Source organism: Artemia franciscana, chromosome 9, assembly GCF_032884065.1.
Source record: "Artemia franciscana chromosome 9, ASM3288406v1, whole genome shotgun sequence".
NCBI lineage: Eukaryota > Metazoa > Arthropoda > Branchiopoda > Anostraca > Artemiidae > Artemia > Artemia franciscana.
Genome location: NC_088871.1, coordinates 13,463,793 through 13,607,971, shown reverse-complemented (window position 1 = coordinate 13,607,971; position 144,179 = coordinate 13,463,793). Strand labels below are relative to the sequence as shown.

Sequence of the window (144,179 nt, the reverse complement as noted above, 5' to 3'; positions counted from 1 at the left end):
AAATTTCAATCGCCAAATGTGCTGAAAATGCATATACACAATACTAGTGGGATGATAGGTTGAGATAGCTAGGATATGTTTTACGAATGAAAGATGGCAGAAGTAGGTTGTCCTCGGTTGAAGTGGGAAAAGGTCCTAAGAAAGGATCTAAAGGCAACTGGGATTTCTCGGAATGATATAAAGAGGAAATCTTTAAACAGATTGGGATGGAGGAGGAGTGTGTGCAGATGTGTTTTCCTCTGACAGTTTTGTGCTGCAGTGAGGTTAGTTGTGGAAGAACAGGAAGATAAGTCGGCAAACCAAGATTAGAATATTTGAAGCTACAGTGATGACAGTGGTCTAACATTGTTCTTCAGTATGGGTGCTTAGAAAAGGGGATGAAGATTTGCTAGATCTTTCCAAGAGAAATTGCCTACGGACTATTCTGGGGACCTGGCTGACTGACCACATTTCAATCAGTAGGCTGTGTGAAAAGAGTGGTTCAATCCCGCTTTCCAGGGCTATAATGAGAGAAAGGTCGAGTTCGCTCGGACATGTTCTGTGGATGAAGGATGACAGATTGTCGAAGACTGTCCTTTTCAGCCAACCGTGTAGGGCTAAATGGAAAGCTGATTGTCCGCGGTTAGCATGGGAGGATGTCAAAAAGAAACATTTAAAGAAAATGGGAAATTCTTGGGCGGGTGTCAAATGGGAGGTTTTGAAAAGATTGGAATGGAGTAGGAGCGTGCGTAGCTGTGTTGGCCTCAGACGGCTTGGTACTGTGGTGAGTTATTAGTAGTAGTAAAGGGGCTGTTAGTAGTAGCAGTAGTAAAACATTCTGAGGGAGATTAGGTACCTGAGGCTCTCTTCATTCTAACTCATTTATGACATTAAATAAATTTAGGCAAAGAACAACATAACAGTAAATATTATACATAAGAAAATTACCTATAATTTTTATTCTAAAAATTTGAACCAGATGCATTGAAAGGAATTTTGTCTCCCTCTTACCGTTTTTTGAGATTGTCGGGTATATTTTACTTGGTGGTCAATATTATCTGATAAATATATTCCTTAAGCTGGGGCCTATAGATATATTGTGGAATTTTGGGTTTTAGGCTAGTTTTTTTTCTATATCTCTAGCCAACCACTCTTATCATTTGAATTTTGGCTCTTTTCATTGTCTTGGGCATCTTCCCCCCTGTAATTGTCTTTGTAATCACCCTCTCCTTGAGATTATGCTCACAGTGTATTCCAATAACCATGAGAAAATACCAACAAGATCAAACATAAGAGACTTTAATAATGTTTTTTTTATAGTATAGCTCATTATCCGGATTTTCGATACCCTTAATAGAAGAGATTTTTCACTCCGGAAAAGTATGAGGAATAAATCATCGTCAGTCGATTTATAAAAATGGTTTGAAGGCTCGACTTCTCGAGCGATTAATTTATGTCTTAAAAAATGGCAAAACTGTTTCTTATTCAAACTATTTCACGCTGAGATACGGCAATAAATTTTCAAATAGCCAACGCCATCTATAAAGATATAAAAGAAATGTCAGTAAGGCTATGTTACCATGAATATTTGCAAATCGGTGAATCGGTGAGTTTAATGATGACAGGTTTGCACGAATTACGACTAAACTATTTAACTAAGTGGCTCGAAAAGGATAGGAAAATGTATTGCTTGTGTTACAGTTAAGTTTCAAAGAGTAGGTAATTTAAACTTCTGATGAATTTGCTTTTCAATTTGACCGGCTGATATACGTGTACAGCATGCAAAGAAGGTAACTTAAACTGGCGCTAGCTTCGGCAAAAAGTACTAACGCTATATAGAATTATGCGTCTTTTGGTGATTTTTCAGAACGATAATATAACAAATTCAGTCTAATTACTGTAACAGACAAAATTATTGTACTAATAAGTAATACGATCTTTGTTGCTGAGGACACACACACACTATATATATATATATATATATATATATATATATATATATATATATATATATATATATATATATATATATATATATATATATATATATATATATATATATATATATATATATATATATATATAATATATATATATATATATATATATATATATATATATATATATATATATATATATATATATATATATATATATATATATACCTAAAATTTACCTAATTAAATACTTTTGGCGTGAATGCATATTGAAAAAGGTTGTCCGTCCAAAATGAACTTAGTCTAGTTTCTGTTCATATGATATCTGTTATCATTCCACCTACTATGTCAACTAGCAAAATATGCGAAAATTAATGAATATTTCCTTTTATTTAAAACACAATCCTATTCAATATAGCCCCGTAACTTCAAGTCTCAAGACAAACATGGTGTCAGCAGATCTATAAAGAAGGAAGAAATTAGGCAAAAATAAAGAGAGGAGTAAAAATCTGTACCAGTAGAATGTAAAAATGGGAGTAAAAATGTGAAGGAGTAGTCTGTTTAATAACAAGAAAGAGGAAATAGAATGTTATTGTCTATGAGTAAACCTAAAGATTGTTATTCATAAGCAAATACACAAATGTAAATGACAAAAATATAATATACTTAAATAAATTGAAAATAAAAGGTTGTTTTTTTTATCCTAATTTTTACCTATATTATTTGAAAGGCCTTTGAAATTTGAAATGGCAAATATTATTATAGGCAAATATTCTAACAAAATTTGCTCTTCATGATACTCCAGTCTTTTACTTCTTTTCCGGATTCATTTGTCTTTGTTTCGTTTTGTTAAATTTTATAATCATTTATAAAAATGTTAAATCACTTTCATAATAAAATAACCATAAATAATTGTAAGCGATAACTAATTACCCTCTCGCAATTGGTTTAAATGATGCTACAGAAATATCTGTCAAATGCTTTATAACTGGTTTTTATGCCATAAACGATATGTCATAACTAAAAAATATGAGGGTCTGGTTAAATCGGGGTTCATTTTCTAAATTGCAAGAAAAAAATATCAAAATATGGGAAAATATCCTCGCAGTCCAGAGCAATGGCTTAGTCTAAAGCTAACAAATACAAAGTAGAAACAATAGGGAAAATCTTTTCAAGACAGTGGAAATTTTCGCAGAATTGATTTCCACTGTCTTGAAAAGATTTTCCCTATTGTTTCTGCTTTCTATTTGTTTGTTATGGAAAGGCAGTGTGGTCTTCGTCGCTATTTAGACTAAAGCTACTGACAAATCCGACAAATGGTCTGAATGCCATAAATTTTACGCCATAAATAAAAAATATGAGGGCCATGTCAGATTTGACTTCAAATTTGCGAGCAAATAATTGTCAAGATTTATCAGAAGTGTATTTTTATACTCTCACAATGGGTTCAAATAATACTACGGACAAACCTGACAAATGGTTTTTAAGTGGCTGTGTGCCATTAACTTGGAATAACTAAAAAAGTATGAAGCGTAGGTTAAATCAGATACACTTTCCATATTTCCAAGGTTTGGTAAAATGTACCTTTAGTCCCCTGTAATGCGCTGAAATAATGCCACGGAAAGGGCTGACAAACGGTCCAACCCTGATAGGTCAGAATTAAAAAATAAATTTAATTAAAAAATTAAATTAAAAAATAGATTTGATTTCATTTTGAAATTGCCAGGGGAAAAAATGTGCTAAACATAAAACTTCGACTCTTAAAGAAAGATTAAATAAAAAAACAAGTTTTTTTAACTGAAAGTAAGGAGCGACATTAAAACTTAAAACGAACAGAAATTACTCCGTATATGAAAGGGGTTTTCCTCCTCAACGCCCCGCTCTTTACGCTAAAGTTTACTCTTTCTCTTGACTCTGAAAACAGTAAAAAACTTACATATATATATATATATATATATATATATATATATATATATATATATATATATATATATATATATATATATATATATACTGCTTGTATTCATGCATGGTTACTAGCATACAAAAACGAAAATCCTGAAAGAAAAATAGTCTCAAGAGATTTCAAAAAGGGAGAAAACTAGAGGGGCTTTACTGCAATTTTATGCAGTCGTTTGTTCCATGTCATAAACCTTAGCGTGACACTGAGGATAAAACAGTTGCAGAAGTCGAATAAAAACTTTAGAGTTCAACTGCAGAGAAACACCTTATGATATTTTCGCGTGAAATAAAACACGATTTCTTTCCTTGTTTATTTTAATGTACAACATTGCAAATATTTCTAGTTTCGGACTCTACTAGCAAGATACAGCTAATAAATAAGTTACCACTGATGTGAAACAATATGGACTTTATATATATATATATATATATATATATTATATCTCGCATGGTTCTTTCCACGCCTTTTGCTTTAGCAGTTTAGATTCGGACATCATGTCATTTAATTTCTTAAGACGTTAGAGATCACAAATACGTCTTTTCCAGTTTCCAACCACAGATTACTGATCAAAATTTCGTTTTTAATTCAATGGATTTTCGCTGTCGTTTGTTTCATGCCCTTTTCTTTAGCTGTTTTGTATTCTCACTTTCAGTTGTTTTCTAGCCATATTTATCTATGCTTCATTTTCATCAATCAACCTTTTAAACATTTGGAATGACCTTAAATTAGAATTAGCCATTTTGTATTTTTTTTTTTTTTTTTGTTATTTTACTTTTAACTTTTGCCTTGGCTTGTCTTTTGTCATTATGAAAAACATAACGACAAACCTTTATTTTTTTAACAGAGGCTGATGCAATATCAGGTTCTTGGCTAACATCCTTATAAACTATAGATGTCGTTATTTATAGCTATTTCATCGCTTGGAATTTTTGTAAAATGCTTAAACTGGACTTTTGCCCCGACTTGTCTTTTGTCATTATGAAATACATATCGCTAAAACTTTATTTGTAAACAAATTCAGGGCAAGCATTCATGACCTTATCTATGTCAAAATCTAAACCGAATTATCTTAACTATCATTTTCAATTTTGAAAAGTTTTGATTCCACTATCGCTTATCTTCTTACCCCAGTCTTTTTTCTTCTTCATTTTGAATTTTCATTACTTTAGACAATTTGCCAATGCCCTTTGCTTTAGCTGCCAATATTGGTCTAGTTTGAACGCCGAACCTTTATTTTTTAAACAGAGGCTGATGCAGTATCAGGACCTTGGCTGTCGTCCTTATAAACCCTAAAGTCGTTATTTATAGCTATTTCATCGCTTGGAACTTTTATAAAACGTTGAACTTCGACTTTATCCCCAACTTTTTCTTGTCATTATGAAATGCATATTGCTGAAACTTTATTTTTAAACAAAGTCTTATCTATGTCAAAATCCCAAACCCAATTATCTTAACTATCATTTTCAATTTTGACAAGTTTTGACTCCACTATCACATCTTCTAACCCTATTTTTCTTTCTTTTTCATTTTTGATTTTCATTACTTCAGACAAATTGCCAATGCCCTTTGCTTTAGCAGCCCTTATTGGTCTAGTTTTAAATGACGGTTCAGGTTGTAGATTTGTTAGTTGTTCAAGTGGTCAGCAAAAAAAAACTCTTTTATTCCAATGAATTATCATTTATAACATAAAATAAATTTTCGTATTTTGGGTCTACATCTCGATGAGTTTTTCATACTGACATGTCTTAATGCTTCAGTCATTTCAAAGATGTTTGATTATTGAAGCAATTCCGATATTTAACACCAATTTTCTACTAAGCTTCAAACTTTTAGTTTTCTTTTTTTAAGGTTATATATATATATATATACTAGCTGTTATATATATATATATATATATATATATATATATATATATATATATATATATATATATATATATACTAGCTGTTGGGGTGGCGCTTCGCGCCACCCCAACACCTAGTTGGTGGGGCGCTTCGCGCCCCCCAAGCCCCCCGCGCGCGTAAGTCGTTACGCGCCATATTAGTTATGCGCCATTGTAGTTGTGTCCCTGTGTCCCACCTGTGAATATAGATAGATTTATATATGTGTTTCAAACTACGTAAAAATTGCGAATAAACAACATTCTTGGCTTTCCCATTGTCTGTGCATATACAAAGCCGTATGTACTAATAATGACGTCATATGCACGTCATATTTTTGACGTCATATTTCTATATAGATAGATAGATAGATAGATACAATACAAATTAACTGCGTAAAACTTGCGAATATACAACATTCTTCGCTGTCCAATTGTCGCTGCATATAAATACATTGTCAAGTTTACCGACCCTCGAACATGCAACGTACAATTGTCCATGGGAAAAACAATCAGTATTAAGATCTATACCACATTTTTCTAATGATTGACCTTGAGCTTTGTTAATGGTGATTGCAAATACTAATCGAATTGGGAATTGCAATCTTTTAAATTGAAAAGCAGATCCGTTGGAATCATGGGAATGCGAGGAATAAGAACAGCCTCACCCTCATAAGGCCCTGTCAAGATTGTGGCCTCTATTAGGTTTTCCATTGTTTTTTTTACGGCAAGTCGCGTGCCATTGCAAAGCTTTGGTGGGTTGATATTTCTTAAAAGTATTATGGGTACGCCTATTTTTAGTTGTAGCACGTGTGGTGGAAACCCTGAAGGATCTATGGAATTTAAAAATTCAGATGGATAATTAACCGCTTCATTTGGTTCCAAAACTGTGTCGACTGACTTGTAAAGGACTGCCTGGTCTCGAATCTTGGTCAAAACAATATTGTTGATTTCGTGGACGTCTATATTTTTGGGTGCGAGAATCGCTCTTTCACTTAGCCATTTATTATTTTTATAATTTTTTAGAATATTCGGAAATACTTTTTCAATCAATTCATTTTTGGACGTCACTAAATTACAGAAATCGGCAGGTAGTTGTATACGTCCTGAAATTGAGTCTACTGGGAGCTTTCCGTTTCCAATTGTCAGCAATTGATCTAAAAATGTTTGACCAGAGTCATCGTTTTGCAATCGGACACGCATATTTGTAGTTAATTTTAATATTTTTACGTGTGCCCATAAATTAGAATTTTTCAGGCAAGCATTCATTTCGTCTGCAGGAGTTGATCTAGGTATTATAGGTAATGTTTGCCTGAAATCTCCCGCAAGCAATATTAATGTGCTGCCAAAGGGTTTCGACTTCCCTCTCAAATCTTTCAAGCATTGATCCAGAGCCTCGAGCGATTTTTTGTGTGCCATTGTGCACTCATCCCAAATAATAAGTTTGCATTGCTGCAATACTTTACCCATCCCAGATGATTTGGAAATATTGCACGTGGGAGTTTCTGTAGAATGCAAATTCAGAGGCAATTTCAAAGCGGAATGAGCAGTTCTTCCACCAGGCAGCAATGTTGCAAAGGATGTCGGACCGGGTACATTCACCAAAAGCAGGCGTAGAAAGAAGCATTCATGTTGATTGGGGTGAACGGTGTAGAGTCTTCCTATCGTGGTATCTTTGAAGATGGTAGGTTGGCCGTCGACTGACTTACCTTGTTTTCGAAGCTCAAATACTTTATTTTTAGTATTCCACGTGTAATACGAAGGCACTTCAGTATACAGCAGTTTTTTTGCAAAAGAATCATTTTTGCAAAGCGGAAAAAAGCTGTTAATGTTGTATCACCGTCAAAGCAAAAATGACGACAACTAACTTCATGACGTCAGTCAACACAGAAACATGACGTCACCTGGCAGACAGACAGACACACAGACAGACAACTTATTTTATATATATAGATATATACTAGCTGTTGGGGTGGCGCTTCGCGCCACCCCAACACCTAGTTGGTGGGGCGCTTCGCCCCCCCCCCCCCGCGCGCGTAAGTCGTTACGCGCCATTGTAGTTGTGTCCCTGTGTCCCACCTGTGAATAGATATATATATATATATATATATATATATATATATATATATATATATATATATATATATATATATATATATATTTTATATCTATTTATATGCAACAAATATATATATATATATATATATATATATATATATATATATATATATATATATATATATATATATATATATATATATATATATATGTTGCATATAAATAGATTGTCAGGTTTACTGACTCTTGAACATGCAACATATAATTGTCCATGGGAAAAACAATCCGTATTCAGATCTATACCTCATTATTCTAATGATGTGTCCCTGTGTCCCGGTCGTCATTTATGTTCCCTGTGTCCCGGTCGTCATTTGTTTCCCGGTGTCCCAGTTTGTAATTTCTCTTTGAGTCTCCCGGTCGTCATTTATATTCCCTGTGTTCCGGTGTCCCGGTCGTCATTTGTGTCCCGGTGTCCCGGTCTGTAATTTCTATTCGAACAATCCCTGTGTCCCGGTCGTCATTTATATATCCCGCCTGTGCCCCCGGCGTCCCCGTTGTAGTTGTGTCCCTGTGTCCCGGTCGAGATTTGTGTCCGGGTGTCCCAGTCTTTAATTACTCTTTGAGGTTCCCGGTCGTCATTTATATTCCCTGTGTCCCGGTCGTCATTTGTGTCCCGGTATGTAATTTCATCAGTTGACAAAAATGACGTCAGTCGACAAACAACTTCATGACGCATACAGCTCAATCCTTATAATGACATCAGTCGACAAACATGACGTCAGTCGACACACAAACATGACGTCACTCGACATACACACACACACACACACACAGACAACTTATTTTTATATATATAGAAGACTAGCTGTTGGGGTGGTGCTTCGCGCCACCCCAACACCTAGTTGGTAGGGGCGCTTCGCCCCCCCAAGCCCCCGCGCGCTTAAATTGTTACGTGCCATATTAGTTACGCGCCATTGTAGTTGTGTCCCTATGTCCCACCTGTGAATATAGATAGATATATATATGTTTTAACTTCGTAAAACTTGCGAATATACAACATTCTTCGCTGTCCCATTGCCTGTGTATATAAATAGATTGTCAGGTTTACCGACTCTTGAACATGCAGCATATAATTGTCCATGGAAAAACAATCTGTATCCAGATCTATACCGCAATTTTCTAATGATTGCCCTTGAGCTTTGTTGATGGTGATTGCTAATCGAATATTCCCAGTGTCCCGGTCTCATTTATATATCCCCCCTGTGCCTCCCTGGCGTCCCCGTTGTAGTTGTGTCCCTGTGTCCCGGTCGTGATTTATATTCCCTGTGTCCCGGTCGTCATTTGTGCCCCGGTGTCACGGTCTGTAATTCCTCTTTGAATGTCCCGGTCGTCATATATATTCCCTGTGTCCCGGTGTCCTGGTCGTCATTTGTGTCCCGGTCTGTAATGTCGTCTTATAATGACGTTATATACAAAGCCTCATATACTTATAATGACGTCGTATGTAAACTCTCTTTTATAAACAAACAAACATGCATACATTCAACTTATTTTTATATAGATAGATAGATAGATAGATATACATATATACTATAAATTAACTACGTAAAACTTGCGAATATACAACATTCTTCGATGTCCCATTGTTTGTGCATATAAATAGATTGTCAGGTTTACCGACCCTCGAACAAGCAACATACAATTGTCCATGGGAAAAAATTGAATTGGGAATTGCAATCTTTTAAATTGAAAAGGCAGATCCGTTGGAATCACGGTAATGACGGGAATAGAATAGAATATGATTTATTGGCTAAAATAGCACACAAGCTAGCATAAGCACGTCAGAACAATTACAATTACAATGATAAAATAAATGTTAAGGGATAAACATAGTTACAAAGTTAAATCAATTAAAATGCGAAACAAAATAGGGAACGAAAGAGTTTTTGTACCTCATTGTCAACATTTGGGGACACAAGTCAAGTTGAGTATTTGGAGCTCTACGAGTATTAAGTCTTGTATTGGGAAAGATTGGGCGGTTTTCTTTGAAGGGGGGAAGAAGACGTCGATGATAGTCAGAACTAAGGCACTTGTGCCCGAAGTTCATGGTAAGAAAGTGACGTCGTGATTCCAATGTAGTGAGTTCAAGTCTAGCCAAACCTTCATCATAAGTAGTATAGGACGTCCCCAGTATAATTTTTATAGTTCTTTTTTGAATGCTTTCAATTTTAGAACATTGGGCATTGGTCAACACAGGGTGCCAGATAGGACAAACATATTCAAGACAAGGTCTTATATAAGAACAATAAATTATTTTAAGATTCTGGATTGATATGGAGAACCGTTTAAGAAGGGAGAAAGATCTAAGGAGAAAACCACCTGTTTTAAATAAGTGAAAAGAGTGAGATTTCCATTTAAGGTCATTGTCCAAGTGCACACCAAGTAGCTTAACCATGTTTAAATTTGGGATGCAAAGGTAATTATTGATTGGGGGTATATTTTCTAAAAAGGAGAATAGCATTAAACTGTTTTTCGGTATGCTCAGATTGAGTTTAACATTGGCAAGATCATTCTTTAAGTTGTTAATGAGTGAGTCAGGTTTAACGCCCAAAGTGTTTGAGGTTTGACAAAGGTTAAGTAATGTCAAATCATCCGCAAATTTAAAAGTGTTATCAAAATTTGGTAAAAACATTGTTACAAACAATTAAGAATGCTAAAGGACCCAATTTAGTCCCTTGGCGTGCTCCACAGAAAATCGAGGTAAAACCTGATGAATCTCCGTTAGGGAGGACTACACATTGCTCACGACCAGATAAAAAACTAGCTACTATACGTAAAACAAAATCTCTGACACCTAAAGCCCTTACATTATCAATAACTGTCTGATGATCCAAGTTGTCAAAGGCTTTACTAATATCAGCAAAAACAGCCTCAACGTAGGAACTACTTAACTCAAGATGTTTGAAAACAGTGTCAAGTATATAACATAAACAATGGGTGGTGCTATGATTCGGCCTAAAGCCAAACTGATTTGGGTTAATTTTATCTTGAATATCGTCAAAGAGGAAATTGTAAATAAAACTTTCAAAAATTTTAGAGAAAATAGAGGTTTTTGATATTGGTCTTAAGTCAGAGGGGACTTTTGGGGTCTTGTTTTTCGGTATAGGTGATATAATAGCTCCTTTAAAACACACTGGAAAAATACCATCTACAAAACATTGGTTAAAAATTGCAGTTGGAGGTACACTTAAATAATGGGCACATTTCACAATCAATTTGGTAGGGATATCACCTGGGTATACTGACTTATTTGTATCAAGATTTTCGAGTTTAAGCTGGGTCTGATGTATTCCAATCACAGGAATGTCACTCACTGCACTGTTGGCCGGCATATTTTGGAGTGGCGGGTGAGTTTTACAAGTTGAAGTAAAATAATCGTTTATGATGTCTGCAGTCACTGGGTTGCCATTACTATCCAGTAAGAGAAACTTAGAAGAGACCTTTCCCATGAGATCTTGGATACATTTGTGGAAATTCTTAGGGTTAGCATACAGTAACTTATTGAGCACGTGAGCACCATGCTCTTTTCTTGCTTTACGAATTTCACTGATAACAATGTTTCGAAGTTTTCGAGATTCCTGGAAAAATCCTTCCTTAAAGAGTCTATCACGTTCATTTATTAGGCACAAATTTTTTTTATTTATCCATGGTTTACAATTGGATTTGTAATTGACTTTTTTCACTGGAAAGGTGTCACAGTATAACTGGAAAAGTTCAGCTGAAAACTTTGAAGCCATTTCATCACCATTGGTAAGACATAGGATATTGGCCCAGGATTTGGAGCTAAGTTTTAGTTTGAAATGGGCAATCTTCTCGTCAGTAATGGGTCTATATGAATAACTGATCAATGGTTTAGGGGGAAAGGATGATAAAGGGGTCCAAAAGATGCATAGATGGTCACTTGCCCCTAATGGAGGGGCTATTTTCGGGGCACAGTAGTAATCTTCAATGTTGGTAAAAATCAAGTCTAGGGTTTTATCACTGCGTGTAGGTGACTTGACTACCTGGTCAAGACTAAGAGCAGCGCTAAGCCACTTTTGGTCTAGCTCATTAAAATCACCACATGATAAGTTACACATAAGACCTGATAATAAATTTGTTAATGCACTCTTTTAAATTGAAAAGGTAGATCCGTTGGAATCTTGGAAATGTGAGGAATGAGAACAGCCTCGCCCTCAAAAGGCCCTGTCAATATTGTTGCCTTTATTACGTTTCCCATTGTTTTTTTTTGTTTTTTTTAAGGCAAGTCGCGTGCCGTTGCAGAGCTTTGGTGGTTTAATATTTCGAAACAGTATTATTGGTACGCCTATTTTTAGTTGTAGCATGTGTGGTGGAAACCCTGGTAGATCCAGCGAATTCAAAAATTCTGATGGATAGTTAGCTGCTTCATTTGATTCCAGAACTGTGTTGACTGACTTGTAAATGACTCCCTGGTCTCGAATCTTGGTCAGAATAATATTATTGATTTCGTGGACGTCTTTGTTCTTGGCGTCCAGAATCGCTTGTTCACTTAGCCATTTATGATTTTTATAATTGGTTAGAATATTCGGAAATACCTTTTCAACCAAATCATTTTTTGACGTCACTAAATTATATTATTAAGGAGGCAATTGTATACTTCCTAGAATTGAGTCAACTGGGAGCTTTCCGTTTCCAATTGCCAGCAATTGATCTGGAAATATTTCACCAGAGTGATCGTTTTGCAATCAGACACGCATATTTATAGTTAATTTTAATGTCTTTACGTGTGCCCATAAATTAGAATTTTTGAGGCAAACATACATTCATTTCGTCCGCAGGTTTCGATCTAGGAATAACAGGTAATGTTTGCCTGAAATCTCCTGCAAGCAATATTAATGTGCTGCCAAAGGGTTTGGAATTTCCTCGCAAATCTTGCAACGATCGATCAAGAGCCTCGAGCGATTTTTTGTGTGCCATTGTGCACTCGTCCCAAACAATAAGTTTGCATTGCTGCAATGCTTTACCCATCTCAGATGATTTGGAAATGCTGCACGTGGGAGTTTCTGTCGATTATTATTTAAGAATTAACTACGCTTCTTGACTACTATGGTCCCTGCGTCGGCCCTGCAGTGCATTCCTGCAGCGTGATTCGATCTCTGGGTCCCGTATTACCAAGCTAAGGTCAAATCCACTGCACCACCACAGGGCTGTTTCTGTCGATTGCATATTCAAAGGCAATTTCAAAGCGTAATGAGCAGTTCTCCCACCAGGCGGCAACGTTGCGGCTATGGCGGACGACGCAAGGGCCAACGCTATGTCACTTTAGGATCGAATTGATGCCAGAATCAATCTTATTAGACACGTTTTACCAGTACCTCCTGGCACATCCAAGAAGAAGATTTCTCCAACTTCGTTATCGACACAATGCATTATCTGATCATGAATGCCTTTTTGTTCAGACGTTAACTTAGAAATATTTGTTTGTATATACGTCAATAGATCAATCGTGTTGTAACTTTGTTCACGATCCAATTCTACACATGTAGAAATAGCAGCAGTACGATTAGGTGAAGGCATTCCCAAATCCTTGAGAAGTTTGTTTGCTATACATATGTGCAGTCATAAATTTATGTTGTAAAATCCAAGGTCATTCTCAAACCGTATTCTGTGGAGTATACCCTAGACCATTTGCGATTTGTATTTCTCCCATAACTTTGTAGGAGATGAAGGAGACCAAGTTGTCAATATGATTCCAAACAATGCACAAATTTGACTTGGAGTTGACGTGTCGCACGCGTCGTTGATGCAGTTATCCCATTGTTGGTCGTTCTCCAATAAATTTCGAGCTTGGCATGCACTACGGTAAGTGTCATGTATAGTCCCGTTTACAGTTCTCAAATGCTCAAAGGACGTCGGGCTGGGTACATTCACCAAAAGCAGGCGGAGAAAGAAGCATTTTTCTTGATTGGGGTGAATGGTGTAGAGTCTTCCTATCGTGGTTTCTTTGAAGATGCTAGGTTGGCTGTCGACTGACTTGCCCGTTTTCGACGTTCAAATGATTTCTTATTAGCATTCCACGTGTAATACGTAGGCACTTCAGAATACAGCATTTTTGTTTTTGCAAAAGAATCATTTTGACATAACGCGAAGAAAGCAGTTAACGTTGTAGCCGGTGGATTCAGGGCTCATTTTTGCACGTTGGCATCCGAAAAATAAACATGTTGAACATTCTGTAAATGTACCGCTAAGTGAACAACAGCTGGGCTTCGTTCATGTATCAGAAATGAAAGAATACGCCACACAGCTTCATTACTGCTTATGTATCTCCGTGCCAGATATTGTACGACTTCATCGATATCACTGATTTCGGACTGAAAGCCAAAAATTGCCAAGTCGGTGCCTTTGTTAACGTATTTACATATGTATGCTAAGTGAACAACAGCTGGATTTCGTTCATGTATCGGAAATAAAAGAATTCGCTACACAGCTTCATTACTGCTTACGTATCTTCCAGCTTGATATTGTACGACTTCATCAACGTTTTTGGACTGCAAGTCAAAAACTGCCATGTCGCTGCCCTTGTTAACGTATTTACATATTGTTCAAGCCAAGGGACGGTAAGTTTCCTATATAAGGGGTTTCAGACAAGGCAGATCTAATAGTGTACTTTTTGTTTTGGTCTGACTATTTTGAGGAGTTTTGGGTTATTATATTTCTTAATATTTGACGTGATCGTCTCTTACTAGCTTGCTAGCTACCGCTGCAACCCGGATCTCAAGTTATCTTGTCAATAGATTATTTTAGATAACATGGGCTAGATGTCGTTCTTTACTACAATTAAATAAAAAAAACAAGTTTTTTTAACGGTAAGTAAGGAGCGACATTAAAAACGAACAGATATTACTTCGTATATGAAAGGGCCTGCTTCCTCATCAACGCCCCGCTCTTTACGCTAAAGTTTGATTCTTTCTAAAAAACAGTAAACTGACTTTCTGACTTTTTAAAACAGATAAAAACTTTAGCGTAAAGAGCGGGGGGTTGATGAGGAAGCAGCCTCTTTCATATACGAAGTAATTTCTGTTCGTTTTAAGTTTTAATGTCGCTCCTTACTTTCCGTTAAAGAAAAACTTGTTTTTTATTTAATTTCTGAACGTTTTTGAATCGTTCTTTTTTAAACGTTTTTTTTTAACGTTTTTGAAAAATGTTAATTTTACATTGTTTTTTTTTATAATGCTAGAAAATCCTGCGCTCCCTTCATGAAACTTTTCTTCCCCCATGACAAATTCCTCCAAGGATAGTTCCCCCAACATACCCCCTCTTCTCAATCCCCCCAACCTAAAAATCCCCCGTGTAAACGTCTGTACACTTCCACTGGTTAAAGTTTGTAACTTTTGGCCCCTCCCACGAGGATTGTGGGGGAGTAAGTCGTCCCCAAAGACATAGTTGTAAGGTTTTTTGATTGCGTTGAATAAAATGGCTACCTCAGAATTTGGTCCGATGACTTTGGGAAAATAATTAGCGTTGGAGGGGGCCTAGGTGCCCTCCAATTTTTTGGTCATCTAAAAAGTCATTTATTATTTTAATAAATCATAATTTATACATTATCGTCAAAAACAATTTGCTTAAAATTTCAAATCCTTAATCTTTTGTTCATTTAATGGTACCGCGGGACCCGGTTGGGCCCCATCGCTCTAATCGCCCTTTATTGTTTCGCGTTAATCGTTTTGCGAGTTTTTGGAACACTAAGAGGGTACTTTGGAAGCCAAAGCCTCTTGCCATTTCCATAAATCTATTGCTGAGGATTTATGCTTCATGCTTTTTAGGAGTATGCAGCTTTTTTCTGATTAGGGTAGCTTTCTAATGCAAGTTCCAAACTTAAAAAGAAATAATAATGGTCCATTTTCGAGGGAACCAATATTTTGGAAACAAATTTTTTTCGGCCCCTTCAAACCCTCACCCAGCAGACAATCCCAAATACCCTTGATCCTCCTCCAACACTCCCTGAAAGATTCAAATAACTCCCCCAAGTCATACACGAGATATTATAGATACACAACTTTCGTTGACTGGAATGTGTTTCGATTTACCTTGTTGCTTCACTGTGAAAAAAAAGAATCTTGTCTGCATGGTATTTACCCTAAGGGGTTGTCGGATCTTAACTAAAGTTTTTAAGAAGTAATTCTGGGGGTGGGATATATGGGGAGGGGGGTTCAAATTTCCCCTCTTGCTAACAAACAGAAAGGTTTTCCAGATCTCAACCTACCTAGTCAGCAATTAGTGTCCTAGTTATGTCATTTGTGATTTGAAGGTTGATTCAACCTTTATGGCAGTGGAGGAATTGGGGAGGGGTTAACTAATTGTTATAAGCAGAAGGGAGCGTTAAATCTAAATCAAACATTATTCAGCAAAGAGATCGACTCATAGCTGTACCTTTTTACAACCTGTACATATTTACATATTGTAATGTACATATGTAATGTACAACTGTACATATTTCAATCTCTGGGGAAGAAAGGAACTTTAAAGGGATTATTGTCTCTAAACAAGGTGGAATTCTCATAACAGAACCTGGCCAGCAGCTATCTTTATAGTTTGCGGTGTCCGTTCTTGCTTGCACCTCTGTAAGGGATAAATTTGCCAGGGATTAGTAGGTTGTGCTGCTCCGGAACTGTGACCCCTTATTTACTATGACCCCTCAGTTACTGTGACCCCTGAGGCTGTTGTACGAATTCACGGGGCCTTGGCGCTGGAGGTGTTCCAGTATTTGACAGTGCAATTCCTTTCAAAATATTTTGATTTTTGTCAATTTTTAACTATGTTATTGTACCATTTTTATTGACATTAAATATCACCTCTTTGTCATGAAAATAACTCGGGGTATTAAATTGGTTCAGAAATCTAGTTCCATTTATAATCTGAGGGGAGAGAGTTGTTTATTTTTCCTATTTCCCTTCTTTCAAAGCCAGAAATGTTCGGAGGCTTAAAAGGATTTTCTATTTTAGTCATACTCTCCAGTATTTAATTACGCAAATGGTTCTAAGTGTTCTTCTAGTTTCTTTCTGTTTGGCTATTGAAGATGTAATTTTGCCATTTTATCTGGTGTGGAAAGGAACATTTCAGAGTTTCTCTTTGCGATGTGTCTTTTCCATAAGGGTTTTTTATTGCATGTAATTTATCGGCAGATCTCAACAATATTTTCATTCTTCTATTCACCGTAATAATATGAGAAGAATTAAACATAGGGTATGAGATTCATTGTGCGAAAAGTAATTTTAATTTAGATTCCTGAACATCGCTTTGAAGAAAAAGACACAATTTATCACTTTTATTCATAGCAAATTCTACCCCACAACAATTTGTATACAAGCATAGGTACTCGTTGCGAGGAGCCGGGGGATGTACCCCCCCTGAAAACTCATTACCCCCAACCAAGGCAATTTTTAAGTAAAGTAAACTTGAACTTAGCCAAAGAAGGTATGGTACCTTTCGGCTCCATAGTCAGCAGGTATTAGAGGATAGGATTTAGTATTAGGTTGAATAGGTATGGAGAAAGGACAAATCATTGCTGGACACAACAGGTTGTTAACAATTCATTAGATTGGTAGTCGCTAAGGGGATTTGAACTGGTTCAATGTGTTCTCTGACGGTTCTATCTGGGACGTCGTTATGATTTATAATATGCCACAACACTCTCCTACATACCAGGCCAAAGGCTGACTGAAAGTCAGGAAGCAGCTGATATATGTGTTTATAATAAAAACGATGAACTACTCGATCGGTTGATGTACAGCAAAGATTTGGTCGATAGTAAATCGTCCGCGACGAAAGCTTGCTTGATATTTGCTAGTAACTGAAGTGGTGATTGCTTGAATTCTGCGGCGGAGGCCCCTGATCAGGATTCTATTTAGGTGGCTTTTCAGGCTGATAGATCGGTAGTTTTCACATTCTTTCTTAGAACCTGTTTTTGGGAATTGGGAGTATGGTTGTCTTACACCACTGCAGGGGTACATGTGCAGTAGACCGGTCAGCGATTCCTCTGTAACTCTACAGTTCCGACATGGTGACAAATTGGGATTCATACATGTTTATATTCAAGAACAAATCAGAAGGCTTGACGGGTGCCTCGTGTTTGGTAATATTTATTCTTTGGTTTTTTAATCAACGTTTACAATGGTATTTTTTTTTTATTATTACTCATTACAGCATTAAGCCACTCTTCTTCGTCAACTCGCAGAGTTCGTTCCGTCTGTATTTTTGACCCTTCTGGTGAGGGTGGCTTAACTTTAATGGTGGACTCCTAAGGACTAGGCACCTATTGTTCCGCGCTTCCTTCCACACAGAGGCACCCTATATATTTCTAGGATATCCCTCTATCCGCCACCTGGCAACGCTCTCCTGACCTGAGTTAAATCATCACTAAGAAGAAAACCCAATTGGTACTCAGAAGGTACTTTAAATTTAAAAAAGTTATGCCTAAGCTCCCACATCTGTAATTTTTGTTTTTTAAGAATTAATTATAATATTTTGGACGCTTTTTGGTAATGTAACACTAGGGATAGGGACTTTTTTTTTACAATAAATCGGAATGAAGTTTCCTATAGGCTATATGTTTTTGGCTTTTAAATTTTACGTGTTTTCTGTATATTTTTCCTAGCTACAATTTGGTCTTCGGGCAAGATTATTCTTTTAATTATGTAAATTATTTCTCTGGACTGGGAGCTCCCGTCATAACCATTTCCAATACTTCTTCAAATTATACCCTCCTAAGTTTTTTCTTCAAATACAAGTGTTTCACATCAGAAGAATTAATGACATGTTCTGCGTAGAATAGCAAAAAATTGCTTTAAATTTTTCTTGAAATAGACAAAATATTTTATTGCGTATAATTAGAAGAAAGCGATTCAAGCTCTCCTACGGTAATGAAATAAAGGGCGCAGATTGCTGGACTAAACGATTTCCAGACAGTCCTGAGTATCCCTTGATTCAACAATTAGTTGCTGATAATTATGAGCTGTAGGTTATCTGCTATTATACTCCAGATATGTCACAAAACAATTAAACAAAAACTATATGGAACCCATCTCTAAAAACAGCCAGTCATGGTCAAATCCGTAACGACCTGAATTATAAGGAAGACCATGTATATTTTTAGAAGAAGTACTTTTATATTCTCCCATTGAAATTTTCCCCTACTCCAGCGCTCGGATTAAAATTTCCATTTCATTCTTTTAAGTTTTAGGTCAATTTGTCACATGATAGTAACTTGTAGCTTGGGTCATTCAGGGATCCTTATATATTTAGAATCTTAGATCCCTTAGGAATCTCTCATGATCCCTTTAGACGTGTAAAATATGTTTTTGAAACTGAATTTGTGTTTTTTCCCCTTGGAGACTTCTTAGCAAAAGCCTTATAGAGTTTTGAACGTATGTCAAGTGTGAAGATTATGGCGGTTGTTTGAACAATGCTCTGTTTAATGTCGAAATTCCAGTTAGTATGTTGAAACATATCAGGGTTATCATCATGGTTGCAGCGTTAGGTGCAATCTTACAAAGAACAAACTCTAGCCCATAGTAACCAAAAATTTAAAAGCATAATGAAGAAAGAAACTGTCAAGTAAAAAAGAATCGCCATTTGAAGTTGATTCACATTTATTGCGGAAACAAAATTTATGACAAGTGGCCAAGATAAGCCCCATGATAATGGTGTCGAGCCAAAATGAAATTTAGAATTATCGAAAACTTAACATTAGAATTAACTTAAAAACTTATCATTAGAATTATCATAGCCAAAACTCCTATAGGAGAATTACAGTCCCCCATCTTGAGCAACATGGAAAAATTCAGAGGCTAAGGGGATGGGTACTTAAAACAGTCTGGATAAGTTAAACCTTACAACCCTGGAAAACGCAAGGTAAGTGACGTCACATTAAAGAAAAAACTATTCAATCATCTCAAAAACTAGAAAAAGGTATAAATTATATATGAGAACAAAAGGGGACAGTAATAGTGGAAAGTGGCACACCTTCAGGAAATTGAAAATAACCTATATCTACATTGGAGTTCCCATGATTTCGACATTTGAACAGTTGAATATTTCGACAATAAATTGAAATACTTCTATTGTTATTATGGCTTTTGGATTCCTTTTACGTTGCTATTTTGTTTAGAGTATCTGATCTAGATTTTAGTGTTAAAATTCGTGATCGATGCCTACATTTAAACATTCATAAAAATAATCAAAAAACAAGGTCTTACGCTAAAAATGTGTGAGGACTCTTGTTTTTGTGTACTTTTCGTGGAATTTATAAAATTGGCTTCTGAACGGTTCAAATCATTAGGGTTTAAAGAATTATATTCCAAGTCTTTATTGAGACAATGGTTTTATATTAAATGGGCACAGTAGCACAGGAAAGGCTGTGCCTATGAAAATACAAAAAATTGTATAAATAATACCCGCTTATATGTTATTTAATAGCTCTGGAAGAACCCCCAAAATGGCTATTTTCATAGGAATCAAATTTCTGGATACGTCCCATTGCACACTCAATTGTCTTACAATCTAAGATTAGGCACATGCTTGGGATTTTTTCGGGGGGAGGGGAGGTCAATGATGAAAATAACAAGCTTTATTTCATAATCTGAATTAAAGTTCCCGAAAATTAAAATAAAAAAATCAAGATTCCCTGAGTGTAAAGCCCTCCTGCGTGCGTCGCTGCTTGAGATGACTGCTATTTGTTTTTTTCAGTATTCTTTTTATTTACAGTTCACTCTATTAAATATAGAATCACTCCTTTGGAATTTATTTTTCTTCAGCATCATCCTGAGAACTCTAATTGTAATTACAAAACATTATCAATTTCCCCAGAAGACTTCTTCTCGAGAGAAATTTGTTTCTGAAGGATTGAGCTAGTTTTTCTGTTAGCATTACCTTAATTAAAGAATATTGATCATCACCAATGACTTAACGAAAAATTTATAATTTGCCTCACTAAACACTCAGTTAATGAGTTTATTAGATTGATTAAATTTAAGGCCTTATCCAGGGGGTTTGAACCCCCCACCCCCCCGAAATGTTTTCCCGACTTGTAAAAACGTAGCAAATAGAATAGAAGCAAATTTTGATACGTTTTGAAAAGGTTTTGTTTGTAAACCCCCCCCCCCATCCTACTAAAATACTTTGTACATCCGCCCCCTAAAAAATCCTGGATGCGACCCTGATTAAAATGTTCAATATGAGCTTAAATGCAAATTATAAGGATTTTCTCATTGACATTTTTCTAGCGTAGCGCACGAATTGAGATTTCATCATCTTCTTTGAATCAAAAAAGAGAAATTAACCTTGCGTTTTGGAATTTTACTGTTTAATCGTCAGTCAATTATTTTCTGAATCCTTATTATCTATTTAAATCTTTTATTGAGTTATTGTTATTTGTTTATTACTCACTTACTTAGACTAGGGTCATACAACGCCTAGAGGTGCATAAGGCACCAACAAAAGACCTCCAGTTCAGCCGACTATGCCAGAGACCAGAGTCAGAACAGGGAACAGAGCTCATTCAGGGTAAAGACTTGTTAACTCTTTCTCCAGGGGCCGACCTAGTGTGTTGCGCTGTCTTCCCCTTCTTACAAGACCATGTAGAGTCCAACTCCATATATCGTGGGGTAGGCGTCCTTTCTTCATGCGGACCACTTCCTCCAGGATATCCATCTCCTTATTCTAGCCTCGCTGGTCACCAGTGGCTGTTCAGTATTGGTCCCTATATGGGAATTGGTCACTATGTCGAACTGCAAGTCAACAACGTTGACAATTGTTTTTTAAGCTAAGTAATCGTCTATCTGCATTCTTTGAAAGGCTCTATGGCTCATATCCATACATGAGTATAGCGAGTTTATTACTCCCAAATAGTCCAAGTTCTGGTAGTAATTTCTGCTTCTGGTAGTATTTTCTGGGTTTCCAAACGATACCCAGACTGTAGCTTTCGCTGGAAACGGTTCAACGTCATCAACACACAATAATTTTTGGAACATAACTTACAGCTTTTCTCTGTGTGCCAATTACAAATTATAGCGTGCATACCTCCCTATCTAATGGAAGGCCTAAGTCAACGAAAACTTTCAGACCTGTAAAAAGTTCTTCATACTAAACCAACACCAACCAAACATCAACGTGTAAACAGTATCAAACAGTTCGTGGTAACGAACTGTAGTAAGGAGCGACCCGGCTCAATAGTAACCAAAACTCTAAAAAATTGAATTTTGATATCAATGGCTACAACAAAAGAATCGCATTTTAATGCTGATTTTAAATATATAAGTTTCATCAAGTTTAGTCTTACCCATCAAAAGTTACGAGCCTGAGAAAATTTGTCTTATTTAAGAAAACAGGGAGAAACACCCCCTAAACGTCGTAGGATCTTAACGAAAATGACACCATCAGATTCAGCGTATCAGAGAACCCTATTATAGAAGTTTCAAGCTCCTATCTACAAAAATGTGGAATTTTGTATTTTTTGCCAGAAGACAAATCACGGGTGCGTGTTTATTTGTTTTTTTTTTTTTTTGTTTTTTTTTTTTTTTGTTTTTTTTTCCCAGGGGTCATCGTATCGACCAAGTGGTCCTAGAATATCGCAAGAGGGTTCATTCTAACGGAAATGAAAAGTTCTAGTGCCCTTTTTAAGTGACCAAAAAATTGGAGGGCATCTAGGCCCCCTCCCACGCTCGTTTTTTTCCCAAAGTCAACGGATCAAAATTTTGAGATAGCCATTTTGTTCAGCATAGTCGAAAACCATAATAACTATGTCTTTGGGGATGACTTACTCCCCCACAATCCCTGGGGGAGGGGCTGCAAGTTACAAACTTTGACCAGTGTTTACATATAGTAATGGTTATTGGGAAGTGTACAGACGTTTTCAGGGGGATTTTATTTTGTTTGGGGGTGGGGCTGAGGGGAGGGGGCTATGTTGGAGGATCTTTCCTTGGAGGAATCTGTCATGGGGGAAGAAAAATTCAATGAAAAGGGGGCAGGGTTCTCTAGCATTACTATAAGAAAACAATGAAAAATAAACATGAAAACGTTTTTTCAAATGAAAGGAAGAAGTAGCATTGAAACTTAAAACGAACAGAGATAATTACGTATATGAGGGGTTCTAAAAATACTTTAGCATAAAGAGCGAGGTATTTAGGAGGAGATAAATACCTTGCTCTTTAGGCTAAAGTAATTTTAGTAATTTCAACTATTTATTCTACGGCCTTTCTGATTCAGGGGTCATTCTTAAAGAATTGGGACAAAACTTACGATTTAGTGTAAAGAGCGAGGTATTAACGAGGGTACAAACCCCCTCGTATACATAATAAAAATATAAGGTTATGAAAGTTTGTTACGTATGTTAATTCTTAAGTTACGTGTATTTTTTTCTAATAAAAACGTTCATTAAAAATGAAAAGTTCTAGTTGCCTTTTTAAGTAACCGAAAAATTGGAGGGCAACTAGGCCTCCTTCTCCACCCCTTATTTCTCAAAATCGTCTGGTCAAAACTAAGAGAACGCCATTTAGCCAAAAAAAGAATTAATATACAAGTTTCATTTTAATAATTCATGTGCGGAGAGCCAAAACCAAACATGCATTAATTCAAAAACGTTCAGAAATTAAATAAAAAAAACTAATTTTTTTTAGCTGAAAGTAAGGAGCGACATTAAAACTTAAAACGAACAGAAATTACTCCGTATATGAAATGGGTTGTCCCCTCCGCAATCCCTCGCTCTTTACGCTGAAGTTTGACTCTTTGCCACAATTCTACTTTTTAAAACAATTAAAAGCTTTAGCGTAAAGAGCGAGGGATTGCAGAGGGGACAACCCATTTCATATACGGAGTAATTTCTGTTCGTTTTAAGTTTTAATGTCGCTCCTTACTTTCAGCTAAAAAAATTAGTTTTTTTTATTTAATTTACCAACATGGATCGATGTGTTTAACATGTAGTTAACAAGGCTTTTCCATCCATTCCAAAATGTCTTGATTTTTTTTTTTTTTTTTTTTAAGACATTAGTAGTTTGTTTGGTTTTGGAAGAATGGGTAACTTAGTTAGTGGCGTCGATTGGTTAGGGACATTGGCCCTCTCCCCAGGACCCCCCTTTTGAAAAATATCCTTTTTCACTACTTTCAAACTGGCTTTTTCTGGGTGCTTTCGTTGAAAAATAAAAAAAATTGCTCCCTCCCCCCCAAAAAGAATAAGTATTTTTGCTTTCAACTAATTTTCGTAAATTGGCGCCACTGCTAAGGGGCTAGAAATAGGCACCGAGGAACTAACTTAAGTTACCGAAAAGTGTCTTCTTTTCTGTATTTGACATGTGGCCTATTAACTCAAATGAGTTTTGTAGTTTTCACCTCTAATTATTACGATAATTTACAATATTTAGACTCTTCATAAATATATTTGACGCACTTTAACAAAAATAAAAGTACGCAACATTTAATTGAAACTAATTCGTTTGACGGAATTTCGCACCAGAGATGTACTCTTGTCATCAGTATCATCATATGTTTTCTGGGAGTGTTTGAAATACTCTTTTTGGAAATTTGTGGTTCCATCCGGCCCTTTTGCTGCCTAATTACAATGATTCTTGGACCAGTGCATGGCTCTTCTTTTCGGTATTCCGTACCTGTTCTGCATGGTGCCACACATACATTAGAAACTGATTTTGCCTCGGTTATTATTGTCAACGATTGATTTTTCCATTAAACCCTTTTTTATGACAGCTACAGTTTTTAGATGACCCCTGTCATAGATGACCCCTTATGACAGAAGATGACCCCTATAGCTCATCAAGAGGAAGTTCCTCTTTTTATTTTTGCAGTTACCTTTGGAAGGAACACATAAATTACTGTGGTTTGTTCTACAACTCCGTTTCCCCTTCGTTGACTGACTGTACAGTTTGTTGACACCTAGGTATAATTATGATTTAAACTATGATCACTTTCGTGGAACAAAATTGACTCGAAACATAAAAGGAAGCTTAGAAACGAATTAGAACATAATAAATCAAATCCAATGAGAATAAACACATAAATTTAAAATATACAAATACTAAGTATTTCCTAAGTAGGGACCAGGGCTCGAGAAAACGGGAGGGGGGGGAGAACCAAGATCGACAACCAAGATACAGAAACAAAATTTACAAAATAAAAGCTATTTTTTAACAAAAAAAAAATTAAGGAACTTATAAACTACTGTAGTTTGTGCTACAACTCTGTTTCCCCTTCTTTGACTGACTGCACAGTTTGCTGACACCTTGGTGTAATTATGATTTAAATTATGGTCACTTTCGTACAACAAAATTGATTTGAAACCTAAAAGGAAGCTTAGAAATGAATTAGAACATAATACATCAAATACAAGGGGGGTAAACACATATAGTTAAAACAAACAAAAAATTAATATTTCCCCAGTAGGAACCAGAGCCTGAGAAAACCAGGGGGGGGATCCAAGACTGAAAACAAATAAAAACAATCTCAAAAATGAAATACCATCATTAATACAGATTTTTTAGAAAGAGGAAAAATGTAATTAAAGCGAGAAAAGAAAAACACGAATAAGAGAAGATGAAGTGTCAGATAACGGGTAGATTGGAGAACACCCAACGGAACAATACAATAAGAACAAAGACCAAGGAGAGGACAAATAGAGACTCTACTTTGATGTTAAACTTGACAATATTTTTTTTTTACACTCCTTTTAAAAATTCAATAATAAATCAAGTTCCACAGAGTATATTTGTTAGGAATTGAGGGCATTTGGTACTTTAGTGAAAGCCCTGATCTTTGAAAAAGAATAAAGGAAGTCGGCACCTATCCTACTGAGCAAACATGATCCCTAAATTTGTTTCAAATTAGAAATTTGCTGAGAATTAAAATGATCTAAATAAGCTATTGTTTATTTTAAAAATGCCTCCGAATCGGCGTATTGGAGGCGCTAGGTCAAAATGTTGCATGACATAAATTTAAAAGAGAGCGAAGACATGAAAAACATGTTCCTGGTTTTTTGACTATTATGAATGACCATATGTTTGCATAAGGAAAACTTTTTAGGCGCTCGAAATAAGGCAATAACTATGACACCTAGATATGATGTGCGAAGATTATAGATTTATTACTTGAATAGATACCAGATAATACAGAGTAAGTATTGGAACATGTGAGCAAGTAAACAATTAACAAGAATGGTAACAAACAACCAGATAATAGAGAAGCATTCCTAAATAGCCGGTTTGGCCTTCTTCAAATACCTCAAGAAACCTTTCCTGCAAGAAGCACAAGGAGTTCGCTAGATCAAATATTTTCTGTAATTTGTTTTAAATTAATCTAATATAAATTTAAATTCCAATTTATGTATTAAAATTATAAACTAAAAAGTATATTAACATAAATTAAATTAATTGTTCTGTAGTGAAAACGAATTGGAGTACTCGACAAATTATGTTGCTGACTGTGAGGGAGGAGGCTATAAGGATGAGTTTCATAAAAACAAAACTTCATAATAACTTTCGAACTACTACTGCCCTTGAAGATACACAGGAATTTTTTTCGGGGGGGGGGGCAGTAATAAAAGAAATGAGGAACTTCATCTATTCATACGTCCCTGCTATCGCTGAAATCTTGAATACCTAACAACCCTCCCCACACAGTCATCAAATATGAACTGTCCATAGTTCTATTTAAGTGTCTCGAGGAACTCTAGTTCGGGTTATCTGAAACCTTAAAAAATGTTTCATAAAAAAATATCTTGTATTAAAGTATGGATATCTTTTTTGTCATTTTTTTAAGTTTTATTCAGTGTTTATTTTATTGATTATTGTATGTATGCCCTATCTGTTCTCTTTTTCAGCCTAACATTTCAAAGGCAGGTGATGGTATAGAGACTAGCGCAGGTACACCATTTTCATCATCTTACTTGGTAGAACTGAGCGTATTGGCACATGGCCAAGACAAAGCTGTTGGTGAAGACATGAAAACATTTGCTGACCAATTACGACCTTTGGTTAATTTGGAAAAAACTGATTACAAGAGGCTAGCTGCTCCACCTGGTTTCCAGTAATTGATAATTGTCTTCTTATATACTTTGGAAGAAAATACAAATAAACTACTAAAAGTGTTAATTAACAATTTGAACGTCGTCGTTCAAACCTATGATAGGTGTAAATTAAACCCTGATTAAACTTTTTTTTTGTTCATTATGACTAAAAAAAATACCTAGCTTGGGTTTGAACCTACTCACACATTGCAGTAACAGATGTCCCAAAATTCTGGCAGGTAACATATGAACAACAAATAGATTGTTAAGAACCTGCTGAAGAAGAAAAAAAGGGATAACTTTAACGTCTAAGCAAGAAAACTTAGTTCATCAATGTAGGTTCACAAACTTACTCTATTCTAAGACATATTTGTCTAGATTCTGCAAAACTATTGTTAAAAAAAATGCGGCCAAGAAAATTCCCTTCTTTTGTATGTTGACAACTCTCCTTGTCACAAATTCTTTGCTAAGAATAACAACTACATATTATGTATCAAAACAAATTGAGGGACATTTTTTTTATACAACCTATTTCTACAATAGTCGAAGCTTTCAGACTTGTCGAGGATCAGTTCCGAAACTTCAAAATGACACCCCCTTCCAAATATACAAGATGTGTAAGGATAGATAGTCGGGTCTTTAAGGGTTTAAGAGGCTTAGATACGTCCAGGTTAATATATTATTAGTATTTATAAACTTGTGGTTCAGTATGCAAAAAGACGAAAATGCTTTCTTTGAGACGCATTGTCAAGCGACTATTTCACATATCAAATGTATTAAGACCCAAAGCACAAGTTAAAAAAATGAAACTACAGAACTTACTTGGTTTTAGAAAGCAATGAAATATTGAAAATATATGAAAGGGCATGAGAATTTAGAGCTTTATTGTAGTTTCTTTTCATTTTCATTATGACCTATAGTGACTTGTGATAATTTTATATTAATAATTCCACTGTAATGATTTAATCATTATAATAAATAATTTCCAAATAATCATCTCATTTTCACTTCTACCTATTAAGTTTCTTTGCTGACGAAGTTTCTTTGTAGTCGAAAATTATATGATGTCTTTTTGATCGATCCCCACTGCTAAACAGTGGGGATCAATCAATGGGGATCAAATTCCGCGTGTTTTGTTTTCTGGGAAATCGTTTCCACGGAAGGGGTATTTCTGGAGTAATCGAGAAACCGATTAGAGATTAGTCTTCTTCAAATGAAAGAATGCCAAGGACAATTTTTCAGGCTGAATTGTCCACAAGCAATTTTACAGGGAGGGGTATTCTCAGCGAGGATGGAACTATTTGTAGGGAATTCGACGGGGGAGGGGGTGCACTTTACGTTGGATGAAATTTCCACGGAGAAGTTTCCCGTGAAGGGGAGGGTACCTTAAATTTTGATTGGAAGTGTTGGGATAATTATGAGCTAAAGAAGGGGGCTGATTGTCCTTCAACCACTTTTGACCCTTGAAAAAGGTGCTAGAACTTTCAATTTCCCATCAAATGAGCTCCCTTAAAATGTCAATGATATTACTAGCCATGATAGAGCAGCGCTGCCTATGATATTGCTTACATCCCCTTTTAATACTTGCATGCGCATAGTTTTTTCGTTTAATTGAAACTCCCCATAAACGTTTCAACTTAATGCCCTTAGTGTCATTAGTTACAGTAACCGAGAAATAGTATAAAAAGTACACAAATAGTGTTTTCTGGCTAGTTCAAAATATGTCACAACTTACCCTGAAAGGTTTAACTTAATAATTTAAGCTGTTATTGTGATGTTACTTTGTCACCCAATTGACAAACTATAGGATCATAGTTAGTTTTGATTTAGCTCAGCATCCACCTAAATATTCCTTGAAAGCTTCACCTTAATATCCTTAGCTTGTGTAGTAGTAATAGTTGTAGTAGCAGTAGTAGTATTAGTAGCAGTATAAACATAGCACTTTTTTGTCTACATCCCCTTAAACACAAAATGAAAATTTTAACTTAATACCATCAACCGGTTCTGACGGCCGTGATTAAGTGAACTGATGGAACTCGAAAATCCCATGGTAAAATTGAAAATTTATATTCAAAAAGTACTAAAAAGTACGTGGCGGAAGATACCGCTTTTAATATCAGGCCGTAGCTTCTTGAATATGCTACAAAATATTTGCTAGTATTTTGCTCTATTTCCTCTAATTGCTTAGTAATCTTAGAAAATGTCTAGCTCTTTTTCACAAGTGTACTCTATGAAGTATATTGCTTTTTAATACGCTTGACCTTTTCATATCCAGGTTCAAACATTCCATCCTTTCCTAATGATAAATCCTGCTTGTAAAGAAGCACACAAAAAGATATTCCTGGAGCTTTGTGGGGCATTGAAAACTATTGACCCATCACTATTGACTCTTAAAAGGGCATTAGAATTTCCAATTTCAATACAATCGTCTCTTTAGAAAGAACCTTAAATTCTCCAGGGGTATAAATTACAACCCTCGCCCTCAGGCTCTGGTGTTTTGTATCAACCCCAAAAGCCTTGTTTTATGATCATTCGACTATTTTGAATAAAGGGACTGTCTCAAAATTTCTATTGGATGCATTTCAGGAAAATTGTGCGTATTTGGTGGTGGTGGGGGGAGGGGGAGCTGCGCTCTTATCGCTTTGACTTTAAAAAAAGGGCTCTAGAACTTTTGACTACCAATCCAATGAGTCCCCTCCAAATCATATACGACCACCCTTTCTATAAGAGCCAGTCCCAAGGGCATAACTTACAACCCTTTCCCTTAGAGCTGTAGGGGGGTTGTCTTCTTCACAGACATAATTTCCGGACCCTTCAACTATGATGAACAGAATTGTCATCTCCAAATTTTTAGAGGAGGTGTTAAGGGAAATGATGAGCGTGAAGGGAGGGGGTTGTTGCTCTCAAATCACTTTGACTCTTAAAAAGGGCACTACAACTTCCAATTTCAAATCAAATGAGCCGAATCTGAAGATTATATGACCCCCATTCCATAAAACCTTCTATGCCCCCAGGGCATGACTTACAATCCTATCCCGAGGGCACTGGGCGGTTGTGTCAACCCTAGAGGCATTGTTATAAGTTTTTAGACAATTTTGAGCAAAATCGCTATCGCACAATTTTATTCAGATTCGTTTGATTAAGAGGAGTGGTCGGGGGGGGGGCTAGCTGCCCTCCATCATTTTTTACTCTTAAAAGGGTATTATAACTTCTACTTTTAAACCAAATTAGCCTCCTCTAAAGTTTATGCAACCATCTCTTCCATAAAAAAAACTTAAATGTCCCCGGTGCATAACTACGTTCAACAAAATGAATATCTCAAACTTTTGATTGAAAGTGTTTGGGGAAATGAAGGGCGTGGGGGGACGTTTGCCCTCTGATCACTTTCGACTAATAAAAAATGCGTTAGTCCTCTCAATTTCGAATCAGATGAGCCCTTTTTGAAGTTTCTACGACAATGCTATCTGTATAAATCTTATATACCCTAAGGGCATAACTTACAACCTTTATCCTGAGGGCTCTGGGGGAGGGTGTCATCCTCAAAGACATAATTTCCAGAAGTTTCAACTACGTTGACCAAAAAAGACCATCAATAAATAAATGAAACCTAAACGAACATAAATTACAATAAATAACCGTGTCAAAGTCAAATCGAGCAGAAATTAACATGAGCAGGGCTAACAACCCCTATACCTTCTCAACATAATGGAAAGAACATAATTTGAACTTTACTGAAAAGTTTTCTTTTTACATGTTTTCACTTTTATAACTTTAATAAATAAAAAATTATTAAGACTTTAAGGAGTAAATATCAGCATATGTACATTAAACTGACAATGCACATTCATGTGTATTTCAGAGAGAGATACTTTTATTTTAAAAACGACTTTCACAACGCGTGGTGCCGAATTAGCGCTTTACGTCAGATATTACAGTCAGATAAAATTTGTCAGAAAAAAAGGGAAAAACACAGACACAGACACACAGTGTCAGACATACACTTTTCAGATTAAAAAACTGATCATCAACTAGAAAATTGAGTCAATACAACAAATTCACTGATTAATAATGTTTACAAATGCAGGAATGAAACTCTTCCTGTATCTCTCGTGGATTGGTGGGAGAGGTTGAAGGATGGGGAGTTTCTGCGAGTTGGGTCTTTGAGGTCGGGATCTTAAAGGTTGAAAGGGCGGGGGGAATAAATCTTGGAAACGGACGTTTGTCATGGCTTTATTGCCAAACCAGGTACACTAGAGGGTTCTTCTCTCTGATAGGGTAGTGAGCTGGGAATGCTTAAGAAGAAAGTGATATGGGAGTTTACCTTGGCCATAGATAATTTTTAATACTTGCTTCTGGACTGATTCTATTAAATAATATTGGGAAGTGGTTAAGCCAAAATGCCAAACCGGACAGGAATATTCAAGAACAGGTGAATGAAACTTGTATAAATTCTTAAAAGGTGGAATGCCAGACTAGAAAACTTGAAGGAAAATTTGAGCGTAGAAAGTGCCAAATTAGCTTGCTTTGTGATGTTAGTAACGTGGAGCTCCCTCTTCAGATCGCTCAAGATACCGAGGAGTTTGCACTGCTGGACAGATATTTCAGGAGGGATTGGTTGCTTGAATGAAGGTGTACTCTTTAAGAAACCGATAGTCATGATATTTGACTTTTTGGTATTCAGTCATGTCGGCCTGTGCAGTGTCACTGGAAATATTTTATCTTCCGTGATTTTCATGGCTGAGCTCTTCAAATTTTTCCAGTAAGGACTTGTCGTCGACAAATTTCCAGGAGTGTTCAGTAGCAAGTCTATTTATCATAATCAGGAACAGGAGCGGGCTAAGGAGGGTACCCTGGGGCACATCACAGTAAACTGCAAGGAGATCTGAATCGAAATTTTTATACTTTACACATTGAGTTCTACTAGAGAGGAGAGACGCTATTATTCTAACAAGGTTTGGGTTAACATAAAATTCTTTTAGGAGTTTTTCAGCTAAAACATTGTGGTCAATCAGATCAAAAACTTTTTGGAGGTCTATTAGAAGTAGATTTAGCCAAGCATCAGAGTTTTCCAAATTTTTATATATTGTAATCAGTATGCTTACAAGATAATGAGTAGTGGAAAGGCCAAGTTGGTTGTCAATAAGTTCTTCAATTTTTGATTTGAGCCAATCAGTCAGAAAGCTTTCATATAGTTTCGAAAAAACTGAGGTGAGCGTAATTGGTTGGACCCCACTGAAACCCTTCTCAGCACCCTCCTTATGAATCAGCGTCACAAATCCCTGCTTCCAGGTGTCAGGGTAGCATCCACTTTCAGCGATCGTGCAGAAAATATCTGCCAGTGGCAAGGACAGCTTGTCAGCGAAGGCTTTGACAAGTACGATCGGAATATCTGATGGGCATGTACTTGTCCTTATTATGTTATTTACCTTCTTCTCGATATCCTTTGGTGATATATGGGGAAGGTTTTCATCCTGACTATGGAGAATAGACTCAAGAGTCTCTGCGGAAAGTGGAGGTAATGCCTGGACAATCTTGGCGAGGTGTTTGTTGAGATCATTAGCAGTTTTAATACTAGGCTCATTAAGCTGGAAATCAATATTACTAATTTGATTGCCAGAAAGTATTTTTTAACTAGATCATACCACTTCTTGGGGCTATAGTTAAAAATATCCTTTATAGTATTTTTATAGTACGTGGCAGCTACTTTTCGAATTTGTTTTTTTTTTATCATTTTACGCATATGTTTGGCTTCATCTTTTTTACCATTACGAAGTAAACGAGTTTTTTCTTTGGTCTTGGATTTTAGAGGTTCATTAACATAGGGCTTATCATTTCAATACTTTTTAGTTTTCTTTTCGCGAAAAGATTTTCCAAAATTATCAGATAGCTTCCTTTGACAATTTTAGAATTGACATCAGGAGTAGCTAGGACCTCAGATCAGTGCTCTTCAGAAATCCAGAAACCGAAACTGAGAATACCTTTGTCGGTTAGTGGGCGATGCAGCGTTTCTGTGACTTCGTATTCGACCTTAGTGGTTACATTCTGAAAATATATGGTAGCTCCCTCCTAACGGTGGTAAGGCTTCTGGTTGACTGTAGAACTTATGCAAATTAGTACAGATGACATCTAAAGAGGAGCCTCCTTTGGTTGTGGGTATATATACCACTTGCTTTAGGTGTGGACCTCTGCATAGGTATTCAAGTTTCAGTTCATTGGTATCACCAAGGAGTAAAATCCCAACGTTTGGGAATTTCGAGAGAGAAAATTGGGCACTGGCTCGAAGTTTTTCAACGAACTTTCGTTGAATCTCCGCATGCTGACCTGGGGAGTAATAAAAATTACATACTAGGATATTAGACAGTGGACGAGGGAGTACTTTCGGCTCAATACTAATCCACTCGATTTCATCATAATCATCAATGCCGGGGATTGTGATCAGTTTTGGACTAAGTTCCTCACGGCTCAGCAAGAGAAGTCCTCCACCACGCTTCCCAAGCGGGTGATCGGTTGGCTTCAGTTTCAAAAAAAAATTGTAGTCCGAAGCTTTCAGGGAATCAGGGTGTTGCGCCCGGACTTCAGTTACGGCAACAAGGTGGGAATTTGTGAGATTCGACGTAATAGTCGCAAAGCAAGAAATTTGGAAAATGGTATCTTGAACCAAACGAAGAAGAAACTGTTTTATTTTTATTTTCGGGGCTCAGGGGAATAATTGGGGGACGTCTGAAGAGTGAAAGGGGGAGGCTGTGGTGTCACAAATGAGGATAAGACTGGAGGAAGTTTTAGGGTGGGGGAGGGGTCCAAAGGGCTGTGAAAACCGAATAGGGGGCCAGTCATTGCACCCCACCTTGCGAAGTTTTTTGGATGGGAATAAGGCAAAGGTTCAATCAGACAAGGACTCGCAGGTTTATCGTGGACTAGCCTTGTCTGGGGGGAGAACTCTTGTCTGGGTATGGAAACGTCTGCGAAACTAGAAGTTCTGTCAACACAAGTTAAAATACTACACAAATCTACATGATCAAAAGAGCAGTTGCTATTTCTACAGCTTTTTGACCTAAAATCACAGCATACATGCACTAATTTGCACTTCTTTTTCATTTTACAAAAACCACTCTAAAATCTACGTAGCGTATTAAATTTGCAAGGTCGCTGTGTAACCTGACCTGCATTGACTAATTCAAATTTTGGGTCACTTCATATCTCAGCTGCGGGCTATAATGCGTTTAACTTGGCACTAAAACAAGGTTATTTTCTAGTGATGAGGTGTTGCAGGTACCGAGACTCCTATTATGTGGTAAACTTGGTACTAAAGCAAGGTCATTTGCATGCGATGAGTTACTGCTTGAATTTTGGTTAGGACAGTAGCAGGGTGGTGGACTTTTATCAACAGGGGCAGAAGGTTGCGTTATTTGTGACTATGTAGTTGGTCATTTAGTTTATTTATTGTTGCAGCACTTATGAGCGAGTCTTCAACCAGCTTTTTTATTTCAGCACTGAAGGAGCACTGGTCCTCGCGAAAAAAAAGTCAACTCATGCTCGATTTTAGCTATGTGAGCCTGTTGAAGGGCAATTTCCGACTGAAGTCGGGAAATTTCATGGTTTTGCTCGGTCACTTCCTGATAGGAAATACTAGACTCAGCCGTGATTTTGGTGAGTTCATCTTGAATGTTTGAAGCTTTTGTATCTTTCTCAGCGATCACTTCGTAGTTCTTACGAACGGTCTCAAGAAGGGGGGCTACTTCCTGATTGTGCTTGACACAGTTAGTACATGAAAGGGTATCGAAACTTGAGAACTTGACCCGGGTGTACTGTTTCTGGTGCCTTGAACATAGGTTAGATTAACTTTGGTTGCTTTCGATTTACTGAAAGCTGGGGTTATAGTAATGTCAGGATCTGACTTAAAACTGTTTGTGGGCACGGGAGTAAGCGGAACACTTGCTGCCTGACACGAGAGGCAAAGCCAATCAGGTTGGGCTTCACGTTCCCCCATTGTTATATTGGCACATTTGACGTGTAGCCACTGAGAGCATTTACTGCACTGAACTGTTCCTGTTGTTACTCTTATTCTAACCTCAGGCAAGATTATTTGTATTTTTTTTACGATGATATTTTTTTTTATTGAGTATCATTGGTTATTAATGCTTATTTGGGCTAGTTTAACGCTTGATAGATTATTTGATTCTATTTTTGCTCATTTTTGGTTTAATGGAGTTTTTTAAATTTGGTGGAAAAAGTTATTTTAATTAATTGTCTACATACACTACTACTACTACTACTACTACTACTACTAATAATAACTCACCGCAGCACCAAGCCGCTCAAGGCCAACACAGTTACGCACGCTCCTCCAACCCAATCCATTCAAGGCCTCCCTCTTTACACCCTCCCAGGAACTTCCCATTTCCTTTAAATCTTTATTTATCACATCCTCCCACCCAGACGAGGATGACGTGCTTTCCGTTTAGCCCCAGACAGTTGGCCAAAAAGGACAATCTTCGGCAATCTGTAATCCTTCATCCGCAAAACGTGGCCTAACCATCTCAACCTTTCTTTCATTGCCCTTTTCATTTTCATGCCCTAAAAAGCGGGATTGAACCACATTTTTCATACAATCTACTTTTTGAAATACGGTTAGTCAGCCGGGAGCCCAGAACAATCCGTAGGCAATTTCTCTCGAAAACATCTAGTAAATTTTCATGCCATTTTTGACCACTGTCATCACTATAGCTTCCAATTTTCTAATCTTAGTTTACAAACATATCTTCCTATTCTTCCAAACTTTTTTTTAACTGTGGAAAAACACCCTGAGTCTGGGCTATTCTACTTTTAACATCTTCACTGCTCCCACCGTCTTTACTAATAATACTACCAAGGCAAGTGAAGCTGCCCACCTGATCAATCTTTTCGTTACCCAACGTCACCTTTTCATCTTCATTTATTCCTATCCTTAGTGACTCAGTTTTCTTAACACTAATTTTCAAACCAATTCTAGTACCCTGATCTCGCAAAACCTATAAAAATTCATTCACTTTGCTCACGCTTTCATCTAATAGGCTTAAATCATCAGCATAATCTAAGTCCAGGAGTCTTTAAATGTATTTGAATGCGGCAACATTCCGAAAAAAATTTTTTTTTTGCCAAAGTTAAGGTTCTAATGTACAGTCAAACGAAGGGTGAACGTCCTGCTCATGACTGACAGAAATATTGCAACTCCCCATCGGTGGGGTCTTCGTCCCACGTTGGGGGATCACGGCTTTAAAGCCTTAACCTTGAAAAAAAGATCTTTTTCTACATTTTTACACAAAATTTTTCTAAACAATATTTTTGCCTATAATAATCGCCTAAAAGGAATCTTATCAGCAAATAACATAAAAATTATCTTATTTTTTAGTCCCGTTAATCTTCATCATCAATTCATTCTTGCATAAATTTCATCCACTAGTATAGTTAGGTATCTTCATACGAAATAATTATAGAACCTGGCTCAGTTTATCTATTAATTGCTTCTTAGGTGTCCCCAAGAAAAAATCGGGATTCCAATAAATTTGTACTCGCAATTAACTTTTACCAGTAAGATTACCGGAAAAATAGTTATCATTCCTGAATAAACATCAAATGGTGATTCTTCCTCATTTGACAGTTTTCTTCCAAATGTGTTCTTTAATTTTCTGTTACTGTAGGGTTCGCTTCTTCCTTGATTTAAAAGATATAGCACGGGGCAAGGGTCCTAGGAACGTGCTTAAGGTCCTCTAATAGCGAAGTTTAGAAATCGTTGCGCGACCCTGATTTCCACAAGGTGTAACCTTTCCACCGTTTCTGTAATAGAATCTAAATAGATTTTGATTTTTGCCGTGTCCATTGCAATATTAGTCTCAGCTATGTAATGAGTAAGCTCATACATCCCTTTTAAAATCAGGTTCAAGGACATCACTTTAGGCCACATAGATTAGGATTCTTGAATGACTCAGATTTCAAGAAGGTGCAATAAATTTGCCGTCATGGTGGCAGCACAAGCTGCTACCCAGTTAATAGTGGATCACGGCCTTTAGTAGACAAAATTTAAAAAACAAATAATTCTTTTTTTTAACTGTCTAGTGACAAATATTTCATATAGAACGTTATATCCCTATTCAGTTGAACAACGTTTATTAGTCACGATAAGAACGTTTTGAATATCTTAAGAAAGAGCCAGAAACTTTTGAAATTGTCACTGTCGAAAAGCCTCGGCTCGAGGTTTACAGTTCCCTAACAGCAAGGAAAATCATAATTTTCAGTGGGTGACATTTACGTGTCTGCTTTTTTCTTCAGGGAGTGATAGTGTTGAGCTTGTAGTTGTAGATATCAAGAAAAGAGTTATTTTGGAAAAAAATGAAAATATATAGCGATCTTTTTAAATAAGGAAATAGATTGCATCCAGGGACAGATGGAATAAACATTTGAGGGGGGGGGGGGGGGTACGAAAAACATTCGGCTGACAAACGACATTCGATCAGGTAGCGAAGTCAGTCAAATATGGCACCATATTCGAGGGAGGCAACTTTTCAAAAGATATTTGTGTTATTGTCTTTTCGAAAGATAAGTGTATGTCGAATTATTATGCATATCAGGATTTCTTTTAATACATCATTTACTACGGGTTAAAATTCGTTCGTTAATATACTGGAGCCTTTAAGTTCTTGTTCTAACCTAATGGAAAGTTTTTCTTTGTATGTTCCAATTAGATGAGAGTATTATAATTGTATATGTGTCATAATTGTATAATTGTAGATGCCGCTACTCAAACGCTCAAAATCGATTACACAACGTTTTCCCAGCAGCGAAAAAAAAACAAAAAAACAACTGTTTGACGATGTAATCGATAACTGCAACAGTGTAACGTAATGGTATCTTTATTTAATTTTACAACAAAAGCGCTATGGCCTGAATTTCTACCAATTTCTTAGGGAAGTGACTCACTATTACTCCCAAGGAGTATGCTTTAAACTTAATGAGTAGAAATTGGCCCTAGCGTTGAAAAGAAAATCATCATCGCCCTCTAGAATTCTGCGATTTAGTTCCTTTTTTAGCCTACCCTCACTATGACCTACTTGTCTCTTTTGGCACTTTAAAATGCAAGCAGGGGTGGGGAAAAGTGAATAAAGCAGAATCTTTTCAGAGGTAGATCTGCAAGAGTAAAGTTAACAAGTTTAATTAAATATGTCATTATTTAATTAAGTTAACCAAACTGGTACATTTGTGCAAACTGGATTTTAAGTTCAAATAATTTTTGAAAGTAAACAACTTGGTTAATTATTATGCCTCAATCCTATTGTATTAAGAATTTACCGAATCAGATATACGATTTTTTTTTTTTTAATTTACTTTTTTAATGAAGTCGCCAAAAACGCCATACTGCGGCATCAGTCGTTTCTAATCCATATCTTCTCCGTTGTTAAATAAACTCCGATGTTTCACTTTCTCTTACAAACGCTGTGTATAATACGCCGTGGCTATTAGTGATGAAATTCAATAGGTAATTATTAAGAGGGATTTACATTAATTATACTAATAAACGCTGAATGCTGATAGCGTTGTCTTCAATGGCGTGTCCTCTAGAAGTCCAACCTAATCAATAAAGGAAAGATACTAGTCTGTTTTAACATTATATTCTAGAGAACGGAGCTCACTTACGCGAACCTAAAATAGCCAAAACCCAACTTAATTTTGACACTGGATGAAAATTGAAAACTGGATTGAAGTTTTCTTTCAATTCAAGAGAAGTGAGCCTTTTTTATATGGCATGTTCTCGATACATTACCGTTTAATAAAAACATTTACATTTCATTTTTCCATCGGTACCATCACTTAAGGCAACTTTAAAAAATAAAACGAAAAAATGTAGAAATCTATTTCGGAAACCTGTATATTAAGAAGGCTAGTGAACAAGGCCGTATCCACGGGAGGGGGCTACCAGGTTTGACCCCCCCCCAAAAAAAAAATCAGCCATGATACAACTGCCGGTAGCTTTTCACCTCTTTAAGCATTGGAATTAGTTTCCCGGTATTTTCAGTGACAAAATCGAAAAAAAAGCCAAATTTTGATAATCACTTTTTCGTATCTTCATTAAAAAATTGAAAAATCAATCCCCCCACTCCCTTCTACATTTCCGTGAACTGGTACTCCTGACTTTCCCATTAAAAAGAAAATATTACCCTAACTCGTTAAATTTTTGTCTCCCGAGGGGAGGCAAATTTAAAGACAAAAAAAAAAACATATACTACGCAACATAACCCTTTTTGAGTCGCTGAAGCTAATTTGACAGAAAGTTTTTGCAATGTGTAACCACTATCAATTTATTTTTAAGAGCGCTTTCTCACACTACCATCCAAAAAGAGATATGTTCCTTTATTTGTCAAACTGGGATTTATTTCTCATTTTCCTTAACTGATTATTTTCTTTTATTCAGCTCAAAAAGAGCACACAGAAAAATTCAAAGATGTTTGTAGATAGTTCTAGGAAACGGGTCTAACATTACCAAACTACAAAGAAACGGGAATTTACCTGTAAAAATCATTGAGACTCAAAACGTTTCATTCTTTATTTATTATCTGTTTATCTGTTCCTTTATTTGTCAAACTGGGATTTATTTCTCATTTTCCTTAACTGATTATTTTCTTTTATTCAGCTCAAAAAGAGCACACAGAAAAATTCAAAGATGTTTGTAGATAGTTCTAGGAAACGGGTCTAACATTACCAAACTACAAAGAAACGGGAATTTACCTGTAAAAATCATTGAGACTCAAAACGTTTCATTCTTTCTACTGGCTTAGAATTTCATACAAAAGGACAAATCAAGTTTAGAATAAAACGAGTGCGACGTACTAAACAAACTCACTTGGTGCATTTTCTCACCCTAAAGTGGTTTTAAAAACCAAGAAAAATAAGCCAATGAAACGAGAGCATGGTTTTAACAAAGAAGTATAAGAGAGCAACCTCTCTTTTTCTTTTTGACTAAAGAATAAAAATAAGGCTATATTTAAATTAAAAGAAAAACGCCAACATATTATTTGAATGCTATCTCTTTTTGCTTCTTGGATCAGTTGGTCGGAGGGCACTAGCGGGTCTTATATTAGTTGTTACGGGTGGTTTAGGTGGCTGAGTTTGACTCCATACAGACGTCTGAGAGCCATTGGTCATTGGCTGAAGAGGCCTTGGCGTTCCGCCAGCTTGAGCCTGATTGGTTGGGAGTGCTGCAGGAGGGTTTGACAGTTCAGGGTTCGGCTCACTCATATTAGGCTGCTCACAAAAAACCATGCAGAATCTAAAACGAAAGATTAGCATTAGTTTTTCTTTAAGTACCAATGATACCAAAATAAAAAAACATTTTTTGCCCCTGGCCCCATCTTTCTTCTACGATTTTCATTTGGCGGTTTCAAAATTACGAAGTTTTTAGGGCGCTACCACATTTCTGTCAGTATTGCTACGTCGAACCGTGAAAATAAATAAGCAAAACGAAATAGTTGAATATGACAACGCTGTTGATTCCCAAAGACAACTACACCTTCAAAGGAAAGCTAAACTTCTTAAGCAGTTTATGTTTTTGGCTCATTTTTGCTTTTTTTGCTGTTTTTACCCACCTTGTCTTCTCCACGGATTTGACGCCCGCCACTGCCAACACTGCATAGCCGCAAATAAAGATGTTTTTCACTAAAAATACAGTTCATGTAATTAACTGTAAGTGAGGAGCGACTTAGCTCAATAGTAACCGAACTCTAAAAAAAGAATTTTGATAAAAATTCTGTTACTTATTAACATATAACCTTACAAGCTATTGCACAATTTTCAATTCTATTCCTTATTTGACAATAATTTTTTTAAATCAGCTTACTAAAATAATCTTACGTTTAAGAGTCTAGAAAGGTACTTCGCGAAAGGGAAAAAAGATAACCCCCTTTAGGGCCGTATCCAGGATTTCTGTTCGTAGGAGGGGGCTATCAAAAATATTTTTGTTCGGAGAGACATTTAAGAATTTTTTATCTGCATGTTCAAGGCCAATTTACTAGTCGGAGAAATAATTTTCAGTTTCTTAAAAGAAAAAGCCTTTGACCTGTACTTTTACGACCGATTTAAGAGTCGGAAAAGTATTTCGGGGGATGGGCATTAAATATTCAGAGGGTAGCTCGTCCCCCTGGATATGGCCCTGGTCCTCTCGTTATGACCATTTTCAGCTAAGCAAGATAAGCATGAGGTTTTTGGTAATATGATACTACGAATACCTACCAAATGGTGCGTATCGAAAGAGGGGTGGGTGTGGGCAGTGCCGTTAATTAAAGTGCCTTTCAGATCCCCCCCCCTTAGATTTTGAAAAATGCCCGTTTTGGGGGCATTCCAATTGAAAAGAGCGTTGTTCTTTTTTCCATTGAAAAAAACAAATTAAATTTGCCCCTTCCCTCTTAATATTGAAAAATACATTTACCCCGCTCCTCCCCCCTACATTTATATAATTTGAAGCCACTGGGGTAAGAGTAGGGTGTGACAAAAACCTTCAAAAAACTAAAAATAAAACTGATAAAAGACTGACATATACTAAATTCACGGTTAAAGTAAATGAAGTCCAGAAAAGTCACTTTCGAGAATTCCTGGCATACAAAACATGGCAAAACAATTCTAGAATCAGAGAAAATTCTTAAAAAAATAGGGGCGGTTTGGAGACTTAGAACTTATTGCAATACTGGATAAAATTTTGGAAACTTCTTTGAAAAAACATTTTGGAAAATAGAGGAAATTCCAAATATCCAGAGAACCAAATAACATAGAAAAAACCGAATTTATTATATGAGACCCGTTTTATTAGATGATCAAATTAATTTGCTTATAAAAAACGCAAATTATTCAGACATTGAAATACAAATTAGATAGACTTTTTTTGTCTACACATTTCATACCATCTTTTATTTATTTAAAAGATGCAAAAGCTAATCTCCCAAAGAAAAAGTATTGGCCCCTCTTTTTTTAGTGACTTTATTTTTTGGTCACAGATACTGAAAATCATCCAAGATTTTACTTCAAACAGGGGGCTATGTGCCTGTCTTTCTGACAAAAATTTGGCAGTAGGAGGGATGGAAGTATGGAGGCATTACTAGTCGATTTTAATTTTAAACTAATTATAATTGCTTGATTCTGGTTCACACTACAAACAAAATGCCTTCTTTCTGCAAAGGTGGTGGGAGGGAAAGTGGAGGGCATCGGGCGGTAATATGGATTTGATCAGCAAATCTTTTCCCAGATTTAGTAATTGCTGCTTTAAATGAACTCCACATTACCCTATTAAAAATAAGTTTAACTTGAATCTACATTGATAGTAAGATTCCACGGCTGACTTAATAGAGCATAGATATTTTAAATCAGTGCCCACTCAAGAAATATTTTCTACAACTTAAAAAGAAAATAGTTAAATTTAAAAAGTGTTTCTTAGTGAAATTTCAATCCCTTACAGTCCAATTCTCGTCTACACTTGGAGCTTCCACATTTCATATATCTTCTTTCCAATCAAAATGGAATGAAAGACCCCACGAGTTTAAAGCTGTATCAAGTGGGGTGAGAGTTATTATCGGTTTTAAATCCAATCCCGATCCTTTCTGCCCAGGAAAAAAGAGTATCTGCTTGAAGACTGCTCCCATGAAGGTTTAATTAAACTAAGTGAGTTAGATGTGTAAAAGGAGCTGAGAAAAATAAAAACAGGAGTCTCACATTCTCCTTGCGAAATCTCTGAAAAACTTATCCATGAATTTGCTATTTTCCTCGCCCTACCCATTTCCACTCTGATTAATCAGTGATTTGCACCCGGGGCGTTTCCCTTACTTTGGAGGAAAGCGCACATATGTATCATTCCGAAGGAAAACTCACATAAGGGCTGTGACGACTTGAGATCCATCTCCTTAACCCCGTGCTCTGTGAAAGTAAAAGAGTCTTTCATAGTTCATTGCGTGTTGGCTCAAGGGCGTGAATTCATAAACAAATATCAGTACGGAGGACTATGTTCGACCATTTTCTAAAGTCACTAAAGACCCCGGGTTGTTTGGTTGATCTAGCTGTAGTCGATTTTCGCAAAGCCTTTGACTTTCTATCTCATCTCAGTGCACTCCATAACTTGAAGCCAATGGGAGCCAAGCGTCAAAATCTAACAATTGTGATGGATTTTCTTTCTGGACGGCAGCAGAAGGTATTCACCCTCCGAGAAGAAGACACTGACTCCAACTCCGTCTGGAATAATATAACTAGCATGGCTCTACAAGGCACCAAACTTGCAGGTATAACATTTCTTGTGATGATTAACTACATCCTGAGCGAGTATGAAGACAGGAATAAATTTGTGGATGACTTATCTCTTACGCTTGTGAAATTTTTGATGAGCTAAATTTCCCCTGTAACGAGTCCAATATAACCATTAATGCTACCAAGTAAAAATGCTCTGGCTGAACCTCTAAAAAGACTTTACCCCCCCCCCCCTGAAGTCTCATTTCCTGTTGTGTCAGAAGTGGAAATAAGGGGAGTAATTTTCTCCAAAGATTGTTCTTTTACCGTACATGTTGACAGTGTAATTAGGTATAGTAACGCTTCCCTTCAAACACTGTCTAAAATGCACCGTTTCGGTTGCGATGTCAAAAGATTTTGAGATTTTGATCTGTCTAGAGATTTTGAGAGGTAGGGGAGAGGACAGATGGCATCGCTCTTGTTTGTAAACCTTGATTAGCATTGAGATGCAATTTTTTTCTGTTGTTTTGTGTTGTTGTGTTACTGACGGAAAAAAAACACACTGCTAGTTACCCCTGATCCCGTTGATAATAATCCCTGTTCTTATTAAGTTTGAAGTTTAACGTAATTCTTCTTCACGGTTTCTATTCCTTTCGTATCTTTCTTAGTAATAGTTTCTGATTTCTATCGGTTTTAAGATTGAATTATTATTTAATTTTATTTTTGCTCGTCTTTGGTTTAATTCTTCTTCACAGTTTTTATTCCTTTCGATTCTTTTTTATTCATAGTTCCTGATTTCTATCAGTTTTAAAATTGAATTATTATTTAATTTTATGTCTGCTCGTCTTTAGTTTAATTCTTTTTTGCAGTTTTTACTTCTTTCGTATCTTTCTCATTCATAGTTTCTGATTTATATCGGTTTTAAGATTGAATTATTATTTAATTTTATTTTTGCTCGTCTTTGGTTTAATTCTTCTTTACAGTTTTTACTCCTTTCATATCTTTCTTATTCATAGTTTCTGATTTCTATCAGTTTTAAGATTGAATTATTATTTAATTTTATTTCTGCTCGTCTTTGGTTTCATTCTTCTTCACAGTTTTGATTCCTTTCGATTCTTTTTTATTCATAGTTCCTGATTTCTATCAGTTTTAAAATTTAATTATTATTTAATTTTATTCCTGCTCGTCTTTAGTTTAATTCTTTTTTGCAGTTTTTACTTCTTTCGTATCTTTCTCATTCATAGTTTCTGATTTCTATCGGTTTTAAGATTGAATTATTATTTAATTTTATTTTTGCTCGTCTTTGGTTTAATTCTTCTTCACAATTTTATTTCTTTCGTATCTTTCTTATTCATAGTTCCCTTATTTCTATCGGTTTTAAGATTGAATTATTATTTAATTTTATTTTTGCTCGTCTTTGGTTTAATTCTTCTTCACAGTTTTTACTCCTATCGTATGTTTCTTATTCATAGTTTCTGATTTCTATCAGTTTTAAAATTGAATTATTATTTAATTTTATTTCGGCTCGTCTTTGGCTTAATTGTTCTTCACGGTTTTTATTCCTTTCGCATTTTTCTTATTAATAGTTTCTGATTTCTATCAGTTTTAAGATTGAATTATTATTTAATTTTATTTCTGCTCGTCTTTGGTTTTATTCTTCTTCACAGTTTTTATTCCTTTCGTTTCTTTCTTTCTCATAGTTCCTGAATTCTATCAGTTTTAAGATTGAATTATTATTTAATTTTATTTCTGTTCGTCTTTGGTTTAACACAATCATTTACGTTTCTCTGAATTTTTTTTTTTCAAATTTATTATTTTAATTAATTCTTTAACGGAAGTAACGCTCTTAGGTTGTGCACCAGCCAACACTACTAACTCTATTCTGGATTTCCCGAAGTTGAGTGAACAACGCTTCTGAATTTCAGGATAAACTGGGGAACCATCAGGGAGGTGTGTCGTAATTTGTTTTGGGGAAGGGGTCATAACTTCAAAGAAAGCAACAAACAGGCGAACTATAAGTAAGTATTACGATAATCTCCGGATTCTGGGGACGGAGTGCTCCCCTCCTCCCGAGTGGGGCAGTAATATTTGGTGAAGGTACCCAACAGTTCTACAAAGAAATGATCCAGGTCGATTGAAAAAAGCTCCTGGATTTTTGGAAAGAAAATTATAGTTATAACGATTTGATGTTATAATGATACTGACTTTCTAATTTACTTACAAACTAGGGTACACATAAATTAACGTCACTTACAACAACCGTCAAGGGATGGCAACAAAGCGTCTGACAAGAGACGGCTACAATCCTTTGATCCTCGACTGAAGGTTCAATCGATAAAAAAAAAAAGAAAAAAAAAGATACAATCTCTCTTACCCATACCTTGTTTATGAAAAATCTAAATAATAAACTGTAATATATAATTAAGAAAATACTACTTTAATCTATTTTGGAATGATCTAATGTGATCAGCACCCCCCCCCCTCACACATACAAACATCAACCTTCCAAACGGCCACAACCTACTGCCAGTTCACCATTTGTTTTACTTGGTAATAGAACAAACATTTAACCCTCCAAATGACAAAAACCTACTGCCAACACTCCATTTGCAAATGATAATGGAATTGGATCATTTTTTAAAGCAAAATTGATAAACAGACAATTTTAGCCACAAAGGCGAACCACACTAAGAATTTATCAAGACTCAGTGAAGTGCAAACATATCAAAAAACTACTTATAACGAATTTATCTAGATTCTCTGAATATGCCAGCATACCTGAGCTCAGAATATATAAACTGTTAGATGGAATGTTTACAAAAGAAAAAAAAAATCATACAAACGCCTTTACTTACTCTCCCATCCGGACAATATCACCTCCTTTCCCCATATATAAAGTAAGACAATTCTTCCATATTGAAGAGTATCCTTTCGTAACACGAATAATATCCCCAAGCTGGAAAGAGGAAACAATTTATCACATCAAGTACATAGTATATTTTTCTTTCAAAAAATGTTAGCGAAAAAAAATAAATCAAGAATTTGCTGAGTTGGCACGAACGCCGGAAGAGCAGACACATCACGTTCAGATAAAAGCATGACCGGCCTTGCCAACGTGATACACTTGTACCGTTTTTGGTACAATTTAGAGGTTCTGGTCCAATACGGTACATTTAGAAAATTTTCGGTAGGCCTACAATATAAATTATCGGATACATCTTTGTTTTACTTGATCCTTTCTGACTCGGATATCTATTCAATTTTTAGTCTATGGAAAATTTTCTTCTGGTTACCGAAACTTTTTAACATGCTATTCAGATGGTACAAATTAGTCTCTTGCGGTACAATTTTAGTCCGAAAACTTGCACAATCTCTTTAAAGCGTTGGCAACACTGAGCATTGCTCTTCATCCTCATATGTCAAGTCGCATATAACCTAAAATGAACATTGCTTATCGTGCATCTGAAGGTGAGCTGTCACCCCTGCAAAACTACACAGAAGACTAGACAAATAAAAAAGCCAACAAATTTAACCATCTTTATTTGTGATACAAGCTTATTTTATCAAATTATTATAAATTTTCCATAAAGCTCTTTCTTGATCGTTCCTCAAACTAATGAGTAAGGAAAAACTAAATTAGCTTGGTAATGCTTGGTATACTTTTAGTAGCCTAGCTACTTAGCCTATTTTTGTAGGAGTAAAGGTTGTCCCATGGCTTCTGGCTACTTTGCGGTGACTGTGGTGGTTTCAATCTACCCCCCTCCATATCTAACAGGATTCTCTTCCAGTCATCTGTATGCTCAATAATTTTAACAACTCATATGCACACCAGCGTTGCCAACGCGGTACAATTGTATCGTTTTTGGTACAAGTTAAAGGTCCTGGTACAATGCGGTAAATTTGGAAATGTGTTAGTACAATACAAGTTTTCCAGTCAATTATGAATTTTACTAGCTCCTTTCTTACTCAGGTATCTGTTAAAATTTTGTTGAAAACTTTATTCTTGTTATGGCAAATTTTTAACCTGTTGTTCACATGGCACAAATTTTTTTTGCGGTGCAATTTTAGTTGGAAAAAGGACACGTTCGTTAAGTGTTTGCAACACTAAGAACTAGAAGGAATCAGACGTCGATTCAACATAAAATGTGGGAAAACAGCAGCACCTACTACAGCGTGACTTCATTCAAAATAGAAAATTTGCTAATTGAGAAAATTAATTTACAATTCTATACAATAAAGGTGATATTCCTCAAAGTGTCGCTTCATTAGCATTCTTTAGTTTTTCAAACAATTTTTTAATTGATTTCTTGTCTGTTCAAAGTAGACCTAGGGTTGCTTTAAATATCTTAGGCAGGTTAAGCATATTAGCTTCCTCTGATACTGATAGTGCCCCATAGCCCCCTTTTCAGTCGATTTTGTATTGTAATGCTCATTTTTAATCTGAAAAATTGATTTGTCCAGATCGATTCTTTTCAACCATCCTATTGGTTACCCCTAAAACTTGGACAACATAGGGTTTCTTGTTCACATGAATGAATCTTGAGGGAGCTTGTCAGCTGAGGAAGAGGGATAGGACATTTTCTTTTGTATCTATAAAAGGTAAGGTAAAGAATAGGGCATTGAAATTTACAGTCCCTACTGGCGGTGGTGATCTTCGTTTCATGGCTCTTTCCCCAGGAATTAGAATGGTGGGTTGGGGACCAGCCATCCTGTGATTTCATAACGATTTCTCTAGGTACTCATTTAGAGCTAGGTCAACTGTGGCTGAGCTTACAGTCATTCCATTGAACCCCGTTCCAAACCAAATAAACAGCGATACCAAGAATCAAACACTGTCCTCACGGACAAAGGACATCAAGTCTATATACATACATATATATTTGCTACTTGAAAATATTAATCTACATTCTACAGGTTAAAAATGGAATTTCTCTTTAAGCAATAGTTAATTAGCCACGACACGCATGGTCCGTTTAAGTGTTGCCTACTTAGATTAGTTTTTAGGCAAGTTTTTAATGTAGAGGAATAAAACTATATCCATAAAAAATGTATCTGACCAGAGCGCTGAATAAGAAAATGTATGCACACACGCATAACCAGTATTTAGATTATTGTCAGGCAAAAAAAAATGTCCAGATATATATTTTGATGTGAGGCATATACCACAATTGCATTTTATATGTCTATATTTTCAATTTGGTTATATTAGAGTAAAAGTTCTACATTCGATCTAGCATGTGCCCCACCCATTGGAATCACAGTAGAGAGAATATACAGTAGCGACAAAGGCTATACTCTCCATTAAAAATATGTGACACAGATTTAAAACCATACAAGATTCATGATCCGCCTTCGCGTGATTCCGATGTACACATCCCGATAAGCTTACAGAAAATCTATTATTTTGGTCAGCCCCTGAACTAGGCTGTGACGACACGGCTCAAAGTCTTTACGCGGGGTATGAAATATGTGTCATGTTTGGAAAAGAAGTCACTACTGTATATTCTATCTACTGTGGTTGGTGTTGATGGCATTAGATGTCAGCATTTTAAAATACTGAAAATCTTTAGTGATTTTAAATACAACCGAAATAAGTTGTTGGTGACAGAAAGAAGGTACCTAAAATTTTAAAACAATTTCAATAGACTGTGGAGCGTTTGCAGCAGCTCTTTTTGGAGCCAGTTTACTTGATTTAAGCTGAAATTTTACAATTCTTTGCCTTAGCGCCATCTAATGCAAAGAAGCATTAATTCTAACAGAGAGCGCTGTTTTAACGGACTTACAGACAAGAACCAAACGGAGTTCTAGTTAGGTGAAGGCGCATTTAGGCGATTATTTACCTCTGTGTCCTGTAAAGTCCAGATTGGAAGCTCAGTATTGTATGGTTTCTGCCCGCCTGCCTGCTGTCAGCTTTTGTACTGCTGTACCTCTATTATAGCCTTCTGGTTTGCTGAATTAAAGCTTTGATTGATTATTGTTGTCATGTCTAAGAAAAAAGATATGCCGACAGAAAAATCCACAAAGAAATACAACATCCGCGCTTCAAGCTCCATGGAGCTTCAGCATGACTCCACAATTCAATACGATGGTCATGAATCAACAATAGAACAGATCACAAGGCTTACCTCCCACATCAATAAACAAGCAAAAGCTCCTAGCTGAATCCCTGGATGAAAGCACCCTTAAAGCAACCATGACTGAAATTATCCATGATGTGATTTCTGTAGAAGTTGAATCCATGGTTGATAGTTAACTGAAGAAGCTTTCAACTTCACATATAGACTCACTCATAGCTGCAGATATCACTGCTGATAAATTGGAGTCAATCAAGCAAGATGTGTATGCCAGCTTGAAACTTGATTTTGATTCACTTGTAGAAAAATCCCTTAAATAATGTGACTCTAAAATCTCAAAACTAGAATCAGCTATAAATTCTCTTGATAACAGTATGTCTGACCTGCAGAGAATGGTGGAGCCAATTCAGCGCAGCATTGACAGACTAAAAATTCAAAATGAACAACAGAGAATGTCATACCAAATCATCCTATTTGGAATGAAGGACACTACACCTGAAGCATCTGAAAACCAATTTCTTGCTCTCTGTAGCTCAAAATTTCCAAGAATTCCTATCTGTCAGAGTGATTTGATATCTGTCAGAAGAATTGGGAAATTAGGACTTAAACCACGTCATATGATTGTTGAGTTCCGCAACTCAAGAGTGCAACAACTTATCCTTAAGCAAGGGAAAAATCTAAAAGGAAATGGGGTGTTCTTGTCAGAATCTTTAACCAAAACAAGACTGGAAGTTCTGAACTATGCTAAAGCCAAGTTTGGTATGAAATCTATGTGGTCCAGTGGTGGAGAAATATTTCACAAAACTCTTGATGGGAAGCCTATAAAGCTAAAAAGGACTAATAAAGTTGACACATTCCATGGTCTTCTAGCTACAAAGAGTGGGTCCTCACATGATTAGCTTAGATTGCAGTGTATGTGTGTTTGTGTCAATCTCATCTAATTTTCTTGACACAACATGGTTTCTGTGTTTATCTTTATATTTTTTTAAGGCTTACTTCATGAGTTCTTCTGATTTTTTGTATCTGATGGGCTCTTCACTACTCGATTCAGTTGTATTTGACAAACCAAGTTGTAATGCTAGAAGTGATATAGAAACTGCAGATCCTATTCTTGAATGTCTAACTAAGTCCAGCTGTAACTATTATACTACTGATGATTTTTTGTTCTGCCCTCTCTTGGTTCTAGTAGTGATTTTAATGTATCTTGTGTAAATATTCCAGGTCTAAGACATAAATGGGCTAAATTGCTATTCATATCCCAAGAATGCTAACAAAGTGTTCAGGGGGAGTTTCATTGCTTATCAAATCTATGCATAAGTCTGTCAGAAGGGCTGACCTTGAAGGTCTTTTTTCATCAGTATCTAATAGTAGAATGGTTTACTCTTTGATTATTGATATAAATGACCCGATGATAAACTATGAGATAATATTTTTATTTTATAAGTCCTTTCCTTTCTCTACACACCTGTTTTGTGAATTATTTGAGGAGCTTTCTCAGGTAGAGAATTTCCCCCAAAAATGTGTGTGTATTCTTGGTGACTTGAACTGCAATTTGTTAAAATTGGAGCAGAAAAAGAATCAGACCATTACTTTGATATATTATCTTCAGCAGGACTTCTGCCAACTGTATTTTTCCCTTTACGTGTTGGACCCTGTTAGAAATTCAGCTACCCTAACAGACAACATTTGTATTTCTTTTTCTTCTAGTTTAAAATTCTCCTCTGGAATTGTTTTATCTGATCTTTCTGACCATTTTCCCATTTTTCTTTCTATACCAAAATCTAGCGTGAAGTAGACTGTGGATGAGCAAGGTGAGTCCCTATTTAGACATTATAGTGATACAAATATCTCTAAATTAATCTCATGCCTTCAGGTGAATGATTGGTCGAAAGTACTTAATGATAAAGATGTTAATATTACTAGCACAATTTTCACTAAGCGTATGGAAATATAGGTGGATAAGAATTTCCCAGTAAAAAAAAAGACGAAAATGTCTTACCCCGAAGTGCCCATGGATGACAATAAATCTAGTTAGATGTACATATAAGAAAGCGTCGTTATTTAGAAACGCATGAATAGTAAATGCCCTGATGATTTAGCAAAGAATAAGTAATATAAAAATGTCCTCACGTCTGCCATAAGAACTGCAAAAAAGATATATTTTGCAAATAGGATTGATGAATGCAAAGGTAACTTACGCAAGGTTTGGTCAGTCATTAATGAAGTACTTTCCCGCAGAAAGTCACAAAGTTCTCCATTTCATTACGAAAACCCAGACGCCTCACCAATCAACAATGAATCAGCAGCAAGCGAATTCAACACCTTCTTCACTACCTTGCCTTCAGTAGACATTCCTGGTTACCAAGTCGTAACTAACATCTCCAGTGCCGGAATATCTTTTTTTCTCAATCCTTGTAGTGGAATAGAAATTCAAAATGTTATTTCCCTCCTTTTTAATTATCGCTCAATCGATCATTTTGACCTAAGTAATTTTGTTGTTAAAAAGATATCAAAGTTTATCTCTATTCCACTTGCACATCTTACAAATCTGTCTTTCTCCTCCGGTGCATTTCCCGATATATTTAAAAAATCTGAAGTTATCCCACTGCATAAGAAGGGAGATGTATCTGTTATAGGCCTATTTCTATCCTTCCTGTCTTTTCGAAGATCCTAGAAAAAGTTATGCACAAGAGGCTTTCTTCTTTCCTATTTAGCACCAACAGTGCTGAAGGAAAGCCTTTAATAGGTTCTCACCAGTATGGTTTCTCGTCAGTTATCCTATTTAGCACCAACACTGCTGAAGGAAAGCCTTTAATAGCTTCTCACCAGTATGGTTTCTCGTCAGTTATCCTATTTAGCACCAACACTGATGAAGGAAAGCCTTTAATAGCTTCTCACCAGTATGGTTTCTCGTCAGTTATCCTATTTAGCACCAACACTGCTGAAGGAAAGCCTTTAATAGCTTCTCACCAGTATGGTTTCTCGTCAGTTATCCTATTTAGCACCAACACTGCTGAAGGAAAGCCTTTAATAGCTTCTCACCAGTATGGTTTCTCGTCAGTTATCCTATTTAGCACCAACACTGCTGAAGGAAAGCCTTTAATAGCTTCTCACCAGTATGGTTTCTCGTCAGTTATCCTATTTAGCACCAACACTGCTGAAGGAAAGCCTTTAATAACTTCTCACCAGTATGGTTTCTCGTCAACTTTTTCTACTTCACATGCACTGACTAACGCCACTGAACTTGTGCGTCCTAATATGGATAAAGGATTATATGTACTTGGCCTATTTTTAGTTTTTTAGAAGGCTTTTGATATGGTTGACCATTCTCTATTGACATCTAAATTGACTCGTTTAGAAGAGCATGGTGGTCCCCTTCATTGGTTCAAATCTTATCTTCCAGTAAGATACCAGTATATGTCCATTAATTCTACATGCTCTCCACCTTTACTAGTTTTTAAGGGAGTTCTCCAAGGTTCGGTATCAGGTCCCCTTTTATTTCTTGTTTATATTAATGATCTAGTGTATGGTCTTGATTCTTTTGTTCACCCTACATTATTTGCTAGACTCCAACATTAGTTTGGCAGCACAGAAAGCTCAGAATCTTCTTGATAATGTTAAAAAAGGGTGTCTGTTTAATGGCATGGTGCTTAACAATAAAAAAAAGTGCGATTATGAGGTTTAAGATGTCATATCGTATGTTGGAGCCAGTGATATGATCCATTTGTTTTATGGTGAGGATGAAATCCCCCAGGTTACTACAGTTAAGTTCATAGGAGTGTTCATTGATTCTTTTTTACATTTAAAACCCATATAGCACAAAAGCGTTCAGTCTTTTTAAGGCAAACTTCAAAAATAAACCATGCAAGTTATCTGCTCCAAAGAATTCATCCACAACTGCTAAGAAATCCCCAATTTACTGTTCTATTTCTTTTTAGAATTCAATGCCATCCGATATGCCTCTTCATTTTACACTGCGGTCTATTTAACGACGTTTTTTCATTAATAGAATTAATTTAACAAATCATTTGAATTCAACTATATTATGTCCTTGTAATGTCTATTTGGTCTGGTTCTGTCTCTTTCTCGTATTTATTATATTATCCCTTTTTTGGATTTATCTATCCTTGATATAGTGTGTTAAGTGAAATGGATCCCCCAACAAGTTAACTTCAGGGGATCTTGTTTTTACATGGTGTATTATATGCTGTATAGTGTATTTGGTATTCAATAAATGAATGAATGAATAGTGCTAAAACTGCCTCTCACAACACAGGTGGCAACTCTGACTGGATGTGCACGTTGGTTATTGAATGTAGCTGGTTACTGAAGGTAACAAAAAAGACAAGTAGGAGAACATACCTTGACAAGAGCTAAGAGCTCATATGGCACTTGTGACAAGAGACCGGATCCGGTCCGGTTATATCAATCACGCATCTAGAATTTGTGCTTATTCTGGAACTCGCCAAAGCACTTGAAATCCCCCCAACTCCCCCCAAAGAGATCGAATCTGATCCAATTATGTCAATCACGTATTTAGAACTTTTGCTTATTCTTCCCATCGAGTTTCATCCCGATCTCACCACTCTAAGCGTTTTCCAAGATTTTCGTTTCCCCCTCCACCCCCCAATGTCCCTGCATCCGATCCGCATTGAAAATCGAACATCGAAGACATGACATCTTTCCATATACCAAGTTTTCATTAAGATCAGATCACCCATTCGTGAGATAAACATACCTCAACTTTCACGATTTCCCTTCCCTCCATCCCCCCCAGACGGTCGAATCGGGGAAACAACTGTTATCAAGTCAATTTGTGCAGGTCCCTGACACACCTACCAATTTTCACCGTCCTAGCACGGACAGAAGCACCGAACTCGCCAAAGCACTGGAAATCCACCCCAAGCTCCCCCAAAGAGAGCTGATCCGGTTATGTCAATGGTGAATCTAGGACTTATGCTCATTCTTCCCACCAAGTTTCAATCCGATCTCTCCACTCAAAACGTTTTCCAAGATTTCTGGTTTCCCCTCCAACTCCCCCCAATGTCAACGGATCTGGCCGGGATTTAAAATAAGAGCTCTGAGACACAAGATCCTTCTAAATATCACATTTCACTAAGATCCGATCATCCATTCGTAAGTTAAAAATGCCTGATTTCTCTAATTTTTCCAAATTAACCGTCGTTCCACTCCCCCTCCCATACAGTCGAATCAGGGAAGTGACTATTTCTAATTTAATCTGGTCCAATATATATATATATATATATATATATATATATATATATATATATATATATATATATATATATATATATATATATATATATATATATATATATATATATATATATATATATATATATATATATATATATATATATATATATATATATATATACCGTAAATGTCCAAAATGGGTAAATATCCGACATATCTTCTTTTCTCCTTAGATTTAGTTAGTGTTGCTAGTCAACGTTTTTACTTTTATGCAAGGTTTGATGTTGACAAGATAGGTTGGATTAGGTTCTCAACCCCTTGCTGATAACCCAGTTTCTTATAACCTAATCGAACCTAACTTTAACTTTTACCATCAATGCTTCCATAAGACTAACAAGAGCTAAGAGCTAATATGGCACTTGTGACGAGGCCAGAAGAGCAAAGTGCTAAGAGCTCATATGGTATGAGCTCTAACAAAATTCTAAGAATCAATAGATTGATCTAAAGGAAAATCAGAGGCTTAATTCCGATCGAGATTTAAAATAAGAGCTCTGAGTCACGATGTCCTTCTAAATATCAAAATTCATTAAGATCCGATCACCCACTCGTAAGTTATAAATACCTAATTTTTTCTAATTTTTCCTCCCCCTTCAGCCCCCCAGATGGTCGAACCAGGGAAAACGGATTTATCAAGTCAATTTGCGCAGTTTTCTGAAACGCCTACCAATTTTCATCGTCCTAGCACGTCCAGAAGCACCAAACTCGCCGAAGCACTGGATCCCACCCTCTAACTCCCCCAAAGAGAGCGAATCCACTACGGTTACGTCAATCATGCATCTATGACATTTGCTTATTCTACCCACCAAGCTTCATCCCGATTCCTCCACTCTAAGCATTTTCCAAGATTTCCCCCTCCAACACCCCCCAATGTCAACAGATCTGGTCGGGATTTGAAATAAGAGCTCCGAGACATGAGTTCCTTCTAAATATCAAATTTCATCAAGATGCGGTCACCCGTTCTTAAGTTAAAAACACCCTAATTTTTCAAAATTAACACCCCCCAGGTCCTACAGAGAGAATGGATCCGTTCCAATTATGTCAATCACGTATCTATAACTTGCGCTTATTCTTTCCATCAAGTTTCATCCCGATCTCTCCACTCTAAGCTTTTCCCAAGATTTCTGTTTCCCCCCTCCAGCCACCTATGTCCCCGGATCCAATTCGAGTCGAAAATGGAACATCTGAGACATAAGATCCTTCTACATATCAAGTTTCATTAAGATCCGATCACCTATTCGTAAGGTAAAGATACCCCAATTTTCACGTTCTCCAAGAATTCCGGTTTCCCCCTCCAACTCCCCCCAATGTCAAAAGATCTGGTCGGAACTTAAATTAAGAGTTCTAAAGCACAAGATCCTTCTAAATATTAAATTCCATTAAGATCTGATTACCCGTTCGTAAGTTACAAATACCTCATTTTTTCTAATTTTTCCGAATTATTCCCCCCCCCCAAGTCCACCAAAGAGAGCGATTCCGGTCCGGTTATGTCAGTCACGTATCTTATACTTGTTTTTATTCTTCCCACCTAGTCTCATCCTGATCTCTCTGCTTTAATTATTTTCTAAGATTTCCGGTCCCCCCAACTGCACCCCCCCCCCAATAACGCTGGATCCGGTTGGAATTTAAAATAAGATATCTGAATTACGAGGTCCGTCTAAATATGAAGTTTCATGAAGATCCGATCACCCCTTCGTAAGTTAAAATGCGTCATCTTTTCTAATTTTCCAGAATTAACCGCCCCCCACACAACTCCCCCAAATAGAGCGAATCTGTTACGATTATGTCAATTACGTATCTAAGACTTCTGCTTATTTTTCCCACCAAGTTTCTTCCCAATCCCTCCACTCTAAGCGTTTTCCAAGATTTTAGGTTCCGCCCCCCAAACTTCCCCTCAATGTCACCAGATCGGGTCGGGATTTAAAATAACAGCTTTGAGACAAGATATCCTTCTAAATATCAAATTTCATTGAGATCCGATCACCCGTTCGTAAGTTAAAAATACCTTATTTTTCAGAATTAACCCTCCCCCAGCCCCAACTACCCCAAAGAGGGCAGATACGCTCCTGTCACTCTAAGCGTTTTCCAAGATTTTAGGCCCCCCCCCAATATCACCAGATGCGGTTGGGATTAAAAAAAAAGAGCTCTGAGACACGATATCCTTCCCAAAACCAAATTTCATTAGGATCTGATCACCCATTTGTAAGTGGTTCCTTCCCCACTCCCCCCCCCCAGATGGTCGAATCGGCGAAACAACAATTTTTAATTTAATCTGGTCTGGTTCCTGATATGCCTGCCAAATTTCATCGTTCTAGCTTGCTCGAAAGTGCCTGAAGTTGCAAAACCAAGACAGACAGACCGACAGACCGACCAAAAGAATTTGCGATCGCTATATGTCATTTGGTAGATACCAAGAGCCATAAAAAAAGCTGATTCGCAAAGCTAATTAAATCAAAAAGAGAAAAGGGAATTCGGACATTCACCGGTGAATGCCAACATTAACCAGATTTCGGACATTCACAGTAGCATATATATATATATATATATATATATATATATATATATATATATATATATATATATATATATATATAGTATATATATATATATATATATATATATATATATATATATATATATATATATATATATATATATATATATATATATATATATATGTATATATATAGTCCTGGGTTCGGGCACGCGGCATGCTTCTATATATGGATTCTCACTCTCATTTGTCTTCTAAACGCAGTCAATTTGAGCCTTTTCTTGATGTCATGACGTCCAAATGGATCTTAAATTAAAAGTATTGCCTTTGTAAAATTACACTTTTTCATTGAACCTTTAACTTTTGCCTCTACTTGTCTTTTGTCATTATGAAAGACATATCATTAAGCCTTTGTTTCTTTTAATTGTTCAGGTGGTGGGACAAAAACTTCTTCCTTTGCTTCGGCTTGTCTCTTGGCATTATGAAATACATAATGCCAAACCTTTGCTTCTTTTAATTTTTCAGGTGGTGGGACAAAAACTTCTTCTTTTGATTAGCTTGTATTTTGTCACTATGAAAGATATATCACCGAAGATATATTGTTTCTTTTAATTGTTCAGGTAGTGTAACCAATGGTTTACCTAGTCCAGATTTTTGATTTTCAAAGGTATGGTGGGCACTGATGACTTATCCATGTCAAAATCCAAAACCTAATAATTATCGCTATCATTTTCACCTTGTTTAGTTCGATTTACATCGGCTTGTCTTTCGTCATTATGAAATATATACCTCCGAACTTTTTTTTAAAACAAAGGTATGGTAGGCATTGATGACCTAATCTATGTAAAAATCCCAAACCCAATCATCATAGCTATCATTTTCACTTTTGACACGTTTTGATTCTCGCTCTCCGTGATGATCTTCATTGACTCGCTCCCATGTTTGGTGTCGCATGTCTTCTAACCGCGTGTGTCTTTGCTTTCTATTTTTCATTTTTGACTTGGTCACATGCTCAGTGTTGCATGTCTTCTTACTACATGTGTCTGATCTTCATTTTCATCTTTGACACGCCACCGCTGTTCTTCTAACCGCGCGTGTATTTACTCTTAATTTTCATTTTTGATTCACCCACATGCTCAGTGTCACATGTCTTCTAACCGCGTGTGTCTTTGCTCTTCATTTTCATTTTTGACTCGCTCAAATGTTCGGTTTCGCATGTCTTTTAACCGCGTGTTTCTTTGCTCTACATTTTATTTTTGACACGCTCTAATTGTTGTTTTTGCATAGCTTCTAACCACCCGTATCTTTATTCTTCATTTTCATTTTTGACACGTTTTTGGGCTTTGATTACTTCAAACAATTTAGCAATGGCCTTTGCTTTAGCTGCCCGTATTAGTGTCGCAATTGATGGTCCATTATATAACGGATAGACGTATTACAAGCATATTTCACTTCCAGCAGAACATGATTAGCGCTGATGGTTCTGGTAAAGCAGCTCCCATAATAGTGAAGTTCCAGAGCAAATATATTGTCCAAAGAGCATTCAAAAAAAAAGCAAAATTAGCACGTACCGGTGTATACATCACCGAAGCTTTAACAAATCACCGAAGAGACATGTTGAACATGGCGAGCGACAATATTTGGTGTGAAGCATGTTAGGACAGACCATGATAATGTCCTTGTAAAAAGGGCAAGCGACCCTTCCGTTCATAGAATCAGATCACTTGTTGTTTGAGTGTGATTTTATTAAAAAGATTTTTATTATTTTTTGTAGCTATTCTTTGCTGTTCAACGTTGCAACACTGACGAAGATGCGATACCGTCCTAAAAAACACTTGCCTTGAAGTCCCAAAAAACAAAATCCTCGAAAATCCCAGTTTCCAGCTGTGAATAGACCTAAGATGGCTCCAGAGAACAAAAAGTTTGTGTTTCAATGTCCTTGTCCTTGGCATTGCAGTCATCAAACCCATCCTAACAGAATTCAAAGAGCGTTTTAGGTTCGTTGGCTAGTCTGCACTTCTCAAGTACACATTCCGGAATGCGGTAACAAAGTTCTAGCCAAAATACCTGTTTTTGACTTTTAACTCTGGTTTATCCACTGGCTGAAAATGATCGTCGTATTCTCATGATTTTTATAACATTTTTATCTTTTTTTGCCCAAAGCTTTTAGGGAAAACTCCCTGGACAGGGCTATATGGAGAAGACTGACGGCGTTGTCAACCAGTTCCCTCTACAGTGGCGACCCTGCTGAGCAAGGGCGTTAAGTCAGTAAGTCAAGTTTTAGGGAAGAGGAGGAGGCATATTGATTCTTACTTGTGATAACTTTTGACTGGCTATAGTTTGACCTTATCATTAACTTTAATTTCTGTTCATTATTGACACCGTTTTTTGATTTCAATGTAAGTTTTGTTGATTTTAAGTTTTCCCCTAATCTTGGCTATCAGGAATCACCCCTCCTTCTCAAATAATGTTAATAGAGTAGATACAAGTTCACAAATTTCTTTTTTATACTGAGGTGGGGTATCAGAAGATTTGTATGACGTTTTATACATTTATATGTAGCGCTTCTTTTCATTTGAAAGAAATGAGATTAAAAGAAAGACAAATGATGAAAATAGTTGAGCTTTTCCAAAAATAACAATTTATTTATTGTCGCAAATATATTTATTCTTGAAAATTAATTTTTTTTTTATAAAAACTTGATTTGTACTTTTATTTTTTTTTTTATTATAATGATGAAAATAACAAAATATTGTCCAAAAATAGCTTTATATCGCTTTCAGTAAAGCACACATGACATTCTAGCCTTTGTGGGAAATAGGAAGAACCAATAGGGGAAAGAAGAAAATAATGACATAAATAAGTATCCCTTTGAAGTATAGAAAATAAACTGATTATCAAAGAAGGCATTTTTTCTGAAAGCTTGATTAATATTTGTATATTAAAATGTTCTGATAATAAAAAAGACTATTAATAATATACACAAATTTGTCCAAAGCACAAATGACACTCCAGCCATTTTTCTACAAAATCAATTTACGATAATTTAATACAAAGAAAATCAGGTAATATTCTTTGCCATTTTAGACCAGTCATTTGATCGTATTAAAAAAAAAAAAAAAAAAAAAAAAAAAAAAAAAAAAAAAAAAAAAAAAAAAAAAAAAAAAAAAAAAAAACAGGTCAGGAGAAAAGCTGCTTTAATAGCTCAGAAGACAAATTTTCCAAAGTCTAATTTATGAATAGTCTTTTATTAATCTGGGTTGGTTTTTTGGTGGTTTGTTTAAGTGTTACTTCTGTTTTGTTAATTTTCACTTAAACACGTTAGTTTCCTTGGCACTGAGGATGGCTTGACCGTCCTCAGTGCCCTTAGCCCTTGCCGAAAGTCCAAGGTTAGTCCTTGCCAAAATATTTATTTTGTATTTTCGCTTCATTTTTTTTTCCACTTTCTTGTTCACCCTCTTTTCTTGTTTTTCATTTTTAATTAAAGCTTTCAGGGAATAATCTCTGACTGCTTTAATGTTGACCTTATCGTTAACTTTAGTTGTTGTTCATTATTGATATCTTTTTTTATTTCAAAACAACTTGTGCTAATTCTAAGCCCCCCCCCTAAGCTTGGTAGCCAGGAATCACCCCCTTATAATATTAATTATATTGATGGGAGGGGGGCATTGGGAGATTTTTTTTTGGAAATGGGAGTCTCAACTGTGAAAAAAAAAATCACTTAAGGTTATCTTGTTTTCAAATGCTTGAGAAGGAGGTCATTTTAACTACTCTTAGACAGACACCTAAAAAAAACCATCCAGGCTATTCCAGGCTAATATTCACCGATATACCTTAACAGAAGGCGATATAGAACATAGATGCCAATACTTAGGGGTAGGTAGCAAAAGGTTCTCCAGAATCCTTAAGGAGTCTGCTTGGGAGAGCAGCTCAGAAATACAATTTTACTTTAGAAATTCTACAACAAGAGTGGAAATCAATTATGTTTTAAGAATATAACGATATAAGAGGGAATTAAATTTTGATTTTCCTCTGCTATGTGATTTTTAACAACTGGGTTATATTCTTAAAATCAGAGTAGTTTCTTGTAAAACGTGGAAACTACACCTGCGTTGCAAACGATATGAAATAAACTGTACCAGGTTGCCAAATAAAATTTGGCAACAAAAAACAGCAGTTTAAAATTTGTCATTACAAAAGAAAATTTTCGACAAACTAAATCTTGAACGTATCCAAGTGTGGAAGGGGTAAGTAAAACAAAATGTACCATAAAACTTGTATTTTACCAAAAAAATCCAGTTGTACTGCATTGTACCAAAATGGTACAATTGTACCGTGTTGGCAATGCTAAACTACACTCCTTATGCATATACACCCTTAAAATGATGTTAAATTAAGCGTATGTTAGAAAAAGAAGACATGAGACATCCATGCTTTAATCATAATTTTATTTATTCATTTTTGTTATGTCAAATTTTCAGCCAGTAGAAAGAACAAAAACATCTGATTGGTTCTTCTACATAAAACTAGCTTACTGGCCACGTGTAACTGCGATCTAAAAACAAAGGAACTTCGAGAAAATCCCCCATGCAGAAAACTCTCCATCCTAGTAAAAGTTCCCCCAAGAACCATTCTGCTCCCTCGAAATTGCCAACAGAAAATTCCTGTTACCCTCCCTCAAAAAATTCCCCCAATAATTCCCTTTTACTTGGGTATGGAGTCCACACACCAAGCAACACAAAAATGCACTGAATCAATAAACACAAACATCATGCTTTCCACAATAGAGCTAATCCCGGACTAAACATTAAGAGGGACTGGGGGGAGGGAGGGAATTTTGTACCAAAAACCTTTGCTAGATCTTGTACCAACTAACCTCTTAAAGTTTCTTGCACAATGCAATCAAATATTCAAAAAAATGAGCTTAATGATTTTACGCGTAATAAACCTAATGTGTGTTTTAACTTCTTAGATAGTAGATGTATTTCTAATAATTGTAAATATTTACACATTTGTAAATTTTTTGTTTTTAGCCGTTGTACAAATAATCTGTGTAAATACCCCCATGTTGATATTTGTAAAAAGTTTTCAAGTGGAAGGTGCTTTGGCTGTACAAAAGCTCATATTGAATCGCCAATTAAAGGTCGTAGTAGGCTCCACAAAACTGGGCTGCCCAGAAGCCACCTTAATCCTGCTAAATCTACTAAGCATTTTAAGTCGTGTAATTTTGCTCATGTATCATCAGACGCGGGGGGTAGGTTTAAAACCCAACCTTTTTTAGGGCAGCGTCGAAGGCACTCACGACCCCCTCCTCCCCTTGGTCAGGTTCCTGTCGACTTTCATTCTTATCCCCCTGCATTCTCAGATCAACAATTAATAAACCCTTCCCGATTACATACTCCCCCTCCTTACCCCTTGTTATCTCCTCTCCCTCTCCGTATACAGAAGTCATATTTCCTTCCCCCTTACAGTATGCTGCCCCATACCCTCCCTACTCCGCCGCAAACCAGCAATTTCTTGACGGACATGAATCACTATTCCCACCCAGCCCCCCTTTCCCAGCACCTTACGAAACCCCAGCCCATTCGTTTTATCCCTCGTGCCTATCCTGTAAACGTGACTCAGGTCTGAGACTTTTTCCGTCCAATAATTGTCATATAATAAGTCCTCGTGCTTCGTCCATATCCTTACCCGTCCCCCCACATCCAAATTCCCAAAGCAAATCCTTCTCTTACCTTTCTTCTCCAAAGCATAATAAAATTAAATTAAAACCCTACCCCCCAGGAAATTCTCAAACCCATCAAGTTTCCCTGTCGCGATTCCCCAATCGGTTTGTTTTTCCTAAGCTTTTAGTTACTAATGCTGAAAGTCTTAATTTTGAAAAGCTTACTGAACTCGAGGTGGTTTCAGAATCACATTTGATCGATATTATAGCTGTTACTGAAGTTCAACCCCATGACCCAGGGTCCCTACACCTGACAAATTATTCAGAGTTTATTAAACTCCGTCCTTCAGACCACCCACTCGGGAAAAAAGCTGGCGGAGTTCTGTTTTTTACTAAGAGTCACCTTTACCCAAAGGTTATTCTAGTCCCTAACTTATCCGAGTATGATGAAATCCTCTGGGTAAGTGTTAGACCAAAAGTACTCCCTCGTCCATTTAGTATAATTGTAATAGCTGTTTTCTATTACTCCCCAAATCAAAATATCGAGTCAAAACGTAATTTTATCCAGCAATTACAGGCAAGTGCTGATTTTGTTATTTCTAAGTACCCCAATGCTGGCCTTTTTTTAGTTGGCGATGCCAATGACCTTAAAATGGATTCCTTGTGCGCTTCACTTAAAGTAAAGCAAATTGTTAAAACACCGACGACTCGGGGAAATACCTCTCTTGATGTTATTTTAACTAATATGTATAATTTTTACACCCCTCCCTCAACTTTGCCCCCATTAGGTGGGAGTTATCATCTTTCCATTCTTTTGTCCCCCTCCTCAACTTTTAAGCATACTTTCTCAAAGACTTATAGCACTTACCGCCCCCTTCAAAATTCTGGTCTTCTTTCTTTTGGTATGTGGCTGAGTACTGAAGATTGGTCCGACATTTATAGCTTACAAAACCTTGATGAGAAAACAGCCACGTTTCATAAAAAGCTAATTGATAAATATCAAATTTGTTTCCCAGAAAAAAGGTTTAAAAGGTGCTCAAGTGACAAACCCTTTATTAATCAAACAATAAAAACACTAATTAGAACCAAATTGAAGCTGTTTAAGAATGGTAAACTCGATCAAGCCAATATATTAAGAAAATCAATTAAAAGAGAAATTCGTAAATTGGCACGATCATACTACAAAAATAAGATCGAAGAATTGTTCACTAATAAGCCAAAAAACTGGTATTCCGAGGTTAAAAAGCTATTTGGCAGGAGTCTTGACCAGCTTAATTTCAACTTACCAGAGCCCCCTGATGTTACTGCAAATAGTCTAAATAAATTTCTCGCTTCCATTGTCCAGAGCCTTCCAGCATTGCAAATCCAATTATCAACAGGAGCCCCATCCCCTCTTTTCCCGACTGTTTCCCCGTCTGAGATTGAAAGAAGAATTGATAAACTAAGAAAGACAAGTGTTTGTCCTTTGGATATCCCATTTCCTCTTATTAGAGCCTTCGGTGATTTCCTGTCTAAGCCCTTGTCTGTCCTGTTTAACGAAATTACTAAGTCTGGGCAAATTCCAACAGTTTGGAAACAGGGTTTTATTACCCCTTTGAAAAAGAAAAACGGAAAGCCTGGCTTTGATGGCGTTCGACCTATTACGCTTACTCCTATTTTTTCAAAATTGTATGAAGGATTCCTTGCAGATTTGCTAAAGGAAAAAATCCTACCTCTTACTGACCTGAAACAATTTGGAAACCTAAAATCAACTTCTACTTCCCACTACCTCGTTTCTCTTATTGACCACATCGGGAAAATCCTCGAAAAACCTAATTCCTGGCTAAACTTAATTTCTATTGACCTTCAGAAAGCCTTTGACCTTGTTAACCACAATATTTTAATTGAGAAACTAGAAAGCGAGTTCAATATCGAACCCTTACTGGTAAAATTGGTTGCCTCCTTTTTAACAAATAGATCACAGGTGGTTAAATACCAGAACCATTACTCAAATCCTCTCCCTATCTACAATGGCATACCCCAAGGAACTCTCCTAGGCCCCCTCCTTTTTTCAGTCATGGTTAACAGCCTTGCGAAGGAAGTTCCAGACCGTTGGAAATTTGTTGATGACCTAACGATTGTTGAAAGTTGCTTCAGAAATTTACTAAGTGACCCTATGAGTATTCTCAATGAAATTGGAAGTGAGGCTTTGGACCTAGATATGACCGTAAACCCCTCTAAGTCCATGATAATGCCGATTTGTTTCCTCAAATCCTCGCCCTGTTTTCTTAATCCTATCCCTCCTGAAATTTATGCATCCTCGGTTAAATTACTTGGAGTCACAATTTCTTCAAATTTAAAGTGGGATATCCACGTTAAAGATATCATCCATAAAGCTAATGCGTCTATCGCCCTCCTTAAGCTCCTAAATAAATATAGCGTCCCCCCTTCTCACTCCTTAAGGTTGTACACGTCTTTTGTCCGTCCGCATCTTGAATATGCTTGTCCAGTTTGGCACCCTGGCATCTCCCGTGAAGAATCAGACAAAATTGAGTCAATCCAAAAAAGAGCCTTGCGAATAATTTTCAAAGAAGGCAAGGTGCCTTACTCTCTGCTCCTAAAAAAAGCTAGTTTGGAAACCCTTGAGCGAAGGAGGTCGTCGTTGTGCCTCCGTTTTTCAAAAAATGCAATAACGAACCCTCGGACGGCAAGTATTTTCCCCAAACGTCACTCACCATCCAGATTACGACAGCCTCGAGCTGTTTCTGAGCCTATCCCAGTTTTGTCTCCCATTCGCTGCGTTACTTCCAGATATGAAAAAACCTTTGTCCCCTTCATCACAGAAAAAATAAATAAAATAGCCAACTAGTTTCTCCCCCCCCCCCCTTCTTTTTTTTGTGAGGTGCTTTAGGTCGTTACACTAATTTGCTTGCCTCCCGCTGTTTTGGTTTAGTTTCCCTTTTAATTCATATGTGTTTTTCGTGTGTTTTATGCTTCGTTCTTTTTTTTGTGAGTTTTTGGACTTTTTTTTAGTGTCGCTTTTAATTTGTAGATATATATGTTTATTTCTTGTTCATTTCTGTGTTATTATACTTTTTTGTCCCCTTTCCTTTTTTTTCTGACTTATATATTTTTTTATTTATTTTTTTGACTCATAATTTGATTATTTATTATTATTAGCTTTGTGTTCTTTGCTTTGTTTGTTTTATTAGTCGACTCCGAAGTCCGAAATCGGCCCTTTGAGGGCTTGTGATAGTGATTTTTTTGAAATAAATATCTTATCTCTTATCTTATCTCAGTATAGTAACGCACATTGAACAAACAGATAGACATACACGAAATTTTATATACTATGAAATTTTCTATAAATAGACATATTATGAAATTTTATTTACATAGATTTTTAGTGAATAAATTGAAATAAAAAGAGCACAATTTACAATATTTTTTTACAAGTAAACTCAATTTGTCTGTGTTATAAGCCTACTATCTTAGCAACCTACTTAGTAACCTTTAATCCTACTTGGAGTATAAGCCTACTCCAATTGTATTTTGTTATGTTTCTGTTTCCTCACCTGCAAAACTTGTCCGGGTTCATCCCAAACACTAAAATTTACACAACCACTTTTGTCAGCAACTTTACATGTCCTAACTTCGTGACCATCCTTAGTCAAATTTGGGGTCCCTGAAACAGTACCCTTCATTAAGTATAACAAGTAAGAAAATAATAATAATAATATACGATAGGTTATGCATAATAGTAATTTTTTTGCGTTAAGCTGGGGTACAATTTGGGATTTTAGGAGTATACTTAAATAAGGTTAAACACACATTTTCCCAAATTATCACCAATATTCAATTAAGGCTTTAGCAAGATTTTATTCAATATAATGTAACCACTCAATTCTTTTACTATCAGGTTTACACCCATTATTGTGTAATCAATAGATGCGAGATATATACGTTTAGAATTTTCACTTTTACAAGTATTTATGGTGTTAGAATTGTTGGTATAGAAGCCAAGGGATTACACATAAGTTTGGTGCTATTGATGTTCCTGGTGGCATACAGAAATCAAAATTCAAATTTACTCCCAGTAATGTGCTAGGCTACATATCATTCTCCCTTTTGGTTGTTTTGGTGGTTTTATTTTTGTAGTAAAGGTCTAGTTTCTTATGTCGATCAACTTTTAAAATTTAAGTTAGAGGTTCTCCTCTTTTTTTGGGTCACAGTTAGCTAAAAACATTACATTCTTCCACAGAACCCTTAATACATCAGATTTTTCAAAGCTCTGGACCATCTTGAGAAATGGGAAAACTTATCTTTTTTAAGAGAGAGAGAGAGACATCATTTTTTTTTTTTAAACAACAAAAACACACAGAAAAATAACAACAAGAGAGAAAAAAACTAAAACTACATATTTCAATTAACAGCTCTGTCCCTAGAGACCTAGATGAGGTCTATTTTAGGGTCAAGTCTCACAATAGTTTTTTTTATTTTATTTTATATATGCATATCTTTACTAACCTTAATTAGTCAGACCTCATTGATTTAACAGAGAAAAATTTAAAATATGCACTATTTTCCCCGGGATAATATAAAATATCTAATTTAATTATGTTCATAATATGTACATTGAGTCTATACAGCAACCATAATATCGGTTTCAATGAATGGCTATTCAATAAGGTATGATTTGAAGTTGAAGTTCACTTAATTGTGTAAGGCAAGTTTAAGATAAATCAAATTTGAATCTTATATTCAGAAAGAGTTTACTGAACATTGATTAATGAATGACATTATTAAAACTATCAGCAGGATGCATGGCCTTATTTTTCACTGCACAACTTCTCAAATCTTAGAATAAATTGGATATGGCAGCCTACATTTCTTGTTCAACATTTATTTTTGAATTGATTCTTACTTGTTACTGCTGTGACAGGCAAAAAGCCAACTTTGTGCAAATAGGACTTCTTCTTGTATGGATAGCTAAAATCAGGAAACTCCATTCTACCAAATTTTATCTTAATTGATTTCACAGAGGTTACTGGTACAACAAAGAAAAAGAACCACCCTTATTAATTTTTAAATAACTGCTCCTCACAAACTCTAATAGTTTTGAACCAGAATAATCAATAAAACCTTCTGGAATAGATCTATATTTCAAACTAGGGCCTGGAAGGATATCTTAAAGTTTATTTATTCCCTCAATGTAACTTCAGATGAAACAGGCAAGTAGAGCCCTATCCTACAAGTACCCACAGTTTTCTTAGACAGGATATTTGATAGAGTAGGTGATTAGGAACTTCAGTACAAAGCTATATGTCATAGAAGCAAATACAAAAACTTGACACAGGGTCTATCCTTTTCTTACATTTGAAAAGCTGAGGGCAACTGTTCTCATTGATAATGGGAAACTTTTCTGAGTATTCTCAAGAATGGCAGCACCAGGTGAGTGGAGACTATGGGTAGAAGGTTAGAAGAATCTAAGGTTTTCTAGGCCTGATTCATGTCACCTCGGTTTTTCTGTTTTTTACATCTTGGAAATTTAGACTTTTTTTTTACACAATATTGATAGGGAATGGTTCTTAAGTGAATGGGCATTTCACAGTAATTCCAAGATCTCTCCCATAAACTTGTAAATTATATCTGTAGTTAGAATATGAATAGAATGTTCAGGGAATTTATGGACCAAATGGGAGACCTTGCATTATACAGTGTTTAAACTCTAGCTTCCAATGAATAGCCCATTGACATAACAAGCCAAAAAAAAAAGCTGGAACATATTACTAATTGAAGAAATTGGGCCAAATAACTTTATGTCATAAGCAAACATAGTTCAATGATTCTGGACGAAAGTTGGACATGCATTAGATAGTTGAATTAAATTGACATATAGATGGTGCCAAGGGGAACACCACTAAGGATGAGAACCCAGTTATACAATATTTTGCATTCGTTATCTATTAAATGGAAAATACACTGGCAAACATCCAAAAGATTAACCTTCCATCTACATGATCATTATCTTGACACTGCTAGGAAGCACAAAGCTTGCAGTTTAGCAGCTATGTCAAAAGCCTTAGCTTTTCAAGAAATTTTGTATGTACAGACAAATCTTGATACAATCATCCTTGTAATTGTGGTATTATTGGTAATTTGTGTATATCTTCATTACATGTTTGTTTTATTTTTCCTTTCTTTTTCTTTTATTGTGCTCTATGATTCTCTTTTTTTTTGTTTATAGATGGGTAATAAAGAACATTCATTCATTCATTCAAAGGTAGATGTTAAATTATTGTTAATAGATCTTCCCTTCCTGAATCCATAATGGTAGTGGCATCAATTTATAAAAAAAAGGGGGGGGATAATGAGAATACCAAAAGGGCATTTCTCAACACTCGAAATAGTTATTTTCAAAAGCTAGAGGGACAGGGACACCCTCCCAATTGGTACCACTGCATTCTTGCCCTGATTAAAAAGTTTACTGCATTCAAGATGACAGAGAATGGGGCCATTAATTATGCCTTCTTTAAGCTCTTCAGCTACAATTGTAAAACTCTATCATTGGCTGGTTTATTGTTCCTTTCCTTTTGGATGCACTAATCCAGAGGAATTTTAGCCTGCTTGCAGCTTCAACAGCAAGATATTTTTTGCATCTATAAACTGACTTTTGGGTCAACTTTCCCTGTTTCTAAAGATTTTAATAATCTCTTGATTGTGGGACTTTTTATGCCTATTTTAAACCTTTTTTTTCTTCTTTTTTTCTATCAGATACTGAAAACTTTGCTTCGGTGATAGATAAGTAAGAATATGTTATTTAGTAGCCCACTAATGCTGTCCCAGCTAAATGTTTGGCATGCTGGTTTGAGAATTCTTTGTCCAAGGGGCATGGGTTTGATCCCTGTCATAGCCTGTTATTTAATTTAGGATGGGGGTCAGTGGTGTGACTCGGTAAGCTCAGCCAGAGTTACAGCCTCTAAATGGGGACCTGGGGAAATCTAAGGCAGGTAAGCAGAAAGTGTGTGCAAAAGCACAGGATGGCTGGCCCCAGCCCCCCATCACACTTCCTGGCTGAAGGGCCACAAAATGGAGATCAGCACTGCTGATTTGGACCTTGAGGGTCTTGTACTGTCATACTTATTATAACTACTACAGTAATGTCTTGTAAGCCTAGGTTCAGCATTGAAAACTACCCATGTTTTAAAACACTGCTTTACAATACTAAGATTTTCTAGCTTTAAAACAATCTAGATAGGCCAAACCTTCAGAAATTTTTTTTTTGTCAATCCAGTGTCCTTAATATAATTTTATGAAGGATTTTAGCAGGAACAGAAAAAAAAACTGTCTAAATGTAATTTGATGTTGAGTGGATATTAATTAACTTGCTGTTTAAGCTTTTGATTAGAATTGATTTTTACATATTTTTTTTGGCATAATTTCCTATATATTTGCACATTAGGGGGAGCAAGGGCAAAGTAAATCTCTTTTAGGAATGATAGAAGTAAGTATTTGCAATTTTTAAAAGGTTTATGTCAGAACTTTATAGCATTTCCTTCTATTGAGTAATGTTGCAAACTAGGACCCACATTGGTATTAGTTTAGAGTTAGGCCTACTAAAAAAAACTACATCTGAAAGCCCTGAAAGTGACTTGAAACAATGGCAATGAAAGGGGTAAAATTAACCTTGACTTGATGCCCACTTTTCCCACAACTATTCCATTTTTAATTAAAATGAATTAAAAATGGAATAGTTATGGGAAAATTCAAGCCATGGCCAATTTTAGAAAAAGCCAAGACAGATAGTCCAATTAAGCGGGCATCTAGTCAAGGTTCATTTTACCCCTTTCATTGCTGTTGGTATAATCTCCCTTTTATGCTACACCTCTCAAGCATGTCACTCCACAGTGCCAACCTAGAGTCAACCTTGTTGGAGGCTCTCCCCAGGGAACACATGCTAAAAATTCTTAAGTACTTACTTGTATCATTCTTAAAAGCTCTTCATTTAACTTCCTCCCCCCACCACTCCCATGCACAAAGTGGGTTAACAAAGTTACTTGGCAGTTTTCAAATTTGCTTGGCATATTTTATCTGAAAATACCATTTTACAGATAAAATACTTTTTGCTCAAAGAAAAGTAGTCAAACACAAGTTGTGCTGCTAAAGTGTTGACAGTTTTGAAACTTTTTCCATACCTGATCCCCCTAATAAAACAACTTCTGAATTCTGAAAACAACTTAAAAAATCCTAAAATACTTAACTGTATCACTTCTAAAAGCTATTCATTTTACAATCCCCCCTGCCTATCATACTTCAACAAACAACTTCTGAATTCTGTACATTGATCCAGCCAACATTACTTCTTTACCATTAATATATTTGAAGAAAAGCATGACATGTGACAAAATGCATGGAATATATGTAATTTGGGCACTATATTTGTACATTAGCAGGGAAGGGGGGGGGCAAGTAAAATGAGCTGCTTTTAGGTATGATACAAGTGATATAGTAACTTCAATAATTATATAGTGTTTACTTTTGAGTAGCCCTTACTATCCCATAATTTATTTATTAATACCAAGTATGGTAAGCTTTCAAGCTTGTTGCAATAAACATAATATATAGAAATTATGACAATACTGACCACATAATACACACATACAAATCAATGAAAATAACAACTACAACAAACACTGACAAATAATACTATAAAATATTTAAAAATGATTTACTTGGCTTCCACACCCTGCTGTAAAATGAATGTTGGCCAATTTTCTTTTTTGAAAGTGAGGGGTACAATTTATGTGGGTGATAATGGGTCCTGTTAGCATCATTAAATGTGAAGAACTGTCATGTACTTAAATTATCAATGCCTTTGATTATATGGAATTGTTAATAATGTCTGCCCTATCCCTTCAGAATTGAAGACTTGGCAATCCTAGCCTGTGCAGTCTATTTTCATATGGCAAATGTTTCAAATAAGGTACAAGCTTAGTTGCTCTTTGCTGTATTTTTTCAACCCTTGCTCTGTCTTTTTTATTCAATGGATACCATACCGACGAATTGTATTCGAGTATAGGTTGAACTGTTTATTTATAAATGGTAATGAATGAACAGAGATTAAACTTACAGAAATTCCATCTAGGACATAATAACTGATAGTTTGCCTTACAAGTTACTTCAGAGACATGCCTGTCAAACCCAAGACTAGAATTAAAATGAACACCAAGGTCACAGACATTTTCAACAGGTAAGATTGAATGTCCAGCAAGATGGTATTGGTAACTTTGTTCTACTTTGCCAAAGTAATGGACAAACCTACACTTATTTTTGTTGACAAACATGGAGTTAACATTACACCAATTGTGCACTGCATCCAAGTCTTTTTGAAGCAACAAAGCTTCATCTGAATTTGTCAAGGAGCAGTAGAGATTTACATCATCTGCAAATATTTTAACTGTGGAATGGTGGACAACAATAGGCAAGTCATTGATGAAAAGGCAGAAAAGTACTGGACCAAGGCCTTGTGGTATGCCACTTAAAACTATCTCAGCAGAGGACAAAGCATCACCTACAATCATTTTCTGCATCCTGCCTGTTAGATAATCACCATTCCAATTCAACATTCTGGCACCAAGGTGGTATACCTCATACTTTTGAAGTAAAAGCAGAATGGAAATTTTATCATATGCCTTAGAAAAATCTATATAAATGCAATCAAACATGAGACTTTCATCTGTAATCCTATGGAAGTCAGTAATTACTTCCAAAAGCTGTGTATTACATGAACATTTTTTACAGGAACCGTGTTGAGATGGATGACAAAGAAGATTTGATTAGAAATAATTTTGTATTCTCTTGACAATTAGTTTTTCCATGACTCTGGAAAAAAATTGAAGTGTTTGATATTGTTCTATAGTTTTTAAATTGTGTTTTTGTGCCACTTTTATACAGGGGTTTAATTAATAATTTAATAGGCTAATACACCCAAATTATATAAGTTCAATGAATTCTGATAGGCTAGCACAATTCTTTTCCTTTTGCTGCTTGTTTACTTTAAAGTGTTTAAATTAATAATAGAAACAGAATTGTGCTGCTGAAAGTTCATTGAGTATACATAATTGGGGCTATATATTTGTTCATTAGGGGAAGGAGGGTTAGTGATCCACCTTAGGAGTGACATCAGCTCAGTAGTTTAAGTAATTAGGAATATTTTAAACTAGGCCTAGTTTGAAGAATTTTAAGCTGTTTTCTTAGGGGGAGTGGGAGTAGTTCCAACTTGGATTATTACCTTAAATCACAGCTTGGAGTGAAATAAGGACTGTGATCCTGTTGAAACCCTATATGATGATTCTGCATATTATGAAGTAATAATTGTTTTCTTAACACATTTCCTTATGTGTGGCTGGTCTCCTAGGCTTATACCAGAGTAATATATGGACAATTTGGTTTGAAAAAAAAACACATGCAAATTAGGCTAAAAAAACTTTCTTTTGGCTTATGGCTATTACCAGCACACATAAAGGAGGAGGGAGGAGGTTATACTTGTAAGGGCAGAAACCATGTAAGTGTTGAAATGTCTACTGAGTGTTGTAATCATCTTTCAGTAAGAAAATTAGGCTTATTTGAAAAAAGGGAAAACTTACCCCTAAGATCAATTTTGTCCAATACCTTTACCTTCAGACAAATACAAAAGAAAAACTCAGAATTACTAACCCATTTCTAGAACTATGACAAGTAGATTTATGTTTTTCATTCCATTTTTTAAGTCTCTAACGTAAGTTATTTGAAACTCTCCAGGTTTCTTTTTTTCCATTTCAGATTATCGTGTATCAATTTTAAATTTGTCGCATTTTAGCATTTATCTTAGTTGGCTCTTATAATTGGTCTTCACTTTCATCAAAAAATAAATAAACTAGAGGCTACTGCTATTGATAAGGCTTGTTAGACCTATAATTGATCTTTCTGTTGAAAAAAGCAAAGAACTGTCTACGTTTCTTTTTTATGAGGTAAAATTTTGTCAGTGGTTACATATTTTCTCTCCTGAGATTCATTTTAAGAAGGTATTATATCCTACAGGCCAAGATTAGACCTGCTAAACTCTGATGTGTAGGATTAGCCTTGGCTGCTAATGTAGGTTATACTGCTGTCAGACTATGGAGTAAATACAGTTCTATTCTTCATTGGATGGAGTTTGAACATTCAAATGAATTTTAGCAACAAAAGCTAAATGAGCTAGCTAAAAAGTCTAACTTAGTAACCTACCCTAGTGTTACAGCTCTTTTGAAGTAGGCAAAATAACTTAACGTGATAAAAAGCAATCTTTATTTTATTTTAATGTATTCTTTGCTTTGTTCTCTTTCCATATATCATGGTTATTTGTGACAATTCAAAAGTCAAACCCTCCCCCCAGGATGGTCCCATACTTAGACTTAGGATATAGGCTAGCCTATAAAAAGATAAAAGAATGAAGATCTTTATTTGGTGAATTTGTATGTTGCACATAAACATAATTTGTTTAGGAAGAAAATTAATACACTTTTATATATATTTTTTATGCTCTTCTTAGGGTAAAATCAATAAATGATTCTGATTTTTTTTCAAGGTGTAGGCTATAAGCTTCCTGTTTAGGCTATGACTGTTAACAATAGAAATTGAAATGGTGTACTTTTGTTTTGCTATGATATCTTTTTTATTAAATTTTCAGAGGAACTCACTAATAAGATAGGCCTAGCTAAAAAATAGATATCTTTATAAATCTTTAGATCTTTATAAAAATAGTCAGAACTAAAACAATTTTGAACCATTTTGTGTCACCAGTACTGGCGCAAATGCAGCATTCTGTTTCTTTGTACATGGCCATGATCAGATACACTATTTTTCTGGCAATCCATAGTGTGATGAAATCTTCCACAAGGTCCACTAAATAATAGTGAATCCACTAAAACAATTTTGAACCATTTTGTCTCACCAGTACTGGTGCAAATGCAGCATTCTGTTTCTTTGTACATGGCCATGATCAGATACACTATTTTTTCTGGCAATCCATAGTGGGATGAAATCTTCCACAAGGTTTCTCAATCAACTGAATCAAATGCTTTTCAAAGTCTGGATAAAATCAACAATTTTCTCCTCTATTCATTACTCTCTTCCATCAGCATTCACATAATGAAGATAAAGTCAGTGCATGCCATCCTTGGTCTAAAGCCACTTTATTCCTTGTGGAGGTTTTGGTTGATCTGTTTGATGATTCTATTTAGTAGCATCAGACTGAACAGCTTATTAGCTACAAATGAAAGGGTGATTCCTCTCCAGTTTCCACAGGACTTGACATCTCCTTTCTTAAATAGTTTTAATATAATGCCATATATCCAACCTTTGGGAACTCTTTCTGTTTCCCAGACAGTTCTGAAAAGGGTGAGCTAAACTGTCATATATATTACCTTAAATTGCAGCTTGGAGCAATCTAAGGATTTTTCCTTGTAGAAACTCCAGTGTTGATAATACATGACACATAGTTGAATATGTATACATGACTAGTGGTTTGATGTTGCTGATTCAAGTGCTTCCCAGTTATACTTCCATTCTTTTGTTGACCATTTGTTGTCAAGATGGGTCTTAAAGTTGTTTGTGGTTTAGGCAGCTATTGTATATGGTAGTAATTTGTTCCAGAGGTTGGCAACATGGTTGGTCAAAAAATGGTTGTGTTGCTGCTTTGAGGAGAAATGCCTGGATAACCATAAGTTATGTCCCCTTGTACAAGAGCCCTGAGACACCAGAGGAAGGAGATCAGGAAATGCCTTGGAATTAATAAGTTTATGAGCCAGAATGGCATCACCCTGTCTTCTTCTATAAACCAGAGTTGGGAGTTTCAGCTTGCATAGCCTTGTAGGGTAAGGGAGTTCATGCAGTCCACTCACCATCTTAGTGGCTCTTCTCTGACATCTTTGAAAATTTTAATATCTTTTTTGAAAAAGGGGGATGCAAGGACCATACCTGTCTCCACCCCTGGCTGAACAAGTTCTTTGTACAAAAGGCTCAGAATTTTAGGACAATGGGAGGAAATTATCCTTTTTATGAGCCCTAGTAATGAGCTAGCTGATGCTGCTTGCTACCTTCTTTACATGAGTGCTAAAGTTAAGATGCTCAGTTCTATGCACATTCATGCTTACTTGTGGCCAAGCTCAATGAAACAAATCCCTCATCATTTGATTGTAAACAAGTAGCACACATCCATTTGCTACATGAGTTGCATTGCAAACATTTAGCACTCTTGTCAAGGCCTGTTAGGCATTTCATACAGTGATCTTATTTAGAGGGGCTTTCTGGGTCTCTGTTCAGTGTTAATCAGACGTACTAGCACTTCTTACCATCGATTTTGGTATAATATTATAATAACACTCAATCTGTTTGGTCACCCCACTGCAAATGCTCTTTCTTCAGAATCAGCCCTCTATCAGATTTTATATATCTATGGTTTGTACAGTAGTGGAACAATAGTCAGGCAACACTTATTACAACTTTGAAGAAAACAGTTGAAAAACTAAACATAAACAAAGTTCATTCCAGGTGACATGGCACTTTCACCTGTGCTATTAAAGCAATTATATTACTTTAATTAATTAGTAATAATTAATTTTTTAATGAGTAATAAAGTAATGTGAAATAAAGTAATTGTCTAATGAGAAACAGAATAAGACAAAAAAGGTATTGTTTTGTTAAGCATTCTTTTCTGCATCTATTGGTATATGACACATTGGGAAAGAAACTCTCTGCCTATAGGAAATGTTGGTTAAATTTAAACTGAGTCACAGCACATCAATAAAGTTTGTATCATCAACTCTGAAAGCTTAATGAAGCTTTTATCATTTCAGCAGTGATGCCATCAGCACAAGGTGATTTGTCATTTTTTAACTTCTAGGCAGCACTCAAGATCTTAGTGGGAGAGATTTGGTCTAGGTTACTGCCTAAGTTAAATAAAGGTACTTCTGGAATATGGGGTGTCTGAGGCAGTCTAGGTTGAGAAGTTAGGAGGTTACCTTTACTGTCTTTCAGTGGACCTTTGGCAGTTTTTGCATGCCCCACAATGTCATTTGTTATTTTGTAGACAGGCTGTGAGTCAACTTTCTTTGCAGCTTCCTCTGCTTGTTCAGCTTTTGGTTTGATGAATTTGAGTTTGTCAATTTGTGTCTGCTTCTTGCTTCCTTGTTCTTCTGAAGGTACAGTGCTGAGAGGCAAGCCTGGTGATCACTTTCTGTTTTATTCATCTATGTCTTTAAGGTCGTGGGTTCAGCTATTGTCTTCCATGTTTTATCAGAAATCCATCTCTCTTTAGGTCTCTTTTGAAGACAATGATCTCTTCCATATATACTGCATAGACAGACAGGAGTGCTGTCTATATTGATGCAACACTGAAACCAGTGTCATTTTAGCATGCTAGGAAGCAAACCTGGCTGTATGGATACAGCTGTTGACTGGTTTCCATTCTGTTAAAGCTTTGGAAGCTTTTGTGTTCAAGAGTAGACCAACTCCCTCACATCCTGTCCAGAAAATAGGAATTTATGTCCTTTCCTTTCAGTATTTCTGTCCTGAAACTGAGCTGACAGACCTTGCTCATAGCAAGGATGTCCAGCTTAAATACAGCAAGTTCATCAATCTACTATCCTCTCACAATGTCTTTACATTCCAGAATTTTTGGCATAGGTGACTGCTGTCATAAAATCAGTCAATGGGCAAGCAGTATTTGTCATCATTGAGAAGTCTGAGTTATCTATGATTGATGTTTCTGTAACCATTACCATATATATATATATATATATATATAAATAAGTTGTTTGTGTGTTGTGTGTTGACTGATGTCATGCATGTTTGTCAACTGGTGTCATTATAAGGATTGAGCATTATGCTGTCAAGAAGTTGTTTGTTGACTCACGTCATGCTTGTTATGACGTCATTATAAGTATATAAGAAGGCCTTTCAAAGAGAAATTTTTAATATAGATTTTAACATGACAGAAGAATGTACAATGGCAACAGCCAAGGAAGCTGCTCAAAGAGTCTATGCCAAAAGGCTTGTGGCTAATAGAGAAAGTATGAAAAGAAAGCAGGGAAGTTGTTTGTTGACTGATGTCATGTTGTCGACTGATGAAATTACAGACTGGGACACAAATGACGACCAGGACACAGGGAATATAAATGACGACCAGGACACTCAAAGAGAAATTACAGACTGGGACACAAATAACGACTGGGACACAAGGAATATACATGACAACTGGGACACAGGCAATGTTTGATTAGCAATCACCATCAACAAAGCTCAAGGGCAATCATTAGAATAATGAGGTATAGATCTGAATACAGATTGTTTTTCCCATGGACAATTATATGTTGCGTGTTCAAGAGTCGGTAAACCTGACAATCTATTTATATGCACAGACAATGGGACAGCAAAGAATGTTGTATATTCACAAGTTCTATGTAGTTAAATATATATATATATATATATATATATATATATATATATATATATATATATATATATATATATATATATATATATATATATTTACAGGTGGGAAACAGGGACACAACTACAATGGCGCGTAACTAATATGGCGTGAAAAAAGCTAAAAAAAAGAAAAAAATAAAAAGGTAAAAAACCAAAAAGAAAAAAAAATAAAAAAGCTGCAAAACTAAAAAAGAAACTATATCTATATATGTATATAAATAAGTTGTATGTATGCATGTTTGTTTGTTTGTGGGTTTGCATATGATGTCATTATAAGTATATAAGGCTTTGTATATGACATCATTATAAGATGACACTATAGACGGGGACTCAAATGACAACCAGGACACTCAACAGACCAGGACACGGGGACGCAGGGAATATAAATGACGACTGGGACACTCAAAGAGAAATTACAGACTGGGACACCAGGACACAAATGATGACCAGGACACAGGGAATATAAATGGCGACAGGGACACAGGGAATGTTTGATTAGCAATGACCATCAACAAAGCTCAAGGGCAATCATTAGAATAATGAGGTATAGATCTGAATATGGATTGTTTTTCCCATGGACAATTATCTGTTGCATGTTCAAGAGTTGGTAAACCTGACAATCCATTTATATGCACAGACAATGGGACAGCAAAGAATGTTGTATTTTTGCAAGTTTTATGTAGTTAAAAACATATATATATATCTATCTGTATTTACAGGTGGGACACAGGGACACAACTGCAATGGCGCGTAGCTAAAATATATATATATATATATATATATGTATATATATATATATATATATATATATATATATATATATATATATATATATATACAGCAAAAAGTATTATCAACATTAAATTCTTTTCAGGTTTCTAGAAAAATGACAAGCAATGACTTTGCATCAAAAATCTTGAAAACCAGTGTTTCACAAATCTGTACTGTGGTTGGATGGACTAATGCTCATGTCTCTGCTTTAGATCTTTTAACAGAGATAACAAGGAGATTTATATGTGAAACGGGACAACATGTCCATAGATACTCTGAATTGTGTAAGTAATAATTTGTTTTCATTACAATGTATTCCCTAAGATTATTGACTTAAAATAATGATTGTATTTTACTTAAGGCCCTTGAAAAGGGTGCCAATTTGGGACAGTGAATACAGGGAGGTCATTTGCCTCCCTTTACAATTCAAAAACAGCTTTTTGGGGTATTTTGTTGACAACGAAATTGAAAGAGAAAAATATCCTCTAGATTATGACATTATGTTTTTTGTATCAACATTTAAAAAATTCCAATCCTTCCCACTTTCTGCTACATTTTTGTGAATTGGCAGCCCTGTTTTTCTAAAATTCAATTAGTTGAATTATTTCCTACCAAGATAAAGTGCATATACTGAAAATTCCGAAAAATAACTATTTAAAAATAAACACTGTTGCCTTCAAGTTCAACTTTTAATTTTCCCACATATGAAGTTTGCAATCCTGAGTTTTAATGGCTGAAAACCTATATTTTATCAGTGTACTTTCTAATTGTATCTTTAAAATACGGTCAAAAACTTTGACAAATTATGGTTATACTGCTATGTAAATGGAATTTAGGGAATTTAAATTAATTTTAAACCAGGGTTGTAAGGAACAGATCAAGGAAGGTTTTTGGCATTGAGTGCTAGCTCTTTTCAAATTGAAGGGAAAAGAAATGTCTTTGAAGGGTTTTTTCTTAGTAAAGGTCCTTTTTTGTCCAGGCAGTGGGTATATTAATGAATATCAGGTTTACCTCTTCATTTTTTGCAAAGGAATTCAGCTTTGAGCTCTTTATTGTTTACAATAAAGATACTAGTTTTGCTGATAGTGTATTAAGTGGTAGGGATATTATCAGAAAAATGAATTTAATTTTTCAAAAATTCAGACTGTAATTTAGTTGTTTGTTTTTAAGAAGCAAATAGATTTTAAAGCAATTTCTCTGGCAATAACCAGTATCACCATGTTTTGTGACTAAAGAAAACTTTTCAATTATTTTTTCTTTCACAAATTATGAAAATTCAATTTTGAGATAAGGTATGGTTCAGTAATACTGCTGAAGTTCATCTTAAATATAATAAAAATCAAAAATGCAAAAAAAAATTGTGTCTTAGAGAAAATCTATCACTTTTTCAATAGAGTCAAGAAATAAAGAGTCATAATTAATAAATAAGATGGCCTATATCAATAAAACTAGTTGAAAGGGAAAAAGAAAAAATAATATAAAGCTCCAAATAAAACAAACAAACTGAGCATAAAATAAAAAAGGATTGGAAGGTGGATTGGACATGTAAAATTGTACAATGGAATAACAACAAAGGAGATAGGAGAGAGGGGGCAAGAACAAGGATTTGATAGGTCGTTTTAATGGTTGTAACAGTAGATGTATCCTAGTAGAGAGCGCTAACCTATCACAGTGAAAAAAGTTTTAAAAGAAAAGGCTTTGTGTAGAAATTTTCGCTATTTGGGTCAAATAAAGAGTAATTACAAAAACAAAATTTTTAGAATTGCAAAAAAGGCCTGGAACCTCTTGTAAATGTGTGAAGCTCTTGTAAACCTCTTGGAAACCTACATGGCAAATTAAAATTGAAGAAGCGCCTTTAGAATTGTCTTAGGAAATACCCCTGTTAAAAACTAGGCACAATTACATTTTAACATTAGTAGCAGTAATGTCTACTTTTTTAAGGCATCATTGTGTAAAATGGATGTTTGCTTAGAGATGAACAAGGGCTTATTTGAAAGCTAATCTTCATGTCTATTTCTCTTTTGAAGTAATCAAAGGTTTTTAGGTACTTGAACTCAATAAGGGCTAAAGTGTTGTTGAGTACAGTAGAGATTCTGAGATAGCCAGCCAATTCAAGATTAATGGGAAACTTCACATTTAACTTGTTAGTTCCTAGAAATTTTAAACTACTGGCATGCTGTGGCGTATTCATCTTTAAAGTTTTGTCCCTTCCTCCCTGTTGAAATACCTGACATCTTCTAAAAATTTTCTTACCTTTACCTGCGCCAGAAATCCCATAAAATTTGCTTATCTTGTGTTTCAGCCCCCTCCCTTTTCTACAAATCCTGGATCCATCACTGGGAACCATCAATCTTTTTTTTGCATGCTGACCAATGGTCTGCATACCACATGTACCGATCTCCTCATTTGCTACCTTCAACCAGGAGTGCAAGCCATGGTTTGGACAAATCTTCTGATGCTTCCTATGTTTTCCCCCAGATTTCTCCTGGTAATCCATTTGGAATTGGGTCAACCATCAACCCCTGCTCCAACCAAATAACCAGTAACATCAGGACTTGAACTAGTGAAACCAAAAATTACACTCGGATTCAAAGAGAATAGCATTAAAAGGTGCAATATATCTAGAATGTTATTCCTATGTGTTGCTGTTGCTCTATGTTGAAACTTCAGTTACATTAGTTCAAACTCTTTCACTAGATCAGTGTTATTGTTGCTCTGAATAATTTTTCTTGATTCTAGCTTTAACATGATCCCTTACATGAACTTCTCTACCATAGTTTGCTTTCAACTGAAATTATTGACTATTCGAAAACGTATAATAAATGCAGTAAAAAATATGTGTAGAAATTTATCTTGCTTAATGTTTAGATGAAATCTAGATATAAGTGATCAGACAAGCATATTAAAAAAAATCGACAGAATTTACTTTCTCTTCTTCTGTTTCTTCCTTGCAGCACATTTCCTCGAAAATTTCAATTTTTTTAATTCCTCTACCATAGTTTGTTTATTGTTGAAATAATTAGTGTTTTAACTCTTCCTCCCTCCCTCCCCCCCAAACAGAACTTCTGGATATGGTACTAAATCGACTGGATATGGTACAAAAATTGACAGAATTTACTTTCTCTTCTTCTGTTTCTTCCTTACAGCACATTTCCTCGAAAATTTCATTTTTTTAATTCCTCTACCATAGTTTGTTTATTGTTGAAATAATTAGTTTTTTAACTCTTCCTCCCTCCCTCCCCCCAAACAGAACTTCTGGATATGGTACTAGTGATAATATTATAATTATTTTTAAGTTGGAAGAACACAACCTACTTTGGACGACTTGTTACTTGCCTTTGATGATATGGAGGTCTCAATACCTGATTTAGAAGAGTATGTGCAAAGTGTCTACCCTATACCTCCATCGCATGCAGTTGCTGCTTTCCCTGTGCCAACCCAGTCTCAGCTGAATTTTATGAAACCTGGAAGTCGGGAGGTACTAACAAGGCCTGTTCATATCCAAGAGTACTTACCTCCTATGAACCCATCTCTGGAAGGTGAGTCTTGTTTTGTAATAACAGATTGTTGATTTTTAAATGTTAAAATCTTTAACTCATATTAGAATTTGCAAATCAATACTGGAATTACTTTTTCGTGGTTCTGTATTTAAGATGAATTCGATATTTTTAATTTCATATACCATATTTACAAAAAAAAGTTAGAATTTGTGAAAAAGATTTCTTATCATTTTCAATTTTGATTTAAGTATTCACTTTAAATATTGGCAAAATTAAAAATCAAAAGCTTCCTGGAAGGCGGCTAGCTTTTTTTTTATTGTTAATTAAGTTTTTAAATAATTTTGTAAATAGAAGTTGCAGGGCTGGTAACTTTTTTTTAATTGTTAACTTTTAAATTTAGTTTACTTGTATTTTGATGCCAACCTTGTAGTTACCTTATTTTAGATTTTCGTGCAAAAAAAAAAACATTACAAGAAACTAAATTTATCTACTAATCATTAATTCTCAATAATGTGTTTCAAGAATATAAATTCAAAAGCTTTGTGGCTTGTTGCCAATATTACATTGGAATAAGAGTTATATCATTGTTGTTATCAATGCAACATTAATTAAAAAAAGCTGAATTGATTTTAAAATATTGCTTGTCCTATTTTGTAATCAGATTTCCAGCAGTTATTTAGAAGTTAAGCTTTAGATAAAAATACACACCCAGAGTCAGTTTAAAGTTTCACTCGCCTTTCCCCTCTCACCCCAAAAACAATTACTTAAAGAAAATAAACAGTGATAAATCTGAGGAAGAAATGCAAACCTTGCCCTGCCCCGAGATTAGAATATAATAAATCCTGGACCACGGGATAATGTATCCAGGGGTATACATAGTTTAACCCCCCCCCCCAATTTCATCTGACTCATTAAACGTAACAAAATGCATGTAGGCTAAACAAATTTTGGATGTGTTTTTTATGTAACCCCCCCCCCCCCAAAAAAAAAAGTTTTCAATACGACCTTGCCTGGAGCAACCAGTCCTTGAATAGTGAAGACATAAATTAGAATTAATTTTAGATTGATCACTAGACTTTGAAAATAAGGTTGATATTATTGCTTGTGCAAATGGACTAAGATTTTGCAATGGAAATACAAAGTTACTATATTATTAGATTATTATTTTGATTAGTGAAATAGTGAGCATATCCACTTTTGATGTCTACACATTCATATATTATTTCTTGAGATGCTCAACTACAACTCAACCCCATGCAGCTTAACCCCTACAATTTAACTAAGCCCCTCGTGATACAACTTAAATTCCATTTAAATCAGCCTTAAATAACTCAACAACCTTTTGTTGCAAGTGATAAATGCTTGTCAATGAGATTGCATTTATTGATTGGTTAATTATTGTGGGAATGTTTTTTATGCTACTTTATTGGACTTAGGGAAGTAAGTTTGAAATTCATTGGATGCAGGAAGTGTTGGCGTATTTCTGGGCCCCTGGCAAAATTAGTTCTTATTATCAAAGTAGTTTTAGATGGATATTTTATTATCCAGTGTCTCCCAAGCAACCCTTAGAATTCCTGAAAATTTAGTTAATCCTTATGACTTAATAGGCCTAACTGAGTACTTATTAAATGCTGATAATAGTTGAAGCTTCTTTTGTTCCTATTAAAACAAAATTAATTAATTATTAACTGAAATTAGTTATTAACTGAAAAAAATTCCTTCAATATATTGTCTACTAATGCCAGCTTCAATACTACAATAAAATGGATCAAGCACTTGGAACGCATCTTTCAAATGTGTTGGTCCTCTACAGGGGGCTCTCAAAACCACTTTAGGTCGTAGTAGAATCTTGCACCTCCTTTCAAATAGGCTGTAAGATTTTAGCTGAAATACCTCTTTAAGAATTTGGGATGTGGGTAGATTCGTTTTTATATCATTTTTTTGCTGTAGCAAATGCCCTTTTTGAATTGTATGTCAGTAGCGGGATATGTGCGTAAAACAGTAGTTCTTCAGCTGATATACATGCTTAGATATGTAAAGATTACACCAAACTGCCGCAAGCTGTATAGTTAGGAGTTATGCTGCTAGCTCAGGTAAAAATCTCTCTAGTATAGTGTACACGCGAAGAAAAAAAATTATAGTCACTTTAAGGAATTGTTTCAACATTAGTTCATGTTTCAAACTTGAATTTGAAAAAGACTGGCAAATATCTGGTGTGGCTCACATCTGTGCACTTATGACTGTGGTCTTAAAACCGTTTGCCAAGCTGGTCTCAAAGAGAGAATCACAAAGACAATGTGGATCAGGAGGATCGACGGTGATCGAACATTGCCCTATTGACCCTCCCTTTGAATGCAGTTCAATAAATGGTTAACACTATTATTTCAGAAGTTTGGAAAGGTCAGATATGACTGCGCCAGCAACAATACTTCTATGCTATGGGCGCTCATAAGGGGAGACAGGGGGTCTTAGCTCCCTGGCTGAATGACGCTACCTTATATAATTATATTTTTGTTTTGAGATTTTTATTATACAGAATAGGAAATGCTGATTCGACCAGCTAAGCCACCCCCCCCCCCCCTAAAATTCAGCTTGTCGGCGCCCATGGTCCATGCAACAATAAGGTTATATCGACCTTTGACATTGCTTCAGTCATAAACTTACTGTAAAATTATTTTAATTTTTAGAAGATCAATCAGCTCCAGAGAATTTTGACACAGAAACGTCAGTCAGTGTTGACATCTCTTCGACAAATTCTCCGACCATGAAACGACCTGGAGAAGCAAATGAATCGGCTTTATCCAAACGTCTAAGGTTATCTTCTTTTGTTTACTTAAATTTTTTTTGAATAGGTGGAATGCATATTAATTAAGTTCTAAAATGAATATAATACAAACACATATGTTGGTCAAAATGAGTTATTATGAGGCCAAAAAGTTGAGTAGAGCATAGTGTCGAGGAAAAAGAATTGTTTAGAACATGTTTTTAGATAAAATTGTTCAGAACAATAAGACATTATTTCTATTTGGTCTAAGTAGCGGTAATTTTTTTCTTTATTATATAGGATCTCTGTTTTTTGTCTCGTCTTGTACTAACCAGCCAAAAATGACACAGCCTATCAGAATGATTCTTTTATTGCAGGATCAATTGGATAATTTACTTTTTGGTCTCTTAGAAAATTTTTTCTTATTTTCACTATGGTCAGTGAAAAATTTTACTTCGCTATGATCAACGACAGTTTTTTTTTTTACTTAATTTATTTTTTACATAATTTAAGCTCAGCGCTATTGTTTATTTATATTCAATTGACTGTGTGCGCCAGTTCATCTGAGACCAGCACAGCTGAACACGCTCCTCCTCCAACCAAATCTGTTTCCAGCTTCACGCTATCCTCTACAGCGAAGTTTCAATTCACCTTAAATTTTTTGTTATGACTTCCTCACTGGAGGCTATGTGGTAACTAATCTGTAAATAGAATGGAAGTATGTAAATATAACAAAAACTGTCAGTCTTTTAATCATTATTATTAAAAATTAACAAATAAATGATAACTTGCATCTAAAAAGCCTAGTAATTGATTACAAAGTTCAAACTTTTGAAATCAAACAATAGTTTCATGGATTGAATTATTCTCGGTGGTTTCCAAAGAGTAGCTGCGACAGTCAAGCTTTTTGTTCCCTTTTTAATAATGGTGTAAATCTTTCAGTCATTTTTCTTCTTCGTTTTTGGTATGAGAATTCTTTCCTCCGACTTAATAAATCTGGATCTCCGTTTGTCCGTTTATGTCGAGGTGTCAAGCAGGGAGGGGTTTTATCACCTAGTATATTCTAAATGTGCATTTCTGGTATTTTAGATGAAATTAGATCAAATTATTTTATTGGACTCTCAGATGTTTCTTATCTTGCTTATGCAGATGACCTTTTACTTTTGTGTAAAAATAAGCAAGGTGTTTCGTTTATGGTCTCAAAAGTTTCACGTCTATTTTCTAATATTGGTCTTTCTCTTAATGTTGAGAAATGTGAATTTCTAGTTTTTAATGGTCCGACTTCCTCTAATGCTCCCTTAGCTTGTCGCGGTTTTTCAATACCCTTTGTTTCCGCCTTTCGGTGGTTGGGTATTACTGTTACGAATTCAATTTCTTGCCTACGGCAGTGCACTGTTCGTGATGTTCAAAAGAAAATTCAAATGGGCTATTCTAAGATAGTTGCTAATCGAGGGAAGTATAATAGACGTGCACTCGGTAGACTATATGCTACATTTTGTGATCATTCTGTCCTTTATCTTTCTGGTCTTTATCCCCTTCTAAAGAAAAAAGATGTTAATCAGATTCGGATTTTTTATTTCCGATATTGTAAATTTTTACTTTAAATCCCCCCTTGGTATGGCAATAGGATGATAATTCGCAAGTTTGATGTCCCTGATATAAGTGCCAAGTTGGCCCTCATGCATGGAAGGTTGTCGGAATCAGCTTTTTATCGTTTATCGCCTCATCATCCTTTGGTCCGTCTGTTCGGTTAATCTCATTGTAGCGTAATGTTTTTTCTATTTGTTGTGTATTTTACTTGTAGTGTATTTCATTTTTTTTTCTTTTTGTTACTCCACAAGTGTCATAACTTGTGGAAAATTTTTCGGATCAAAATTTGCTCTTTTTTCATTTTATTTTTTTGCTGATTAAGTTTAAAAAAAAATTGGCCTCATAATTTGACCCAGCAACGAGTAAAAAAAGGACTAAGTTGTTTTGCTTCCCTTTCTGACTTAATCTTAAAGAATGATGTAATTTAGCTACCAAAATAAACCAGTGAAATTAAACCACACTTCTTAGTGATTTTTTTTTTCACTTGTTTAAAATTTCATTAAAAAGAACCTTATCAGGTGTTGCGTTATTTTAGTTTGTTCAAAATTTGACAGCAACAATAGGTAAATACAACAACTTACAGCAACTATCCTCGTTTCTTTAAAAAGGAAATAAAGGAGTATAAAACTTTATTTTCACCAGAAATTTTTGGGTGTAAGAAAACACGAATATAGAGTTCCAAATCTCGCTATAAAACTCAGCATCAGGGGCAAATTACAAGACACGGGACACAAGTAGATTATGTTCTAAGAAATCCTATAGCCATCAAGTATTTCAGGGGACTCGAATATGATCTATGTGTATGGTAATAATGTATTTTAATAACAGTATAGTAATAAAAAGGCCCAGTAGCCTAATATGATAATGATAGTTCTTTAATAAGGCTGTATTGTTAGTCCTGTAGTGGTACCACATCGATATGAAATCTATGAGTTTATTTCAAGTTTTGTTGGAGCTATATGTACTAAACTAGCCAGTAAAAAATACCTAATGATTGATTCTTCTGAATGATCATGCCCCAGAAAATCAATATATCTCTATAATGTTTCTGTGCCTCAATAGCACGATAACAAAAAAGAAAAAATATTCCTACTTCCCATGCAAAAAAATGAATTTCCTAGTTGCTGAAGTGATTCTCCTTGGTGATTCCTAATTCTCCTTGATATGATTTTTGGCTATAGAGATTCCAACAGTGCAGCTTTCATTTCAATTTGACACAATTTTTTGCGGTGTTTCTGGCTACCTTTCTAAATATCTGTAGATTTATTGTCGCATTAAACGTAACTATTTAGGTAAATCCAATTAATAGTTGTCATTCCTGCATCAGCTTTTAATGAAGGTTCATCCTCATTCGACAGTTTCTTTTTCAAAACATGTTTTAAGTTTTCGGTTACTATGGGCTGGACTCTAGGCTGTGGTACATGCCACAGCCATGATTCTAAAAAAAAAATCTTCATAACTTTAGTCAATCAAGAGGAAGTGGGGTACTGTTGTGACAGAATGAGTTACGTCTTTTGGTATGAGATTCTAACAAAATGAAATGATCCTTTTACCTAAGCATAGTATGGTTAAACTAGGCCAATACACTTCAAATTCAGTAAAATAAGAGCAGGTTAAAAGCCTAATAGTATTGTGATGTTTTGTTAAAATTGTGTTTGTTTTAATTGTTGAATCAAGTGGTATAATTGTTTCGATTAATATATTAAATAATTAATTAAGTTGTTTAATAGTCCCAAATTTTTAGTGTTTTAAATTCTAATAATTATACTTCAGTATTCGAATGTTCCAAAAAGCAATCTTTGAAAGAAATTTATTGTTTTTCGAAGATCAGTGAATATTTATTTTCCATAAGTTTTGCCCATTATTTATACATTTCCTATTTTTAATTTATTGATAAATAAAGATGGGAGTGCGCTCTTACAAATTTGCGCCTAATCTGTTTTTAGATTAATGAAAGATTGACACCAGTTATAATTTCTTACCCCACGTTATCTTTGACAGGATGTATAGTGATGATGAACAGAAAGTTCGCGAAGTGACAAGTGTTATGATGACAACATCGGGTTTTATTTCAGAAGCAAGGGAGGGAAAACTTCCAGAATCTCGATTGCCTGCTCCTTTCTTTGATGAAGAAGGTATTGACGTGAAACCCAAAAAGGTACATTTTATATATATTTATTTTTGTTATATGCATTTTGTCTTATTAAATACTTTCCTTGATAGCCCACTGAATAAAACCACACCCTGAAACTGTTAATTATTCAAACTTGTATTTTGTATGGCCTACCTCTTGAAGGAGTGGTAGCGCTAAAGGGGAGCCATGGGATTGATGTGGCCTTGGTTATATATGGTTCCCTGATCGTGCAGCTGATAAGACCACACATGGGAACTCTTTGGACTTTTGAGGCTTTCTGCTGCAGGTCCTTCTTCCTCACGGTGTTACAGCCTTTGAGGGAATTAGAGCCAAGAAATTGACATGGCTTGGTTCTGTGTTATTGGCCTCATGTGACTTTGTCCTTACAATAAGTTCGTAGTATTCGCTCTTGTGATTTTAGTGATATTTGGGATGCTGTTTTTGTCTTCAGCCTAGTAATCTCGTAGTCACGGAAGTATACGTTAAAGTAAATAAATAAGAAAAAATATTTATTTCATAAAATGAATTATCTCATGACTTTGTAGGCAAAATTTGCATTTTGAGTCTTAACAACAGCGGAAAAAATGTTCAAAAGCAGGGCACAGAAAAAAACGCAGCAGGAAGAGATAAAAGAAATAAAATAGAAGAAACGAAAAAATGACGAAACTGGATAATAGAGAAAAATAGGCGTTTTCAAAAAATCATACCGAAATAATTTCAAATATATTGAAAACAAGAGCTAAGAGCTCATATGGCACTTGTGACGAGGCGAGAAGAGCTAAGAGCCAAGAGATCATATGGTATGAGCTCTAACAAAATTCTATGAATCAATAGATTGATATAAAAAGGAAAATAAGAGGCTTAATGCCGGTCAGAATTTAAAATAAGAGCTCTGAGTCACGATGTCCTTCTAAATATCAAAATTCATTAAGATCCGATCACCCACTCGTAAGTTATAAATACCTAATTTTTTATAATTTTTCCTCTCCCTTTAGCCCCCCAGATGGTCGAATCTGGGAAAACGACTTTATCAAGTCAAATTGTGCAGCTCCCTGACACGCCTATCAATTTTCATCGTCCTAGCACGTCCAGAAGCGCCAAATCACTGAACCCCTCCGCCCAACTCCCCCAAAGAGAGCGAATCCAGTACGATTCTTTCACTCACGTATCAAAGACATGTGTTTATTCTATCCACCATGCTTCATCCCGATTCCCACACTCCAAGTGTTTTTCCAAGATTTCCCCTCCAACTCCCCCCAATGTCAAACGATCTGGTCGGGATTTGAAATAAGAGCTCTGAGACATGAGTTCTTTCTAAAAATCAAATTTCATTAAGATCCGATCATCTATTCGTAAGAAAAAATACCCCAATTTTCACGTTTTCCAAGAATTCCGGTTTCCCCCTCCAACTCCCCCCAACGTCACAGGATGTGGTCGGAATTTGAATAAGAACTTTAAAGCACAAGATCCTTCTAAATATCAAATTTCATTAAGATCTGGTCACCCTTTCTTAAGTTACAAATACCCCAATTTTCAAAATTACTCCCCCCCCCCTCCAATTCCACCAAAGAGAGCAGATCCGGTCCGGTTATGTCAGTCACGTATCTTAGACAGGTTTTTATTCTTCCCATCCAGTTTCATCCTGATCTCACCGCTTTAAGTATTTTATAAGATTTCCGGTCCCCCCAACTGCCCCCTCAATTACGCTTGATCCGGTTGAGATTTAAAATAAGAGATCCGAATTACATGGTCCTTCTAAATATGAAGTTTCATGAAGATCCGATCACTCCTTCGTAAGTTAAAAATACGTCGTTTTTTCTTATTTTTCAGAATTAACCCCCCCTCAATAGATCGGATCCGTTCCAATTATGTAAATCACGTATGTAAGACTTCTGCTTATTTTTCCCACCAAGTTTCATCCCGATCCCTCCAATCTAAGCGTTTTCCATGATTTTAGGTTCCCCCACCCCAAACTTCCCCCAACGTCACCAGATCCAGTCAGGATTTAAAATAAGAGCTTTGAGACACGATATCCTTCTAAATATCAAATTTTATTGAGATCCGATAACCCGTTCGTAAGTTAAAATGCCTCATTTTTTCTAATTTTTCAGAATTAACCCCTCCCCCAACTACCCCAAAGAGAGTGGATCCGTTCCGGTTATGTTAATCATGTATCTAGGACTCGTGATTATTTTTTTCACCAAGTTTCATCCCGATCCCTCCATTCTAAGTGTTTTTCAAGTTTTAGGTTTCCCCCTCCCAACCCCCCCCCCCCAATGTCACCAGATCTGGTCGGGTTTAAAATAAGAGCTCTGAGCTACGATATCCTTCTAAATATCAAATTTCATTGAGATCCGATCACCTGTTCGTAAGTTAAAAATACCTCATTTTTTCTAATTTTTCAGAAATAACCCCCCCCCCCCCAACTATCCCAAAGAGAGCGGATCCGTTTTGTTTATGTCAATCATGTATCTACCACTTGTGCTTATTTTTCCCACCAAGTTTCATCCCGATCCCTCCACTCTAAGTGTTTTCCAATTTTTAGGTTTCCCCCTCCCAACCCTCCCCCCAATGTCACCAGATCCAGTCGGGATTTAAAATAAGAGCTCTAAGACACGATATCCTTCTAAGCATAAAATTTCATTGAGATCCGATCACCCGTTCGTAAGTTAAAAATACCTCATTTTTTCTAATTTTTCGGAATTACACCCCCCCCCCAACTACCCCAAAGAGAGTGGATCCGTTCCGATTATGTCAATCATATATCTGGGACTTGTGCTTGTTTTTCCCATCAAGTTTCATCCTGATCCCTCCACTCTAAGTGTTTTCCAAGATTTTAGGTTTCCCCCCCTCCAACTCCTCCCAATGTCATCAGATCCGGTCGGGATTTAAAATAAGAGCTCTGAGACACAATATCATTCCAAACATCAAATTTCATTAAGATCCCATCACCCGCTCATAAGTTAAAAATACTTCATTTTTTCTATTTTTTACGAATTAACCGGGACCCCACTTCCCCCCCCCCCCCCCCTGATGGTCAAATTGGGAAAACGACTATTTCTAATTTAAGCTGGTCATGTCCCTGATATGCCTGCCAAATTTCATCGTCCTAGCTTACTTGGAAGTGCCTAAAGTAGCAAAACCGGGACCGACAGACAGACCGACAGAATTGGCGATTGCTATATGTCACTTGGTTAATACCAAGTGCCATAAAAATGAAAAGAAGACAGACATAAAATCAACGAGAAATCTGGTAGGACCACAAACGTGAGAAAAGTATGATGCAACTCTTAAACGTTCAATGAATGAGAAGAAGGCAGTTATAGCTATTAAGGAACTTTAGGGGAAAATATAAGCCTTTGCTTAATGAAGGGTGTCTTTTACGTGAATTCTCCACTTTAGACTAGTGGAAATTGATACACCTAGTAGTTTCAAAGAGACAGTGAAAATATCCGAAGGGGTGGGATGAAGAAAGGGGGTTATAATTTAAAGAAACTAATTTACATTAATGAAGACTTGTTGGCCTTCATTTCTGAAATCACTTCCAGTGTCTTTGAGGATGTCCTTATAGCTGCTCATAAATTTTTAAAACAAGTTTCAAGGACAGTCAAGTACTCAACAAATTTGAAGTCTTGTAGCACTGAAAGAATGTGGGCAAGTAGGAGGGCTCCTTCGGGTACAGCATTGCAGACAAGGAAGGGACACTGGTTTTAATTGTAATTTAATGATATAATTTATTTAATTTTATGTAATATATTTAATATATAATTCATTTAATTTATATAATTTAATTCTATAGAATTATATTTTAATTATAATTATATTTTAATATATTAATTTAATTATATTTTTTGTACTATTTGGCTGCTGACATTTTTTTTCCTTTTTGGCTTAAGAAGTTGGCCATAAACTCAAAAATTATACATTTATTCTTAAAAACTTCCTTATCAAAGCTCTTATTTCAAAATTGTTGCATAACACTGAAGGAAAAAGTGAGACATCTATCACAAGAATTCCTGGTAGCTTTTTTGTTGTTGTATTGGGTCTTTCTAGCAACTTCTCAGAAGTTTTTCTACGCACTGTAATCTTGTGAATAATTGTCTTGTATATGTTAAGTATTATTTCTAAGATCTTCGAACAAAAAGAATTGCTGAAGGCGGTAAGTAAATTAAACCTGTTGATTTTTTTTTTACGATTTCTTGATTGCTTTTTCTTTGGTTTGATTGGGCCACTCCAAGCTTCAGAATCTCTTCTAGGCACTTAATTTTTTGGAATAATTGTGTTGCGTTAATAAAATATGATTTTCTAGGCACTTCCAATGAAGAGAATTGTTGAAGGTGTCAAGAAAATTGAACCTGTGGACACAAAAAAGATGAAACATGAATCCACCGACGAAGCTTCTTTGCCTCCACCTCTTAAGAAACCCAAAGAGAAGCGAACTCCACGACAAGAGCTGCGTAGAGCCTCTACCCACGGAGATATGGTTTACCCTGGTAAGCAAGTACAAACGACTCCAAAAGAAGTAAAAGCGAAACCAGTAGAACCTGAAAAACCACCTGAGAGGTATAGCAAATTGCACCTCTTTAAGAAGCTACTAAAAGGAAAAGAGGATAAACGTAATGAAGAAATTGATGTTGAAAGCGTTGAGGTTAAAAAAGAAAAGCTTATTGAAAAGTCGCCAAGTCCTCTGCCTGTAGCTCATCCACCATCACCGCCTCCTAAGTCCCCATCTCCTCTCACACCTGAGACTCCTGAAAGGAAGAAGAAGAAACGAAAGGAAAAGATAAAGAGCGAAGAGATAGTTGAATCTGACGGTGAGTTGATGGAAGAAGTTGAAGAGGTACCTGTGAAAAAATGGGATCCATTTGTACCTCCACTTCCTGTTGCCACTGATGTCAAAGAGCTGCCAAGTGCATTGAAGAATATACCAGCAGCCTTGCTGGGAATCAGACCTGGTGGCGGTAAGCTTGTATTTATTTATTCATCTGCTTCTTTTTACCTAATGTTTATTTATTTATCACTTGTCTAGTTTGTACGTTAGTTTCTTAAGCCTCTAAAGTTTCTTAAACCAAACAAATTAAATTTGTTTGCTTTAAAATGAAACGATTGTTCTTCTACACAACATAACAATCTTTAAGTTACGCAAAAAAAATATCTTTTTATTTATGATCTTTGAATACAACCCCGAGGTGATATTTAAAGTTATCAGCTTGATATAATGCTAAAATAAAAAGGTTAAATGAATCACGTGTGCCATCAAACAGCTTATGGAAACCTATTTATATTTTTCTTTGCTTTTATTTATTTATTACCTGTTTGGTTTCTACCTTGTTTTTATTACTTGACGTATTTGTAAAGGGAAAGGGGTGGGAATAGAATTTGGTTTCAACTTCAAAATGTGCATTTGTTTAGTTAATTTGAATATTGTAAGGAATGGAAAAAGATAAAAGAAATCCGGTTGCTATTTGGATAAACTTCTTTTTTGTCCAATTCACCTGTATTAATGAAAGAAATATCTTACTTTGGAATCTCCAAATGTGCTTTTCGCGCCATTACCTTTTTTTTAATTTCTTTGTCTTTTTTTAAGAAGTCATTGATGTGAGGTAGAAGGGTGGGAGTTCGTATCGGCAAAACATTTTATTTTCTCAGGGAAAGATCCTTGGAAAGTGAAGCAGGGTATATCAGGGTATATTATGGGGAAGCCTTGTGCAGAAAAAACAGTTGATCCAAATATATAAATTTAATTATTTTTTAGTCCTTTTTTGCCATAATTATTTAGAAATGATTGATTTCTCAGTTACTATATTCTTACAAATGTAAAGAGTTACTGAGGAACGAGTTAATAAAGAGTCAATGAGGAAAGAGTTAATATTTGCAGTGGAGTGTCGGAAGAAGAGTTGGATTTGACTTTGTATCAACCTTTGTTTTGTTTTATTTGTTTTGTTTTTTTTAAGATGCATCTAACTTAGTAGCAAATGAAAGTATTTTATTAAGAGAGTAATAGGCTGAGTTAATCGTTTCAAAAAAAAAAATAGTTACTGTAATCTGCACGCGAGCAATCGTATTCGGATATGGCAAATATGAGATTGATTGGGAACACCTATTCTTGAAGAATTGCAATTAAACCACTTTCTTGTCAGAAAATCTTCATAGTTTTCAGTAAGGTAGAAGTTAAATTTTAGCATGAAAGGCGGGGATTTCGTATTTTTGTGTGTGACATTCTGAGCCAAATAGTAGAGTAGCCCCCCCCCCCCCCTGCAAATAACTAATTATATAATTTTTTTATATAAATAGTGACGAAGACTATACTACCTTTTCGTCATAAACATCAACAACAAGAAGAATAATTAAGAAATTGTTTTCAAAAGACAGTGGAATTCTATATTTGAAGTGTATTCAAATTTGGTTGAACTTCTTTGAAGTAAGGATGCTGGAACTGTTTAGAATCTTTTTATTTTAGTATTAATGGCCGTAGTGTCTTTTCTTTTATACATTCATGAGTCCTGGTTGAACAAAGCTCAGACTCGGAGCTTTGTTGAAACAAAGTCAACCCCTGGCTAATTTTTTTTTTTATTTAATTTAGTTTTTTTAATGTTATTAATCTTCGAAGCACTTCATAAAGTTTTTTCTAGTATTAATCATAAATAATTGAAAAACGACAAAATAAGGATAAATGAGGAAAACACCGGAACAGAAGAAAAAACGAGGATATATACATCCACGTAAAAAATATCAGTATGTTGTAGAAGATTGTGAACATCCTTTTATGCAGAATCTAATAAAATTAGCGACATAAAATTAAATTATGATTTGATGATATTACTTTGAAGCAGTCAATTATTGGATTTTTTTTAACCAGTTGATTATCGCACGCGTTTTTTATTGCATTTTGTTTATGCAAAAAAAAAGGCTTAAAAACAACCGATAAATAAATAAAAATATTACCGTGAAAAACACCACTAAAACTATTATTTTTTTTATTTATTGCAGTAGTTGTTTTTTACGTTTTTTTTATATTTTGGCACTGAAGACGGTCGAGCACTGGTCTCGGCCGAAATATTTACTTTTCATATCTCATCTTACTTGCCTGTAAATATCCTCGTTTTTTCTTCTTTTCTAGTTTTTCTTATGTTGTCTAGTACTGATTACATTCATTTTGATATAAAATACTCGAATAGATGCAAAAATCTCTTCAAAGTAAAAGTGAGTATATCAGTGAAAACGCTTTCAATAATCAACTGCTTCAAAAAATTCTTATTTCCCCCCTCTCACCCCCCCCCCCCAAAAAAAAACTAACTCTCTCAACATCAAACTTCAGTAAGGCTTTATTTTCACTTAATCCAACTAAAATTTGCATGAAATATGCGCCATCCCCGTGTTTGTGGTTGTTGCCTTTAGTATTTAGAAGACACACGAAATTATCTTTTGTTGGCCGATTAGGTATTGAATAAAATAAATAAAATAAAGATTTTGGTTTCTAGACTCTGTAGTTCAAACTGGCAATGTTGACCTCCATTTCATGGCCCTTCAGCCAGGAACTACAATGAGGGTTGGGGGCCAGCCATACTCTGCTTTCGTAGACCTTTCCTGTTCACATTTTTAAAGCTGGGTTTTACCATTTACTCTGGCTTATCTCATAGAGTCACTCTACTGATCCATGCCGGAAACCAAATAATCAGCAACACCAGGACTCGAACCCTAGTCCTAAAGGATATAACAACATGTTCAGCGTTCTAAACCATCGTATAAGACAGCTCTTTTGCTTGATTCTTGCCAATTCTAACGACAATTCTAACAAAACTGCGATGAGTTGCAGCGAATAAGCCGTCAGTGATTAAATAGAAAAAAAAAACACAACTAATTTGGATTCTGGCTGGTATTGCTGCAAGACGACCGTGATAAAAATTAAAAAGAAAAAAAATCAAGTTAAGTCGCAAGTGGAAATTTGTGATAAAATTGCGCACAATTGTTTGAATGCTGGCTGATAGGGATTGAGTACAAACGATTGAATATATCAACTATGGCAGCATTGTTTGTACAACTGAATGCAAAAAGAATAGAAATAAATAGAAAACAAAAACTTGAAAATAAAAATGGAAAATTTATTACTTGGAGATTCTGCTTCTTCAAGAATAGAAATTTGTTGAAGAATCTTTAAGGATAAAAATTAAAAATAATTTTTTTCATTGATTGTGAACATGATGATAACAAAGTTCAAAAACGCTTTAGGAAAAGCGCAAATCGCACAGTAAATCGTGAAACATGGTGCTACGTAACATGCGTATTGATTATTACATACTATACTTTTTTATGGGTATATTTTTATTATTATAAGGATAGTTTTTTATTGCAAGACTTCCTTTTTCCCAATTGTTTCCCTAAAATATGTCCACCGGCAGTTAGTCAAAGAAGGATAAATTTTATATTAAACGTTAAGGTCTTCAAAATCTTAAAAATAATATTAGCTTTGACAAAATCTTTTATAGACACCGCTTTTGTATATACTATCCATAATTGCAGTTTTCTCTTTAGTTCGTCCAATTCCTCCTCCAATGAGAGTTCCTAGTCCCATTAAAGAGCGTACCCCGACCCCTACATTGAAGTCCCTTACACCGTCTCCTGTGGCCGAAAGTTTGATGACCTCACCTATATCAGACACGTACCTTAGCGATGCTCTAAGTCCGAGTGGGCGAGAAACTCCAAAGAAAAGTAAGAAGGAAAAGAAGAAAAAAGAGAAGAAGTTCAAATCCAAAGACAAAGAGGAGCGAATGAAGGTAAGAGGGTTTCTCCTCCCTCCCTCCAGACTTAATTGATTAGTTTTGCTTATTTATTTTCACTGTTCAATGTGGTAACGCTGACGAAAATTTGGTAAAATTTTCGCTGCTTAAAACATGGATGCTTAGAGCCGTGAATGGTTAGACTGTTCCTTCAGCGGTAATCATGCCCAATACACAAACCAAAGTTTTGCTAATTTTTTAAATTAATTAATAAATACCAAACAGTCAGATCGTCATTTCATCTAGCCTATGCCCACCGCTTAAAGTATGGATGCTTAAAGTCGTTGAATGGTTAGACTATTTCTCTGGCGGTAATCATTCGCTAAACATGTCCGAACTATTTAGTCCTTTCTCATGCCCATATTCACCGCTTAAAGCACATATGCCTTCAAGCCGTGGCTGGTTGCAAATATTTTTGCAACTAGTCAATATATTTGGAATTAGTCAACATATTTGCAAATTTACAAATATATTGACTCCCCCAGCGTGAATTAGCCGGATAGAACCTCCAACAGGTTGACAGGTTGAAAATTTTCAAGCATATAAAAAAAAATTCAAGTATACTTGAAATTTTCTTATGTACTTGAAAACTTTCAACCTTTCGACCGAGTCCGTTGATTTTTGAATTAAAAATGGAATATTTATTGGCAAATCAAGTCATGGCTAATTGTAGAAAAAGAAAATTCGGTAGCGCCTTATAACATTAGAATTTTGGAATAACCAAAAGAAAACTATGGTTCTCAAACATAAATAAACCTAAGATAGGTCTAGGGGGCAAAAAATGTTTTATCCAAGGAACCAAGTATGTCACTTACGACTGCCCTCGCAGCTCAACGAGTCTCTACCCCTAAAGAGCGCAGGTACTATCTGATGTGTAATTTTGGATATACCCTGCTTTTGAGTGAAACACATCTCCCTGCTACCCCCTGTTGCTGTAGTCAACAGTAACGTGCCACAAGAACAAGTTAGACCTAGTGCAGGTGCACAGCGTACCTTTTTTTATTTTAATGATTTTTTTTATTACTATGATATTTTTTTTTACTATATTTTTTTTTATATTTTTATATTTTTTATATTATATTTTTTTTATTACTATGATAAATTGTACTTAGGGTTTATTGTGTTGTGAAGGTCGTAATATTTCTTATTTCGAGATCCTTGGTACTTGAACTGTATGAAGTTGCACTTATTTCTTATTCCTTGCTGTTTTATCAACTTACTCTGTGGGGGAGCGTAATTGCTGTTTTTAATTTTTCTGCATTAAATAAATTTTATAACAACCTACAATACTGGTAGAATCTAAATGCTGTGACCTTTTTGGTCTTTCAATAGTCTGTCTGTTGCCTTTTTGTCAAGGTTGTTTCCATGACCTTCTTCATAGGCTGTCTAACTTTTCTGCCAGTATATTTGAACTGACCATAATGCCTTATTTGGTTTATTATGTATCCTTTTTAATTAGGAAAAAGAGGAAAGGATGCGTTTAAAAGAGGAGAAGAAATTAAAAAAAGAAGAAAAAAGAGCGTTGAAAAGGCTTCGTGATGAACAAGAAGCAGAAGCAGTTTTGGTTGAAGAGAAACCAGAGAAACTAAAAGAAGTGGATAAGGTATGTTTCTATCTCTCTTCCATTTATTTGTTGTATTTATAAGGGAATCGGTAGGTACGATGTCACTATAGACTGTAGCAAAATAAAATTTCTAGTCAATAATACAACCCTATTTTGTGGGTGGGGGGTCCTCGAATGACCTGCAGAGGCTGGTATTTGATCTACATGGTGCTTTTATACTGTGTGTAGGTAGGAATGATTTTTCCGTAGGTGTATTGAATTTAATATTTGTCTACGGAGAAGCCTCCCTGTTTACACCCTCCCAAAAAGATCCCATTGCCTTCAAACCTTTCCTTACATTGTCCCACCCTCTCTGGGGACGGTTTTTCGTTTGACTTTAGATGGTTGGCCGACAAAGACGATCTTGGGCAATCTATCATCCTTCGTCCATAGAATGTGACCTAGCTATTTGAACCTTTCTGTCATTATGGCCCTAGAAAGCGGGATTGACCAATAATTCTCGCACAGTTTGTATAATTGGTAAGCCTCTGTAACATCCAGCCAATCACTAATATAGTTTCATAATTAGTGAGTAGTTTTTCAAATGCTTACTAGAGAGTATGTGTGTGTTTTTTTTTTATGGCTAAAGCTAAAGCAAGTGACAATTTCCCATTATATAGGCTGCATATAGTCAATAGGCTCCATTAAAAGGTAACAAATTTTATAGATAGATTCTTAAGTATGCCCTGTTTTGTCCAACGGGGAAAGGGAGCTCGAGTCAAAGCTTTCAGTCGGTAGGATATATAGGGGCGAGGGACTTATAATTCCGTGTTTGGTTGGAGGGGGCAAAAAATATTGCGCTGTTTTTCAGGTCTATCATCCAACAGTCGTATAAAACGCTAACTGGCTAGTCATGACTGTAAAATTGGCGTAAAGCTAATCGGTTAGCTATGGCTATAAAATACATAGGGTGACAAAGATGTGAGAGATAAGGTAACATTGATAAGTTTTGATCATAATGCAAAATTTATGCTTAATATCACGTTTGATTTTTTAACCTGTATCTGAATTTTTGTGTCGTTTACAACTGTTCAGTGTAAAAGAAGTGTTTTTCTGTTAATAAAAATTTTAGAATGATTACTCAAATTTTTGTAGATGTTTCCTTTTCTGTTCTGTTTTCCTACAGTATGCCTCCCTTTGTCAGCATTTTTAGGTTTTATTTTAGGTTTAAATAAATGTTATACTAAGAATGGTATATCACACTAAGTAAATATTCCAATTCATTTTTGTTTTGTTTAATTCTTAAGCAATATGTATTTGTATGTCTGTATTTTTTAGGTAATTGATGAAGATGCGCTCCCAAAATTAACTTTCAAGTTAAAGTCGCCATCTACCTGCGATGCAGAATCACCAACACCAGAGCTACCTGCTTCACCGAAAATGTAAGTATCCCATTAAGTTGTAATAATGGCTTTTGTTCTAATGGTGTTTGTCTTCCATCTGTTCTAACGGTAAGAAAAACTAAAGTCATGAAAAAGTAGCTTATATTCTGGAATCTTACGGAATATTGCTATCCTAATAATAATAATTTCTTTGTTTCGTCTCTATGTATAAGACAAGAAAATATACTCTAGAGTAGTACATTAGAGAAAAACACACTCTTCACAAGGAGAAAATACAACATATACCGGCTTCCATAACAATAAGAATATTCACTCGTCGAGAAAGACAGATTGCCGAGGATTGTCCTTTTCGGCCAACCGTCTGGGGCTAAACGGAAACCAGGTCGTCCGTGATTGGGGTGGGACGATGTAAGGAAAGCTTTAAGGGAAATGGGAATTTCCTGTGAGGGTGTAAAGAGAGAGGCTATGAGTAGACTGGGATGCAGGAGGAGTGTGTGGAGTTTTGTTGGCTTCAGGCATTTTGGTGCTGTAGTGAGTTGTTGTTAGTAGTAGTAATACTCGGCAATGATGGCCTTAAAAAACTGTAAAATCATATTCTAAGACAAATCACTTTAATTTGATCTTATTTTGCTCCAAGGGAAATACACAATTTTATCAGATTGGTTAAAAAATTGCATCGCATAAATTTTTTCGCAAATTTCAAAAACAGGAAACCACCAAGAGGCGTAAGTTTTTCTAGTCCTTATTGAAATTTGGCAGAAATATTTTCGAAATCTTAGAAGACAGAAAGATATTTTGGCGTTCCGTCGTGTAGAAAAATCGTCAGATGGTAAATAGGAAAAATCTATGATGCACAAAATATTTTAAGGTCCCCTCAAATTTCTTTGTGAAACTGACCCTTGACCTTAGTAAGTAATCCATAACTTTGTAACACTTCCAATAGTTTTTTTTTTTGGCCTTTTTGTTTCGGTCTTGTGCCATTTTTAGGGGGTTTCAAACTATTTTTTGAAATTACCTCAAATGTATTTTCAAAATAATATTATCCTATTAAGATTAATTGAGATAATAGTTATCACTCCTGAATATTAGAAATGACTATTTTTATATCAACAGTTTTTTTTAGTGTGTTTTTTACTTTTCGGTTACTATGGGCCGTGGTTTGTCCTTTACTAGGGTATAGCTACCGCTGCAACCAGGAAATGTGGAGTGTGACCCATGACGACTCGAATAACGTTATTAAAAATGTCAGGAATCAAAACTGTGCCCTGTTTTTTCCCAGGGCAAACAGGAATAGGGTTACTAATTTGGCTTCAGGACCTCGCGCAAATAGATGTGCTTGGGTTACCATTTCTGTAAACACGTACAAATTAAAGGGCTCACTCCAATCAAGAAAAGGGACAAAATAGTCCGAGAATGCAGAACGGAGTCGAAAACCTTAGTTATGTCAGTAGCGCAAATGATTAGGTTTTTCTTTGATTCTTTGTGGCGATTATGAATAGCCAAAACAGTTGTGTAAATATTCTGAACATATGTGTACACAAATGCTCATAGAATTAAATTTGTTTTATGAATAAACTTACTTGCTTTTACCTTCGTTACACTAGTGCTTTTCATAATTCCACTATTTCACTATTCCATACTCACTATAACAGTTCCGCTATTCTGTATTCTTCTTGAAAGCCACCGTCACTAAGAATGCAAGTAAACCTATTGAGTTATTTAAAGTGGGGACCGTGGCGAGATGAGACAAGAATTTTTTCGATTCTTTGAATGAACATATATAAATGTAATTTTCGAAATCTGAGAAGGGGGGTGATTGAATATTTTTTTCTTCAATGAAAATGCCAAAAGAAAAGCATTTCGAAGCAATTACCACACTGAACATCCCCCTATTGACACTTCTAATAATGCAAACTCATTAACAATATTCCTGTTAAATCTTAGTGCTGACCCAAAGGTAAATGACTGTATTCTCCATGGTCACATCTCATCATCAAAAGGAAAAACTAGGAAACGAACAAATTATTGATAGTAGGAAAGCTACATTTTGGAAATTTTCCAAAAATCTTGGGATTTTAGTCTTCAGTTCTAGATATTAGAAACATGTGTATATTAAATCACCCTCGAAGAATATATTAAGCATATAAAATTATCATCATTTATAGTGATATTATACTATTATTACTAAATAGTATTATTATTATTTACTATCATCATCTAATTTCTTTTTGTTTTTTAATATAATCTTCAGATATTGTTAAATTTTATATGGCAGTCGTAAGCCAGGGAATGTGTGAGGTAATTTGGGTATCAAACATTAAACTGTTTGCTGGAGAAAAATTTCGTGGTCATTTTGGTATTATTTGTAATAGTTTCTGCAAAGTACTTTTTAGAAAGTGTTTCTGCACAGTTGTGTAAATGTGTTTCTGCACACTCGTATAAGTGTGTTTCTGCACACTCGTATAAGTGTGTTTCTGCACACTCGTATAAGTGTATTACTGCACACTCGTATAAGTGTGTTTCTGCACACTCGTATAAGTGTGTTTCTGCACACTTGTATAAGTGTATTACTGCACACTCGTATAAGTGTGTTTCTGCACACTCGTATAAGTGTGTTTCTGTATACTCATATGAGTGTGTTTCTGCACACTTGTATAACTGTGTTTCTGCACACTCGTATAAGTGTGTTTCTGCACACTCATATAAGTGTATTTCTGCACACTCGTATAACTGTGTTTTTGCACACTCGTATAAGTGTGTTTCTGCTCACTCGTATAAGTGTGTTTCTGTACACTCCTATAAGTGTATTTCTGCACACTCGTATAACTGTGTTTTTGCACGCTCGTATAAGTGTGTTTCTGCACACTCCTATAAGTGTATTTCTGCACACTCATATAAGTGTATTTCTGCACACTCGTATAACTGTGTTTTTGCACACTCGTATAAGTGTGTTTCTGCTCACTCGTATAAGTGTGTTTCTGTACACTCATATAAGTGTGTTTCTGTAAACTCCTATAAGTGTATTTCTGCACACTCGTATAACTGTGTTTTTGCACACTCGTATAAGTGTGTTTCTGCACACTCCTATAAGTGTATTTCTGCACACTCATATAAGTGTATTTCTGCACACTCGTATAACTGTGTTTTTGCACACTCGTCTAAGTGTGTTTCTGCTCACTCGTATAAGTGTGTTTCTGTACACTCATATAAGTGTGTTTCTGATCACTCATATATGTGTGTTTCTGTTCACTTGAATAATTGTGCTTCTGCACGTGTATTTTTTCTGCATTGTCGTTTCTGGCATGTATGGAGGAATTCATTTGGCGAAGGGAATCTCAAAATTTAGGACTGGCACGATGGTCTTGTGCTGTGTACATGTCTCAGGTACTCTGACCAGGGAAAAAGCTATATGATTAACTATCATTAGGCAAATAAAAAGATTTTAATTAGACAACAATGAAAAGCGGGGATTAACAACAAGGGACAAATACATAACTACACTAGGGTGTCATTAACAATCAAATTTTAAATGTTTATCGTCAAGGCTAAGAAATAATTCTGAGTGTTAGTTTTATGTCCCGAAAATAATATTGATAATACTATTAGATCAACAGGGTAATTGTTATGATATTTGAAAAATAATACTAGGATATAAGATTATTAGGATTTTAGTTATTTTATCTTATTCAAAACAGGATAAAGCCATAGGCTTCTCGCAATGCAAATACAAGAAACGACAGCTCAACAGCAACACTGCAAAACAAAAAAATCTTTAGTAAAAACAACTATACAACTAACTATATACAGAAACTGTTAAATGTTTGTACCGATTGTGCAGAAACTAGGGTATCAGGAAAACTATTCTAAGGTTTTGTTGCTCGGTTAATAAAGCTATATTGACCTATTTTCTTGTCTACTTGTGGGTTAATGTGTACTTGTGTACTGTTAATCTAATAGGATTATTAATAATATTGTCAGGACTTAAAACTAACATCTAGAATTATTTCTTAGCTGATGATACACATTTAAAATCTGATTGTTTATGAAACCCTAGTGCAGTTATTACTTATTATTTATTATTTATTCTAAGTAATTAATTATGGTCTAAGAAATTATCTATTTACGCCGGTGTTTTTCTGCTTCTACTTTTCTGTTGCTGCTAAGGATGCCTTGTCGAACAAACAGGAGAAACTTTTGTGACCTGTTTTCATTTTGGATCTTAACTGGTATTCTGTCTGACTTGCCCAGTAAATAATCAAAATTTGAGATATTTTTATTCTCTGATCTAAACTTGTATTGTCCATTTTATATGTCGACTTATCTGTAGCTTGTGATACTAATAATTCAATAAACCTCAGCTTGTCGTGTGAAAATCAGAGTATTCGCAATATTTTCTTCTTCTTTAAACTTCACTGGTCTTTAAGTCCTAATCTTTTTTCTTTTTTTTTGTGGTAGAGTTATTGGTGAATTACGACAAAACACAGAATTACGAAAAATTTACATGGTAAACTAAGATAAGTAGAAATATCCTCTCCCCCTTATACAAACATCCCTGATTCAGTCATAGAAAATTGGGGAAATGCTCATTCAAAGAAACTTCAGATTTCCAGGACCCATTTTGGGTAAGGAAAGGAACTGTATCCTGATTTATTACTGTTTTCTGTCATTATGTGCTATTAAGTTCTACTCATTTTCCCCTTGTATTATTCCTTATTTCGTTTTCCTTATTCTTTTTTTGCTGAACTTCACTATTCTGCAAGTCTTATTCCTTTCGGTGAAGTTATGACAGTTATTTGTGAGCCGTGACAAAATATAGAATTATAATAATTTACCAAAAATTAACTAAGATAAGCAGAAATAACCCCCTCCCCCTTCTACAAACATGCCTGATTCAGTGATAGAAAATTGGGGAAATACTCATTCTAAGAAACTTCGGATATCCAGGGCCCTTTTTGGGTAAGGAAAGAAACATTATCCCGATTATTAATATTTTCTGTCATTATGTGCTGTGAACTTCTATTCATTTCCCCCTTCTCTTATTTCTTATTTCTTTTTCCTATTCTTTATTCTTTCTTTGCTGAACTTCACTGTTCTATAAAACTTATTCCTTTGGATGAAGTTATGACAGTTATTAGTGAGCTATGACAAAATATAGAAATATAGCAGTTTGCCGAAAATGAACTAAGATAAGCAGAAAAAAAAAAAAATACTGACATGCCAGATTCATTCATAGAAAATCAGGGAAATGCTTATTCAAAGAAACTTTGGATTTCCAGGGACCTTTTTGGGAAAGGAAAGAAACATTATCCCGATTATTACTGTTTTCTGTCATTATGTGCTATTAAGTTCTATTCATATTCCCCTTCTCTTATTCCTTATTCCGTTTTCCTTATTCTTTCTTTGTTGAACTTCACAAGTCTTATTACTTTTGGTGAAGTTATGACACTTATTAGTGAGCTGTGACAAAATATAGAATTATAATAATCTACCAAAAATGAACTAAGATAAGTAGAAATAAAAATACTGATCTGCCTGTTGGGGAAATGCTCATTCAGAGAAACTTCGGATTTTCAGGCCCTTTTTGGGTCCTTTTTGGGGAAGACACATCTTCCATTATTCCCTAAATAGGGTCAATCTAATAAATAACTAAGATAATAACATAAGTCGTTCAAAACGTATTGAGTCATGAGATCCTTTAACTTCCAGCCACAAGCTTCTACATAATGCTGCATTCCCGACAAAAACCTACGATATATTGGGATTATTTTTACTCGAGAGTAAAAAATGATTGTCTACGGCCAAAAGCCTGTTGGCAATGGATTATACAAGATAAAACATAGCCTTTAAATATCTACTGTTCAGTATTATGACTAATAGCGGGTAGAAATGAAGCACGGGTTATTTGGGATCGACTTGAAGATTCTAAATTCCATATAAATTCCTCTTCATAATATTCAGATCTATTTAGATTGTTTAAAAAGGTTCGAGAAACCTTCGAATCCCTTGAGCCAACGCTATATTGTTATACCTACTTTAACTTAAATTATGTCTATATTTAGATTATGATTTGAATAGAGCCCGCTAACTGCAAATAAATTTCCTCGGGTGATGGGGGGTTGGGGGTTAAATGAAAGTTAAAAAATAGTCCTGTACATGCATTTTGGAGCCTTGAGGCACCCCTTCCTCTCCACAGAAAATTTATGAATGGATTCTTTTATTTTTACCTTCAATATACAGCTGTAATAAGAGGGAAGCTATCGCCCTCTCAAAAACTATTCTTCTTTTTATTGGGTTGTGCAATATTTCACGGGTTTTGAACGGCTCAGAAGTTAGTTTTTGCATGTAATGACTTCAAAGGAGAGTTGCAGCCTTTTGATTTAGAGTCCAATTGCCTTTGTGTTTGGAATATTTTAAACCGATAAGGAAAATCTTGGGATGGTTGTTCTGCCAAATGAATCTGAATTGCTTTTCTTTTGAGCTGAAATATTTGAAAGGTTTGACTCAACGTTTTATGTAGTAAGATAACCGTTTATAACCTACTTACAAAGAAACCAATGAAATAGTGGAGTAACATAAAGAAGAAGAAGAAGAGATCATAGCAGATGAAAGTACATGTTAACAGTAAAACACTTCATACACCGGTTTTGATACTTATAGTGAACACGTCATCTTTAGCTGTTAGCCTTAGTGATATGCTTATTGTCTGAGCAATTTGTTTGAGGTGAACCTCAAACAAATTTCTATACAAATGGTTCTTTCACTATCCGACTAAAAAATATTTGCTGATTTCAAATCCGAAAAGTTTGCCCAATATTTTAAAATTAGTATCAATACTTTTTGCCTCAACCTCGAAAAACTCAAATTTGTGGAAGAACTAAGCGGCGAAACTTTTTGGATTCGGACTCAGCACATATTTTTATGGCACTTTGAATCTACCAAGTGACATATAGCGATCGCGAATTCTGTCGGTCGGTCTGTCTGTCCCGGTTTTACTACTTTAGGCACTTTTAGGTAAGCTAGGACGATGAAATTTTGTAGGCGTATCAGGAACCAGATCAGATTAAATTAGAAATTGTTGTTTCCCCGATTCGAAAATCTGGGGGGGGGGAGTGAGGGGGCGGTTAAATCGAAAAAAATAGAAAAAGGAGGTATTTTTAACTTACGAACGGGTGATCGGATCTAAATGAAATTTGATGTTTGGACGGATATCGTGTCTCAGAGCTCTTATTTTAAATCCCGGTCGGATCAGGTGACATTGGGGTTGGTGGTTGGGGTGGGGAAACCTAAAATCATGGAAAACGCTTAGAGTGGAGGGATCGGGATGAAACTTGGTGGGAAAAATAAAAACAAGTCCTAGAAACGTGATTGATATAACTGGAACGGATCCACTATTTGGGGGAGTTGGGGGGGGGGGGGTAATTCTAAAAATTTATAAAAATGAGGTATTTTTAACTTATGAAGGAGTGATCGGATCTTATTGAAAGTTGATGTTTTGAAGGATATCGTGTCTCAGAGCTCTTATTTTAAATCCCAACCGGATCAGGTGACGTTGGGGGGAGTTGGGAGTGAACCTAAAATCTTGGAAAACGCTTACATTTAACGGATCAGGATGAAACTTGGTGGGAAAAATAATCACAAGTCATAGATACGTGATTGACATAACCGGAACGGATCCGCTCTCTTTGGGGGAGTCGGGGGAAGGATTAATTCTAAAAAATTAAAAAAAATGAGGTATTTTTGTATTACGAAGGAATGATCGGACCTTAATGAAATTTCACATTTAGAAGGACCTCGTAACTCAGATCTCTTGTTTTGAATCATGACTGGATCCAGTGTCATTGGGAGAGGGGACTGGAAATCTTGGAAAACGCTTAGAGTGGAGAGATTAGGACGAAACTTGACGGAAGAATAAACACAAGCTATAGATACGTGATTGACATAATTGGAACGGATCCGTTCTCTTTGGGGGAGCTGGGGGTTGTTAATTTGGAAAAATTAGAAAAATTGAGGTATTTTTAACTTAAGAACGGGTGACCGGATATTAATGATTTTGATTTTTAGAAGGAACCCATGTCTCAGAGCCCATATTTCAAATCCCGACCAGATCTGTTGACATTGGGGGGGATTTGGAGGGGGAAAATTGGAAAACGCTTATAAATGTTGTAGATTCGTGATTGACGTGACTGGACTGGATCCGCTCTCTTTGGGGGAGTTAGGGGGTGGGGTTCAGTGCTTTGGCGAGTTTGGTGGTTCTGGACGTGCTAGACGATGAAAATTGGTAGATGTGTCAGGGAGCTGCACAAATTGACTTGATAAAGTCGTTTTCCCCTACTCGACCATCCGGGGGGCTGAAGGGAGAGGGAAAATTAGGTATTTTCAACTTATGAGTGGTTGATGGATCTTAATGAATTTGGATATTTAGGAGGACCCCGTGACTCAGAGCTCTTATTTTAAATCCCGACCGGCATTAAGCCTCTGATTTTCATTTTAACGCAATCTATTGATTCTTAGAATTTTGCTAGAGCTCATACCATATGAGTTTTTGGCTCATCCGACCTCGTCACAAGTGCCATATGAGCTCTTGGCTCTTGTTTGGCTGGGTAGCGAAAGAATCATTTGTATAGTAATTTGTTGGAGGTTGAACCCTTATTTCACAGTTTTCCTAGAACCTCGCCCCAACCTCACTCTTTCTCAAAGCTTCAAGTCCCAAACAATTCTTTTGACTTTAAGCATGTAGTTTCATGTTCATCAGCAAAAAAATAGCATAGAAATGACATGTATAATCACATTTGTTGGTATGTACTTAATCAACATTTTTGCCTCAACCTCAAAAAACTCAAATTTGTGAAAAGATTCAGAATCAACACATATTTTTGGATTGGGGAAAGAATCATTTGTGTAGGAGTTAGTTTGAGGCTGGTACTTTTTTCTTCACAATTTTCCTAGACTATTAGGTCTTTTATAACTTTTGGCTGATGTAATTCTCCGGAGGCTGTGAGTTCGGAATGTGAAATGTTAAGCCTGCCTAATCGGATTTACTACCTAAATGAGATTTACTTACAGTAAATTTTGATGACCATGGTTCTTCTTATTCCACGGTATCTCGCTGTGGGGAGATGTTTACTAATTTGTTACAATTATTTACCCTAACTTTAAATGATTTGCCATAGACGGTAAAATTTATGTTTCTCATTTCAATTATTCTTTTCTTGTTGTTACTGTGTATCTGCTCTGAAATTTGGTATCAATAATTTTTTTTTTCTTTTCTTTAAAAAGGAAATAAAAATTCAGTTCTGATAGAATGAATCATGAGGCTAATATTTCTTTATTCTATGAAAATAAAATGAACTGTCAATCTATACAGTGTAAACTCTTAAAATTAATCGTAAATGATCCCACATAAACATGACCACCTTTTTCAATTTGTCTCAAAAACAGTTGATGATATAATGACTCAACAGACTAGTAATTCTTTATTCAACAAAAATTAAATGAATTGTGTTAGCTATAAAAATTAATTTTAAATGATCCACCTTAAATATGACCACCTTTCTTAATTTGTCTCAAAAAATAGTTGTGATATAATGAATCTACAGAGTAATATTTCTTTATTCTACGAAAAGAAAATGAATTATCCATCAGTAGGGTTTTGACTCCTAAATTAATTGTAATTGGTCCCACATAAACATGATCACCTTTCTTAACGTGTATCATATCAATTTTGCTGTAAAAACGTAATTCGTGACGTCAGGGTCCACACGATTTGAGTCACTTCATTCTAAATGGAATTCGTTCTATTTTGGTATAATAAAAATTAAATACAAATTAAGTTTTTGAATTGCAGTTAATCTTCAAAATTAATCAGTTTGTTTGTTTAAAGTCATGTAAATATTTTTGAAATATAGAAATATTTAGCATCGTCAAGGAGTAAAGATTAAGAAAACAACATAAAATGTGCAAAAACAAACGATATAAAAAAAAAATACCCAAAAAAGCACGTCTCAAATGCTTTGAAGTTGTTTGTGAAAAGGACCCTTAACGGTTCAACCCTCTTCTGTACGATCACATTTAGCAATCCCAATCCTTCTTAATTAAAATTATTGGTCGTTGTTTTGCATTCCTATTTCTCAAAAAAAAGAAAGGCAGTGTGGCAAAAAAAAATTCTTCAAGAACTATGGCTAAGGTTATCTCCTTAATTCTATTCAAATGTAGGGCCTTTTAATCACGCTATTGGGAGGAGAGGGGACTCAGGATTTTTTCCCCTTGGTGATGCTGGTTTTTGGAAAATATTTTTGGATGGTATTTTTTCCAGTCAATATTAGGGTTAATTACCTCCGTAGGCAGATATGATGCATCATCTGAGAATAAAAGCCTTTTTAGAATCTTGTCATCTATCATCATTTTTATCCTGTGTCCCTGTCACCTCAAAATCTCAAGATTTTCCTGTGATTTCTTCATAGATCACTCATTTTGAGGGGTTTAAGTTGCCAACTCTCCCCCCCCCTCCCAAGAAGATCAATCCTGTAACTGTCTGATGAGCTACTTCATGTCTTCACTTAATTGCGCAAGGTAGTGTCGATTTCCCTTCTAGAAAATTAGAACCCATCTCCACCTCTCTCGCATGAGATATTCTCCCCAAAAGAGGATAATTTATTGATTTTTCTATATCTTTTCTAATATTTATACTAAATTTCCTGATAAAGTTAGAGCAAGTGATAGCTAAGATTCTAATAGATTTTTTTTCTCTAGATTTAAGCCTATGCGTCGGTCTCAGAGAAATGTCAGTGTTGTCAATTATGCTCAGTTGCTGCTCTTCAGAAAGAGATCCTCGTCAATTGTTTAAAGTTCCTCTCTTACTTATTTTGCACAAACATTACCCATTTTGTCTTAGCTATTGCTTGCTTTTCTTGACGAAGTCTTTAACTAATTTATGTTTATAAAAAGGCAGACATGAGTTTAAAATTGGATATTGTGGTTGTTTCCTGGGCACACTCTAAAAGTCGCATGTGGCATTTTTACATTTGTGGGATAAATGCCCAGAATCATTTGGAAACCCTGGGTAAACGGAGAATGCCAAGGCAATCTATCTTCGACTGCATTTTGATTTCCTAATTTATATGACCCCGCCCTATCCTCTTTGAGAATAGGTTAGTTAACAGTTTTGGGCAATGACCGTACAAGTGTGAAATTGTCAGATATAGCCTTTAGGGTTGACAGTGACAGTTACAAGTATAAAAATGTTAGGTACGATCTTTAGGGTTAACAGTGACCGACTTGGGAATAATTTACCGGAAAATATCTATCTATGTAATGATCATTTTACTGAAGTATAATTAGGAAGTTATTTAATTAAAGTTTTACCAGCCATGTCAACAATTGAAGCCTCGAAGGAAGGGGTTTCGGAAATATAGAGATTCTGAAATCAGAATGTTTTCTTATTTCTGAAGGGGTTTCTGAGATATTATAAAAAGAAAATTTGTGTGTTTTTATTGAGTCGTATTTAACACTTGTATACTTTTCGTCACATCCAGTTTCCAGATTGACAAAAACCACCGATAAAGAAAAAGCAGAAAATTTGAAGGGATCAAATGTCTTGGGAATTGATTAATGGGACTCATCAGGATTTGTTTTTCCTTTTTTTTTCAAGGCTGCTGGTCAATTTATTTATTATTATTATTATTATTATTATGTATAGAAGAGATAGAAAGACTGTTTAACTTTAAAAGACGAGGTGGTCCCATGAACACTACCGTTTTTGTTTTTTTTTTGTTTTTTTTTGTTTTTTTGCATATGCTTGAATGAATTGATATTGACCGTCTTGGACCGAGCCTCATCGGATAATCATAAGCCAACAGTGTTATAATGCGTCTTCAAATCGCGTATGTGGCTGTCGAAATGTATCTATTGCTCTAGCCTGTAGTTTCGTTTGTATATTGTTTCAATCAATGACACAAGTGAATAAAAGCAACCGCCAAGAGAATTCTCAGATTGACTGCCTCCGCAGATTCAAGCCTTAGAAATTTGTGTAACCCGGAGAAGTTTAGAAGATTTGAAAAGGGTAGTTGCAACTTAAAAATAACTGAAAACAAGTTCACTTGTGGACTTATTAAAAAGTATAGCTGTTTCAGTTCATTTAAGCAGCGAAATCAAAACATGTTTCTTTAAAAGAGCCCAAGCTGTAGAGAAAACGCAGCTTACGTTTCGTCAATGTGTTCCGTGTTGAGTGGGAAAGGAGGTGGTCGCAAATCCCGATAAGGGATTGACGTGTCATGTCTTTCGAATATGTGTATGAGACGTGGTCTCTAAGCAAATCATGTCCTTAGAAAATACCTGGGCATCTGTGAAAACGCAATGTTAGGATAAACTGTGATTTTCGAGTGCGCACTTGTGGAATAAGATAAAGATAAAGAGATATTCCAACCAAAAAACATCAAAAATCATTCATCAAACACAAACACAAATCCCCTGCAAAAGTTCTATCGCCTGTAAAAGAGGAGTATCTTGGACACGTATATCTTGCGACAACTTTCGGGAAACTAGTTTTACAATAGACTGCCACCTTATTTGGATAGTTGACATTGTATGTTAGCTTTTTCGTCCTTCCTTTTGACATAGAATCTCTTTTCTGAATAAAACACTAAAATATACATCTACACATGTATATCTTTTGATAATTATCGGAAGACTAGTTTTGATAATGGACTGCCGCCCAATTTGCATAGTGGTCATTCTGTGGTAGTTTAATGGTCCTTCCTATGATGTAAGCTCTCTTTTTGAATAATATACTAAAATGTACATCTATACACGTATATATTGCGACAACTTTTGGAAAGCTAGTTTTCACGATAAAACATCACATTATTTGCATAGTGGTAATTCTGTGGTAGTTTTTTGGTCCTTCATATCGATATAAGATTCTTTTTTGAATAAGATAATGAAATTCACTTCTATGCATGTATATCTTAAGACAATTCTCGAGAAAATAGTTTTCACTACAAACTGCCACCTAAATTTGAATCTGTGGCAGCTTATTATTCCTTCTTATAGATATAAGACCCCCTTTTGAATAATATACTAAATGTATGTCAATGCACGTATATCTTGTGACTACTTTGGGAAAACTAGTTTTCATAATGAACTGCCTCCTTATTTGTATAGTGGCTACTTTGTCGTAGTTTGTTGGTCCTTCCTGTCGATATATGAGATCTCTTTTGTTTGAATAAAATACCAAAATGTACAGCTACACATGTATATCTTGTGACAATTTTCGGGAAACTAATTTTCACAGTAGACTGCCACCTAGTTTTATAGTAGCCATTTTGTGGTAGCTTTCGATCCTTCATCACCTTTTTTAAATAAAATTTTAAAATGTACATCCATACCTGTATATCTTGCGACCAGTTTCGTGAAACTACTTTTCACGGTGGACTGTCATCGTATTTGCAATGTGGGCGTTCTTTCGTTGTGTATTTGTCCTTCCTATGCATAAAGATCTCTCGTTTTGTGTTGTGATTTCCGAGAAAGTGATGAGGTTTTAGTTCACATAACCGAACGCACCATGCTTTTTGAAGATTATGCTTGATTAATAGCGGATGGCTAAAGGTAAATTAGGAACATACTAAATTGCAGTTTATGTTACCATTCTCATTCTTTGCTACCATTTCTCATTCTCTACCATTCATTCTTTATGATCCATCGCCACACTTATGTCTGCCTTTTTCTTTTGTATGAAATTTCGACTTTGGTTCTGATCCATTTTGATCTCAATTCCTGCTAGATTAAAGTACAATTTTCTTTAGACACTGTGCCATTTTTGTACGCCTTATCTTTTCTTACTTTTGATATTAAATTACAATGTTTATTTCGAATTAAAGCTTTTGTGAATCATCTTGTTAGGCTTTTGCATCTGTTTCTCTCTCTTTCTCTTTCAATCTCTCTCCTTCCCTCTCTTCCTTCTCTCCTTCCCTTGCTGTGAGTAAATTACCCTAATGAAACCGCTTTATGGTTTGCCTTTCTTGTGTAAGCGAAAGAAAAACGTGTTTTTTTTTACAATGGGCTGTAGTTTTGTTCTTTACTTGATTATAGATTGTATTGTCACTACCATGACAGATTTTTAAAGTCGGCTCAGCAGTGTTTTTAGTAAAGAGCGCCTTTTCTCCCGTTCTTTTTTTCGGTCACTTCATATAGATCCTTCAGAGGGTCGACGTTTCATTAGACATTGAAGTTAATAGTGCCTCTTTTTGGGTAGAAGGGTACCCTGTCCCCCGTTAGTCCCTGTAGAGCCTCTTACCCACCCCTTCGTGCTCCTTAGATCTAGATTTAGAATTTAGATAGATGTTTCTCTCGCGATAATCGAGAGGGATAAAATGCGCTCCGAAAAACGAAGGAAGATTAGCCAGATATTTTCCAGGAAATAGCCTACGGATTGTTTTTGGTAAATGACTGACTAACCATATTTCAAACAGTAGGTAGTACGAAAAGTGCGGTTCAATCCCAATTTCTAAGGCTATAGTGAGAGAGATGTTGAGATGACTAGTTCTGCGGTTGAAGGATGACAGATTGTCAAGGATTTTCGTTCCCGACCAACCGTCTAGGGCTAAAAGAAAAGCAGGTCGTCCTCAGTTGGGTTGGGAGGATGTTGTAAGGAAAGGGGAAATTTCTGGGAAGGTGTAAAGAAGGAGGCTGGTGTCAGAAGGGGTGAGGGATTTGGTCAAAAGAAGGAGAAGATTTCAGTGAAGGTTGAAGTTGAGTCATTTACTTTTGAAATTAATTGTTAAGAAATTGAGTGACCTTAGGTTGAGTCTTGTCAAACCCTCGTCGGAAATTAAGTAAAGGTCTTTAATTATAACTTTTAAAGATCTAATTTGGATGGTTTAAAAGCGAAAGAGTTTTTTTTTTTTAACGCAAGATTGATTTGGGATAGTTTTATTTTATACTCCAGCTTTTTAGTTCATCGCATTTCAAGATGTTAGGCTACACTCCACGTGGAATGGCATACGTATTTCTCGTTTTAATTCAGGCTTTTTATTTCAAAGACTTTTCATAGACAAAATGTAACAAACTACCAACTTCATTCAGAATAATTTCCTACCTAAAATAAACAGATGTATCTACTATTTTATTTGGGAATGAGCTATTGCGCTCGATGAGTCCTTAAACGGTGTGCTTAATCTACTCTCAAGGAGGTGTATTTTAGTACCATTAGTTTCTAGAATTTCCTATTTGGAGCCGAAATGATGCCACACTTTTTAGCCACTCACTGTGAATTCTTGGCCGGAGAGTAAAAAAAAAATTAAGAGTGATGATAAATATATTTGTTACTTATTTATATTATTGTGTTGCATAAAGTATTGCAAATTTGCAATGCATTGCTAAGGATTACAAATTTAACACAAACTTAAACGGTGTGCTTAATCTGCTCTCAAGAAGGTGTATTTCAGTACCATTAGTTTCTAGAATTTCCTATTTGGAGCCGAAATGATGCCACACTGTTTAGCCTCTCACTGTGAATTCTTTGCCAGAGAGTAAAAAAAAAAATTAGGAGTGACGATAAATATATTTGTTACTTATTTATATTATTGTGTTGCACAAAATTTGCAATGCATTGCTAAGGATTACAAATTTAACACCTTTTTGTCAAAATTCGTCCGTTTGAGCTCTGATTTGTCGTTTAATAATTGGGTAATCACAAAGTAATCCAAATTCCGAAAAATTTTCGGACATTACGCGCAATGTTCACTTGAAATTTTCTAATCAGGAGTAAATTGGCTTTTTACATCCTTAATAGGACTAAGAGCAGCTTCGAAACCCCTTAATGCACTCAAGTCCTGGGAATTGTATATCACAGTGAGTATTTTTCCATGAATTAAATGCGCTTGTGTAACAAAATCGTAATATTGAACTTGGTTTATTAATCAAGACATTGAGACCTACGCTATAATCAATTATTCAAAGCCTGTTTAAAGTCGAAGAAAATCTACCTTCTTTCCTCTACCAGTGTGGTTGATTTTCACCCAATTATTAGCCGTTCTGAAACAAAAAGAAATCGGCCCTTTGAAAAGAACGAATACATTTTCCTGTCTTCTGGTTCAACTGCTCATGTCGTCCCCCGATAAACTGTCTGCTCTTTGTTAATGTCTCTAATTTATTTTTTCTAAAAGTATTTCTTAGTGACAGATTGTTTGCTTCTTCTTTTTATTGTCTTTTGAGACACTAAATAAAAGCTTTGCCTACTGTTGTTTTCAATAAGCCGTATGAAAAATTCCCAACAGCTTGGTTTAAAGAAGAAGATATACCTCCTGTATATGATGACCATTTTGGTCATCATATACCATTTGGCTCGGGGGATGACCATTTGGATCCATTGGTCATTACTCAGTAAGACTCCCTGAGGCCATACATAAAAATATTGAGGTAATAAGGACCTAGCTCAACCTTATTCTAGTTGGACTCTAGAAATCTTTCGGTTTGAATGTCGTAATATACTCATTGATGTAATTTCAACTGGATTTTACGTTCTTTATTTTGATGTGATAATTATTGCTGCCTTCTTGTCAAACTGTAGCCAAGTGATGCCAGTTGCTGCTTGTTCCCAAGAGATGAAATACTGAATAGTTGCTCTAATTTTCCACCAGTTTTTTTTTTGTGGATTACCGCAAGGAACTTCGTTTAACTCTTTACTTTTCTTCATTTTAAAGTGTATAAACAACCCTACGATGTTCCAGTTCCCCATAAAAAGTATATCGTGCAACCCAAGCTAGAATACGAGTTTCTTCAACTTTTAACATGGAGTGCTGAAAACCCCCGGTAGGGGTTTTGTTCATGGTACATCATTTGTTTTTATCAGCCTATGTTTCTGAGTCCTTTGAAGCTCTTTTCTGAAGTAAATTTATTTTCGTCATCACTTTTTACTTTTAATTTTGATATGGATAATAGTCTCTATTTTGCACCAGGATGTTTATTTAGAATGCGTCTTGGGTACTATCATGGGTGCCCATAAGGGAGAGCAGGGAGGGGGGATTTTCCCTGGCTGAATGAAGCTACCGTATATTTATACATTTTTGTTTTGAGATTTCTATTAGACAGCATTGGAAGTAGCGATTAGACCAGGCAAGTTCCCCTAAATTCAGCCTATGGGTGCCCATGACTACTGCTGGTGGTTCGCTTCTTACAAGGTTATAACTATTACTGCAACCATGGTTAAGAATATTGGTAAAATTTTCATTGCAAATGGAAACTCGGTGACGAAATGTCTGAACTAGAAGTTCCGATTTGTAAAGAAAAATCCAGATGGCATTTGAAGTGAAGCTTCTTCTTGTAATATGACAATTAATAAGAATGAACTTTCAGTTATTGCGCTTAATTCTTGAATAGTTTTGCATCTTTTTTTTTACCCCTATACCTCTCACTTTGATTGCTTTCTATATTAGACTTCTTGGTGTTACCTTGCCTACTAATCTCAAGTGGTATCTCCGTGTTTGAAGAGATCGTGTTTGATGAAGAAATTGCACCAGTAGCTGCAATTTAGTAAATTTGTAACCAAAAAAAAACACGTTTAATATAATGTCCAAAATTCCAGTGCTTTCAAAAAATTTTATGACGTAACAAGCAAAATGGAGATAGTTTTTGCAATTCTATAAAAGCGTATGAAAAATGTAAAGATATTCTCTAATCTCCCTTTTACATCTCCCTTTTTAAATTAAATATTTTTTTGGGGGGGGGGGGGAATCAATGAAATTGATTGACTAATTTTTAATTCTCTCACAATATGTTCCAATAAAACTAAAAAAATTGATTTTTTTTTCCGAAACATCAAAAGGAAATTCCGAAAATAGTGAACTAACATTTTACCCCCTTTTTGATTTAGAAATCATAAAAAAAAGAAGAATGTTTGAATCTCGAATGTTGTTCATGATTTCTTGGTAAAGAAGGAATAGTATTGTATAAAACTGGGATGACTAGCATTAGAAATAGAACAAGAACGTTTAAGTTTGTTTTCTTCAAAGCAAATTTGCTGCATACAAGAAAACAAGTAATATCAAATGATTTGGAACTAATGACTGCTTCGATTTTAGATTAGGGGTCGGTCCTATCTGTGTAAGAGACTTATATGGACTTTTAGCATTAACCTTCTTTCAAAATTTGTATTCAGAGTATATCATACTCTTCTTGTCTGCATATCTTTCATTTTGTCTTCTTTAGAAATGAATCCTCCATTTGGCATTATAGCCTAACTGAGAAGACGCCAAATTCAAACATTTCAGAAGAGAGCATTTTTGGGTTGTTTTCAAAGTCTGAATGCCCTACGCCTATGTTTTGTATAAAGCACGTTTAGTTGTCCTGAATCACAGGCGTAAGGCGCTTTGCGTCAACTCTAGTCCATAGGCTCTTAATAGTTGTCGGATCGAGGACATATTCCCTCCCCATGGCTGACCACTCACGAGTTGCCTCCCAAGGTAGAAAGGTCACAAGGTTCCTGTAATCACTCCAATTTAAAACAAAACAGAAAAATAACAGAAGTTTTATACCGTCATTTGTCTCCCAATTTAATGTTTAGTTAAATTTCAGATTGTTTTTAGCCGATTTACTCTCGTATTATTTTTTTTATTTTCTATTTTTGATAAGCATTTTTATATTAGACAAACTTTTGAGATTATTAAATATTTCTTCTCAGTTTTTTTCGTCATATAATTTTAGTTGAGCGAAATTTATTGCTGTTCACTGTCGAGGTAGTGTATATTTTACAATTCTTATTTTTATGGCAGTTTTTTTTGTACCAAGAAATTTTTGACATTAGTTGCTTGTAAAGGTTATTTTGATGATAAACCTTATCTATTTGACCAGTACATTTATCACAAATTGTCAAGCACTGTCTTCTACAAAGACTTAATTCAAAAGTTTTTACTAATTTCAACTTAATATTTTTTTCCTATGCCGTGAGTAGTTTTTAAAGGAGGAAAGGGGGACTAAAACGTAAAATGAACTTTTTATGGGGGGGGGGGCATTTTGACAAATCTTTGGAAGTGGGTATTATCTTGTGGAGACAGCATAAAATTCCCATATCCTCCCAAGATACCCCCTAGATAACAAGATAACAAGTGAATCTGGTTTTATGGCGTGTTCACCATTTGCCACTGAATCATACACAACCAAGCGTTCATAACCATACATTTGAGTAATGTCTATGAAATAATTATTTTAATGTTAAATAGGTTGTGAAGTAGCCTCAAAATCTCCCTTGCTCCTCCCTTTAAATTTTTTTTTAGATTTATATTTTTTAAAACCTGATAAAGGAAGAATCAATCCTTATCAACAGCTTGATAAGCCTGATTGTTGTTCATCAGTTACTTTTCGAAAATGCCACTTTGCCCATGAGGCTATTCACAAAGATATTGTAGTAAATTATTCTTTGGTATCAGCTTCGCGCCACCCCAACACCTAGTTGATGGGGGTGCTTCGCGCCCCCAAGCCCCCCCGTGCGCGTAAGTCGTTACGTGCCATATTAGTTACGCGCCATTGTAGTTGTGTCCCTATGTCCCACCTGTGAATATAGATATATATATATATATATATATATATATATATATATATATATATATATATATATATATATATATATATATATATATATATATGTTTTTAACTACGTAAAACTTGCTAATATGTTCGCTGTCCCATTGTCTGTGCATATAAATAGATTATCAGGTTTACCGACTCTTGAACATGCAACATATAATGGTCCATGGGAAAACAATCCGTATTCAGATCTATACCTTATGATTCTAATGATTGCCCTTGAGCTTTGTTGATGGTGATTGCTAATCGACCATTCTCTGTGTCGCCGTCGTCATTTATATATCCCCCTGTGCCCCCGGTGTCCCCTTTGTAATTGTGTCCCTGTGTCCCGGTCGTCATTTATATTCCCTGTGTCCCGGTCGTCATTTGTGTCCCGGTGTCCCAGTCTGTAATTTCTCTTTGAGTGTCCCGGGCGTCATTTATATTCCTTGTGTCCCGGTCGTCATATGTGTCCTGGTGTCCCGGTCTGTATATACATTCGTTTTTGAATTGTTTTTTTTTTTCAGTTTTTAGTTTTTTACCTTTTTTTAGTTTTTTTAGTTATACCTCATGATTTTAATGATTGCCCTTGAGCTTTGTTGATGATGATTGCTAATCGAACATTCCCTGTGTCCCCGTCGTCATTTAAATATCCCCCTGTGTCCCCCGGCGTCCCCGTTGTAGTTGTGTCCCTGTGTCCCGGTCGTCATTTATATTCCCTGTGTCCCGGTCGTCATTTGTATCCCGGTGTCCCGGTCTGTATATACATTCGTTTTTGAAATGGTATATGATGAAATAAATTTTTGTATGTTTCCCCTTTTTTTCTTTTTAGTTTTTTTTTTGGTTTTTACTCTTTTTTTAGTTTTTTTAGTTTTTTTTTCTTTTTTCTTTTTATTTATTTTAATTTTAATTTTTATTTTTCTTAGTTTTGTTTCTTTCCTTTATTTTTCATTTTTTTTTTCCTTTTTTTATTTTTTTCTTTTTTAGTTTTTCTAGTTATTTAGCTTTTTTAGTTTTTTATTAGTTTTTAGTTTTTTTTTTACTTATGTACTGGTCGTCATTTATACTCCCTGTGTCCCAGTCGTCATTTGTGTCCCGGTGCTTTGGTGATGGTGATTGCTAATCGAACATTCCTTGTGTCCCGTCGCTTTCTCTTTGAGTGTCACGGTCGTCATTTATATTCCCTATGTGCCGGTGTCCCGGTCGTCATTTGTGTCCCGATGTCCCGGTCTGTAATTTCGTCAGTCGAAAACATGACGTCAGTCGACACACACATACACACACACAAACACACACAGACAACTTATTTTTATACATATAAATATATATATATATATATACTAGCTGTTGGGGTGGCGCTTCGCGCCACCCCAACACCTAGTTGGTGGGGGCGCTTCGCGCCCCCCCAAGCCCCCCCGCGCGCGTAAGTCGTTACGCGCCATAATAGTTACGCACCATTGTAGTTGTGTCCCTATGTCCCACCTGTGAATATAGATAGATATATATATATATGGTTTTAACTACGTAAAACTTGCGAATATACAACATTCTTTGCTGTCCCATTGTCTTTGCATATAAATAGATTGTCAGGTTTACCGACTCTTGAACATGCAACATATAATGGTCCATGGGAAAACAATCTGTATTCAGATCTATACCTCATGATTCTAATGATTGCCCTTGAGCTTTGTTGATGGTGATTGCTAATCGACCATTCCCTGTCCCGGTGTCCCGGTCGTCATTTATATCCCCCTGTTTCCCCCGGTGTCCCCGTTGTAGTTGTGTCCCTGTGTCCCGGTCGTCATTTATATTCCCTGTGTACCGGTCGTCATTTGTATCCCGGTGTCCCGGTCTATATATACATTCGTTTTTTAGTTTTGTTTTTCTCCTTTATTTTTTTCCTTTTTTTTTCTTTTTTAGTTTATTTAGATTTTTAGATTTTTTAGTTTTTTTATTAGTTTTTAGTTTTTTTTTCTTTTTAGTTTTTTTTGTAGTTTTTACCTTCTTTTTAGTTTTGTTAGTTTTTTTTTTTTACTTATGTCCTGGTCGTCATTTATACTCCCTGTGTCCCGGTGCTTTGTTGATTGCTAATCGAACATTCCTTTTGTCCTGGTCGCTTTCTCTTTGAGTGTCGTCATTTATTTTTTTCTTTTTTAGTTCTTTTAGTTTTTACCTTTTTTAGTTTTTTTTAGTTTTCTCCTTTATTTTTTTCCTTTTTTTTTTCTTTTTTAGTTTATTTAGATTTTTAGATTTTTTAGTTTTTTTATTAGTTTTTAGTTTTTTTTTTCTTTTTAGTTTTTTTGTAGTTTTTACCTTCTTTTTAGTTTTGTTAGTTTTTTTTTTTATTTATGTCCTGGTCGTCATTTATACTCCCTGTGTCCCGGTGCTTTGTTGATTGCTAATCGAACATTCCTTTTGTCCTGGTCGCTTTCTCTTTGAGTGTCGTCATTTATTTTTTTCTTTTTTAGTTCTTTTAGTTTTTTACCTTTTTTAGTTTTTTTTAGTTTTTTAGATGAAAATTTTTTTTAGTTTTTCCCTTTTTTCTTTTTAGTTTTTTTATTGGTTTTTACCTTTATTTTAGCTTATTTTTCAGTTTTTTCCTTTTTTTTATTTTTTTTTTATTTTTTATTTTTTTTTTTAGTTTTTTACCTTTTTTTAGTTTTTTTAGTTTTTTTAGTTTTTTAGCTTTTTTACTTTTTTTATTAGTTTTTTCAGTTTTTTTTTTAGTTTTTTATTGGTTTTTACCTTTATTTTAGCTTATTTTTCAGTTTTTTCCTTTTTTTAGTTTTTTTTAGTTTTTAGTTTTTTTTAGTTTTTTACCTTTTTTTAGTTTTTTTAGTTTTTTTAGTTTTTTAGCTTTTTTATTTTTTTTATTAGTTTTTAGTTTTTTTGTAGTTTTTGCCTTTTTTTAGTTTTTTTAGTTTTTTAGCTTTTTTATTAGTTTTTAGTTTTTTTTGTAGTTTTTGCCTTTTTTTAGTTTTTTTAGTTTTTTAGCTTTTTTATTTTTTTTTATTAGTTTTTAGTTTTTTTTGTGTTAGTTTTTTTAGTTTTTTACCTTTTTTTAGTTTTTTTAGTTTTTTAGCTTTTTTATTTTTTTTATTAGTTTTTAGTTTTTTTTGTAGTTTTTGCCTTTTTTTAGTTTTTTTAGTTTTTTAGCTTTTTTATTAGTTTTTAGTTTTTTTTGTAGTTTTTGCCTTTTTTTAGTTTTTGTAGTTTTTGCCTTTTTTTAGTTTTTTCAGTTTTGACGTCACCTGATCCAGTTTTTTCAGGTGACGTCACCTGATCCACAGATCCACAGACAACTTATTTTTATATATATAGATATCTATATATATAAAAATAAGTTGTCTGTCTGTGGATGTGTGGATGGGTCAGGTGACGTCACCTGAAAAAACTGGATCAGGTGACGTCAAAACTGAAAAAACTAAAAAAAGGCAAAAACTACAAAAAAAACTAAAAACTAATAAAAAAAATAAAAAAGCTAAAAAACTAAAAAAACTATAAAGGTAAAAACCAATAAAAAACTAAAAAAAAAACTGAAAAAACTAAAAAAAGGCAAAAACTACAAAAAAAAACTAAAAACTAATAAAAAAAGTAAAAAAGCTAAAAAACTAAAAAAACTAAAAAAACTAAAAAAAGGTAAAAAACTAAAAAAAATAAAAAATAAAAAAAAACTAAAAAAAAGGAAAAAACTGAAAAATAAGCTAAAATAAAGGTAAAAACCAATAAAAAACTAAAAAGAAAAAAAGGAAAAAACTAATAAATGACGACACTTAAAGAGAAAGCGACCAGGACAAAAGGAATGTTCGATTAGCAATCAACAAAGCACCGGGACACAGGGAGTATAAATGACGACCAGGACATAAGTAAAAAAAAAAAACTATCTATATATATAAAAATAAGTTGTCAAACTAAAAAAAGGCAAAAACTACAAAAAAAACTAAAAACTAATAAAAAAGCTAAAAAACTAAAAAAACTAAAAAAAAGGCAAAAACTACAAAAAAAACTAAAAACTAATAAAAAAATAAAAAAGCTAAAAAACTAAAAAAACTAAAAAAACTAAAAAAAGGTAAAAAACTAAAAAAACTAAAAACTAAAAAAAACTAAAAAAAAGGAAAAAACTGAAAAATAAGCTAAAATAAAGGTAAAAACCAATAAAAAACTAAAAAAAAAACTGAAAAAACTAAAAAAAGGCAAAAACTACAAAAAAACTAAAAACTAATAAAAAAAGTAAAAAAGCTAAAAAACTAAAAAAACTAAAAAAACTAAAAAAAGGTAAAAAACTAAAAAAAATAAAAAATAAAAAAAAACTAAAAAAAAGGAAAAAACTGAAAAATAAGCTAACATAAAGGTAAAAACCAATAAAAACTAAAAAGAAAAAAAGGAAAAAACTAAAAAAAATTTTCATCTAAAAAACTAAAAAAAACTAAAAAAGGTAAAAACTAAAAGAACTAAAAAAGAAAAAAATAAATGACGACACTCAAAGAGAAAGCGACCAGGACAAAAGGAATGTTCGATTAGCAATCAACAAAGCACCGGGACATAGGGAGTATAAATGACGACCAGGACATAAGTAAAAAAAAAATTAACAAAACTAAAAAGAAGGTAAAAACTACAAAAAAACTAAAAAGAAAAAAAAACTAATAAAAAAACTAAAAAATCTAAATAAACTAAAAAAGAAAAAAAAAGGAAAAAAATAAAGGAGAAAAACAAAACTAAAAAACGAATGTATATACAGACCGGTACACCGGGATACAAATGACGACCGGGACACAGGGAATATAAATGACGACCGGGACACAGGGACACAACTACAACGGGGACACCGGGGGAAACAGGGGGATATAAATGACGACCGGGACAAAAAAACTAAAAAGAAAAAAAAACTAAAAACTAATAAAAAAACTAAAAAATCTAAAAATCTAAATAAGCTAAAAAAGAAAAAAAAAGGAAAAAAATAAAGGAGAAAAACAAAACTAAAAAACGAATGTATATACAGACCGGGACACCGGGATACAAATGACGACCGGGACACAGGGAATATAAATGACGACCGGGACACAGGGACACAACTACAACGGGGACACCGGAGGAAACAGGGGGATGTAAATGACGACCGGGACACCGGGACAGGGAATGGTCGATTAGCAATCACCATCAACAAAGCTCAAGGGCAATCATTAGAATCATGAGGTATAGATCTGAATACAGATTGTTTTCCCATGGACCATTATATGTTGCATGTTCAAGAGTCGGTAAACCTGACAATCTATTTATATGCAAAGACAATGGGACAGCAAAGAATGTTGTATATTCGCAAGTTTTACGTAGTTAAAACCATATATATATATATCTATCTATATTCACAGGTGGGACATAGGGACACAACTACAATGGCGCGTAACTATTATGGCGCGTAACGACTTACGCGCGCGGGGGGGCTTGGGGGGGGGGCGCGAAGCGCCCCCACCAACTAGGTGTTGGGGTGGCGCGAAGCGCCACCCCAACAGCTAGTATATATATATATTAACTTCTTTTATTTTTCAGTTCGCCCAAGCCATCAAAGAAAGAAAAAGAAAAGAAGGAGGCAAGGGAGAAAGAAGAAAAAGAAAGGAAAGAGGCAAAAGAGAAAGAAGAAAGACTAAAGAAGGAGGCAAAAGATAGGGAAGAAAAACTGAAAAAAGAGGTAAAAGAAAAGGAAGAAAAAATTAAAAACGAAGAAAAAGAAAAGGAAGACCAACTAAAAAAGGAGGCAAAAGAAAAAGAAGAAAGAGAAAAAAGGGAGGCTAGAGAGAAAGAAGAGGCAAGAAAAGAAAAAGAAGCACAGAAGGAAATTTTAGTCTCTAAGGAAGAAGAGAAAGTAATACCTCCTAGAAAGGTAAAGGAACGTAAAAAGTCACCGGCTAAAATAAAGAAAGAGGAAGCTGTCAAAAGGTCGCCAAGCCCAATCAAAGCAGTGACACCAAAGCCTCCCCCAACACCAAAAGCAGCAAACATCCCTAAAGCCGTGGCTAAGGCAAAGAAACCGCCACCATCTCCTATGCCTGTGGACGTTGAGAAGAAAAGGGGAAAACCTGAGAAAAAGAAGGTGGATCCCGAAATAAAGAAGGTTGAATCGGAGAAAAAGAAGGTGGTACCAGAGAAAAAGAAAGTCGAACCTGAAAAGAAGACCATTGAGAAGGTTCCAAAAACTCCAAAAGCGAAGGAGCCAAAGAAAGAAAAGCCTTCACCTAAGCAAGCCAAGGGAGCTGCTGCCAAAAAAAAGCAAGAGGAGGCACTTCATTTTGCTGAATCAGTTGGCTCATACTTTGTAAGTATTTTAGATTCTTTCTCTGTTGAATTGCACTTTCAAATTATTTCTATCCCATTTTAAAAATTATAAAAGCCAATCACTGCCTTATGGGAAAGCCAGGACTTTATAGAACCAATCAAAATTATTTATTCCTTTAGTATTTGCTGCTAATGTTATCATGATTGTTTATTTTCATTTATTATTTTTATTTTCCTGAATCGTTTTTTTTATCTCCGTAATTTTTGATAATTCACTAACTTTATGTTTGAGATGAGAATAGGAATATATCAAATGACACTGCGTTTTCTAAAAAGGAAGAATCAAGAATTTTTATTTAATCTTATTTGTAATTCAATAAAAATCGTATTGGTGGAAATTAGTCTCATCACTAAAAAATAAATATACGGTTCGTGGGACAATATTAAATATTATCTTGTTTCTGCAAAACAAAAGGTTCAGTTATATTTTGTTTGAAGATCCAAGTTAAAAAGATCCTTGGATAAATTGGATTGGATAAAGATCCAAAATAAAATATTTTTTCCCCTGGAAATCATGTGCCACACATTTTTCAGTATTGCCACGTTGAACCGTAAAAAAAGCAAAATTAATTGGTTAAATTTGACAACACTCGTCGTCCATACAAATTTAAACGTTAAAAATCTCTTGACCCAAAGACAACTACACCTACAAAAAAGCTCATTGTTGGTATTACCGGAACAATTGTTTGGGGTCATGAAACTATTGCTAATAGATACATTTTTACTTTTTGAACATCTTTTCTCTCTTGCAAAACTACCGCAAACTCACCGTTTTGGAGTTATTATATATTTGCACATTAGGGGGGGGGGGGTTAAAGCATAGCATATATTAAATAGAGCAATGGTTAGTTTACGTATTTAATATATGCTATGCTTTACCACCACCACCCTAATGTGCAAATATATAGCCCAAATTTGTTTCTAAACTATTACAGATTCGTGATTTCAAATATCCGATCAACGAAAACGGAAATGATTGTAATTCTATATGTATAAATACAAGAATATTTGGGCCGGAATAATTCCATAACGGTGAGTTTGCGGTAGTTTTGCAAGAGAGAAAAGATGTTCAAAAAGTCAAAATGCATCTGTTAACAAAGTTTCATGACCCTTAAAAATTGTTCCGGTAATACCAACATTGACCCAAATAAATGCTACTCCTTCCTCAGCTGTTTAATGTCACCTGTTTTTTTTATTATTATTATTATTTGTCGCTTATTTTAAACCAAGGTTTTGATTTTGTTTTTAATTTTGGAGCCCGTTACTACCATAAAATGTCTAAATGCTAATGAAAGTTATTTTCATTTTAAGTTGAATTCTGTTTTTTTTTTTTTTTTTTTGGCCTTGAAAGATAAATGAGATTGTCTAATTATCTACTGTTTTGTAATTACCACGAACTGTATAAATGGAAATGGAAGTTATTTTCATTATAAATTAAATTCCGACTTTTTTCTGCTTTTGAAAGATAAATGTTATTGTGCAATTGCTAATTTAAAAATCATATTTAGTTGTCACCGCCCTTGGTACTGTATAATTAAGCCTGATAGAAGCTACTGTTATTGCTGGGATGGGTACCTTCTTAAGTTGAAGCAAAAATTCAGGGTTGCCACCTCACGGTCAGTTCCTTAAGTGCTACAATTTCCCAAATTTGTGTGCTACCCACCGATTTTCGGTGCGATTATCAAAAAATCTACTGTAGTAGTGTTAAGATAGCACTTGTGCACTGTTTTAGCAACCCTAAGCACGTGCGGCAGTGCTACACATATTAAAATTGTGCTAAAACAGCACTTTTGTGCTACAGCCTCCTACCTTGCAAAAAAAGCAAATTTGTAGAATTTCTTTTGAACTAAGAAAAGAAGTCTTTTTAAGAGAAAAGCAGAAATTACATTTGATTAACCCTTCTTTTTGTTAATATATAATTCATTAAAAGAAAATAAAAGGAAATTTAAAAATGTATGCTTCAATTTTTATGTGTTCCATTCATGTTTTCAATGCGTTTTTGAATATATTTACCGAATTGTCAAAATAGAACCAATTGAAAAGGGTAAATTTATGCCTGAGAAAAGCAGCCTTTTAAAACAAAAATTCCAGTTTACATTTCAGTAACCCTTCTTGGTGTTGGTATAATTCATTTAAGAAAGAAATTCAAAAATATGTGTTTCAATTTTTAAGTATTCCGTTCGCGTATCCATTAGGTTTTTGAATATATTGGACGGACTATAAAATAAAACTGATCTAAAAGGGCAAGTTTATGGCTATGAAAATTCCAGTTTACAATTCAGCAACCCTTATTGTTGTTAACATAATTCATTCAAAAAAAGAAATTTGAAAATGTGTCTTTCAATGTCTATATGTTCCATTTGTGTTTTCATTGCGCTTTCGAATATATTTACCAGACTATCATTGGCAGCGCAATAGCGCCGGCTAAGTAAAGAGCGATCTGGGCACAAAGAATTATTTATTTGGTTTGTTTTTGGTCTTAGGCCAGGACACTTTCTATCGAAGAACTTGTCGTAGAAACTTCGAAAAGGACTCATTCGATTGGAAATTGAAACGGCTAGTACCCTTTTTAATAAGTCGAAAGTGATTGGAGGGCAACTAACCCCCCTCCCACATCCACCATTCCCCCAAACGCATCAAATAAAAATTTTTAGATAGCCATTTTGTTCAAAGTAGTTGAAAAGTCCGGAAATTGTTTATCTGACGGTAACAACCCCCCCTGCAGCCCTTAGGGCAAGGGTGTTAAGTTATGCCCTGGGGGCATTTAAGGTTTGCATAGAAAGAGTGATCGTATAAACTTCGGAGGGAGCTCATTGGATTGGTAATCAGAAGCTCTAGTGCCTTCTTTAAGATTCAGAGTGATCGGAGGGAGGATACCCCCCCCCCTCCCCCACACCTCGTATTTTCCCGAAATGCATCTGATAGAAATTTTGAGATTGCCATTTGTTGTTGTAGAAACTTCTAAAAAGACTCATTGGATTGGAAATTGAAGGGGCTTGAGCCCTTTTGAATAGTCAAAAGTGACTAGAGGCAACTACCGCCCCTACCACGGCCACCATTTTCCCAGACTCTTCCAATAAAAATTTTGAGATAGCCATTTTGTTCAGAATAGTTTAAAGGTCTGGAAATTTTGTCTTTGAGGATGAACCCCTTCCCCACAGCCCTCAGCGGAAGGGTTGTAAGCTATGCCCCGAGGGCATAAGTGGTTTTTATGGAAAGGGTGGTCGTATAAACTCCGGAGGGGGTTCATTGGATAAGAAATCAGATGTTCTAGTTATCTTTATAGGAGTAAAAGTGATCGGGGGCACCCGCTCCCCTCCCCCCCTACTTTGTATTTTCACAAATGCATCCGGTAAAAAATTTGAGATAGCCATTCTTTCTAAAATAGTCCAAAAATCATAGAATAAGGCCTTTGAAGTGGATAGAATCGGCCAGAGTTTTGGGGTAAGGGATATAAGTTATGCCTCAGGGGCATATTAGGTTTTTATGGAAGGGGCGGTCTGTGAACTTAAGAAGAGGCTCATTTGATTTGAACTGCCAAAAAGGTAGCAAAGCATATACCCCTCAGGGGCATATAAGGTTTTTACGGAAGGGGTGGTCTTGTGAACTTTAGAAGAGGCTCATTTGATTTAATTTTCAAAAATGTAGCGAAGCATTATCTGAAGAGCAACTTATGTTATTAATTTAGACCTTGGGTAAGGGTAAGTTTTAGGGGATTTTGAACTAGCCAGAAAGCATTATATGTATACTTTTAATACTACCACTACATTTACTGTAACTAATGACGCTAAGGGTATTAAGATGAGGCTTATAGGTACCATTTAGGAGTTTCAATTAAACTAGAAAAAACTGTTTTTATGCAGGTTTTCAAAGGAGAATGTAAGCAAAATTATCGGCAGCACCACTGTATAATAGCTAGAAATATCATTGAAACTTTTAAAGGATCTTTTTTTATTCAAAATTAAAAGTTCTGGTACCCTTTTAAGAGTAAAAAGACACTGGAGGGTAAGCAACCCTTCTCTCAAAACCGTTCTTTTCCAAACGCATCCAGTCAAAATTTTGAGATAGTCGTTTTGCTCAGCATAGTAGAACGGTCCAGCAACTATGTCCTTAGAGATATTAATAATAATAATAATAATGATAATTTATTTGTGACCCACTTGAAACAGCGGAGTATAAAAACAAACACACAGAAAAAAAAAAACAAAAAAAAAAACAACTTCTGATAACACATTAAATTACTGTAGAAAACGTTTTAGAAGATCATGAAAAGGGTTAATAGTAAAATGTAGCGAGTCGGACAGTTTCTGGTGTAGCACTTTAACCCCCCCCCCCCCCGAATTATGCAATTGGCCCATTAAGGTTTAAAACTATATGTTGCTTTAAAATAAATCAAAAGGCATTGTGTTTATGGTTGCCAATAGGACACCGCAGCAATATATCGACAACGACTGGGGGTATTAAGTTGAAACTTTTGGGAATACTACTATTACTACTTCTTCTCTTACAATATTAATAAATAAAAAGAGTGTAAGTGTATCCAGGTTGTCAAAGAGCATAGGCATAATCTTTTGGGAATAATACTGTTTTGTTTTTCAGGTCATGAAGATCATGAAAAGGGTTAATAGTAAAATGTAGCGAGTCGGACAGTTTCTGGTGTAGCACTTTAACCCCCCCCCCCCCCGAATTATGCAATTGGCCCATTAAGGTTTAAAACTATATGTTGCTTTAAAATAAATCAAAAGGCATTGTGTTTATGGTTGCCAATAGGACACCGCAGCAATATACCGACAACGACTGGGAGTATTAAGTTGAAACTTTTGGGAATACTACTATTACTACTTCTTCTCTTACAATATTAATAAATAAAAAGAGTGTAAGTGTATCCAGGTTGTCAAAGAGCATAGGCATAATCTTTTGGGAATAATACTAAGTTTTGTTTTTCAGGTCATGAAGATCATGAAAAGGGTTAATAGTAAAATGTAGCGAGTCGGACAGTTTCTGGTGTAGCACTTTAACCCCCCCCCCCCGAATTATGCAATTGGCCCATTAAGGTTTAAAACTATATGTTGCTTTAAAATAAATCAAAAGGCATTGTGTTTATGGTTGCCAATAGGACACCGCAGCAATATATCGACAACGACTGGGGGTATTAAGTTGAAACTTTTGGGAATACTACTATTACTACTTCTTCTCTTACAATATTAATAAATAAAAAGAGTGTAAGTGTATCCAGGTTGTCAAAGAGCATAGGCATAATCTTTTGGGAATAATACTAAGTTTTGTTTTTCAGGTCAACTTCAGAAGTTATAAAAATGAATTCAAAAATACTGCATGTGTCAGGATTAAAAATTGTTAAAAAAGTTTCTCCAACATACAAATAGCAATCCGTAGTATGGATTCCTGTAAAAAAAAATGAAAAGATGTAAAATATTATTTTTTTTCATGAAAAAGAGTATGTCAATGAAAAACGAACAGAAATTAATTAAAAAAAACTTTTTCCACAAAACGATTTTTTCAAAGAAAAGTAAAGAGCTCCATTAAGACAAGAATGAGCTGAAATAAAGCCAAATAATCTTCCAATCATAAAACTACCACAAATCATTATCAATAAATAAATGAAATTCAAAACGAACAGAAATTGCAAGAAAAAAGCCAAATCAACCTCAAAACAAGCAAAAATTTATTTAAGAAGGGCTAATAATCACCATGGCTACTCAAGACCAGAACATAATTTGCTCTTACTGAAAACGAAAAACGTTTTAAATGTTTTCACTTCTCTTACTTTCATCAATAAAAAATTATCAAAACTTTAAGGAATATGTATCAGTACATGTCAATTAAACGAATGATCCACAGTCATTTTTTTCTTTCTTCTTCTTTTTTTTACAGTAAAGCGCAAATTATGTTCTGGTCTTAAGTAGGCATGGTGGTTATTAGCCCTACTCAAGTAAAATTTTGCTTGTTTTGAGTTCCGATTCGTGGACTTTTTGCCTCTTTGCGTATCCTCTTTGTTTTATGGCCATTGAAATGCTCCAAAGTTTTGGATAGGGGAAGGAATAGAGGTATGAACTTAAAACAACTTCTCAGGCTCTTTTATGTATTTAAAATACACCAAATTACCTAGCACAAAAACTTAACAAAAACGTTTTCCACTTTTATCCATTTATTTAGCCTAGATTTCGGATGGAGTAGTAAGTCCTTTGCTAACCCGTGCTAGTGGTAGTGGTTCAAATCCAAGCCACTTAACTCGATTCCTATCCCACGCCACTGAGTATAACAGTCGCTGATGGATGATGCAGAGAAACGTGTAAGAACAATACAAAAAAATCATTAAGTTCTAAAATTAAGGTTAAATTGTTTCATAAAGGCAATTAAATTACCTTTACGAAAAAAAAAATTCAGATTTGGTTAAATCGTTTCGAGAAATTTGATGTTTGAGTCTCTTTTATGATTCTTTGTTTCTAATGAAAATCAAAACGTAAAGTAAGGAGGGGTAAAAGGAGAAATAATAACGAGATAAAGTATGATAAGTAAGTAACATATAGTAAGACAAGAGTTACATAAACTAGAGAAATAATAACATATAGTAGGAGAAATAACAATATAAATTAAGAGGAATAAGAGACTTGTGCCAAAACATAAAATACTTATTGTAATTTTATATTTACACTGTTTGAATGTCTATAACAATTTTCATTTTGAATTCTAGGATGAAGAAGGCAACAAAATTTGGATCTGTCCAACGTGTGGACGGCAGGATGATGGAACTCCAATGATCGGCTGTGATGAATGTGATGACTGGTACCACTGGTATGAATATGTTTAAAGTTTTTTTTTTATATTATTAGGCTCATTTCAAGCCTCATTCTTGTAAATTTGATCTCTTCGGCTGTCAAGTAGTAGTTTCTGACTTTTATTGAGTAATAGTCTTGTAAAAATGGGGTTTGGCCTCAAACAAATTGCAATACAAATGATTCTTTCACTATCCAACAAGCAAAGAATAATTGAAATGAGGAGTGTAAATTTTACCGTCTATGGCAATTCATTTAATGTTATGGTAAATTGTTGTAATAAATTAGCGAAAATCTCCCCAGAGCAAGATACCGTGGAATTTATCAGACTTAAAAACCGAAAATCTTGCAGTATCTGATAAAGGGCAGAAAATAGAACCCATGCTATTTTAGAAGAACTAAGTCCTTTGACGTTTACTATAAGTAAATCCAATTTAGGCTGGCTTAACATTTCACATTCAGAACTCGCAGCCTCTGTAGAATTAAATCAGCCATAAGTTATAAAGACCTAATAGTCTAGAAAAGTTGTGAAGAAAAAAGTGTCAACCTCAAACAAATGACTCTTTCACTATCCAACTAAAAGGCTCTAAGAAAATTGTGAAAAAAGTGGTCATAGAAATGATTTTGTCACTACCCATCCTAAAATATGATCTTATTCTTAATTCGAAAAGTTAGCCGCTCTAGCTCTTTTGCAAATTTTAGTATTTTTAGGTTGAATTTGAGGTCGAGGAAAAAAATAGTTTTGTCATGAAAACTATATACACCCAACTTTGAGTGGAACGTACATTTTCGTTTTCAGATTTAAAAAAAATCCTTTTTTTAAGGCTTTTTTCTTGGGTGACCTCTTTAAATAATAGTCTATTATCAGCCAATCTAATTTAAATTCTATATTTGTCGCAACAAATTTCACAGCTTCATTTTGGATAACAATTAAAACTCTAAGCACATTAGCGCTGAACGGTTTATCTGAGACCTCCGCTCAACCATCTTCAGTGCTCATTAAGGATGAAAAAAAGTCCACATATCTGTAAAGACAGACATTAAAGAAAAATACTAAAATAAAGGAGGCCTGGACATCCTCTAAGTAAGTATCAGACTTTTTATTGCTGACCTTATCACTGTTTCTTGAGAAAGAGTCTCTTCTATTTTAGTGTTGTTTTTTCTTCTTCTTTTTTTTTTCTTTTTTGTTATTATTCTCAATTCTGCATTGAGGATAGTTGAACGGAGGTTTAACCGAAATATTTGTATTGTTTTCTTTTTTCACTGGCTAAACGAGGTATTTGGAACAGTAAGTGATTAAAAACGAGTTGGTCTAAAAGACGTCTCAGCCTTTCCTAAGAAGAAATTCGGCTAAAAATAGACTTTTTTCGGGGTTTTACAACCACCCATCCCCTCTTGTTTCAAATATCAATCCCTATGAACCTCTGACGTGGGTTCCGCGTATGTTGGTTTAGACTGTTTTGACCAGACCCTGAAGGAACGATGTCAATCCACCAAAAATAGGAGGTTGGGTTTCTCGGAGCTGAAGTTAGGTCTTTTCTTTGGGGAGAGGAGGATATGGAAACTTTGTCGCCCCCTGCCGCACTATCAATGCTGTAAATGTTATAATCTTATCCAAAACATTACAATTTAAGCTTGTCCTCCCGGGCGTGCCGCCCGGGGTGCTTTCCCCCTCCTGGCCCCCTAGATATGGCCCTGGAGTAGAAATATATTCTTTCTTTATGTGTTTCAGTTCGTTCCGTTTCTTTTTTCTTGCTCTGATTCTTTTTGTACGTTTGTAAGCGGGTAAAAATAATTTAATTTTTCTATTTATTAATTTATTCTTCTTTGGCAGGGTTTGTGTCGGCATAAGAGTGGCGCCATCTGAATCTGAGAATTGGTATTGTCAGCGTTGTTTAGCGAAGAAAAAGACGGCGGTTCCCGAAAAAAAGAAAGGGAAAAAGAAAAAGGTTGACCAGTAAATCTCTTTTAAAAGAAACCTGGATTTTATCTTGTATATTCAGATTCGGTGTTGGCTTTAAATTGGCTACATTTGTTGAATTTTTGTTGTGTGATTTATTCTTGTACAATTTTCCATTATGTTTGGCAAAGACGATCCTTCAGAGCGCTTGGTTGACTCGATCAACTTTGTACATTGTCATGGACATTCCAAAATGACAATTTTTACCATCAAATACTCATCAAACAAACACTTAGTTTTAGCCAATCTTATTTTTATTTTAAAAATAAGATTGGCTGCGCCAATCTTATAATATTATATATTATAAGCGAAAAATATCCGCTACTGCTCAAGTACTCAGATTGACTCGAATGCATTGGCTGATTTGGCTAAACAACCAAATAATGTTCTTCACCCAGTGACATTTTTGACATTAAACTATATTTTTTTTTATTAAACCTAAATTTTACACCATTAAGTATATTTAATATTTGTTGAATTTGTATTTAGTCTTTATTTAGTAAATTTTTACTTTATTTTCTAAATTAAAGTCAAATTAAATTTCACAGTGATATTTTGACGCTAGATAAATGACATTTATGAGCATTGTTTCCACTCAGTGACTAATGGTTTAAAATAATAACAATTAATGAATCTTCTTTGGAATTTTCTCTGCATTTTTTTTTTCTCTGTTCCAAAGCCCTTTGAGTCTGTTCTGCGTGTTGTAAGAGGAAAGGTTGTCTCAACTCCTCCCCCATCATCATCTTACGCTATGCTCTTATCATGAAATATTTGCTTATTTCATAATTTTACTTATCAGTAAAATTAGATAGGCCATTTGTAGTAGGAAAAATGGAGTTGAGATTCCTGATTCCCCGCTTGGAGAGGGCAAGTGCCCTCTCTTTATCTCTTTATGCTTTTATCATGAAATATTTGCTAATTTTGTGATGGAAATTTTTGTCTCTAAAAATGTTTTGGGCTTCCTGTGTTTTTATGGTTGTGTATATGTATATAAGCTGAGTGTACCTTTTGATCGAGAGAGGGGTGTATATATGTTCAATATATTGCGTGTTTTTTTTTTCAAAAACTAGCCATCACTGTTTAAATTTCAATTGGAAGAAGTTTTCTTGAAAATTTATCTCGATCAATAATTTTCTCTTGTAAAACAAAGAGTTTTTAAATGTTCATTATAATTTTTTAATAAGTGTATAAAAATTGTTACGACCACTTTTTAATTTAAAAGATGGGAGGGTATAAATCTCTAGGTCTTATCTGTAAACTTTTAGCATAGGAAATCGATACATCTTTGTATGTACATGAAACAAGTAAATTGCTAAATATTTACATATATTGAATGTATTTTATTACTTTAAACAATCTAAAAGTATGAACAATAGTAATTTTGAATTGTATTTTTGTGATATTATATAGTTAGCCAGTATATATATATATATATATATATATATATATATATATATAAATATATATATATATATATATATATATATATATATATATATATATATATATATATATATATATACATATATAATAAGTTTATAGTCTCTAATGTTTAGGTGTTTTTTGTTTTTTTTTTGTCATCATTTTTATAATATTTTTACTATTTTGGGGATGGTCCTGTGGCCATGGTCTTCAAGGCATTAAAAATGCATAAAACATATAAGCCCTCCGGCTGTCCCAAAGCCACGGTGCCGGTGTTCCGGTTGCCCCTCTCCCCACCTTTGAATGGCTCTGATTACAATTTTTACTTAGCTAAGGGAAACAAAATTGTTAAGTAACACAAATGGGCTACTAATCATTTGGGGGAACATATTTGATTGGATGGGAAATTTATAAGTAATTTCTAATTTTCATTAGGCTTTTATGTCCATTCGTAAGCCTATTTTTGTTGTTTCAATGATCGCTAACAAATTTTGGCTACAACCACAAATTTGTATTTTCATTTGTGAAAACATATTATTAAAGACATATAATTAAAGAAAGGGATGTATCCAGGATTTTTGTTGGGAGATAGCAAAATAGCACATTTAAAAACACATTTGTCTACATTTATTTTGTTACTTTTTTATAATTAAAATAAAATTACGGGGGGGGGGCTCAAAACGGGTAATCTACTTTACTTCGTCCTCGGATACGGCCCTGACTGAAGCTCTTAACTTTATTTGGATACAAGATGCGATTTTCTGAAAATTTGGAAATTCTGTTGCATCCATATAGTGACTCAAATCGTGGGAATAAAGAAAGCTGAATAGAGAGGTTCCAATAGTCTATAATTTTTAACCAAAGAATCTGTTAGACCTTCTTATATACAGCTTCGTAATATAAATTTTTTTCGTCTTTTTTGCACAAGGATTGACTCATCTTTTTCTTTTATCTTTTTCTAAATTCTTTTTCATATTTTTTTTAATTCTTTTTCTTCTTTTTCATCCTTTTCTAAATTCTTTTTTTGTAAAAGGATTGACTCATTATACCGGTTTGTATATATATATTTCGGTATTGATTTGATTGTTGTTTAGTTTTCTAAAATTTATTATATGAAAATTGTGATTTTGAAAAAGCGGATGATTTAAGGTGGAATGAGGGATTGTTATTTTTTGAATTGTGTGTTTCCGAATACAATTAGGTTACAAGGTATATGTGTAGAAACGAGTGTGTCAATGAAATTGCTTTGTATATAAGTTGTTGCTCCGTTGTTTTTATATGAATAAAAAGTTATTAACTTGTTTGTTTTAAAGACATCTAAATAATAGGATTTTTTCTTGGGTGACCACTAAAAGGGTGACAATCAAAAGTTATGTATACTCACGAGTATCACCATTTGTGATACTCTTCATTGTAAAACTTATTACTGTAACCTTTTTTCAACCAGGGTTGTCAAGTCTTTTCCTATTAAATTTCAAGCAAAATAGGTTCATAAAAAAAACAAATAAAAGGCATAAATAGAAACAAGGAACAAAAAGGCCTTTGAAAGTAGGAACATTTAACACACAAATAGACAGAAATGAAAATTTATTTACAGCATCCGTGTCATACTTGAAAGCTGGGCTGTTAGTATATGGTGTGCGAAGGCTGCTTAGGTGCGGCATAAATATAAAAAAAAAATTGAGATGAAATAAAATATTTTTAGATGTTAGTATCTTTAATTTTTTTTTAATTGTTCCATACTCTCGTTTATTTTATTTTTGATTTTGATCTTTATTAGGATTATTTCACGATTAATTATTAGCATGAAAAATATCCATTCGGTCGCTTTCTGAACCATTTTTATTTCTTCTTGTCTTTAGTAAGACTTGCTGTCTTATTGAGTTTCGTTAATATAACTATTTTCTTTCGAAAAAAAATATGTCGGGACCCCCCCCCCCCCCGGATAATTGTCTCTGAAAAACTCTTCTCCCCTATGGAAAAGTTTCCCAATAACAAATACTATATGTAAACAATGGGAAAGTTATGAAAAATAGAAACCCCTGACCTCCCTTATAAAACTTTTCCCAGAAAATTAACCCCGGACACTTCTCTCCGTCGAAAATTCCCACTGTAGAAATCCCCCCTCCCTCGCCACCAAAAAATCCTCCCGAATGATGAATAAAATGGCTATTTTAAAATTTTTATAAGATGGCATTGGGAAAAAGGTGGTATGGGAAAAGAAAATGTTGCCCTCCAATATTCTCAGTCACTTAAGAAGGGCACTTAAATTTCTAATTTTTGTTCGAATGAGTCTTCTCCAGATTTTCTAGGGTCATTGGTTCAGTATGACCATCCCTGGGAAAGATTAAATAAAAAACAAGTTTTTTTTTTAACTGAAAGTAAGCAGCGACATTAAAACTTAAAATAAATATAAACTATTATGTATAAGAGAGGGAACAACGCCTCGCTCTTTGCGCTAAAATTTGACTCTGTCGCATATCTACTTTTTATGGCACTTAGTATCTTCCAAGTGACATATAGCAATCGCAAATTCTCTCTGTCTGTCCCGGTTTTGCTACTTGAGGCACTTCCAGGTAAGACAGGACGATGAAATTTCGCAGGCGTAACAGGAACCAGACTAGATTAAATTAGAAATTTTCATTTCCCCGATTCGGCCATCTGGGGGGGGGGAAGTGAGGGGACGGTTAAATCGAAAAAATGAGGTATTTTTAACTTACGAACGGGTGATCAGATCTTAATGAAATTTAATGTTTGGCAGGATATCGTGTCTCAGAGCTCTAATTGTAAATCCTGACCGGATCTGATGACATTGCGGGGAGTTGGGGGGGGGGCGTAAAATTTTTGAAAACGCTTAGTGGAGGGATTGGGATGAAACTTGGTGAGGAAAATAATCAAAAGTCCTAGATACGTGATTGACATAACTGGAACGGATCCGCTCTCTCTTTTAATCCTGAAAAATTAGAAAAAATGAGGTGTTTTTAAATAATTTCTTAGACCACAAAATCAATTTTTCGAGGTATTTTTAACTTTAAACGAAGGAGTGATCGGATCTTAATGAAATTTGATATCTGGAAGGATATTGTGTTTCATAGCTCTTTTTTAAATCCCGACTGGATCTGGTGACATTGGGGGGGGGGACCTAAAATCTTGGAAAATGCTTAGAGTGGAGGGATCGGGATGAAACTTGGTGGGAAAAATAATCACAAGTCCTAGATACGTGATCAACATAAGTGGAACGGATCCGATCTCTTTGGGGGAGTTGAGGGGAGGGTTAATTCTGGAAAATTGGAAAAAATGAGTTATTTTTAACTTCCGAAGGAGTGATCAGATCTTAATGAAATTTGATGTTTGGAAGGATACCGTGTCTCAAAGCACTTATTTTAAATCACGACCGGATCCAGTAACATTGGGGGGAGGAGAAACGTGAAATCTTGGAAAACGCTTAGAGTGGAGGGATCGAGATGAAACTTGGTGGGGAAAAATAAGCACAAGTCCTAGATACGTGATTGATATAACCGGAACGGATCCGCTCTGTTTGGGGGAGGGGGCGGGGGGTTAATTCTAAAAATTAGAAAAAATGAGGTATTTTTAACTTACGAAGGAGTGTTCGGATCTTAATGAAATTTCATATTTAGAAGGACCTCTTAACTCAGATCTTTTATATTAAATCTTGACCGGATCAAGTTTCATTGGGAGGGGGGACGGAAAATCTTGGAAAACGCTTAAAGCGGAGAGATCAGGATGAAACTTGGTGGGAAGAATAAGCACAAGTCCAAGATATGTGACGGAAATAACTGGACCAGATCCACTATCTTTGGTGGAGTTGGGGGGGGGATAATTCGGAAAAATTGGATAAAATTGGTTATTTGTAACTTACGAACAGGTGATCAGATCTTAATGAAATTCGATCTTTAGAAGGATCCTGTGCTTTAAAACTCTCATTTTAAATCCCCACCAGATCCGGTGACATTGGGGGGAAACTGGAAATCTTGGAAAACGCTTAGGGTGGAGAGATCGGGATGAAACTTGATGGGAAGAATAAGCAAAATTTATAGATACGTGGTTGACATAGTTGAAACGGATTCGTTCTCTTTAGGAGAGCTGGGGGTTATTAATTTGGAAAAATTGAGGTATTTTAACTTAAGAACGGGTGACTTCATCTTAATGAAATTTGATATTTAGAAGGAACTCATGTCTCAGAGCTCTTATTTCAAATCCCGACCAGATCTGTTGACATTGGAGAGGGAAACGGGAAATATTGGAAAACACTTATAAATTTCGTAGATACGTGTTTGACGTAACCGAGCTGGATCCGCTCTCTTTGGCACTCCAACACCTAGTTGGTGGGGGCGCTTCGCGCCCCCACCAACTATTTTTTTGTTTTTTTCCTTTTTTCTTTTTAGTTTTTTTTTAGGTTTTTACCTATTTTTTAGCTCTTTATTTTTTTTTTTTTTTTTTTTAGTTTTTTTTGTAGTTTTTACCTTTTTTAGTTTTTTTATTTTCATTTTCTTTAATTTTCTTTTTCTCCTTTATTTTTCAGTTTTTTTCCTTTTTTTAGTTTTTTTCTTTTTCAGTTTTTAGTTTTTTTTATTAGTTTTTAGTTGGGTTTTTTTCTTTTTAGTTTTTTGCTGTTTACCCTTTTTTTTAGTTTTTTTTTCTTTTTTAGTTTTTAGTTTTTTACCTTTTTTTAGTTTTTTTAGTTTTTTTTTCTTTTTTAGTTTTTTTTCTTCTTTTGTATTAATGCTAAAGCCAAGGTTCGAACCTGGAACCTCTCGGACCTAGAACCTGAAACATAACGCTTTACCAACTCAGCTACTTCGGCTTGAATACATTTACCTTTTTTAGTTTTTTTTCATTTTTATTTTTTTTAGTTTTGTTTTTCTCCTTTATTTGTCAGTTTTTTTCCTTTTTTTAGTTTTTTTTCTTTTTAGTTTTTTTGTAGTTTTTACCTTTTTTTTGTCTTTTTTAGTTTTTTAGTTTTTTACCCTTTTTTTAATTTTTTTTATTTTTTTAGTTTTTGTTAGTATTTTCTTTTTAGTTTTTTTTTGTAGTTTTTATCTTTTTTAGCTTTTTTTCTTCTTTTGTATTAATGCTAAAGCCAAGGTTCGAACCTGGAACCTCTCGGACCTAGAACCTGGAACATAACGCTTTACCAACTGAGCTACTGTATTTGTATCGGATTAACGACGCTTCTTGACTACTAAGGTCCCTGCGTCGGCCCTGTAGTGCATTCCTGCAGCATGGTTCGATCTCTGGGTCCCGTATTACCACGCTAAGGTCAAACCCACTGCGCCAACACAGGTAATTATATAACTGAGCTACTTCGGCTTGAATACATTCGTTTTTGAATTGGTATGTGATGAAATAATTCAGACGTCATATGCGGACAGTGACGTCACTCGACACACACACACACAGACAACTTATTTTTATATATATACTAGCTGTTGGGGTGGCGCTTCGCGCCATCCCAACACCTAGTTGGTGGGGCGCTTCCCCCCCCCCAAACCCCCCCGCGCGCGTAAGTCGTTACGCGCCATATTAGTTATGCGCCATTGTAGTTGTGTCCCTGTGTCCCACCTGTGAATATAGATAGATTTATATATGTGTTTCAAACTACGTAAAAATTGCGAATAAACAACATTCTTGGCTTTCCCATTGTCTGTGCATATACAAAGCCGTATGTACTAATAATGACGTCATATGCAAACGCTCTTTTTACAAACAAACAAACATGCATCCACACAACTCGTTTTTATATAGATAGATACAATACAAATTAACTGCGTAAAACTTGCGAATATACAACATTCTTCGCTGTCCAATTGTCGCTGCATATAAATACATTGTCAGGTTTACCGACCCTCGAACATGCAACGTACAATTGTCCATGGGAAAAACAATCAGTATTAAGATCTATACCACATTTTTCTAATGATTGACCTTGAGCTTTGTTAATGGTGATTGCAAATACTAATCGAATTGGGAATTGCAATCTTTTAAATTGAAAAAGCAGATCCGTTGGAATCATGGGAATGCGAGGAATAAGAACTGCCTCACCCTCATAAGGCCCTGTCAAGATTGTGGCCTCTATTAGGTTTTCATTGTTTTTTTTTACGGCAAGTCGCGTGCCATTGCAAAGCTTTGGTGGGTTGATATTTCTTAAAAATATTATTGGTACGCCTATTTTTAGTTGTAGCACGTGTGGTGGAAACCCTGAAGGATCTATGGAATTTAAAAATTCAGATGGATAATTAACCGCTTCAATTGGTTCCAAAACTGTGTCGACTGACTTGTAAAGGACTGCCTGGTCTCGAATCTTGGTCAAAACAATATTGTTGATTTCGTGGACGTCTATATTTTTGGTTGCGAGAATCGCTCTTTCACTTAGCCATTTATTATTTTTATAATTTTTTAGAATATTCGGAAATACTTTTTCAATCAATTCATTTTTGGACGTCACTAAATTACAGAAATCAGCAGGTAGTTGTATACGTCCTGAAATTGAGTCTACTGTTTGACCAGAGTCATCGTTTTGCAATCGGACACGCATATTTGTAGTTAATTTTAATATTTTTACGTGTGCCCATAAATTAGAATTTTTTAGGCAAGCATTCATTTCGTCTGCAGGAGTTAAACTACGTAAAAATTGCGAATATACAACATTCTTGGCTTTCCCATTGTCTCTGCATATACAAAGCCGTATGTACTAATAATGACATCATATACAAACGCTCTTTTTACAAACAAACAAACACGCATACACACAACTCGTTTTTATATAGATAGATAGATACAATACAAATTAACTGCGTAAAACTTAAGAATATACAACATTCTTCGCTGTCCAATTGTCGCTGCATATAAATAGATTGTCAGGTTTACCGACCCTCGAACATGCAACGTACAATTGTCCATGGGAAAAACAATCAGTATTAAGATCTATACCACATTTTTCTAATGATTGACCTTGAGCTTTGTTAATGGTGATTGCAAATGCTAATCGAATTGGGAATTACAATCTTTTAAATTGAAAAGGCAGATCCGTTGGAATCATGGGAATGCGAGGAATAAGAACAGCCTCACCCTCAAAAGGCCCTGTCAAGATTGTGGCCTCTATTAGGTTTTCCATTGTTTTTTTTTACGGCAAGTCGAGTGCCATTGCAAAGCTTTGGTGGGTTTATATTTCTTAAAAGTATTATTGGTACGCCTATTTTTAGTCGTAGCACGTGTGGTGGAAACCCTGAAAGATCTATGGAATTTAAAAATTCAGATGGATAATTAACCGCTTCATTTGGTTCTAAAACTGTGTCGACTGACTTGTAAAGGACTGCCTGGTCTCGAATCTTGGTCAAAACAATATTGTTGATTTCGTGGACGTCTATATTTTTGGATGCGAATCTGACGTCTCTAACTGTTTTCGATGGAGTATATCTTCGGACATTTTTGACTTATATTTTTCCCATAACTCTGTAGGAGCTGATGGAGAGCAAGTTGTTAAAATGATG

At 35.1% G+C, this 144,179-nt stretch overlaps 3 protein-coding genes, 1 long non-coding RNA gene and 1 other non-coding gene across 9 annotated transcripts in view; 4 read left to right on the top strand and 1 right to left on the bottom strand.

The window, feature by feature from the left end:
• Positions 1-26,978, top strand: part of LOC136031032 (mediator of RNA polymerase II transcription subunit 18-like) — a 301,962-nt gene extending 274,984 nt beyond the window's left edge. For all 5 annotated transcript variants that reach the window (XM_065710220.1, XM_065710218.1, XM_065710219.1 and 2 more), the window contains one exon: positions 26,715-26,978. In XM_065710220.1, coding sequence (XP_065566292.1) covers positions 26,715-26,924 — 210 coding nt within the window. In that variant the 3' untranslated portion in view covers positions 26,925-26,978. The remainder of the gene's footprint in view (positions 1-26,714) is intronic.
• Positions 26,979-34,418: 7,440 nt separating this feature from the next.
• Positions 34,419-48,946, top strand: LOC136031031 (uncharacterized). The gene is made up of 3 exons (XR_010618415.1): positions 34,419-34,547; positions 43,014-43,186; positions 47,199-48,946. It is a non-coding gene; the product is annotated as an uncharacterized LOC136031031 (long non-coding RNA).
• Positions 39,896-73,491, bottom strand: LOC136031030 (SOSS complex subunit B1-like). The gene is made up of 4 exons (XM_065710217.1): positions 73,333-73,491; positions 66,192-66,301; positions 45,986-46,086; positions 39,896-40,197 (listed from the first exon to the last, which is right to left on the bottom strand). Exons 1-4 carry the CDS (start codon positions 73,430-73,432, stop codon positions 39,951-39,953), a joined length of 558 nt encoding a protein of 185 aa, XP_065566289.1. The 5' UTR covers positions 73,433-73,491; the 3' UTR covers positions 39,896-39,950.
• On the top strand, positions 46,734-46,889 carry LOC136031597 (U12 minor spliceosomal RNA). The gene has a single exon (XR_010618542.1). It is a non-coding gene; the product is annotated as a U12 minor spliceosomal RNA (small nuclear RNA).
• Positions 73,492-73,508: 17 nt separating the features above from the next.
• Positions 73,509-135,467, top strand: LOC136031029 (transcription initiation factor TFIID subunit 3-like). The gene is made up of 12 exons (XM_065710216.1): positions 73,509-73,625; positions 79,001-79,181; positions 82,194-82,436; positions 85,085-85,211; positions 88,753-88,909; positions 93,195-93,846; positions 97,418-97,659; positions 99,122-99,265; positions 100,544-100,647; positions 125,710-126,472; positions 133,205-133,305; positions 135,121-135,467. The coding sequence occupies exons 2-12, from the start codon at positions 79,013-79,015 to the stop codon at positions 135,245-135,247; spliced, it is 2,829 nt and encodes a 942-aa protein (XP_065566288.1). The 5' UTR covers positions 73,509-73,625; positions 79,001-79,012; the 3' UTR covers positions 135,248-135,467.
• Positions 135,468-144,179: the final 8,712 nt, after the last annotated feature.

Bases quoted from the DNA above. Each gene is read 5' to 3' on its own strand.
- LOC136031029 (XM_065710216.1), top strand. From the start codon at position 79,013: ATGACAAGCAATGACTTTGCATCAAAAATCTTGAAAACCAGTGTTTCA. The intron at 79,182-82,193 runs GTAAGTAATAAT...ATTATTTTTAAG, and splicing joins CCATAGATACTCTGAATTGT to TTGGAAGAACACAACCTACT. The intron at 82,437-85,084 runs GTGAGTCTTGTT...TTTAATTTTTAG, and splicing joins TATGAACCCATCTCTGGAAG to AAGATCAATCAGCTCCAGAG.
- LOC136031030 (XM_065710217.1), bottom strand. From the start codon at position 73,432: ATGGAAAAAAAGAAACCTGGAGAGTTTCAAATAACTTACGTTAGAGAC. The intron at 66,302-73,332 runs GTTAGTAATTCT...GTACTGTTTCAG, and splicing joins TGTCATAGTTCTAGAAATGG to GGACCCCAAATTTGACTAAG. The intron at 40,198-45,985 runs GTAAGTAAAGGC...CTTTCGTTTTAG, and splicing joins GATATTGTCCGGATGGGAGA to ATTCTGCATGGTTTTTTGTG.